Consider the following 112,882-nt stretch of genomic DNA (forward strand, 5'->3'; position numbering starts at 1 on the left):
CTGAGACTACAGGCGCCCGCCACCACACCCGGCTAATTTTTTTTTGTATTTTTAGTAGAGACGGGGTTTCACCGTGTTAGCCAGGATGGTCTCAATCTCCTGACCTCATGATCCGCCCGCCTCGACCTCCCAAAGTGCTGGGATTGCAGGCGTGAGCCACCCCGCCCGGCCTAATTTTTGTATTTTTAGTGAAGACAGGGTTTCACCATGTTGGCCAGGCTGGTGTTGAACTCCTGACCTCAAGTGATCCGCCCACCTCGGCCTCCCAAAGTGCTGGGATTACAGGCGTGAGTCACCGCGCCCAGCCTGGTTCAGTTTTAAACGGGCTAGTCAAAGAAGGCCTCTCTAGAAAAAAATATGGACAAACAAGAAAAAAAGATGCGCAGGGAGGAGTTCAAAATGGGGACAGGATTTTTGGGGGTGTGGCGTGACTGGGTGATGTTTTCTATATTTGCCTCCTCCTTGCCATGAAATAATTAAATACAGAAATATGTAAATATACATTTGTAAGCCGACCTGAGAGCAAGGGCAAGGTCAAGAGAGGCAGACTAGATTCCACCGCGGACCCTTGGGGTCTTAGCTCAGGGAGGCCTCAAGGGGATGCTGGGGGCGGGACCTGCTGGGACTCTCAGGAGTTGCTACATTGAGTCTCTGCTGCCCTCAAGTGGTTATACTCGGAACCGCAGGTGCTGGCTGCCTTGGCGAAGGCAGGCAACTCCCTAGACCACACAGAGGAGTTCAGCACAGAGGGGACATTGGTAATCTTTAGTCCATTTGCTCAGCAACAAATATTTGTTGAGCACCTACTGTATGCCAGAAAGTGTTATAAGCACTAGGGACACAGCCCGGAACAAAACATACAAATTTCGGCCGGGCACGGTGGCTCACGCCTGTAATCCCAGCACTTTGGGAGGCCAAGGCAGGAGGATCACTTGAGGCCAGGAGTTCAAGACCAGTCTGGGTAGCATAGTGAGACCCCCTTCTCTACAAAAGAAAGCAAAACATAGAAACCTCCTGCCCGCATGGAGCTCAAGGGTTCCTGGGGCAATAAATATGCAAAAATTAACAAACAAGATATCCAGGAAGAGCCAGGTGCATGGGCTCACGCCTGTAATCTCAATACTTTGGGATGCCAAAGTGGGCAGATCACCTGAGGTCAGGAGTTTGAGACCAGCCTGGCCAACATGATGAAACCTTGTCTCTACTCAAAAAATACAAAAAGTAGCCGGGCGTGGTGGCACACACCTGTAATCCCAGCTACTCAGGAGGCTGAGGCAGGAGAATTGCTTGAACCCAGGAGAGGGAGGTTGCAGTGAGTCAAGATTGCGCCACTGCACTCCAGCCTGGGCAACAGAGCAAGACTTCGTCTCAAAGAAAAAAAAAGCATCCAGGAAGATCCAACAAGGTAATATAATCCAAACAGAGGTTTGGGGACCTCTCCGAGGGTATGTCACTGGAGCTGAAGCCTGAAGGATGAAGAGAAGCTGGCCATGGTGTACAGTTGTAGAAAAGGTATCCCGGCCAGGAGAAAACCCCGTGCAAAGGCCCTGGGGTGGGATGACCTGGCTGCATTTAACATAATCATGTCAAAACATGCTCAATATCAGGTACTTACCAAGTGTGGACTCTGTGGTGTTGTTAAGCCAAAGGACCCCCAGAAGGGAAGAAAAGACTCGTGTCCCTGTACCATCCTGAGAGGGATGGACCTTAGGGTACCACAGGAAATCTTTCTTCCACCAGTAAGAAGAGAGACTGAATCTGGGCACAGTGGCACACATCTGTAGTCCCAGCTACTTGAGAGGCTGAGGCGAGAGGATCGCTTGAGGCCAGGAGTTCGAGACCAACCTGGGAAACAAAGTCAGACCCCCCCACACACACAAAAAATAAAATTAGCTGGGTTTGGTGGTGCGCGTCTGTTGCCCCAGCTACTCGGGAAGCTGAGCTGCGAGGATCGCTTGAGCCCAGGAGTTTGAGGCTGCAGTGAGCTGTGATTGTGCCACTGCACTCCAGCCTGGGTGACAGAGTGAGACTGTCTCTAAAAAAAGGAGGATGAGGGCCAGGTGCAGTGGTTCACGCCTGTAATCCCAGCACTTTGGGAGGCTGAGGTGGGTGGACCATCAGGTCAGGAGGTCAAGACCAGCCTGGCCAAGATGGTGAAACGCCGTCTCTACTAAAAATACAAAAATTAGCCAGGCGGGTGACAGGCGCCTGTAATCCCAGCTACTCGGGAGGCTGAGGCAGAGAATTGCTTGAACTCAGGAGGTGGAGGTTTGCAGTGAGTCGAGATCGCACCACGGCACTCCAGCCTGGGCAACAGAATGAGATTCCATCTCAAAAAAAAAAAAAAAAAAAAAAAAGGAGGAGGCGGAGGCTGGAGCTCTAGACAGACGAGGTGAGGAATGGGTATTGTCAGGGTACCTCGAAGTCAGACCTGGTGCCTCCACTCCCTGATTTGTGTCCCCAGGCAAGTTGCTTTGCTGCTCTGAACCTTTCTCAGACATAGGTGAGTGCCACCTATGGGTCTCTCACACAACACCCTTGATGCCGTGATGAGCCTCAGTTTCCCCATCTGTAACATGGGGAGAAGAAATGACAGCCAGGAGTGGTGGCGCACACCTGTGGTCCTAGCTACTTGGGAGGCCAAGGTGGGAGGACTGCTTAAGCCCGGGAGGTGGAGGCTGCAAAGGCAGCTGGTTGCGGTTCAGCGAGAGCACTGAAGCAGAGCGCTGGGTGCACGGTAGCTGGGGCTTCCAGTAGCTGGCTCTGAGTTGAAGATTCAAGGGCAGGTGGGATCAGGTGGGGTGAGGGGATACCTGGGAGGTGACCCCAGGAAGCTCCTGGTAGGGAATGGGACATGAGACAGGAAGGGAAGGAGCCCTACAGGGGGCACCAACTGCCAACAGACATGACACATGTGGATAAGTGGCGCTCAGCCCCGCCTGGGACAGCTGGGGGACAGTGTAGATGCTCATCTCAGAGGGGTCCCACTCAGGGGCGAGGAGCGTGGGGTGTTTTGGTTTGTTTTTGTTGTTGTTTTTTTTTTTTTTTAGACGGAGTTTTGGTCTTATTGTGGACGTGGGGGAGGGACGACGAACGTGAGGGTGGGAGGTTGTAGGTTCAGCAGAGGCTCCTCGGCCAGGAGTGCAATGGCACAATCTCAGCTCACGGCAACCTCTGCTTCCTGGGTTCAAGAGATTGTCCTGCCTCAGCCTCCTGAATAGCTGGGATTACATACAGGCACGCGCCACCACGCCTGGCTAATTTTTTGTAATTTTAGTAGAAGTGGGGTTTCACCATGTTGGCCAGGATGGTCTCAAATTCCTGACCTCAGGTGATCCACTTGCCTTGGCCTCCCAAAGTGCTGGGATTACAGGCGTGACCCACCACACCCAGCCCTGTGGGGTGTTTATCCACCCCCAACCTCATTTTGATTTCCCAGAAAACAGACCCAAGATGGCACACTGAGAATGTGGGGCACATGGGTATCCGGCCATGGGAGCTGGGGAAGGGCCCTGCAGGGGGTGCCCAGGAGCAGGGGAGGTCGTGGGAAATGAAGTTCAGTCCTGTCGGAGACCTTAGGGAGATTGGCATGTCCTTAGACGGGGCATTCCCAGGGCAGGCACAGTGGTGGCTCACACCTGTAATCGCAGCACTTTGGGAGGCTAAGGCGGGCAGATCGCCTGAAGTCGGGAGTTCAAGACCAGCCTGGCCAGCATGGTGAAACCCCGTCTCTACTAAAAATACAAAAATTAGCCGGGTGTGGTGGCAGGCACCTGTAATCCCAGCTACTCAGGAACCTGAGGCAGGAGAATTGCTTGAACCTGGGAGGCGGAGGTTGCAGTGAGCCGAGATTGTGCCACTGCACTCCAGCCTGGGCAACAGTGCGAGACTCCATCTCAAAAAAAACAAAAAAAAAACGGCATTCCCTCGGCCAGAGAAAGCTACAGGTGAGGAGAAGCAGAAGCTGGCGGTGGGGAGTGCAGCCACGTGGTTAGGCCCAGGGTGGGCTGCAGCCAGCGTGCACCCAGAGCTACCAGCAGCTACTACAGACCCTCCTCCTAGACCTGGGATTTCTAAGAGACACCTCGAGTCTCCCAGACCAGACAGGGTACTGGAAGCACTCTGATGGGTGGGGTATTGCCTCTGGGTCGCTCACATGACATCCTTGGTTCCTTTACGAGCCTCAGTTTCCCCATCTGTAACATGGGGAGAAGAAATGATGGCTGGGCTTGTTGGTGCATGCATTTGGTCCCAGCTACTTGGGAAGCTGAGGTGGGAGGATCACTTAAACCCGGAGGTTGAGGCTGCAGTGAGCTATGATTGTGCCGCTGCACTCCAGCCTGGGTGACAGAGTGAGACACCCATATCTAAAAAGAAAAACTAGAGATGCTGCCACCTTCTTTGGTCTGGAGGGAGGACATTACCAGAGGATGGAAGCCAGTTCCCAAGGGTTAGTATGACTCTGGAGTTCAAGTGCAGGGCAGAGGGGTGGGGCTTTGATGTGTGGCCGGTGAAAGCCACAGAAGGTGCTAGAAGCACAGAAGTGTACCGGCTTTGGTTAAGCTTTGTGGAGGACGGACATGGGGGTGTGAGTTGCAGGTTTGGCAGAGGCTTCTTGGCCAGGCCCTCCTGTATCCCTTCTGTCACCCGGAGTCCCTCGCAGCCCTGTGGGATTGGTGGCATGACCCAGTGGCTTGGAGGGGTCACTGAAGTTCAGCTGTTTCCCGGTCAAGGCCACACAGTGAGCCAGGGCACAGCTAGGTTCAAACCCAGGCCCAGAGCCTCTATCTGTGAGTTTCCGCCTCCAGGCAACTAGTCTTGGGGTATAATCCCCATTTCAGAAACCCTAGCTGGCTGTCCAAGGAGTGAGGCTGTCTGAACACCCCTCTGCCCATGCTGGCCACCCCCCAGCCTTCCTGAGTCAAAGGCCCAGCTCCTCCCACCCCCCACCCTCGACCTACCCTCGTGTTCACCAGCTGCTGTGGCTGCTCCCACCCTGGTGTTGTTTGGGTTTTAATTTTTGTGTTGCATTTAGAAAATTACCCATAATTACAGCTTCTGAGAGGAAACGGTCTCCTAGCGCAGACCCGGCTCCCAGCTGTGGCCGCCTCCCACGCACGCACGGCTGGGGAGGGGTTGCAGGGGGCGCCAGCCCCAGTCCTGGCCCCTCCCAGGGCCCCCCACTTTAATGAGGAGGAGGGAGGGAGGCCGTTTCCGCCACCTATGGAGAAGAAAAACCACCAGCAGGAAAACCCAACCCGGCCTCCTCTGCCGGAATGGGGAGTACTCGTGGGCCCCCCCACTGCTGTGTCCTCAAGGAGACAGGACCCAGAGGAAGGCGGAGGCGGCCAACTGAGGACGGGATGCGTTATTTCATCCGAATACTGCCAAGTCCAACTAGGGACTGTGCGGAAACAGTCTTGCGGGGGCAGTGCCCAGGGAAGGCTTGGAGGAGGAGGAGGAAGAGGAGGAGGGAGAGGAAGAGGAAGAGGAGGAGTTGGCCTCCTCCCCCAGGAGGACCAAGGAGGAACCCTTGGCCAAAGGAGGAGCCTCAGTAGGCCAGGCCAGAAGCCAGAGAAAAAGCGTTCCAGGCGGCAGGAACCGCTAGCGCAAAGGCTTATGGGTGGGACTGTGCAGGGTGGATCCAGGGTGAGGGTAAAGTCGGCCCCTTCTCCTGGCAACCCCCCTGCCCTAAAAGAAGATTCTTCTTAGGGCTCCTCCAGGCACAGGCCCTGACCCGTATTTAGGGGACATCCATGGTGGGTGACTCACCACTGTCCACCCCAAGGAGCAGAGACCCAGCCGAGGACCTGCCCTCGGCCCCTTCCCCGGGGCAACCTCCCTGCCCCTTCTGTGCCACCTTGATCTCACTGGCAACCCCACGGAGCTTCTTAGGTTTTTTTAGTTTTTGTTGTTGCTATTTTGAGACGGAGTCTCACTCTATGCCCAGGCTGGAGTGCAATCTTGGCTCACTGCAACCTCTGCCTGCCGGGTTCAAGCGATTCTCCTGCCTCAGCCTCCTGAGTAGCTGGGATTACAGACGCCCGCCACTACACCCAGCTAATTTTTGTGTTTTGAGTAGAGACGGGGTTTCACCATGTTGTTTAGGCTGGTCTCGAACTCCTGACCTGAGGTGATTCGCCCGCCTCAGCCTCCCAAAGTGCTGGGATTACAGGCATGAGCCACCGCGCCCGGCCGGTTTTTTTAGTTTTTAGTAAGAGTCTTGCTCTGTCGTCCAGGCTGAAGTGCAGTGGCACGATCACAGCTAACTGCAGCCTTCACCTGCTGGGTTCAAGCCATCATCCTGTCTCGGCCTCCGAAGTGCTGGGACTACAGGCACACGCTGCCACCACGTGCGGCCTCCCATGGAGCTTCTTAAAATCGTGACGTAGATCCCATCCTCTCCTCGCGGCTCCACACCCTCCCATTGCTCCCTAATGCTCTTAGAAAAAAATCTCACCCCCTCCCCTCTGGGCGTGGTCTAGCTCTCTGCCTTCCCTGCCATCATCCCCCTCTTCTTCACCCTGCCCCGGCCACGGCCGCTTCCTGGCTCTGCCTCCAGCGCCTTCGCCGTGTGCCCACCTCAGGGCCTTAGCCCTTACTGTGACTACAGTCTGAACATTCCACTTCCAGGTCTTTCAAATCCACCCCTCCTCTCCCCGTTATTAATAATTTTTCCTCCCCGCCCTGCCCGTCCTTCGCGTGGGTGAGGGGTCCCTTTCTGCGGGTTCTGCCCCCGCAAGGCGTGCGCCCTGGTTGGGAGTGCGCGCGGCTCAGCTCCCCGACGCCGCGTGGGACCCAGGGCCCGCTGCCCTCGCACTTTTCCGCCAGCGCCCAGGCTGTGTTTGGAGATCCTTCCCGGTTGCCATGAGAACCGCGCTCCTCGCTCCCGCCCTCTGCGCCTCCCCCATCACAGCTCTCTGGGCCGCCGGCGCCTCAGCCTCCCTCCCTCCTTCCCTCCCTCCCTCCGCCTCCGCCCTCCCCCGGGAGACCGACCGACCCCGCCGTCGCCCGTCCTGTCACCAGGGGTCCCCTCCCTCTCACGCACGTGGCACTCCCTGAAATTAACCGACTGACTCGCCAGCTTTTGACTGTCCGCCTCCCCCATCAGATTCTGAGCTCCAAGAGGTAGCAACGTGTCCCGGCTGGGTCTCCGGAGCCCAGCACACAGTAGGCGCTCAATACATGTTTAATGGGGTGAAGACTCACATTGACCCAAGGAACCGTGGCTCACAGGGGGCGAGGGACCAACCAGGGCACACAGGGCCCTGGGGAGCCACGGAGCTTTGGGAGATTAAACTGGGGGTGGCAGGAGGGGCATCTGCCGGGCCCGGGAGTGCCGGTTGTCACCAAGGCTCTGTGTGACTTTGGGTGAGCCACACCCTCTCTGTGCCTCATTAGGAGTAGGCGCTGGCGGGGGCAGTGGTGGGAGCGGTCATTAGGATGGGAGTGACCTGGACGCCGAAGCCCACGCCCCCCGTGGTCCCCCAGGCTCCGGGGCCGTCGCCAGCCCGAGGCCCTGCGGAATTGTGCGGGCCCCTCCTACCCCGCCGAGCCGGGGCCCGGAGGCCCGCGGGAGAGGAAGCTGGGGGAAGGGGCGGCCGGCTGGACAGGAAGTGGGAAGGGCTGGCGTCCCCCCTCCCGCGCCGAGGCCCCTCGGGGAGGAGGCGGGGCTGGGGCCGGTCCTGCCCTTCCCTTCCTCTCCGCGGGTCTGGAGCCCCGGCGGCTCCCGACTTCCCGCCGGCCAGAAGGCTTGGGGTGGGGGCGGGGGGTTCTCACGTACTGGGGGGCGGCCTCTATCGGGGAGGCATCTGGGGGGTCAGCTGGCAGCGAGAGACATCCAGACATTCACACACAAACACACACACACACGAAACGTGAGCACAGAGCCACACACAGGTCCTAGGGAGCTGGCGGCCCACCCACGCGCGGAGACACACACGTGCACATTCGGCACACACTTGTGCACGCAACCTCACTGAGCGACTCGGCCCGACTCGGACCCACAACTGCCACCGCGCAGCCAGGGACAGTCGCCGAGACAGCGATAATTTATTGGGTGTTTGCCAGCCCCCCACGCACAAGGATGCACACGTGCACTCACACGGGAGCCGCGTGTTTGCACACACACACGCGGGCTTGCCTAGGAAAAAAGAGGAATAGCCGTGGCAAACACAGAAACATCTAGACCCAGAGTCAACCGCACCGCCTTCCCCTACCCTGCCCATCCACACACGACCCACTGGTACCCGGGCATCCCTGCCCTGCGGGGGTCCCTGCCTCAGTATCCGCCCCCACCCTCTCTGAACACCCCTGGTGGGGGGATGAAGGGCCCTAAAAGGGCACCCACTGCCTGCACCCTGACTCCCGCAGACAAAGGTGGGATGTGCCCCATTTACAGCTTACAGCACCGAGGCTGAGAAGCCCGAACAGCAGTCACCCAGCACCTAGTATTGTCACCGGGTATTACTTCGGGGTGGTGCCAGGTGGCTCCCACAGCCTGGATACTATAGGAGCTTTGTGTCTGTGTGCCTCGGTTGTGTCTGTGTTGTGTGACTTCGGGCGAGACGCTGAGTGTCCGCAGGCCCTGTGACTGTGGAGCTGGGTAGGGTATGGTTCTCAGGAGGCCGCGATAGTGCGCCCCAGGGTGACTGTGAGTTAATTCCGTGGGCTCTGTCCACGGCTGTTGGAAGCTGTGGCACGGCCTTGCATAAGCGCGCGGCTGCGTGAGGCTGGGTGCCTGTGTGCGGTGGCCTGTGTTTAGTTGTTCCAGGACGGCCACTGTGAGCTGGGTGTGTGGCAGTGTATGTGTGTCGCTGGGCGGGCTGTATGTGCGGTGGTTCCCACCCTTGCTGAGTGTGGGTAGCTCTGCGGGGTGAGACACCCAGTGTCACTGCCTGAGGCTTTATGGGGCTATCCGCAGTCGTTCCAGCAGCGGGGTACACTTTTGCTGTGTGGAGCGCTATGTTGAGTGTCGCTGCGAATGTGTGTGGCTGGGTGTACAACAATGTGGGTGGCCGGCTCCATTTGAGGTGAGTGAACGTGTGTGTGCACGCGCGCGTGTGCAGCCGCGATCAGCTGTGCGTCCCTGGGTGGCCGTCCGGGATCCTGACCCGCGAGTGTGTAGCCGCGCCCCCACCCCCCGCGGCGGGCACTGCGCGTGCGCGCTCCGCCCGCGGTCCCGGCGGCGGGACCCACCCGCGCGCCCGCCATCGCCCCTTTAAGAGCTGCGCCCGCGGGCGGCGGAGAGGCAGCGGGCGGGGGCGCGCGCGGCGGGAGGAGGGGAGCGCGCGTTTCCCGGAACAGCCCGCGCGGAGGAAAGGGAGGAAAAAAAGCCACCCTGCGGCCGGGGCCGGAGCTGGAGCCGCCGCTGCCGCCGCCGCCGCGGCCGTCTGGAGCTCCCCCGCGCGGACGATGCCTGCCGTGCCCGCCTGGGGCTCGGGGCGGTGAGGCCCGGGGCGCGGGGTAGCTATGGCGACGGCGAGCGCGGCCCGCGGCGCCGCCTGACAGGTGTGGGCCCCGGCGGCGGCGGCGTGGAGCAGCATGTACGCCAAGGGGGGCAAGGGTTCGGCCGTGCCCTCCGACAGCCAGGCCCGCGAGAAGTGAGTGCGGGGCCGGGGCCGGGGGCGGGGCTCGGCGTCCGCGCTCTTCCGTGGGCTCCGGCGCGGGCGGGCACCGCGCGGGGCACGTGGGCGCGGGCGGCGGGGAGCGCGGAGCCTGAGCGCGCTCGAGGGGTCGCGAGATTGGCGGGGGCGCGCGACCCCCGAGGGGCACGAGATTGGCGGGGGGCGCGCGAGACCCTGAGGGGTCGCCGGAGTTGAGAGGTGGCGGGCGACCCGAGGGGCGCTAGACGGGAGTGGACGGGCGAGACCGGAGCGGCTCCAGGGGTCGCGAGATTGGCGGGGGCGCGCGAAACCCGAGGGCGCGAGATTTGAGGGGGCGCGCGAGATCCCCGAGCGGGTCTCGGGGGTCGCGAGGCCTCCTCGAGACGTGGGTGCGCGAGGCTGCGGACGCATGGGGATCGAGGTCAGCGAAGTTTTCCGGGACGAACAAGAGTGTCGGCTCGGGGACCCCAGTCGCCTGGGGTAGAGCTGGAGAGCGGCTGGAGGGGCGCGCGGCCACCTGTCTGCCCTGGCCCCAGCAGCTGTGTGGGGCCCCTGGGGAAGCCGCACGGTTCACAGTCCAGGGGCGGGTGGGGACGACGGAGCCGCTCTCTTGATACCACTGAAGAGTGCATACTGAGGGCCCCTTTTGTTCTGGGCGTGGCTCCAGGCCGTGGGTACCAGGCGCTCTGAAGCTGGTAGGGGCAGGTTCCACCGTGCGGATGGAGGCAGGGTCGTGGTGGGGCTGAGGTCTCTCGGGGTGGGGAGTCAGCCGAGTGTGCTCTCCGGGTGGAAAGCATTTGAAAGGTGCTTGGAGCAGCGACCGTCCCGCAGGAAGGGCACGGGGCAGTTTGCAGTGTTGTTAAAAGTGCCCAGAGGCCGGGCGCGGTGGCTCACGCCTGTAATCCCAGCACTTTGGGAGGCCGAGGCGGTCGGATCACGAGGCCAAGAGATCGAGACAATCCTGGCCAACATGGTGAAACCCCGTCTCTACTAAAAATACAAAAATTAGCTGGGCGTGGGCGCCTGTAGTCCCAACTACTCGGGAGGCTGAGGCAGGAGAATCCCTTGAACCCGTGGCGCAGAGGTTGCAGTGAGCCGAGATCACGCCACTGCACTCCAGCCTGGCGACAGAGCCAGATTCCATCTCAAAAAAAAAAAAACAAAAAACAAAAAAACAGTGCCCAGGAGGACGGGAGTCTTGTCATAGCTGATGGGGGACTTCCAGGATCCTTGAAGTTGAGCCACCTGGAGTGGCCCGTGGTGTGGAACTGGCCACCCAAGCAGAGAGGAGGCTGGATCAGCAGGGAGGGGTCCCATGAGGACCTGCCTTGAGGGCCAGGCCAGGAGTGAGGACTTGAATGTCTGGGTGCTGGAGAGGAGCCCTGGACGTTGGCTGAGTGTCCCCCATCCTGCCTCTTCTGCCTAGGCTGACTTGGGATGTCCCACCCCTCCACAAAGATGCCTGTCCCCTCTGCCCAGCCTCTGGGTCATTTTGGAGAAGAGGCTCTTCTGGCTGGAAGGTGGTAGGCAAATGACTGCACTGTCAGGCCTCCCTTGCCTGTGTGCAGTTAGGAAGATGAGCTCCATTTCCAAGCACCCTTAAGCCCAAAGACTTTTTGAAACTGGCCTCTGGCTCCTGCTCAGGTCGGAAGCAGGAGGTGTCTGCCATGGTCACCCCTGGACCCCTGGTCTGTCTCCTGTGTGTCTCCAGGCAGCTGCTGGCTCTGGAGGCATCCACCCACCCAGTGGGAATCGGGATCGTTCACTGATTCAGCATATCTGCCCTGGGTGTCCCTGGGTGTGGCAGTCGGGAAGGCAGGCTCCGGTCGGGATGGCAGGGTCGGTGGCCCTGAAGAAGCCCCCACCCCAGCAGGGAGGCAGGTATCCAGTTAGCAGGAGAAAGCAAAGTGGATGATAGATAGCGAAGGGTGAGGGGATGTCAGGTGGAGGGCACAGCAAGTGCAAAGGCCCTGATATGGAACCAGGAAAAGGAGCTGGGGCTGGGCCCAGGTGGAGGAAGAGGCAGCCTGCAAGAGTGCCAGATGGGCCCCAGTGGGTTGTGTGTGCAGAAGTGCGCTCTGGCTCCCAGGTGGAGTGGGGCTTATGGGGTCAGGAACAGAGGCTGGGAGGCCCTGGGGATGTGGACACAGTTGTCTGAAAGAGAGCTGGGGAGGCCGGGCGTGGTGGCTCACGCCTATAATCATCCTAGCACTTTGGGAGGCCAAGGTGGGTGGATCATTTGAGGTCAGGAGTTCGAGACCAGCCTGGCCAACATGATGAAACCCTGTCTCTACTAAAAATACAAAAATTAGCCGGGCGTGGTGGCGGGTGCCTGTAATCCCAGCTACTCTGGAGGCTGAGGTGAAAGGATCGCTTGAACCTAGGAGGTAGAGGTTGCAGTGAGCTGAGATCGCGCCACTGCCCTCCAGCCTGGGTGACAGGGCGAGACTCCGTCTCAAAAAGAACAAAAAAGAAAAACAGTGAAAGAGAGCTGATGGCAGCCTGGACCCAAGTAAGAAGGAAGAGATTTCATAGGTTTGAGCCGGGGGTGGTAGGGTGAGGGGGTTAGCTGCATTCCTGGCCCCCTTCCCATACTGTCCTCCCACTCCCCAACCTGCCCAGCAGAGGTGCTTTGGGGACACTGGCCTCGGGACTCAAGGCTCTCGGAAGTCCCTCAGCTGCCAGTGGGGAGGCTGCAGCGCCCATCTTTGGTCAGAGCCAGCCTGCATGCTTCCATTTCACGGAGAGGGTCTCGTATAAGTGTTGGTTTGGAGGTGAGGTTCCTCTATGAAAGAAAGCCTGGAAAACGCCAGATGGCCGCATGCACCCATTTCAACGAAAGGGACACCAGGGCCCTGGAGAGGAAGCCACCTGATGAGAACTCAGCTTCTCTGGCACAGATGAGCTCTCAGAGGCAGCCCCAGGCCTCAGTTTCCTCATGTGAAATGTGGACGACCCATCTTTCAGGATCTTCGCAAGGACTGGGTGGGAGCCCGTAGGCAGAGCACCTGCCGGGGCAGCCACGCGGCTCTCAGGAAGTATCTGCCTCGGGCAAGCCACTTCCTGCCTCTGGGCCTCGGTTTCCTTCTCTGTGAAATGGGGTGAAGAGGTTACACTGCTCCAAACCTCGACTCTCCAGCACTGCACTTTTCTTCCTGCAATGAGCCTCATGCCTCCTAAAAATGAGGCGCTGCATATCCTTCCTTCTCTCTCTGGCCCCAATCCTGAGCCCCTTCTGGCTGCCCTTGGAGCCTACAGGCCTCCCTGGCTTACACTAGGTCTCGGCCAGCTGGCTCCAGAAAGGGACCGAGCACCTGGTGGGTGCCTGCCCTCGGGGGCTCGCAGCAGATGGCAGTGACTGTGGAGTGCAGGGGCAGCAGAGTGGGCTGAGGGAGGCTGGGGTCTGAGTGGGCCACTTGCAAGAAGAGGGGCATGTGTATATCCTTCAGCACTCAAGTGTTGCCAGGCAGGTTGAGAAGAGGTCCATGAATCACAGCCATGGTTGGTGTTGCCTGGCAGCTCGTGGGTTTCTCCCGGGCTTGATTTTGAGCCGGCACATGGATGTCGGTGGCTTGTTCATCAGCCTGGCAGGTAAGCCAGGGATGGGATTCACGATTGGACGTGGTCATTTTGGCCCCTGGCTGGAAATGGCTATGAGGGGCAGGTGTGGAGGGTAGTAAGGAGAGGCCGCCACTTTGCCAAGAAGCTGCCAGAGGCCTGGCCTTTAGGGTTGGCAGAGGGGAGGGAGGACGGCGAGGGTTGGAGGGTCAGGAGTGAGACCTGGTGACGGATGGCAAGGTGACACAAAGCCATGAGTGGCAGGTGTCTCCTGCCCCAGCAGCATCTGTGTCTAGGAGGGCGCTGAGCAGGGAGCATCCATTGCAGCCATTCTGGGTAATTATGGTAACTCGCGTCATTACGGTGGTAGCTGTGGTACATTTCAGGCCACCAGGCGCTAGCACCCCATCCTGGCTCTGCTTCCCTGCGCAGCCTCATGCTCGCTCCAGGTCCAGGCGCCCCATGTCCTCCGAGTCTTGTGTTCCTTCTGCAGGGAGAGCTGCCTGCTGCTCTTCCGGGTGCCTCCCCGTTTTCCTTTCTGGCCACCTGCCTGTGTGACACAGGGAGCCCTCATAGGTGACAGGCCCTGAGAGGTTGTACTGGCCCAGGGCAGGTGGCCGGTGGGGGGCAGAGGGCATGGGTGATTTGCATCCAGAGCCCTTCCCTATAACTGAGCTCAGGGCCCCAACCGGTGGCGCCCCCAGACCTGGCCCCCGGAGCAGTCCTCTGGGAGGGGAGGACCTTGTAGGTCCCAAAACTCCCTGGCCGAACAGCCAGGCTTCAAAACTTTTCACCCAAAACAATAACAACCCACAGTTCTTCCCTGGAGACTGAATCCTGTTTAAAATAAAAGGACCAATGTGGAAGGGAAATCAGCAAAACCGAAAACTTCCTTTGGCCTCCCATCGCTCCCAGGATAAACTCCCAAATCCTCAGTGTGGACAGAATAGCTGCTGACCTTCATCAGTACTTACCCCATGGTTCGCCTAATCCTCCCGGCATCCCAGGAGGGGGTCCCCGGGCCGGTTTGTTCATTCACTGGGGTGACTGGGGCCCAGGATGCCCAGCTCCATTCTAAGGTCGTTGCAGTGAGCAGACTCCAAGTCCCCGCCCCACGTCAAGCTACATTCCATTGGGGGCCCAAGACAGAGACTCTCAGATGGAGGAGACGGAGCAGGGTGGGGGCTTCCATGTGACAGTGAAGCCCCGATAGGTGACACTGGAGTCTCTGGGTGGAAGTGCCCCAGGCAGGGAAACAGTGCGCAGAGGCCCTGGGGTGACAGGGCAGCCAGTGTGTGGGTCGGGGCGGGGGGCGGCACAGGAGGGTTTGAACAAGGAACATGGGGGTGGGGGGAGCAGCACCTGGAGGGGACTCTGTCGTAATCCAGTTGGGAGACGGTGGGTGGCCTGGCCCAGGTGTGCAGTGGAGGTGGGGAGAGGGGCCCAAGTCAGGAGAGAGATTTCCTTCGGTGTTTTTTTAAACGCAGTGATGTTTGGGGACAGCTGGGTGGATCTCACACAGGTGCACGCCTGTGCGCACGCCACCAGAGGCTCCTTGGACAGGATGCATGTGTAAAGGCCAAGCTGACAGTCTCTGAGCAGGGAGGGGGAGAATGGGGAAGGGGTGGGGGCTCAGGGTGTCGAGGCTGGGCCTCTAGATGTCAAGTGAACAGGGAATCCCAAGTTTGGGGAAGGTCAGGCCATAGCACCCTCTGGACAGCCCCTACTTGAAGGCATCATCAAAACAGGACGGGCAGCCACACAGGGAGAGCAGAGGAGAAGACAGAGCTGGTAGCCGGGGGCGGGGGCTGGAGGCAGGAGGACAGCAGGAGGGGGCGGAGAGGGCGGGGTGGGCTCTAGGGGGCCACCTCCTGGGTTAGGCACTTATGGGGACAGTCGAGGAACAGGAGACAAGGAAGGCAGGTAGAACCCTTCGCAGCCCCCTCCTTCAGGAGTCCCCCTGGGCCTTTTGGACAGCCGTGCCCTGGGTGTGGGGTACCCAGAATGCAGCCTCGGCAGGACCTCCCGCTGCCCCCGCCCTCCCGGGGCCGCTCACCAGCGTTCCTGCAACTCTGTCTTACCCCACTCTGGCCTTTCATGCCCCCTGCTCTGACCCCTAAGTGGCTGGGGTGGGAACTCTCTTCCACACCTGGCAGGTGGGTTGGCACTGGGCTCCCCAGGCTAGTCGGTCTGCCCCTGGAACCTGCTCATCCTGGCCTTGTGTGCTCCCCTTCCACTGATGGACGCAGGCCTGTCAGCCACTAGCCACAGGGAAAAGCTCAGAAGCCTCTAGATGGGCCAGGGTGCCACAGAAGTGAGCTAGACAGGTGGGCCTGCAGGCCGCGGGGCCAGGAAAGTGGAGGAAGAGCAGGTGTGGGAGACTGGAGGGGTGGAGGTCAGGATCTAGCAGGGCCTGGGCTGGGGGCAGTCTCTTCAAGAGTGCTGTGATGATGCAGGGGTGACCACTGGGCGCTGTGTGTCCTGCCCCATCCCTGCCCCTGGGGTGGCCTTCACAGCTCATGTGGTGCAGTGTGAGCCTGGCGCACTCCACCCTGGACCGCCTCCCCTCCCTGATGTCACCCCCCCACTTGCCTTTCCGTAGCCTCAGCGCCTTCCAAGCTGCCACAGAGCTCACCTCTCTTGACAGGTATTGCCTGTCTCTGTCTCTCCCCTCAAGAACATGGCCTCCAGGACAGGGGCCGGGTGTGTGCACTGCGCAAAAGGCACTTCATGGATGCTGGAGGAACTAATGAAGAAGTGAATGAACGAAGGAGGGGAGGCAGGATGAGATTTGGGGCAAGGGCAGTGCCCATGAGGACCAGGTGGGGGCAGGAAGTCCCCATGTTCTCTAGGGGCCGGGGCAGGAACAGGAGGACTGGAAATCTGAAAGGGACCTGGGGGCCCTGATGGGTGGTGGGTGCTAGGATTGGAGCAGCCTGGCTGGGAGGGAGCAGAGCGTGAGTCAAAGGAAGGTTATTTTAGGATGGGGCCGGCAGCCAGAGAGGGCGGCGCAGCTGAGCTGGAGGCGGCTGTGGAAGGGCCCCCAGGCCTGCCTGCTTCTCGCCTCTAGGGCTCAGCCTCAGGCTGGCCCTCTGGTACCCTGTCTTGAATCTAAGAGTCCCCCAACCCCCAGCAGACTCTCGTGGTCCCTAGCTGGACAGTACAAGAGCTCTGAGCAGGGAGCGGCTCAGTTCCAGGGAGGTCCAGAAGGGCTGGTGCCACAGGACTGGGCGACCCTTTGGATAGGGGGTTTGTCCTCTGCTCTCTGGTGTGGCAGCTGGACTGGAGCGGGGTGGACAGTCCGGCCTCCCCCTGTGACCTGCAGAGGGCCGTGCTGGAGCCACCTGGCTGGGTGAGGGTGACTCAGGTCCAAGCCCTTGGGGTGCACAGTGGTTGAGAGGGTGAGTCCAGGGGTCCCTGGCAGGCTGGGGACTCGCGCAGAGCCCTGTGGGTGTTTGGGTAGGGCAGCACCACTGCAGACATGGCACTGCAGGCCCTACCTCCCCTGGCCCCCCACCTCCATTCCCCAGACACTGCCCCAGGCTCAGCACTGCCCTGACTGGGGACAGTCTGCAGAAAGGGTTGAGGCCACCATGGTGGATGGGCATCTCTTCCCCAAGGAAGAGATGGGGTCCAGGGACTGCAGGGGATGTGGGGTGGAGGACCCCTTCCCTCCTTCCTTCCTGGGCCGGGGAGGCTGGGGATGAGTTTGGAGGTGGGCCCTGAGCACACTACATGGCCCAGGGTGCCCAGTGGTCGTCCCCACCCCGCACACACTCAGGAATGACACTCCTCTATGGAGGAGACCTCCCCAGCGCTGAGGCCTCTCTGGAGTCTCAGTGTTGGCAGGACATGGCCAGGACTTGGTCCTCGAGGGAGCGTGGAACACAGCCGAATTCGGCCCGGAATTGGGGGTCACGGATGCCTGGGAGGGGCCTGCAGGACGTAGATGGATAACTATGAGCTGTCCCTGCTGAGCAGCTGGTGGGGAGGCCACCTTTCCACCCGCCCTCCTGAGAGATGGAAGGGCTTTGGGGTGGGCCCTTGCCTTGGAGAGCCTGAGCTCCCTGGGCCGCCTCGCCCCCACAGGTTGGCGCTGTACGTTTATGAGTACCTGCTGCACATCGGTGCCCAGAAGTCAGCCCAGACCTTCCTGTCTGAGGTAAGCCGCCACCTCCAGGCTGGCCCTCCCTCCTCACCCACACTCCGGGGGTCCTTCATTTCCACTGGGGATCCAGGGGGTGGGCCCGCGTTGCCCCTCTGATGGCCCTGGGAACTGAGGGCTCTGCGGGATCCAGGCCCTGGGCTAGCATCCAGGCATCTGGTCCACATGCCCAGCCGGGACCTGCCACACATCCTGGGGCCCTCTGCCCACCCTGTTACCCTTCCCTCCCCACTCCCTCCCTGCCCAGATGTTCTCTGGGCACCCTGCTGGGTGGTGGGGCAGGGTCAGGTAGGGCCACCCCCTCACCACCTTCCTTTCCCTGCAGATCCGATGGGAGAAGAACATCACGCTGGGGGAGCCCCCTGGGTTCCTGCACTCCTGGTGGTGGTACGGGCTGGGCTGCTGTGGGTGGGCTGTGGAAGGGGGTTGAGGGAGGCACGTGGAGCCACCATCTTCCCCTTTGGCCCACAGCGTCTTCTGGGACCTGTACTGCGCGGCGCCTGACCGAAGAGAGGCCTGCGAGCACTCCGGCGAGGCCAAGGCCTTCCAGGACTATGTGAGTCCTGGCCCCAGGGACTCAGGGGCTCCAGGGCGGGAGGTCTGCTGGGCCTGTGGCTGGTGAGGTGGGGTGGGGGGCTGCACAGCCAGAGGAGGGCTGGGGATGGTGGCAGTTTGGGGTTGACAGGCAGAGCTGCAGCCTCCACTCAGGCTCTTGGCCACTTTTGGGGGTCCTTCCACCCTCCACTTGGTCCAGGGTCACTCACAGAGTAAGGGAAAGCTCTTTCCACTGCACCACACTTCTGAGGGTCCCCACAGCCCTCCTACCCCCATTGGGGCACTGGGGGGTGCCATTTCCCCGCCTCTCATATGAGCCTGCGTGGAGATGGGGGAAGCTCACTGCCTTCTCCCTCCTCTGCCGTGTGTGCATTGGGGGTCACTGCTGCTCCTCTGAGCGGGGAGCACAGGTCGGGGTGCCTGATGGGCCAGGCACTGGGACACTTTCTGACCTTGCCAGGTATCTGGAGCTGCCCACTCCCTCTCTGCTGTCATTTTCCCTCTGGGTTGGAAAAGGTCAGAGGCCGGCCTGGAGTGGAGGCTGCCTGGCTAACACCAGGGGATGGCAGCCTCCTGTTGTCATGGGGCAGCAGATGGCAGCCCTTCCCTTCACCCTCTGCGCTGGACCACCTGGCCCCCTCTGTTGGGTCTGAGGGGGAGGTGCCGGCTCTGCCGGTGGGCGTCTGGGGGGCGCCAGTCCCGCCCACCCCCTACCCCTTGTGCGCCAGAGCGCAGGCCCCAGCAAGGCAGAGGCGGCCCGAGGGGTGGGGCGCCCATGTCTCTGAAGATGCCTCCAGCACTCTGCATGAGAGCTGGGCACGCTGAAGCCCTCCTGGCGTCACTGCTGTTCACCCCCATGGTGTCCCACTACTCGTGTGTGGTCCCCTTGTCCTAGTCCCGCTAGATCTGGGGCCCCGGGGGTGTCTGGAGCTGTGGACTTGGGCGACTCTGCCCCCATCCCTGCCGTCTGGGTCTAGCATCCTCTCTGGGCGCCCCCCGCCGGGCCAGGAGGGCGGAGCTGGAGAGTCGGCGTGAACGCGCTTCCCAGGCGCGCAGCGGTTACCATGGCAGCGCCGGCGCAGAGCGTAGACCGCAGGGCCCAGGGCGGAGGCCGCCCAAGCCCTGGGGTGACCGAATCCCCGCGGGGACTCGTCATGCTGGGCCGTCGCCTCCGTTGCTCTCGCTCTAACTGGGGGCGCCTTGCCCGCCGAGCCTGCACGGAGGCGGCCCCTTCCTCTCTCGCCCTCCGAGGCGGGGGAGGGGGGCGGGGGGGCTCTGTTCGCCCCTCCCCGGCTCCCTGCCGACCTTGGCGTCTCCAGGAAACGCCGGAGCGCCCAGCCCATCGCCATGGCAACGCGGGCTGGGCCGGCTCCTCTTCAGGGATGATTGACGTAGGGGGTCTGGCCCGGGCCAACAGCCGGGGAGGGCGCGCCGCCCGGGATTAACTGCTCAGGGCCTAGAGTTGGGAAGCTGCGGGGCGCAGGGGGCGGTGGGGGGGTGCGGTGGAGCGTCCCCGACCAGGAAACGCTCAGGCACCCGCTGTGGCCCGTGAGGGGATTGCCCTCCCTGCGGGGTGGACAGACACAGGGCTCAAAGGTGCCCCCTCCCCACCCTCGGGGAGTGGACCGGAGCGCAGCTGCTCCAGGCCATTGTGTTTGCGGGAGGGGGCGGGGTGGGGGCCAGAGCCCAGAGGGGACCTGGAAGTTTGGAACTGAGAAAGTGGCACAGGAGTGGGGCCCTAGGGCACGAGGGCTTTCGAAGGATTTGTTTTGGGCCTTGGGAGTGCTCGCCGTCACGGTGGGCTTAGGGGGCTCCCGCCTCCAACCCCTCCCCCAGTTTAGGACCCTGGCGGGAGGCTTGAGACTAACCTCAGAGAAGGGGCAGGAAGGGGTCAACCCGCAGCCCCACAGGGGGAGGGAGGATTTCTCCAGGAGCCCTCCTCTAGGCAGGGGGCCCCTTGCAGCAGTCCCTGAGGGCAGGAAACGCTGTGTGACTGTAGGCAGAGTGCTCAACCTCTCTGAGCCCAAGTGGCTGTAGTTCATGCCACAAACACCTGAGTGTCCCTGTGTGCTGGCTTGGGCTGACGCCAGAGAGAGCCCATCACCTTCTTTTTGGGGTTTGGGGCTTGGCCTGGACCATACAGACAGGGGCCAGGAGAGAAGTTCTCCCCTCCCTGTCCCCAGACGTGTCCCTCTGCCCTCATAGACTGGGCCTCCCTTCCCACCTCACATCCCCCTCCCCACCTTCCCCCTGCCAGACCCTGTAGGCCCCATAGCAGACAGGTCTAGAACTTGGTCCCCGGCCAGGTCTGGGCTGCCACCACAATTTCTGGCAGATACAGGAAGCCCCCTCTCCAGCACCCTGTCTTGTTGCCTTCTCCATCTGAGAGAGGCTGGGGGATGGGGACCCCACCCCAGAATCCTGCTTTTCACCCTCCCTCCTGGACGAAGGGCAGGGTGAGGTGGGGCGGGGGTCTACACTTGTTCTAAGGTGGAGCCTTCAGGGAGGCTCTTGAAACTGCCGGTATATTTGTGTGTATGTTTATTTGGGGGGTCCTGAGTAGAGTTGGGGACCCACCTGAGCTGCCCTGCCAGCCAGGACGATGCAGGGCCAGTTGGGATGGGTCTGGAGTGGGGAGCAGGTCTGTGAGAAACGAGGGCGACACTGGATCCTGCGTCTTACAGGGTCTTCAGACCCACAGATCCTCAGGCCGACAACCCCAGTGTGCTCACTGACCAATGCCAGCTCGCTGTCCCATGGGGCCAGCCACCTGCAGAGAGGAGGGGGCACACCCCAGGTAGGAAGTGTCCAGGTGTCCTGACCTGGCCCTCTGGGTTTCCCGCACCCTTACAGAGTGCTGCAGCCGCCCCCAGCCCTGTTATGGGGAGTATGGCCCCAGGTGACACAATGGCCGCAGGCCCCATGGCGGCTGGCTTCTTCCAGGTATGGCCCCGGCTGGAGTCCACTGGCCCCCAACTCTGGCTGAACATGCATTTGAGGGTGGGGGGTCCCATGTGGGCAGAGGTCATGAGGCCGGCAGGCTGGAGTTGGGTGGGAGGGTCCTCTGTGCCGCAGGTGTGCCCAGGTGGGCCTTTCAGGGGCCAGTGAGGGAAGGCCCGAGTGCAGTGGAGGGTGGGTGTCTGTGCGCTTGGCCTGCACATGTGTCCGCACAGGGTGCTTGGGGATGCAGTAGCCACAGTGGTCCTGGTGACCACTGGTGCCTGAGTCCTGCCCTCAAGCCTTCCCACAAGGTCCCTGTCCCACAGGCTGGCCCACCCCTCTGCCTCCATGGAGCCCCTCCCCTCCTCAGCCAAACCCAGTAGGGCCTTACTCCCCCCCACCCACCTGGTTCTGTCCTCCTAGGGCCCCCCCGGCTCCCAGCCGTCCCCCCACAACCCCAACGCCCCCATGATGGGGCCTCACGGTCAGGTAAGGAGCTGTGGTGCCTGCCCCTCACACACACACATCCCCTCCCCCAGCGCCGCCCCCTCCCACCCTCAAGCCATGATGTCCTGGCTGGCGCCAGCTGGCCGGGCTTTGCTGGCTGGTTCTGGAGAGGGGGCTTCCCAGGTCGGGGGCCCCAGCATAGCAGGAATGGGGTAGCTTTGGGGACCAGAGGGTGGGGGAAGGTGCTGATCCCCGCCCACCTCTTCCAGCCCTTCATGTCACCGCGCTTCCCAGGGGGCCCCCGGCCCACCCTGCGGATGCCGAGTCAGGTGAGAAAGGGATGAGGGGAGGGCGGGCAGGAGCTGGGCCGGGGAGGGAGCACCCCACACTCAGTGCCGCCGCACCCCCTCCGCAGCCTCCTGCAGGCCTCCCTGGCTCCCAGCCCCTCCTCCCTGGCGCCATGGAGCCCTCCCCACGAGCCCAGGGTGAGTAGGGAAGCTCCAGCCCCTATCCCGCCATCAATCAGAATTCCAGCTCTCAGAGCCCGGACCTTGCTGCCTCCCCACTGTCCACACTGGGGAATGGTCCAGGTCCAAGTCCCCTTCCTTCTGCCCCACCCCAGGGCATCCAAGCATGGGCGGCCCAATGCAGAGGGTGACGCCTCCTCGTGGCATGGCCAGCGTGGGGCCCCAGGTAAGAGTGGAGCCCTGGTGGGTGGGGCCTTCGGGCTGTCCCCGGTCTACCCCTCACAGCCCCTTTGCCTCCGCAGAGCTATGGAGGTGGCATGCGACCCCCACCCAACTCCCTCGCCGGCCCAGGCCTGCCTGCCATGAACATGTAAGACCCTGGGGGATCCTAGGAGTGTGCAGTTCGCAGGCCACCACCAGCTTCATGGCTGGGTCAGCTGGGGCAGGTCCTGAATCCTCAGGACAGCCTTGGATATTGTTTATTTCATGGCCACCGTTGAGGGGAAACTGAGACTTGAAGTAGCAATTAGTCTCCTGGGGCCAGTGATGGGTTGGGATTGGAACCTGGCAGCTCATGGTGGCCACTTTTCCAGCAACATCTGCTGCTCTGTGGTCTGTCTGGGGATACAGTGGAGCAGGGTGTGGGGGGTGTGTGGTGAGGGCTGTGATCCACATGGACTAGCCCCAGAGTCTGTCATCCGCGGTCTCTTCCAGGGGCCCAGGAGTTCGTGGCCCGTGGGCCAGCCCCAGTGGAAACTCGGTGAGCCTATGGCTGGGTGGGCAGGCTTGGGGTGGGGTGGGAGGGGCACTGGGTGAGCCGCCTGGCTGACTGCTCACAGCTGCCCTTGTCCCCAGATCCCCTACTCCTCCTCATCTCCCGGCAGCTACACGGTAAGTCTGAGCAAAGCTGGGTCACCCCTGGGCAGGGGTTGTGGGATGGCAGATGAGGGGCCATTTCTCACGGTTCCTGTCTCCTGTGTGCAGGGACCCCCAGGAGGAGGTGGGCCCCCTGGAACACCCATCATGCCTAGCCCTGGAGGTATGGCCTAGTAAGAGGTGGGGGTGTGCTAGGGTGGGTGTGTTTGGGGGAACCCCGTCACACCTGGCACCCTTCTGGTCTCCCCCAGATTCCACCAACTCCAGCGAAAACATGTACACTATCATGAACCCCATCGGGCAGGGCGCCGGCAGGGCTAATGTGAGTGGGGGCTTGCGGGGGTGCTTCTCGAGGCGGTGACCCCACTTGGGGAATGGGTGGCCCGAGTCCCACACTGTCCCCATGCCCGCAGTTCCCGCTTGGCCCTGGCCCGGAGGGCCCCATGGCCGCCATGAGCGCGATGGAGCCTCACCACGTGAACGGATCCCTGGGTGAGTGGGCGTCCCTGCTCCCGCCCACGTTGCCTTCCGGGCCCTTGCGCTCCCTGGCTGCTTCCCCCTGCCGTCAGCCCGCCTGCCGGGTGGAGGCGTCTAGTGGCGTCCTGAGCCCCCCGGGGGCCGCTCAGTGACAGGGGCTGCCCCGAGCTGGAGGGGGATCCAGCGACCAAACCAGAGGATGCACTGACCGCCCCTCCCCCCCAGGCCCAACCCTCCACCTGGCCTCAGTCCCGGGGTTCCTGGCGGGCTGTGCGGGGCGGGGGCGCGTCGGCGGGGGCAGCTTGCGAGGGTCGTTGGCCCCTGGAGGCCGAGGGGCATGGCGCCAGCACGTCTGAGCCGGTGCCCGTGTGTGTCCCTGTCTGTAGGCTCGGGCGACATGGACGGGTTGCCGAAGGTAAGGAGGCTGCGCTCTTGCCGGGGATGGGATCCGGGGGGGCGGCGGGGAGGGGGCGGGGCAGGGAGTTGCGCGCTGACCGCGGCCGCCCCCAGAGTTCCCCCGGCGCCGTGGCCGGCCTGAGCAACGCCCCGGGCACCCCGCGGGACGACGGCGAGATGGCGGCCGCCGGGACCTTCCTGCACCCGTTCCCGAGCGAAAGCGTAAGCGACTGCGTCGACTCCCCCCCCGCGGCGGCGTCGGGCCGGAGGGGCCTGGCGGGCAGGCCCCGGCGGGGCGGCCGGGGGGCCAGAGCAAGACCGTGACCGCGGCGGGCCAGGTGGGGGGGCGGCCGCGGCATCCTTTCCCTCTCCTCAACCTCTCCCCACCCCCCACCACCTCCCGCTCCTATTTCACCGTCCTGATCCCATCCGCCCCCACCCCGGGACCCGCGCCCCAGGGCGGCCTTCCCATGCATCGCCCCTCCCCCGTTCCCTCCTGTCCCCACCCCATGTCTGCCCAGGACCCAGCCCTGCCCTGTCCCCCATTGTCCCTGGGGGCGGGTCCCAGCCTCTTTCGGAGCTGAACTTGGCCCCTGCGCGCTGCCCCCTCCTCTCTCCGCAGTACTCGCCAGGGATGACCATGAGCGTGTGATGGGGCGGCAGCCCCGGGCCTCTCTGCGGGCCTAGGCTTCTGCCCAGCGCCCCTGCTCAGGGCGAGGGGCTGAGGTCACACCTCGGGCACCTGGACTCCTGGCCAATCAAGGCTTGCCCAGCTGGGAGGCCCCACACGAAAGACTCTTACCATTTTATTAAAAACGCAAGGACCTCAGAGACGTTCTTTTCTGTATGGACCCTTCCTGCCATTTGTATTTTGTCCCAGAGAGAAAGGCTCTTTGGGGGGCCCCTCTCCCCAGGACGTCAGGGGGTGGGGCCCATCAATAAATGGAAGCTGGTTTTGGTTTTTGGTAGCTTGTCTCAGATTCCCTCTTTGGCCTTCTGCCACCACACTCTCCACCCTGTGGTCTTGTTCCGTCCCCGCCCCCATCTAGCCCCACCTTTGAGAACTGGGGGCAGAGCGAGGCTCCAGGTTCTGGGCTCTCCCTGGGAGTTGGGGTGATGACCATGGGCAGAGGGGGTGGGACTGAAGCTGGGCGCTCAAGAGTCGGGGAAGTAGAGGGAGGCAGAGTCAGGTCACAGGCCCCAAGAACCCCAGGTGGAAGGAGGGCTGAGTGGCAGCGCCTTTATTTGTGGGGGCCTTCAAGGTAGGGTCGTGGGGGGCAGCGGGGAGGAAGAGCCGAGAAACTGTGTGACCAGGGCCTCAGGTGGTGGGCATTGGGGGCTCCTCTTGCAGATGCCCATTGGCATCACCGGTGCAGCCATTGGTGGCAGCGGGTACCGGTCCTTTCTTGTTCAACACAGGGTAGGTGGCAGCCACGGGTCCAACTCGCTTGAGGCTGGGCCCTGGGCGCTCCATTTTGTGTTCCAGGAGCATGTGGTTCTGTGGCGGGAGCCCCACGCAGGCCCTGGAGAGGTCACACAGCTTAGCAGAGCCAGACACCCACAGGGAGAAAGGGGGGTATCCCTGCCACCTACAGCCCCCCAAGCCCTGTGCATAGCTTAGCCAGGAGGTATCTGGGCCCCGGGCGGGAACCTGGAGGCTGGGGTGCACCTGAGGATGTTCTCGATGCAGCTGCGCTGGCGGAAAAGCGCATTGACCACCGGGCTGCCGGGCGGCACTAGTGGCGCCTTGAAGAGGAAGCTGAGCAGGGACAGCACGGGGTGGAAGGTCTGCGGCTCGGGGTCCATGTCAGTGCAGAAGCTCACGCGCTGGCACAGCTCGGTCAGCAGCGCCAGGTCCAGCATGATGGGTGCGGCCAGCAGCGAGTCCTGCGGGGCGGGTGCGTCAGGAGATGGGGGCGGTGGCCAAGCCCTGCCTCCCATAGCAGCCCCTGAAGCCGCGCCGCACCTCGCACGTGTTGTGCAGCACCAGTGTGTTGGTTCCGCCCAGCATCAGCTCCGAGGTATACTCATCCAGCGCGCGCTTGCTGTCACCCACGTACGGCACATACTTGATGACCACCTGGAGTGCAGCAGGAGTTTGCCCGGGTCCCTGCCACCCCTCGCCGGGCAACCCCGCGCCCGCGCCCGTGCCCCACGCACGCAGTGGTCAGGCTCTTCCCCGGGCGTATAGAGCACTGGGTTGCTCTGCACCATGTCGTCCACCACGTTGCTCTTGGACACCTCCTTAGAGCGGAACTGCAATGGCGCCGACAGGTTCTCCCCATCGTTGTTGCCCAGGTGGTTGTAACTCACGATGGACATGGTCTGTGGGTACAAGGGAAGCCCCAGCAGCTGCAGGCCCTGCGGCCCCACAAGCCAGGTGCTCGCGGCCCAGGCCCCCTTCCTGCACTCGGCAGCTCCCTAGGCCCACGCACCTTGAGGCCGGAGCCAATGAGGAAGTCCACAAGCACGGACTTGACTTTGGTCTGGCCTGACTTGAAGTCATCTCCGCCCACAAAAACCCGGTGCTGCCACGCGAGCTCAAGAGCTCCGGGCACCAGGGTGTTCTGCGGAGACCCATTGAGGAAGGCACAGCCCTCCAGGATGCTGGCCACGGCGAAGAGCGTGGAGGGCGACACCTCCAGACCGAGCTGTGGGCAAGGCGGGCAGTCAGCACAGAGCTGTGTCTGTGACTGGCCCTGCCTGACCCGCTCCACCCGGGCGTTCGCCCACCTCAATGGTGCGCAGCAGGTTCTCGGCTGTGTCGTTGAGGCCTGGAATCACCTCACAGAAGCGCTCCGTGTTCGCCGTCCACAGCACTATGACTTTGTTCAGCCCCGCGCTAGACCGGAAGTCTCGGATGTCCCTGCGGATCTGCTCCAGCTGTGGGTTGGATGGAGAGAGTGTGGGGAGGATGAAGAGGGTGTAGGGAAGTTGGTTGTACATGCTCTCGGACTCACAGAGGCCTGGGCTACTCAGTTCCCCGGGTGTCAAGTGAGGCCTGGATTCGCGGGGTGGGGCAAAAAGGGGGAACCAAGTGGCGAAAAACAGGTGGCAGGGAGCAAGGGATGCGGGATGGGACAGCACCTGCTGCGCACGCGAGCCTGGGATGAGGTTGTCCGCGCGCGCGCTCTGGTTGGCCGCGATGAATTCGGGGATGTAAACAGAAGGCCGGGGCCGCAGGGCCTCCATGTGCGGCCACAGTTGCTCCTGCAGCCCCCAGTCCAGCACCTTCGCGCGCCGCATCGCCTCGGCCAGGTTCAGCGACGAGATGTCCCAGCCTGGGGGGACCCTCACACTCGGCCCTGCCCGGATCCTGGGCCCCTCCAGACCCCATCTCCCATCCCGCCCCCCCCCCGGCCCAGGGCTCCGCCCACCATCGAACACGAGGTCGTTGGGCGCCACCATGGGCAGCAGCGCGCTGAAGGGTACGAACACCTCCTGGCCCTCGGCGTCCAGGCCCAGGCTCACGGTGCCCGCCTGAGTCAGCGAGCCGTAGTAGTTGGCCTCCTGGGGGTCAGCAGACACGGCGAGGTGACGGGTGGGAGTGGTGAAGGGGCCGCGACCCGGCCTGGGCCCCACCTAGACTCTCAAGCCCCGCCCCACTTTCGGGCATTTTTCAGTTCCAGGCTCACAGCCAGGACGGAAGCCGCTGCCCCCAGGCCCCTCCCCCGAGACCTCCGGCACCTTAAGCTCCGCCCCTGTAAGACTCCCGAGGAGTCCCCGGTACCTCGCGAAACCCTTCCCCGGGGTCCGCCTGCAGCCAGGCCCCGCCCCCTGCAAGCCCTCCCGCCCCACAGAGCTTCGCCCCCTGCAGGTCCCTCGCCCACTACAGGCCTCCAGCCCCCGGCAGGTCCCTCGCCCACTACAGGCCTCCAGCCCCCGGCAGGTCCCTCGCGCCTGCAGCCCCTCGCCCCGCGGAACCCCACCCCCTACAGCCCCCCTGGTCCCGCAGAGCCCCGCCCCCTGCAGGCTCCCGCCCCCGCCCGCAAGGACTCCCACCAAGCCTCCCTACCCACCACGCCCCTCCCGCCCCCACCTTGCGGCCGCTGCGCGTGGGCCAGGACAAACGCAGTCGATTGGCCAGCACCGCGGCGGTGAGTGTGGAGCCGTTGTTCCCGCCCCAGCCGACAAGCATGACCCCGAGCCGGGGCACCTGCCGGGCGGTCCGGAAGGTGAAGCGCGTGGACGTGGGGTGCACCTGAAGACAGGCCGCGCAGTGAATCCCGGGTCCCGTGCCCTTCTCCCCGCGCCGCCCCGCTCTCCCCAGCACGCCTCCTTCCCCAGCCCCCTGGTCCACCTTGAGAACGCCACCCTCGCGGCTGACGCGCGTCGTCCGGTACTCGTATTGCGCCTCGATGGCCTCGGGGCCGTAGACCACGTCCGGGCTCTCGACGAAGAACTGGGCGGCGGCCTCCATCGCGGCGGGCTGGGGGCCCGGGGTGAGCAGGGGGTCAGCGGGGACTCTAAGCGGCCGGGGCCAAGCCAGCCTGGGTCCCCACGGAGGCCGTCCCCGCCCCGAACCGCACTCACCGGCGCAGTCGACTCAGGCAGCGGCGGCGGACAGCGCGGGCTCTCGGGCGCGCGACCTCCGGAGAAAAGCGCTGCGGCCCCTCCCCCGCCCCGCCCCCTTCCCCGCCTCTCCCGCGCTGGGAGGGAGGGGCCCAACGTCTGGAGACCCCGGTTCGAGGCCCGACAACCCAGAGCCACCGTGGCCATCGGGTCCCCGTCTGGCGGAAGTGGCCAGGCGTCCACGAGCGCGGCGCGTATAGGTTCACCTCGCTCGCTCCGCAGCCCCCAGGGGCTCATGGCTGCCTATTCCCCCTTTACAAGAGGACAATGAGGCTACACATGAGCCCAGCCACAAGCCAGGGGGTGGAGCTGGGCAGGGAAGCTGGGCCTCCGGGGGGTAGGGGGTCTGGGTCAGAGACACTGCAGGGGAAACAGGCAGAGGACCAGAACTCCAAAGCCAGAATCTCCTCGGAGCCACACTGCCACCTACTCCCCCTTCGTGGGCAGCAGCACCTACCAGGCAGTCCCATCCCCTGGCTCCCTATGTCTGCCCCCATCCATCTCGGGGGACAAAGTCACTCTGTCCCCACGGGGCTCACAAGGATGGGGCCTGTTTGGCCTGTTTCCCCACCTGCAGCAGGAGGGCTTGGCAGGAGTGGGCCGGAGCGGGAGGCTGTTCGCTGGAAAGGGGAGGGGACGCACAGGCGGGCAGGGCCGAGGCAGGGGAGGAATGAGGCCTGCACTGCAGGGCGCCCCCCTCATGCGCGCTGATAAGGGAGCGTGGGAACCCAGCGGGCAGGCCGGGGCAGCTCCCCCAGGAACTTTCCAAAACAAGCGCCTGGAGGCCGGAAAGTTTCCACCACTGGAGCTGGCCCAAAAGGTGGATAGTTGGGAACGTTTGCAAGAGACAGGGCCTGACCTTGGAGGATGAGGGCTTAAGACTCTGGGTCCAGGCCTCACCCTGAAGGGGCCCCAGTCTGAGGGAGTTGGAAGTGGACTGGGACACCCCCGCCCCAGTGGGTGGGAACTCACAGGCAGGGCCCCTGCAAGACAGGCTCCTCAGATGAGGGGGCTGCTGGCAAGGGTTTTGAGACATGAAGAGGAGTTCACTGAAAGAAAACTACAGGCCAAGCCACCTGAGCCACCCAGACAGGGCAGATGAAAAATTGGCTACGTGGGAGGCAGTTTGGGGTCTTGGGCAGACCCTGAGGGCTGGGGATAGGGAGTGTGAAAGAGTATTTGGTGTTTGTTCTTGGTTCTTGGTTAGACATTGAGCTCAATCACCAGTGGCCAACAATTTAATCAATCACATATATGCAAATGAGACAGTTGGGGCTCAGAACACAGAAACTCCCCTCAGCCTCAAGTTATGGGGCCTTGGCCTGCCCAGCGCTTTGAGCAGGGCATCGGAAAGCTCAGAATCGAGTCTCTCCGACCTTCTCCTGCCCTCCTGCCTCTAGCCCCTTTCTCCCCTGGAAACCATAGAAATCAGAATTCCTCTTCCCCAAGGCAGGTCAGAGACACTGGAGCCCTTCTCCCCTTAAAAAAAAAAAAAAAAAAGCCACAAAGCCGGCAAAGGTCACTCTCTGCCTGCTCCCTTGAAGACCCTCATTCCGGGAGGGTCCTGCCCATACCCTGGAGGAAGGAATGCTACCCAGAGTCTAGGAAGTCTGGGCAGGCTGGCCCCCCTCCCCCACCCAGTCTGCTCCCTTTAAGATCTACAAAGTGTTTCAACACATTGATACACATTCTTCATAGAACCTAAGCCGAAAAATAGGCAGTCAGCCAGGCACGGTGGCTCATGCCTGTAATCCTAGCACTTTGGGAGGTCAAAGCGGGCGGATCGCTTGAGCCCAGGAGTTTGAGACCAGCCTGGGCAACACGGGGAAACCCCGTCTCAATACAAACAAACAAACAAAAAATAGCCGGGCTTGGTGGCGCACACCTGTAGTCCAGCTGCGTGGGAGGCTGAGGTGGGAGGATCACCTAAGCTCAGGAGGTGTAGGCTGCAGTGAGCCATGATTGTACCACTGCACTCCAGCCTGGGCAACAGAGTAATACCCTGTCTCAAAAAAAAAAAATGGGGTTTAGGGGAAAATATGGAGGGGCTGGGAGGGTGGCATGCCTGGAAAAGGCATGGAAGCTTCACGGCCCGCCCATACCTGGCCCTGTGCGCCTCCTCCATTTGGCTGTGAGCATTTTCCGGAGTTCTGTGAGCTGTTCCAGCAATTATCAAACCTGAAGTGGGGTCATGGGAACTCGCAATTTATTAGCCTGCTTGCCAGAAGTATAGGTGGCATCTGACACAGGTGCAGCCCTGTGGGACTGACCCCCATAACTTGTGGAGTCCGATACCATCTCTGGGAATGGAACTGTTGGACATCCTGTAGGTACTGGAGGATCAGAGAATCGGGGAGTTTGTGCCTCGAGGCGACACGTGATTCAGGAACCTGTGTAGTTGAGAGACATGAGGAAGGTCCCAAGACCCAGCCCCGGGGAGCCTGTGTTCACAGGGCCACCTGTAGGGGGTGCCGGAGGACGGCAGCTGGCACAGGGCAGCTGGAGGGAATCGGCATAGAGGCTGGGCTGCTTCCACTCCCAGCAGTTGACAAGGCCGAAGGAGGGGGTTTGGCCCCTACAGTCAGGCCTGGGTGTGCTGAAGTCGGTGGTGAGATGCACTGTTATTCCCCAGCAAAGTGTGGGCTCCCTGAAGGCAGGGATGAGGCTGAGTCACTGCTGTGTTGCAGAGCCCAGGTGGAGCTTGGTACAGGAGGGGGCTGCAGGAACAGGGGTGCCCGTTGAAAGAGGACAATTGGGGCCCCTGGCAGGTGGCAGGAGAGGGTTTAACAGCTCTGAGCCCCTCTCTACCAGGGTGCCCAGGTCATGAGGGTGGGAAGGCTCTCCTGAATATCCGGGGCACTAGACTGATGGCATCCATGGCTCAGGAAGGTCAGGGGACTGACTGTGGCCTCTGCAGGCTGCGGGGGTGATGGCTAGAGTATTGCTGGGCAGTTGGCTTAGGGCTGGCGTTGGAGGGCCGGGGGAGGCAGGACCGTGAGCTGCAGGAGGTTGGTGTTGGCCCTGGGATGTTGGGACAGAGATATTATCCTGGGAGAACAGCGTGGCCAGGCTATGCTGGGAGCAGGGTACACACTGCCCCACTGGGCTGCATGACTTCCCCTCCCGCGCCCCTCAGATTCCTGGGTGGCCTTAGAACTTGGGCCAAGGCCACGGACGGGCAGGGAGGCCAGGCCCCCCACAGCTGCAGGCCAAGGACCTTTGCCCACGGTCCTGTTCTTCGGTGTTATCCCTTACTAAATGCACCCCCTCTTGTCCTTGGCTGGCAGGTTGAGTGTTATGTTCTCCATGGCCCCTGGCTCCAGTTCCACCTGCACCACCGCCGCTCCCGTCAGGCCTTTTCCCCATCCCCACTAGTGGCACAGGGGATGCCCCTGCCCCAGTGTGGGAAGAACAGGTAATATTACCGTTACCTGCTGCTGCTTTCATCAGAGGGAGACAGTCACAGCTGGTTTCCCCCCACCCCCAGCCCCACTCCTGTAGCCTTTGGTGCCACAGGGGGCCAAGGAATCCCAATGCTGGGTTCAGCCCACCCTATCCACACCCGAGGGTACTGCTGTGCTCACACACCTGCTATGGCTCCTTATCCCTCCGCCCTGACCCAGCCTGCCCCCACCCCCGCGCTTCCCGTCACCTACAGGGCCCTCTGATTTGGTCCTTTCTCAGGCAACGGCTCAGGTAGGCTGCAAACTTTGCCTTCTTATCTGGTCCCAGCCAGAGCCCCTGAACAACCCTTTCTCATCATTATGGCGGCCCCAGGTCACATCACCTCCTGATGCCAGCCCACCCCCAACCACAGGACAGGGACAGCCACCACAGAAACCAGGATGTGACACACCCACACACTACACACCCACACCCCAACACACACCACACACCCTGCACCCACACACCAACACCACACACCCAACACACACACCAACACACCCCACACCCTCACACCACACACACACCTACACACCCCAACACACACCACACACCACCCAACACACACCACACCCTCACACCCCAACACACACCACACCCTAACACATACCACACCCACACCACACACCACCCACACCACACCCACCCCAACACACACCACACCCACCCCAACACACACCACACACCCACCACATACCACACACACCCCACACTGCACACCCCAACACACCACACCCTCACACCACACACCCCCAACACACACCACACACCAACACACATCACACACCAACACACACCACACCCACACCACACACAACACACCACACCCAACACACACCCCAACACACATACCACATCCACACATCCCAACACACCACACACCCACACCACACACCCACACCAACACACCCCAACACACCACACCCACACACCCCAACACACACCACCCACCCTCAACATCCCCAACACACCACACACACCCCACACCGCACACTCCAACACACACCACACCCTCATACCACACACCCACATACACCACATCCACACACCACACCCCAACACACACCCACATCCCAACACATACCACATCCCAACAAACACCACATCCTCACACACCACACACATCCCCAACACACACCACACACCCCACACCCCAACACACACACCCACCACCACACCCACCACACACCCAAACCCCACACCCCAACACACACCCCCACAATCACACCACACCCCAACACACACCACACACTGCCCCAACACACACCACACCCACACACCCCAACACACCAAACACCCCAACACACGCACCACACACCCACTCCACACACCCCAACACACCCCACACACCCACTGTCACACCACACCCACACACCCCAAAACACACCACACACTGCTCCAACACATACACCACACCCACACACCACACCTACACACCCCAACACACACCACACACTCCACACACCACACGCACCCAACACACCACACCCACTTACCCCAATACACACACCCCAACACACGCCACACACACCACACGCACCCAACACACACCTACACCCTCATACCACACACCCAGATACACCACACCCAGACACCAACACACACCACACCCCCACACCACACCCACATCCCCACCACACACACCCACACACATCACACCCACACCCCACCACACACCCAACACACCCCCACACAGCACACACCCACACCACACCCACACCCCAACACACCACACACCCAACACTGCACACCCCAACACACACACCTACACCCTCATACCACACACCCAGATACAACACACACCCACACCCCAACACACACCACACCCACACACCACCCAGATACACCACACACCCACACCCCAACACACCCAAACCCCAACACACACCCCCAACACACACCACACACACCCCACACCACACCCACACCCCACCACATACCCCACACACCACACCCAACACACACCACATACCCAACACCCTAGCACGCACTGCATATAACACACACCAACACCCTAACACACACCACCACACCCACACCCTCACACACCCATATACACCACACCCACACATCCACCCTAACACACGTCCAGATACCACACCCACACATGAACACACCCACACAAACCCACACCCTAACACACCACACCCCCAGATACACCACACCCACACCACACCCCAACACCCTCATACACCCATACACCACACCCACCCTCACACGCCCACATATACACACCCACACCCACCCTAACACACACACGTCCAGATACTACACCCACACATGAACACACCCACAATCCCACACCCTAACACACACCCCCAGATACACCACACCCACACACCACACCCCAACACCCTCATATACCCATACACCACACCCACACACCACACATCCACACCCTAACACACACACATCCAGATACACCACCCACACCAACATACCCACACAACACACACCCACACCCTAACACACACACGGCCAGATACACCACACCCACACATCAACACACCCACAGATACACCACACCCACACAACACACACCCACACTCTAACACCCCCACAGATAAACCACACACACCAACACACAACCCACACCCTAACACCACACCCACACACCCACAGATACCCCACACCCACACAACACACCCACACAACACACACACCCTAACATCACACACACTACACACCCACACACAACACCCAACACACACCGACACAGATATACTACACACCCACACACCCCAACACACACCACACACACATACACACCATACACCACACACACACATACACCAACACCCACACACCACACACACCACACACCACACACACCAGCCAGGCAGCCTGGGCTGCCAGGTTCAGTTCAGTGAAATTTATTGGAGAATGAAAAAAGTCAGCATTCACCTGTTTAGTGTACAAAAAGGACACTAGATCTTTTAAGAAAATATTAGGAAACTGAAGACGCAGATGCCTTTCAATTGTAACATTTTGGCAAAAGTGGAAAGTTCTTGTAAACACCAACCCCATGGCTCAAAATAGTTTTTCTCCACAGTACAACATTAAAAGAAAAAAAAATAGTATCAATAAGTTAGACCATATTTAATCAACTAGAACTTTGTCCACCGACCCCCAAAACACAAAACTTTTCTTAGCTTCATAATTCCTTAAAAGGAGAACAAATAACAAAAACAACAACAACAACAAAAAGGCAAATTCAACTGACAGCCCCTTGGACTGGTTCCCAGGGCAGAGGGGCGGGCAGTCCCGGGCTGGGACCTCCTGAAATCATCCCACCTCACCGGTGTCTGCAGGGCTGCCTGCGGGCGACACAGCAAGGTCCAGCTGACTCTGGAGGCCTCCTGGAGCCTGCTCGGCCCTTCCCCGGCCCGGCCCGGCCCGGCCCGGCCCAAAGAGAAAAACAACAACAGCTATTGAAACATGAAGGATCAGTTTCCTCGGAGCTCTGGGAACCCGGGGGTCCCAAAGGAGAGAGACTCTCGGGCAGGGGTGGGATACACTGTGGGCCCTCCACAGTCAGCTCTTTGGAAGCTGTCAGGAGGCACCCCTCCACCCCCAAGTTTAGAAAAATAGACACATCTGTATTTTTGCATTTCTGTTCTCCCTGCCTGACTGCTGATGGCAGCAGTGACCCCCATGTGATCCCTGGGCCCTGAGTCACAGCCGCCACCCACCCCCCACCACCTTCCCAAGTCATGGCTTCATTCAGCCCTAAATGGGAACACACGCCTCAGACCCCACCATGCCCTGGGTGGTCCCCACATACGCACACTCACACACGCACACTTGCGTGGCCCCCTGATGCTTTGGGGGACACTAGACTAGGCACAGCAACAAAGCAGCAATTGGGGTGTCTGCAGAGCCTGCACCCCCAGAGCAGGCAGACCCATCCTCCTGGCTCCCCAGCTCTGCCCATGGGTCCCTGGGGCCTCCCTGACCCCATGGCGCCCAGCCCTCCATCAGCCCCTCCCTGAGTGCAAACCTTGGCGGTGGCTCTGCTAAGACGACCCCAGGACCCACAAGTGGACAGAGGGACGGAGGGAGGCCAGCAGCATCGAGACCACAAGGTCTCAACAGTGTGGAATGAGCAGCAGCAGCAGCAAATGGGAAACCGAGGACATCGCAAAGAAAAGTCTGACGCCGCTGCGGCCGAGTCTCAACTTGGAGCACAGAAACACAGTGGCCCCCGACAGCTGAGGGCCTGAAATAGCAGGGCAGGCCTGGGGGCGCTGAAAGCCCTCTGCCCCCTTGGCTCTGAGCAGCTGTCTGGGGGCACCAGCTGGAGTTCTCAAAATAGCCACCTGGGCCACCCTGTTTGCTTGCTGGAGCAGAGACCCTGCCCGAGGAGGAGAGGCTGGGGACAGGAGTGCCTAAACGTAGAGCCAGAGACCAGCAGAGGCCACCTGCCCATTCCCCACGCCCTCAGAACGCAGCTGCACCTTTCGACGACCTCTGTAATACTGCAGGCAGGACCCAGGGCAGCGGCTAGACCCTGGGTGTCCGAGGAGAGGGAGGCACAGGTTTAGAAAAAAGATTTTGCTTCTCTTTTGTACAAAAATAGACTCAAGTCTCATTAGCAGTAGCTAAAAGTGGCTGTCTTTGTATAAAACTAGAAAAGGCAGGCACGCCACCCCAAGGGCCTAGGAGTCTTCTGGCGAGACAGGAGGCTGAACCCCGGAGGCTGCAGCCAGGGAGGAGGCAGTGGGCTTCCTGGGGGGCCCATCATAGGCAGGGACTGCTCAGGAAGCGCAGGGAGGGCCAAGGTGGGCTTGCAGCCACCCGCCAGGGCGAGACGTCTGCAGGGGCTGCCCTGAAAGCCGGCGGTGCTGGCTCAGATGAGCATCTTCCTCGGGTTTATTTTTTTAAATAAATCCTCTCTCACCGCCTTTTGCTCCCCTGACCCTCCCAGATCCCCGCCATTGGGGAGGGCGGCTAGGGCCAAGCCTGCAGCTGCCGCTGGTCGTACTCGGCGATGAGCCTCTTGATGTGGGCCAGCTTGCTGTGCAGGTACTCGCAGCGGTGCTTCTCCTGGCTGTAGTTGGTGTTGGTCTGTGGGACAGCACAGTCATGCTCAGGACAGAGCCGCCCTGTGTGCTGCTCCCCGCTGTAAGCAGGCCAGTGCCCCCCCCAAACCAAAAACCTGGGCTTGGTGCCCAGCAAGGAGGGTTGTGGTCCAAGGGCAGAGTGGGAGTTGGTCCCCCGCACCTCCGCAGCTTGTATGGCTGGGCCAGGATGCCACAGCTGAAGACTTAGCTGGGGGTGGTGGGGCAACTTTGGCCTCAGACTCAAAGGCTCTTCCCCCACACCTTGGAAGTAGCGGGCAGGGAGGCTGCCCCGGGCCCACCCTCCTCCCTCCAGCTCCCATGGCTCACTTGGAGCCCATCCCAACACAAGAGACACTCACCTTTTTGATTTTTCGATATTCCTGCAAAATCTGCCCTCGAGTAGTCTAGAAGAAAAACAAAATTTTGAGAAAACAGAATGTGTCCCCGCCTACAGGAAACCCAAATTGAGTGGTCCTAGGTGCTCTGAGAAGGGTGAGGCATGGGAGGGTGGGGCAGCCTCAAGGACAAGGCCAAGTAACACCCCAGGGGCCCACAGCAGCTGTAGCTCCAGAGTGGGTGGGGCATGAGGGAAAGGCTGCCGGGTACCCTGGAGGCAATAGCAGGTGAGGCACTGCTGTTGTGGGGGCGTGGGAGGACAAGGAAGTATCCATGTCGTGGGGGGGTGGGGAGGGGGTGGGGTGGTGCAGCAAAGAGGGAGGGAAGGGGAAGGAGAGATGCCCCAAGAACCCGTGGCTCGCAGCCCCTAGAACCCCATCATGAGTCGTCGTCTTTGGAAGGCAAAGGGGCCTTGGCCAAGAGAGACCCCGGCATCTGATTAATCGGGGCCCAGCCCTGTAGTCAGGTCACCAGTTCCGAAAGGTGGCAGGTGGGGCGGCTGCGTCCAAGGCTAGGCTAAGGGTGGAGACTCTCTGTATACACAGGGCAGCTGAATGAGCTGTGAGCTCAAGCCAGGGGACCACAGGAGTCCTGATTCCTAGGACCACAGGGACCTGTCACCTCCCCCTGCTATAGTTGTGGCAGCATGGATGGGCCCCAGGGTGCTGGACAGAGCTCAGCTGCGGAGTCTCCTGAGGGTTTGGCACAGGTACCAAGAGCCCTGTGTCCTAGGCTGTGAGAGGACCCCAGGCACTCAAACATGTGGGGATCCATGTACCCCGGCTCGCCCCCATCCAAGGAGGTGGGTCACAGCTGTCCCCACTGCAAAGGAGGCTGACAAGCTGGGCTGCCTTCAAGGACTCCCACAACAGGACCCCAGGGCCGGGCCAGAACCATGGGGTTGCTGCATGGAGTGCACCAGGGGGAGAAGCACTGCCTGGGGAAGGGCCAGACTCTGGGGCCACCAAGCAGGCCACTAGGCTCGTGGTGGCGATGGTGCGCGCCCAAGTGGGCCCTGGCTCCCGCCAGAGCCAGGGCACAGTAGGCAGCGGGGGGGCTCTACCTCATACTCCTCGGAGCCCTGGGAGAGCTGCCGGAGCTGGGCGTCGAGCTGGGTGAACCGCCGCGTGATGCGCTCAATGCGGGCGTGCAGGTCGCGGTACTCGCTATACTCGGCATTGAAGTCGTTCTTGTAGCTCTGGCGCTGCTCCGAAGAGGAGATGGCTGCGTACTTCCTGAAACAGGAGAGAGGGGCCACTGAGTGGAGGCTGGAAGGACCCAGCCCCACCCAGGAAGTGGCCATCCTGGCTCCACCGGCGGCCTGGCCTCTCGGGTGATTCCCTGGATTATGAGGGGGCCTGGCCCAGAAGAGGCTGCTATGTTTGGAATTCACATACTCAGACTTGCAGTGGCTTCTACCTCTGATAACCTGCAGTGCTGGGGGAGGGGGTCTGAACCCAGAAAAGGGAGGCCTGGCCTGCAGGGCCCAGACAAACACTCACAGCAAGTAGTCAGGCGTCTCCGACGTGGACGTGGGAACACTGGAAACGCTGCAGGTTCCGTTTAAACCTACGAGAGCAAACACATACCTCCTGAGTCTGCGCCCATGGCACCGGTCTGCAGGAAGCACGCCAGGATGGGGACATGCATGAAAACTGCACACTTTGCTGCTGGAGGGACATAGAGGGATAGCAGAGGGGATGACTGTGTGGCAGGTGCAAGGGCTGAGCCCCTCGCACCTGGCAACTGTGGGCTGCTGGACCTGGGCATGCCCTCCAGGTGGTGAGCAGAGCTCAGCGTGCACCTGCGTGTCCAGGGCAAAGCCCTGCAGGACACAGAGCACCCAGGCATCACCACAGTCACATTCTTGGCAAACAGCGGACAGGTCAGGGAACTGCAGGGCCAAAGCCTGCACAACCGGTCAGAGCTTCCCCCAGGCCAGGCCCTTGCTGCCTCCACTGACTGCATGTCAAAGGTCACTAAGCTGAAAACAAATGACCCCTGGCTTGACCTGAGTCTCTGGGGCATCCCAGTCTCTGGCCAGACAGGACAAAGACAAGATGGCCAGCAGGGCCTGCATCTCTTGGTGCTGACAAAGTTCCAGGCCCTTGGTCTGCGCCCCACCCAGATCATCCCGTCCTTTCCACTAGACACTGAATTGCACGCTCCACAAGGCAGCTCCAGGACAGGGCCAGCCAGAGGAGCCCATGGGCCACCCCAATCGGCCATCCGTGAGCAAAGTGTCCATGATGACGCTCAGCCCTTCGCCCCTTCAGGGGCCTGCCCAAAGCTGCACAGCTGATGGCTAGATGGCACCCCAGGCAGCTGTCCTGCTCCTGAGCCATGTGGTGGGGTGCCCCAGCCACATAAGACAACACCCCTGAGGGTCTGGAAATCAGGGAGGGGAGGGGCAGGAAGACTGAAGTGCGCGTCGCCTAAGACCACAACTACAATTTAGTGCGTTTCCTAGACCTTCTTGCAGTGGCTTTCTTTCCAATACAGAAATGATTTTATCAATTTCAGATGTATCCTCAATACACTTTTTTTTTTTTTTAGAGACAGGGTCTTGCTCTGCCACCCAGGCTGGAGTTGCAATGGTGCGATCATGGCTCACTACAACCTTGAACTCCTGGGCTCAAGTGATCCTCTTGCCTCAGCCTCCCAAGTAGGTGAGACTATAGGCATATGCCACCATGCCCAGCTAATTAAAAAAAATTTTTGTAGAGATGGGGTCTCACTGTGTTGCCCAGGCTGGTCTGAAACTCCTGACCTCAAGCAATCCTCCTGAATTGGCCTTTCAAAGCGTTGGGATTAAAGGCGTGAACCACCACACCTGGCGAATTTTTTTTTTTTTTTACTTTTTAGTAGAGATGAGGAGGCTTGCCTATATTGCCTAGGCTGGTCTTGAACTCCTGGACTTAAGTGATCCTCTTGACTTGGCCTCTCAACATGCTGGGATTATAGGCGGAACCACTGTGCCTGGCCCTAGTGTACATTTTCAGGGGCCCTCTGCACTATCCCCTGAGAGAGCAGGAGTCTGCGATCTCCAGTTTGCTGAGCCCTCTCTCTCAGTGTAACACACCTGGGCTGACCACAGCAGCTTCTCTGCTGCCAAATTCCCAAAAGTGGACGAAGCTCACTCCCCACAAAGTTTCTAACACTCCCCACTTTGGGCCAGACACTGCCTTCAATATCACCACCACCCCCACCTGGGTTGTCTTTAAGAGGCTGTGGCCTTCCCAGGGACGCAACTCAATGGGCATGTATTGAATGGGTCTGACCCTGGTCCGGGCCAGAAGGAAGTGAGAGGCAAGGCGCAGCTGCGAAGGCCAAGCCCATGCTCCCCCGACACAGTGGCCTCCGTGGGTATTCTACAACAGGTAACTGCCATGTGTCAGGCTGGTCAACATTACCTCATTTGACATGCCCCAAGATCTTCACCAGCTAGGATGACAAATGGGGAAATCAAGGCTCAGGGTCAGCTCAACCTGGTACCAGTGGGACCTTCAAAGTCCAGCCCTTGGCAAACCTCAGCGGCCCCCGACTCCTACTCAAGCTCTGGCTGTGTGGGGCCAGCCAAGCTGGTCCCTGCTTCGGGGCCCCGGAGAACACCCCCACAGCAGCTCCTCTCCCCATCTCTCCCCTTCACAGCCCACGTCTCTCTACTTGCTTGTCCCGGGCACGGGCACAGGACAGCTAAGACATGCCCTGCACAAGTACCACCTTCAGGACTCTGGTAACATGGACCACCAGCACCAGGCTCAGCTTCTGGTGCCTCCACTGTCCTCTTCTTGGTGCTTGGGACATCTACCCCTGCTTTGCACTTTCTCACCTGTGGTAGAGATGACAGCCCCTGGGCTGGGGATGAACTGCCTAGGGGCCAATACGCACCAGGCCAGACAGGAAACCACCTTGAGTCCCCAGGCCTGTCTTGGCACCTAGGCACTGGGCATCCAAGGAAGGGACACAGCCCAGAGTGGTCTGTGGACCCTGGACCCGGGCCAAGGGTCTCAAATGGCAGATCCTGCCATTTGATCGTGGCCCAGGTCTGGCTGTGGGGTGTGGGTGTGTCCTGGGAATCAGGAGTCCTGCCCTGAGCATGGCCCTGGTCAGAGAGGCTGCCCAGGGAGTGAGGCCACCTTCTCCTCGTCGGCCCCCACATGCAGTCCCACGGGAGGTGGGAAGCCCAGCACGAGGCAGGGCTGACCCAACCCCGAAAGTCCTCCTTCCTATCCAGTAAGACCCAGCCACAGTTGTGAGGACCTGCTCTCCAGCCACGGCAGGGGACGGGGCATGGCCCTCTGAGCAACGCAAAGCTATAATGAAAGAAGGGCTCCCACCCTCATCCCAGGAATCCCCTGACTCAGCCTCCTCCCCAGAGACACAACCCAAAAGCACAGCAGGTGACACCACCTGGGCTGCCCTGGGCCAGCTGGCGCCGAGAGCGAAGTGGCCATCTGCAACTGGCCGCCATCACCACATGGGACCACTGCAGCCCCTGTCGCACATGGTGGTGGAACAGCCGCTGCACGCTGGCCACTGCTTTTGCTGGTTCCTATAAATGAACAGCTGCGCAGGCTCATGGCCACGGTGCTAGGCGGGTGCTACTGCTGCTCAGTTTAGGTGCCTGGGCTGTGGTCTCGGAGCCGCCCAGGTCTCCTGGCTCCCCAATCCCAGCCTGCCAGGCCCTGTCCCCACAGCAGAAACCTACAGTCCACAACAGTCGCACGGTGCCTACAGAGGTCCAGGTGCTATCCCTCTCCCACCAGGATCTGCCCATCTGCACCTGTGCTGCCTCTCCCTGAATAGGGCTGGCTTGCCTGGGCCCCCACTGCCTTCCCTGAACCCCAGCAGACCTCAGCATGGCCCTGGCTCCTGGGGCTTCCCTGCAGTCAGAGCTGGGGCCTGGGCCCCATTCCTCTCTGCATGTTAGCCCCTTCTGCGGCCTCAGTTCCCCACAAGGCTCTGGGCCTCCGGCCCCCAGTGCTGGCCTGGCACATTGACTGCAAGTGGCACCGGGCACTCCAGACAGGCAGAGAGAGGACCAGGTGCAGGAACATAGGGTGCCAGGTGCCAGGCACACAGGGCAAATCTGATGGGGCCTGGGGCAACAGGGTACCCTCCCCTGGCTTGAGCCCCCTCGACACCCCATGAGGGTGAGGCAGGTGTGGGGCCAGTACTTAGAGTCCCGGCAACGCCCTCCTGCCTGGGCACCTACCTGGGGTGTCTGCTGGGGCTCCGGGGGTGGCATGGATGGCAGGTGCACAGTCTGGAAGCTGGGCCCGGGGCTTGTCCTCAGCCGCCCTCTCCTTGTCTTTGTGCTTCTTGGACTTCTTCTTGGGCTTGCTGCGCGAGGGGCTGCCGTGTGGCCTGCTGGGCTGGGCACAGTCCGTCAGCAGGGGCAGGCCGAGGCGCACAGTGGGGGCTGGGGCAGCCGCCTCTCCGTGCTCACAGTCTCGGCCGCTGTGGCCCAGGTCATTGCTGACATCGGCCAGGGGGTCGTGGGCCCTCGGGGGCTCCAGCCGCGGGGGCAGGTGAGTGCTGGAGCTGAGGGTGTCCGTGCTGGCTGGTGGGCCTGGGGTGGGCAGCAAGGCCTCACGGCCATTGGGCACGCCCAGCTTCCCGTTGACGGCAGGCTGAGCTCTCTGAGTGAAGTGCGATATCCGGGGTTTCTTGTTGGCTAGGGGGTCGATGAAATCAGGAGGCTGCAGCCGCTTCTGGAGAGGAGCAGAGATCATTTTAGAGGGGAGCACAGAGTGGCTGAGCAGCAACAGGCAATCCCCTGGCCTGGCTAGAAAACCCAACGCCTCCTGCAAGGCCCACGCTGGCCACATGGGGGCGCCCGAGCACCAAGTCAGGTCCCAGGTGCCGCTCAGGGTGGCCTCAGCTGGGGCCCATCAGCCTGCTGGGATCGATGCAGGGGGAGGGCAGGGCCCAGTGTGTGAGAGGGCCACCCCTGGGGACTGGTCTAAAGCGCTGCTGTGCTCAGCATGCTTCCCCAGTGATAACTGTGACACAGGAGCAGGAAGCCCAGGGTTGAGCCCACATCAGGGAGCCGCCCCCCGTCCCAGGTTCCGCACTGTGACACTGGGGTGCTGCGGCTACACTGGCAGGAATCTGCCCCCAACCCCAACCCGACAGCTTCCCCCTTGGTCCCTGGGCGGAGGGAGGCGGCTCAACTCGGAGCAGCTCATGCTCCAAGGAGCTGGTGAGGAAGGTGACAAGGGTTACTGATGCAGCACAGGGTGCCCTGCAGGTGCTTGGGACAGTCACCCCAGGCATGCCTCACTTACCTGTGGGGGCGAGGCCGAGCGCCCACGCTCGGCTGGGGGGCTGGAGGCAGCAGGGTCTCCAAGGAGGCTGCCAGTGCTCTGTGGCTGGCACAGCTTCCTGCGAAGGAGAGGCAGGGCTAGGTCAGAAGGTGCTGAGGGGGCCTAGGGGCCCCAGGCCTGTATCCACATGGGGGCCCGGTGGAGATGCCTCAAGGAAGGGACCCCCCTCCTCCCAAATCCAGAGCAGGGCCAAGGGGTCACAGGAGCCTGGGCCTGAGGCCATCCTGCCCCCGACTTCACCCAAAGGAGGACTTCCCCACTCACTGTCCCCCTGAGCCCAGAGGAGGGTCACTTTGTGTAGGTGCCTGCTACCGGAGAGACCAGGGACACACGCTAGGGTGCTGGACCCTGCTTTTAAAGACAGCTGTTCATCCTGTTCAGAACGCTCACTGCAGAAACTGTCCAAAATGCAGAAGAGAACGGAGGGCCCTGGCCTAGGATGAGACAGCCTTCCTGGAAGCCCAGGTCACAGCAGGATCTGGAGGGCGGCAGAGTGGCCACCAGCTTGACTAGGTGATGCAGCTGGGGAAGAAGGGAAGAAACACCCCAGTGCATGCCCCTTCTCCTGCTCCATGTGATCTGGGCAAGTGGAATCCCCCACCCCCGCCAGCAACCCTGCAGCTTATGGGTATCCTCTCTGACCCAACTGTTCAATTCCCGGGGGCTGTGCCATCTCAGGGCAGCCTAGCGCCCCTCCAGGCCCTGCAGAGAGACTTAAGTCCAGGGCCATGGCCATTCTGCCAGCCAGTGACACCCAGAGCCCATCTCCCTAACAAATGGGCTAGGCTACAGACCACTGCAGGTGTCACTTCCCTGGTGGCCTGAGAGGAGAGCCATGTGGATATAAACAGAACTCCCAGTTAAAGACAGAAAACTGAGAACAGGCATTTGCATCCACTGGACAGGCAAGGCAGCGACAAAAGGAGGAGCGAAGACACCGGAAAGCATAGCAGAAGCATGAGTGGTGACTGCTGCAGGATCCAGAGAATCCAGGGCCCAGAGCAAGAGGCACCACGACCTCAGGGGACAACAGACTGCTGCAGGGCCATCCCCCACAGCTCTACTCCAGATCCTCATCACTGCTGGTGGGGCTGCAGGACAGTGAGCCCAGGGCTGTCAGGCAGCAGAGAGGCTCGGGCCACTCCTCCAGGCAGTTGGGAAGTTACCTGGGCCACAGCTGGACAACAGGATGGCCAGACGTGTGGCCTCAGGAGAAGAAGAAACAGGGCCCAGGACTAGGGCACATCGGGATTCAGAGGCCCCAAGCTGTGCAGTGTCCCCAAGGGCTGCACTGCAGCTTCCAGGCAACAAACGTCAGACCTCAAAACAGAGGAACACGAAAATACATTTGAAAAGAGACTCCACAGGGAGATGAAAACGTTAAAAAATAAATCAACAGGCCGGGCGCCATGGCTCACGCCTGTAATCCCAGCACTTTGGGAGGCCAAGGCAGGCGGATCACCTAAGGTCAGGAGTTCAGGACCAGTCTGGCCAACATGGTGAAACCCCGTCTCTCCTAAACGTACAAAAAAATTAGCCGGGCGTGGTGGTGGGCACCTGTAACCTCAACTACTTGGGAGGCTGAAGCAGGAGAATCACTTGAACCCGGGTGGCGGAGGTTGCAGTGAGCAGAGATCATGCCATTGCACTCCAGTCTGGGCAACAAGACCAAGACTCCGTCTCAAAAACATAAAATAAGTAAATAAAAAATGCCAGTTTTCGTGTCCTTGGAAAAACAAAAGCTCTGAATAGACGTTTCTTCAAAGAAGCTATACAAATGGCCAAAAGCACATAACAAGATGCTCAATGCCATGTGTCATCAGGGAAATGCAAATCAAAACAACGAGACACTGGCTACTCTGGGCACACTGCCTATGGGTTAGCCCTGCCCTGCAAGGAGCAATAATGAACAAACAAACCCACCAAACAAAAAACAAACAACGAGATACCACTTCACACACACCCAGGGATGACTGGAATAAAAAAAACAGAAAATAGGTTGGGCGCAGTGGCTCACGCCTCTAATCCCAGTCACAGCTCACTGCAGCCTGGATCTCCTGTGCTCAAGTGATCCTCCCACCTCAGCCTCTAGGGTAGCTGGGATCACAAGAGCACAACACCATGCCTGGCTAATTTTTTCATTTTTTGTAGAGATGAGGGTCTCACTATGTTGCCCAGGCTTGTCTAGAACTTGAGCCCAGGCTTGGGCTCAAGCAATCCTCCCACCTAAGCCTCCCAAAGTGCTGAGATTATAGGCATGAGCCACCACGCCCGGTCCTGATTCAACATTCCTCACAGCTACAAGTTTCCACAGACTACATGTCAGCCACATAGTGTATAATTCCATTGATCTGAAATGTCCACAACAGGCAAATCAATAGAGACAGAAAGCAGATTAGTAGTTACCAGGGGCTGGGAGCATGGGAGGGAATGGGGAGAATGACTCCTGATGGGGACGGGGTTTCCTTTTGGGGAAATGAAAATTTTCTGGAACTAGACAGAGGTGGTGGCTGCACAATATTATGAACATACAAAATGTTACTGAGCTGCTCACTTTAAATGGATGACTTGTGTTACATGAACTGTATCTGAATAAAGCTGTTATTCTTTAAAAAACATCCTTAGAGGCCGGGCCCGGTGGCTCACGCCTGTAATCCCAGCACTTTGGGAGGCCGAGGCAGGTGGATCACGAGGTCAGGAGATCGAGACCATCCTGGCTAACACGGTGAAACCTCATCTCTACTAAAAATACAAAAAATTAGCCGGGCATGGTGGCGGGTGCCTGTAGTCCCAGCTACTCGCGAGGCTGAGGCAGGAGAATGGTGTCAACCCAGGAGGCGGAGCTAGCAGTGAGCCGAGATCGCGCCACTGCACTCCAGCCTGGGTGACGAGCAAGATTCCGTCTCAAAATAAATAAATAAATAAATAAAATAAACATCCTTAGAGTAGGTTAAAAATGACATCCTGGGCTGGGCATAATGGCTCATGCGTGTAATCCCAGTACTTTGGGAGGCTGAGATGGGCAGATTACCTGAGGTTGGGAGTTCCAGACCAGCCTGGCCTGCATGGTGAAACCCTGTCTCTACTTAAAAATACAAAATTAGCCGGTCGTGGTGGCAGGCGCCTGTAATCCCAGCTACTCGGGAAGCTGAGGTAGGCGAATCACTTGAACCTGGGAGGCAGATGTTGCAGTGAGCAGAGATTGCACCACTGCACTCCAGCCTGGGCAACAGAGTGAGACTCAGTCTCAAAAAAAAAAAAAAAAAAAAAAGGCATCCTGGCTGGGCACGGTGGCTCACGCCTGTAAACCCAGCACTTTGGAAGGCTGAGGCCCTTGAGGTCAGGAGTTTGAGACCAGCCTGGCCAACATGGTGAAACCCCAGATCTACTAAAAATACAAAAAATTAGCCGGGCATGGTGGTGCATGCCTGTAATCCCAGCTACTCAGGAGGCTGAGGCAGGAGAATTCCTTGAACCAGGGAGGCAGAGGTTGCAGTAAGCCAAGATTGCGCCATTGCACTCCAGGTTGGGCGATAGGGTGAGAGTCCCTCTCCAAAAAAAAAAGAAAGAAAGAAAGAAAGAAAAAGACATCCTTTCCATGAAATAAGAACATGATGAGTTAGGCCAGGCACAGTGGATCACGCCTGTAATCCCAGCACTTTGGGAGGCCGAGGCGGGTGGATCATGAGGTCAGGAGTTCAAGACCAGCCTGGCCAAGATGGTGAAACCCCATCTCTACTAAAAATACAAAAATTAGCCAGGCGTGGTGGCGGGCACCTGTAATCCCAGCTACTCGGGAAGCTGAGGCACAGAATTGCTTGAACCCAGGAGGCGGAGGTTGCAGTGAGCCGAGATCATGCCACTGCACTCCAGCCTGCGTGGCAGAGCAAGACTCTGTCTCAGGAAAAAAAAAAAAAAAGAACATGCTCCTATGAAAACGCAACGGGGAAGACTCTTAGAAACTAGAAATAATAGGCCTTGCATGGTGGCTCACGCGTGTAATCCCAGTGCTTTGGGTGGCTGAGGCAGGCAGATCACTTGAGGTCAGGAGTTCAAGACCAGTCTGGAGAACATGGTGAAACCCCATCTCTTTGCCTAGGCAACAGAGCAACACTCTGTCTCAAGAAAAAAAAAGAAACTACAAATAATAGTAAATTAAGAGACGGGATGAGAAATGTCAAAGAAGTCTCCTAAAAGGAGAATAAAAAAGAGCAAGAGATGAAAACCAGCTGGGCGCGGTGGCTCACGCCTGTAATCCCAGCACTTTGGGAGGCTGAGGCGGGCGGATCACCTGAGATCCGGAGTTTGAGACCAGCCTGACCAACATGGAGAAACCCCATCTCTACTAAAAATACAAAATTAGCTGGGCATGGTGCGCATGCCTGTAATCCCAGCTACTCTGGAGGCTGAGGCAGGAGAATGGCTTGAACCCAGGAGACGGAGGTTGCTGTGAGCCCAGACCGTGCCATTGCACTCCAGCCTGGGCAACAAGAGCAAAACTCCATCTCAAAAAAAAAAAAAAGAGATGAAAACCAGGAAGAGGAGGACAGACTCTAGCAGCCTGCCAAGAGCAGTTTGAGGTGGCGTGCAGTAGGATAGGCCTTTCCACTACCACACACAGGACAGAAGGATGGATAGACGGATAAGGCAAGTTTTCAGCCTGCAGGGGCCGTGGTGCCCACCATCCCAGAGTAGGTACCTGGCCAGCCCCTGGCTCTGTGGACCAACACAGGGTTGGGGTGGGAAGCCTCTGACCTTCAACGTGGAGGGAAAGCATCTTGGACTCTACAAGTCTAGATGTGATCAACCGCTGGCTCAGCAGGACCATCGTCTGGGCATGAAGATGTGGCCAGCAGTCCTCCTGGAGCCCTGTCCTCAGAGAGGTGCTCCAGGAGCTGTGCTCCCTTGGCACCAGGGAGGAGCAGGAAGGAGGAGTATATAGACTCTGGCATGGGGCTCACAGGAGAGGGGAGTGGCTCAGGTTGGAGGTAAGGGCACCAGGCAGTGTGTGGCTTGGGCAGAGGAATCAGGAACTCTTGGGGGGACCTGCAGGACCCCTGACCCATGGACAGTGATGAGAGGAGATTTGGATACCAGGGACAGATCGGGTTTGGACATCATGAACAAAGAGAACATGAGTGGAGAAACCACCCCCCAAAGCCACATGTGGTGCCAGCTCAGCTGGGGAGGCTCCTGCAGTGACTTGGGCCCCCACATCCCATCTGTCTCACGGCCTGCACTAGGCTAACGGCCTGCACTGGGCTAGCCCAGCTGGTAACAAATACTCCAAGGCCCTGCTTTGATATACACGAAGCCATGGTGTCAAAAACTGCTATAAATGGGGCTTTCTTAGGGATGGGGTGCTAAATAGGAAAAAAAAAAAAAAAAAAAAACAGCTGTGCAGAGGGGCACCGCAGGTCACCTTCTATGTGGTTATGGCCCAGGGACATCAACCCTGCCCCCTGCACGCTAGTGGAAGCTTGTGAAGGCAGTGCTGATCCCCATGCCGGCCCAGAGTGAAAGCAGAGTGCCAAGGGGCTGGCATGAGCCCAGCAAGCTCACTCAGCAGACGGAACATGAGCCTTGAATCAGGGGAGCTGGAGGTGGCTCTGGAGCCTGCATCCCGGGGAAGCTCCCCGACGCCCCAGAGACGCAGCCCAGCCTTCTCCACCTCACTCCACTAGCTCTGGGCAGTTCTCCTTCCAGTGCCCTAAGGGTCTGAGGAACCCAGGGGGCCAAGGGAGAGGACACAGGGTATGAGGATGGGGGCGGGCCTTCTGCCAAGACTGTGCCCTCCGCCAGCCTGCCGCCAAGCCAGGGCAGTGCCCCGCAGGCCCCTGACCTGCACACCCAGGGTGGACAGGCAGGCACTACCCTCTCAGGGGAGCAGAGTGGACCCCCAACTTCATTCTGCTTTCCAGAGGCAATTACTGCTTTAAACAGCTGAACTTCCAAAAAACAACTACAAACTCATAAATACCTCCGAGTCCCTGAGAAATCACTTACGGACTAATTAGCAGATTGACCTGCTTCACAGCCCGAGCTCCCTAGCTGGCAGCAGTGGAGAAGGAAATCATTAGCCGCCTGCCTCCTTAACTGCTCCCCTGAGCTGCTGCCACTTCTGACCCTGGGTCCCAATTAGCCTGAGGGGATGCATTTAATTAACGCTGCTTAATGACGCCTGCCCTGCCGGGAGTGTCGTTTGGCCTTATTTCTCTCTACTTCAGGTTCTTGAGAGGCTCTTTTCAAAAAGTCAGTAAACTTCCCAGGCCCTGTGGGGATGCCCAGGTTGTGGAGGGAAGCATGAAGGGAAGTTGGGGACAGCTGAGGAGGGTCTCAGCAGACTGAGGCCTTTTGTCTGAAGATTCCAAGGTCGGGGCCAGTGACTCACACCTCCGTCCCACTCTGTGGGCGTGGCCTTCCCCCACCACGGGATGCCCTGGGGCAGCACGTGGGCAGTAGGGAGGATGACCAGAGAGGCCTACTTGGACCCTTCCATCCTGCTCCCAAGCCCTGTGGCCTTCAGGACCACACAAGACCACCCCAGCATCCTCTGGGTAAGCTCTGGCTGCCTTCATGCGGGTGGGGACACGCTGGGGGATGGGAGGCGGCATTACCGGACAAGCACCCGCTTCAGCAGCTGCTGGTCCCCCTCCGAGTAGCCGGGCCAGTCCTTCTGTACATCCTTGTACATGCAGTCCTGCAGGGTACACGTGCCGTCCTTAGCACTCATGTTGGCCACCTGCAAGACAGAGCCAGCCATCACTTTGTGGGAATCCTGAGAGACGGGGGACTAGAGAAAAAAGATCTGATGGCGGGTTTGGGAGGGTGTGCAGAGACAGTGGGAGACAGACAGAGACAGAGGAGAGGAAAGAGGATGGCCCACTACCGATCCGTGATGTCTCCCACCCCCAGTTCCCCCGCACACAATCCTCAGGGTGCAGAAGGGATAATGAGGGTCATGAAGGCAGGTCCAGACTCAACTGTCTTAGAGGTGCTGGGGCCAGGCTGGCTCCAAAAAGGGGAGGGCTACCACCTGCAGTACTGAGACCCCATCACCTGCCCCCTGGCCCCCCTAGCCTGCTTTTTTTCTTTTTTTGATACAAGATCTTAGCTCACTATAGCCTAGACCTCCTGTGCTCAAGCGACCCTCCCACGTCAGCCTCCCAGGTAGGTGGGGCCACAGGTGTGCACCACTATACTCCAGCTAATTTTTTTTAAGAGATGGGATCTCGCTATGTTGTCCAGGCTTGTCTTGAACCCCTGGGCTCAAGCGATCCTCTGATCTCAGCCTCCCAATGTGCTGGGATTCCAGCCACCACACCTGGCTCCTATTTCTTCCAGGCTGGAGTGCAGTGGTGTGATCAAGGTTCACTGTAGCTGCAAACTCCTGGGCTCAAGCGATCCTCTTGCCTCAGTCTCCCAAGTAGGTGGGCTATAAGCATGCACTATCATACCCAGCTAATTTTTTGTATAGATAGGGTCTCAGTATTTTGCATAGGCTGGTCTCGAGCTACTGGCCTCAAGGATCCTCCCACCTCAGCCTCCCAAAGTGCTGGAAACAGGCGTGAGCCACCGCGCTGGGCTCCACCCCGTTTCTGATCACAACTCCCAGGGAAGAGTCAGCCACGGCTGGGGATGCTGGGTGAGGGGTACCTCCGGGGCCAGGTCTGAGCCCACCTTCCCTACAACCAGCCTGCCTTGCTGTTGCCGGTTGACAAAAGCTAAGTTCGTCTCCCAGACTGCTAACAAAGATGGATTCAGAAGGTCTGCCTTAGAGGGATCTGAGGAAGCTCCAGGTCACTGCCCTGAGTGGGTGCTGCGTGCTGGCCTGCAGGGCACTCTGGTCTCCATCTTGCTGCAGGCATAGCAGTCACTGTTTTCTGCTGCATCTGACATGGCTCTGCGTCACAGCGTATCCCATGGGGAGCATTTTTTTTTTTTTTTGAGATGGAGTCTCGCTCAGTTGCCCAGGCTAGAGTGCAATGGCGCTATCTTGGCTCACTGCAAGCTCCGCCTCCCGGGTTCACGCCATTCTCCGGCCTCAGCCTCTGGAGTAGCTGGGACTACAGGCACCTGCCACCACGCCCGGCTAATTTTTTTGTGTGTGTATTTTTAGTAGAGATGGGGTTTCACCACGTTAGCCAGGATGGTCTCGATCTCCTGACCTCGTAATCCACCTGCCTCGGCCTCCCAAAGTGCTGGGATTACAGGCGTGAGCCACCGCGCCCGGCCCATGGGGAGCATTTTTAACAGTTGAGTAATATTCCACCCCCAAACTGCTGCCAGTTTCTCTGTAGCATAAACAGACATTACTGTGTGCAGTTTTTTTCAGGTTGGCAACAGTTTCCTTCGACGGGATTCCCAGAAGCCAGATTAGTAGGTCAAAGGCTGAATATTTTTATGGCTCTCGACAGGCTTTGCTAAACATTACTCAGCCGTCAACACCCCTCCCCTTGAAGGATAGGCCTGCGGGTTTCCCTGGGGCTCAGCCAGTCCTAGAGGTGGACACCTTCCATCTCTGCTCTAGATTTTTCCACAGAGGGAGGGCCAAGCACCTTTGAGGCGTGCAGTTTTGTCACTGCCATTCCTCAGCGTGTCTGAGGGCCTGTGAGGGGCTGGAAATGACCAGTCTGGGTGAGGCACATCCCCCTCCTCTTCTACAAGCCAACAGTGTCCTGCTGACCCCCACAGCTGCTTGGGGGGAAGCAGCTGCATAATGAATATAGAAGCAAGAAGCAGACGAGCTGTCCAGGGGACGTCACAGTGGCACGGGAAGGGACAATCTGCCTGCAGACGCTGGCCAGGCCTGCTCCCAGGAGGCGCTGAACCAAAGTCACCTGGAGAAGCCAGGCACCAGCACAGGCACCTCCTGGCCAGGCCAATGCAGGTCCCACATCTGATGACTCCATCGAGCTCCCTTCAGCAACTCCTGCTGGCACCATGCCAGCCCTGCCTTGGGAGCAGGATGGGGGTGGACGAGGGCCAGGCTGACATCCTCCCAAGGAATGTGCAGCAGGGTCCCACCAGCCGCGCACCCGAGAGGGACGCCTATGAGGAGCTCCGTAAACATGGAAGAACGTCCTTTATACAGCTGCTATCCCGACATGCCACAGCATGTGCTTTTTGCTGCAGGCATCACCTGTGTTCTGAGGTGCTGGATGTGACCCCGAACATCCCACTTCCATCATCCTAAAAGGTGCAAGAGGCTCAGCCATGTCTCTTCCTCCACCACAGCAGCGATCCGAGGAGACCCATCCTCAGTTCACCTCAAGGCTGCATCTGCATAGCCTGGCTAATGTTCTGAAGCCAGTGCGAGTCGCTCCCCTTCCCAGGGACCCCAGGAAGCCAAGGTGGAGCCTCAGGAACCTCCATGGGTGAGGGGGGTGGAAGGCAGTCAGGGCCATCGCACCTGCTCCAATGCCCGGGGTGTTTCTCAAGAGCAGGCTCCACTCGCCAGCACCACATTCCAGATGGCCTAGCCTCCAACCCCAGGGAGGGGCACTGTAGGTCACAGACGGAAGCCTGATGGTCTGAGACGTGAAGCCCCTCACCCGGAGGCGCAGGTGGAGGGCGGCAGGCAGCTGATTCACACTGAGGCCTGCCAGGCTCTGCCAGGCACGTGTAGATTCCTTCCCCAGGCCTTGAGTCCACAAATCGTCTGCAACTGAAGCCTGAATCCACTGTGCCAGGCCCCACGGCCCGTGTGTCGGCAGACAGTGAAGGAGTGCCTGGGCTCCATGCTGAGTCCACCTCTCAACCCTGGACAGTCAGGGCCATGCCCAGAAACGCATCCATGGCCCCCTAAGCTTGTTCTAATCCAGGAGGCCCTGGCTCTCAGGCAGGTTCTGAACCTGTGAGAGACCCCAGGAAGGGCTCTTCCTTGCCAGTCCCAATCCCAGTCTCCATGCTCTGGCCCATCCCACCCGCACAAGACCATCTGCAGAGACCACTGGTAAAGACAAGACATCGGGGCGGCACGCACCTGCTGGAGGAGGCCATCCAGCGCGTCCTTGTCCGCCTGCGTCAGGCCGTCCTTCTGCAGTCGCAGCAGCAGCTCAGCCTTGCGGTAGGGCCGTAGTGCCAGGAGGTGCAGCACTCGGTCACGGAAGGGCCTCTGGGACACCCCGCTGCCCCCACTCACGGCACTGGCACCACTCTTCCTGATGGCACTCGCCAAGTTGATGGGGGTTGCCCGCTTCCGGGAGGGCACCGCGTCTGTTGCACCTGGGGCTGGTTTCCGAAACTGAACCTTCTTGCCTGCAGCAAGAATCCAAGCTTTAGGGAACAGAGAGGGCGCTGCTGTGTCCTAAGCCAGTGCTGCTGACCAGGTGCCCAGAGGTTTGAGACTATAGACAGTGCTGGTGGGAGGCACCACACCAACCACAGCAAAAGCCAGCTTGCTCCTTGGGGACCCTGGGCGACCAAGAGCGCCACCTGCTGCCCAAGGAAGGCACCTGCAGGGCACCCAGCCTCAGAAGTGGGAGGTGCAAGCGGCAGAACTGTGTTAGAGCCTTAACTTACTTCATCACAGGCAACCTAAATCCTGGACAGCAAAATCACCTGATCACTCTCACTCTGGTGGGCTGTGTGTGTGTGTGTGTGTAATCACCTGATCACTCTGGTGGGCAGTGTGTGTGTGTGAGAAATCACCTGATCACTCTGGTGGGCAATGTGTGTGTGTGTGCGCGTGTGTGAAATCACCTGATCACTCTAGTGGGCAGTGTGTGTGTGTGTGTGTGCGCGTTTGGGCGGGGGGGTGGGGCAAGGATTGTTTTGTTTTTTTGAGACAGGATCCTGCTCTGTCACCCAGGCTGGAGCGTAGTACAATCATGGCTCATTGCAGCCCCAAACTCCTGGGCTCAAGCGATCCTCCCACCTCAGCCTCTGGAGTAGCTGGGACCACAGGTGTGCACCACCATGCCTGGCTAATTTATATTATTTGTAGAGATGGGGTCTCACTATGCTGCCCAGACTGGTCTCAAACTCACGGGCCCAAAGGACCCTCCCACCTCAGCTTTCCAAATTGCTGGTATTATAAACCAGAGCCATCCTGCCCAACCTGAGGCAGGGGCTGTTTGTAAACCCTTCTGATGTTAAACTGGGGGTCCCTGAACTGCAAGAGGCAGTCACTCCCAAGCCTGCACTTCAGAGTCCTATGCTGGCCCCATGTGGCTGCCATTTTTGTTTTTCTAAAGTCAATAAAGATGTCGGAGCCACTTTCAGCAGCTGCTCTGAAGACCCTGGGGTGCAAGTGGCACCCCAGCCTTAGGCCTGGTCAAGCTCTCCTCTGGCAGGCGTGGCTGTGCCCAGAGCCCTGGGGAGAGCAGGTTCCCCTCTATCCCCGACGCAGAGACGTGGACAGGGTCCAGCACGCTGCTCCCCTGCTCTGTCCTGAACGATGATGCCCCAGCATCCTTGGGAACAGGGTCGGCCGAGCAAGCTCAACAGTGCCTCAAATCCTTCCCCCAAAAGTTCTTCGTAACAACATCACTCTGATCTTATCTCTCAAAATCTGATCTGTCAAATTAACCCAGAAAGCCTTGCTTTCAGAATACCCAGGACCAGTGCTCACACCTCTGGGGTCTGTTCAGTGGGGTCCTGACAGCAGGGCTGGACTCACCCATACAGGGCCAGGCTGATTGACAGGGAGGAGGAGCAACCTGAGGGGGGCACTGTGGAACAGAGGAACACGCACATTCACATCTTTTTTTTTTTTTTTTTTTTTGAGACAGAGTCTCGCTCTGTTGCCCAGGCTGTAGTGCAATGGCACAATCTCAGCTCACTGCAACCTCCGCCTTCCAGGTTCAAGCGATTCTCCTGCCTCAGCCTCCCGAGTAGCTGGGACTCCAGGCGCACGCCACCACAACTGGCTAATTTTCGTATTTTTAGTAGAGATGGGGTTTCACCATATTGGCCAGGCTGGTCTCGAACTCCTGACCTTGTGATCTCCCTGCCTTGGCCTCTCAAAGTGCTGGGATTACAGGTGTGAGCCACTGCATCTGGCCACATTCACATCTTAACAGACAGCGTCCCCTACCAGAACATAAACTGTTTCAAAAACCCTCACTGGGCCAGGGGCGGTGGCTCACACCTGTAATCACAGCACTTTGGGATGCTGAGGTGGGCGGATTACGAGGTCAGGAGATCAAGACCGTCCTGGCTAACACAGTGAAACCCCGTCTCTACTAAAAATACAAAAAAAAAAAAAATTAGCCGGGCGTGGTGGCAGGCACCTGTAGTCCCAGCTACTCGGGAGGCTGAGGCAGGAGAATGGCGTGAACCCGGGAGGCGGAGGTTGCAGTGAGCCGAGATCACGCCACTGCACTCCAGCCTGGGCGACAGACCACGACTCCATCTCAAAAAAAAAAAACCCTCACTGTACCCAAAGTGGTGTGCTAAGATACATTTCTGATCAAGTTTTTGGCTGAAGGACCCACAGATTTATTAACGTGTATATGGGGCCAGGTGCGCTGATTCATGCCTGTAATCCCAGCATTGTGGGAGGCCCAGGTGAAAGGATCATTTGAGCCCAGGAGTCAGACACCAGCCTGGGCAACATAGCGAGGCTCTGTCTCTACAAAAAATCTAAAAGTTAGCCATGTGTGGTGGCACACACCTGTGGTCCCAGCTACTCTGGAGGCTGAGGTAGGATCACTTGAGCCCAGGAGTTTGAGGCTGCAGTGAGCTATGATTGTGCCACCGCACTCCAGCCTGAGTGACAGAGAAAGGTCCTGTCTTTAAAAAAAGAAAAAACAAAAAACAAAACACGTGTACAGCTGTCTCTTCAACTGTTCTCCCCACAGCAGCCCTGTGCTTGGGGCTTACAGCCCAGGGCCTCAACATCATGGACAACCCGGGCTCCCTGGCCATACAACATGTCCACCCGGACTCAGTGTTGACCAGGAAGACCAACCCCTACACCCACATCTGGGGTTTCACTCAGAGGGAACCCCTCTGCTCAGCAAAGGGAAATCACGTGCTTTCTTCGGAAGGAGGAGAGAGAGGAATTGAAATGCCCCCACCTTTTCTTAAAGATAAAACTCAAAAAGCCATCAAGGCTGTCGTCTGCTCTGAGCCATCTCCCTCCTCCCTGAAGCCCGGCACCCTACTCCTGCCGTAATGAGTTCCCATGACTCCTGGAGATCTGCCTGGACTAAGAGGCGGGGTGCTGCAGCTCTATAAACAAACAGCACTGTGCTTCCCACTGTCAAGGCCTGTTGGCTTCTCAACTGCTGAAACCGTTTCCAAGTCTATGCTGAGTGGCCAGAGCTTTCCTGCAGTGCTGGGTCGCTGGCAACGGGGCCTGTGAGGCTCATTTCCTGCCTGTTGCCGGCTGTGGTGGCGTTGGGCAGGAGCTGGCTGGTCAGGTGAGGGTGGGGGCAGCCTCCAGAGACAGACATGGGCCTTGCCCTAGGCTGCATGCCCATCTTCAGGGAGCCTGCTGATCTCCCTGACAGGTGAAGGTCCCCAAGGCTGCAGCCTGAAAGCAGGGACCACCAACTCACAGCTCCTGGAGTTCTCAGGCCCCTTTGTCCACCTCAGGCTTCACAAGCCAGCAGCTGCCATAACCCAACCCCCTATCCCTCACATAGCCCCCAGGCCCATGTGGCCATACCTCTCTTCCCAACCCAGACTCTGGTCCAGGCACGTCCTGCTCAGGGACCGACTCCTCGGTTGACCCATCATTTCTGTGCAGGGCACAGCCAGTGCCCAGCCTGGACAGGCCCCAAATGTCTCCCGACACTGGCAGCTGCCCGGCTGCCCTACAGCCCTGCCAAACCCACTGCTCACCCAGGTAGCGGCCTCCAGCCTTGATGACAATGGCACTTCGGCTCCGCGTCTCCTCCTCTGCCTGGGCCATGCTCTGCCGCGCCTTCTGGTAGGAGTCGTCGGTGGCACACACCGTGATCTTGTCCTGTATGCTGCCCAGGCAGTCCAGGTGAACTTCCCCATGACTGCAAGACAAGGCCAGGAGCTGGGGTCAGCAGCTGGGACAATGCAGGGAGGATCCGTTGAGGGCCCAAGCCCCCACCTGGCCTGGAAAACGGACTCTGTCAGCACCGTCTCAGGCAACATGGTTTCAATGGGGCACATCTCAACCCTGGGCCAGAGGTGGCAGGGTGACCTCAAGAGCCGGCGGGGTACTCTGGGGTGGGGTGGCACCTCACCTGGAGACATACTGCTGGATGCAGTCGAAGCTGCCCTGGGGGTTGTCGCGGCCGATGTTGGAGAGGTAGAAGGAGAACGTCCGCGCCTCTGCGGGGCAGTCAGGCTGGGGGATGGAGATGTGCTGCGTGGAGGGGGAGGGGGTGTCACTGGGAGGTCCTCGGCAGGACAGGTCCCCAGCCTGCATCTTCCTGCATGAGTCCCCACAGTGCAACCCTCACAACAGGAATGTGCTGGCCCCTTTCCCTAAAACACACCCCTGCTCTTCTGCCAGTGACGGGACGGGCAGCCCATCCTCAGCAACACACACTGCGTAGAGAGGGGACTCAGGCACCTATGCGGGTGGGCATGGGGCCAGGGGCCGTTTTCAGCAGCAACAGCACTGCTGTCTGAGGACAGTGCTCAGCACCTGCCCAGATGCAGGGCCCCCACCCCAATCGTGTGACCCCTGGAAAGTGGTTTGTCTGGACCATGACTCACTTTCCCCACCACCAAATGGACAGACCTGGCCTGCGACACCCTATGAGGTAAAATGCAACAAGAGGGGCTTGGGCAGCCACGCGCAACTCTGGCGCCCCTCCTTGGCGACCCCCTCTCAGCATCCCCCCACAAAGGACATGGACTCCACGTGAGTCTCCATTTGCTGCAGCTGTGAATCAGGTAGGCTTGTGTCCCAGGGGCTCACAGATCAGAAGCACTGGCCCCCGACAAGCTTGTCATGGGTCACACCAGCCTGACTTTGGCTGTGCCCCTGCAGCCCAGCTGGGCAAAGCTCCAGCCCTGCCTGGGAGGACGGACAGCCAGGGGCAGGCAGGCGGATGGACGGACTGCGCTGGTCCCGGCCAGGCTCAGTGCAGGGCGGCATCACATCAGAGGCCATTGCATTCCAGGCTGACCCCAGACCCTCTGTCAACAGAGGTGGCCCTTCCTAAACTAATGCCTGGGCTTTGGCATGAGCTCCTTACAGTCAGACTGACACATGAAGGGCGCTCAAATAGTCCACAAGGAGGGGACAACATGGGGGGAGCCCTCAGGTCTTGTCCCCTGGCTGCAGCACCCCCTTGGCACCCAAGCCCCGTCTCCTCCTCTGTGACACCATGAGCGCGGGAGAGACTGTGGCTGAATCTCCTGCCCCCTCGCCCCTGCTGAGCTGCCTCATACGCCCATGGGAGGCTTTGCCTGCCTGTGCCTCACCTGTGAGACAGGACGGGACTCCTGCCACCAGGCACGTGGAGGAGCACCAATCCCCGGCCCTGCTGTGTGGCCTTGACTGGGACTTGTCCCCTGGGGTAGTGTTTGGACACACAAGGGAAGCCATGGCTGCACCCAGCCCAGTGCCACTCCCTGCTCCCAAGACAAGAACAGTTCCTGGGTTCGGCCACTTGGGGCAGGAAGAGTCTGGTCTGGGCTTGCAGGCAGTCCCTGTACCAGCCAGTCTGCCCAGCCTGCAGACCCTTCTCCAGAGGCCCATCCTGCCCCTTCCCCAGGCTGAACACTGCCCCAGGAGAAAAGCCGTCCCATCTGCTGGGGTCTGCCCAGCATCCCCTCTCAGCCTCGAACATGTCCCCCTAAGGCAGGTGCCCTTGTCCCTGTCATGCTGATACAGAAACACAAGCTGAGGGGTCAGGGCCCAAACAGTGTGCTGGTGGAGGGCAAGGCCAAAGTCCATTGTGGGCCCACCATGCCAGGCCACACCTGAACACAAACACACATCTCTATCAGGGTCAGAGAAGGCAGAAACGGCCTGCACTCAGCATCGGAGAAATCACACACATATAGCCTCTGATGATTCACCCTCGGACAGAGAAACCCTCCCCACCCGCCCCCACCACACAACCACACACACACACACACACACAAACACAACCCCTCCACACACAATCTCCCCACACACAATCCCCCACAACCACACAATCCCCACACACACACAAACACAACCCCTCCACACACAATCTCCCCACACACAACCCCCCACAACCACACAATCCCCCCCACACACAAACACAACCCCTCCATACACAATCTCCCCACACACAACCCCCCACACACAACCACACAACCATACACACACAATACCCAACACATAGCGCCACACATACAACCACCCCGACAGCACCACACACAACCTCCCCCACACACAAACACAACCCACACACACAACCCACACATGCACAACCCTCACACACACAGCCACACACAAACCCCTCCACACCAAACCCCTCCACACATAAACCCCTCCACACAACCACACAAACACAACCCAGACATAAACCCCCACACAGCCACACAAACACAACTCACACATAACCACACACACAACCACAACCCACACAAACACAACCCCCCACACAATCCATACACACACACACACACACACACAATCCATACACACAGAAACACAACCTCCCACACACAAACACAACCACACACGCCCTGAAGCCTCAGCCAGAGCCATGTGGGTGACCCTGGCCATCCAGATCTGTCCTGCTTCGACGCCACTGAGGTGTTTTTTCACCCAACACACACAGGTGCCACCCTGCCCTGCCTGCACCTCCCTTCCCAGATGTGACTTTTATTCTCGTTCATACAAGAAACTGGAAACACGCTGCTGGGATGAGGGAAGCTCAAGTTTGTGAGAGGCTCTGTGGTGGCCAGGTGCACAGGTGACATGGTGACCCAGAATGAGCCAGCCAGGGAAGCTGGGGACCACTCGTCCAGGGAAACCAAAAAGAGTGGCTGTGGGAACCTGAGCCTGGCCTGGGTGGCTCTCCCGCCCTCCTCTGTCATCTCTTTAACCCCCATTGCCCCCTGTGGTCCTGGCCTGAGGCCCAAGTTGCCAGTGGCTCCCGCCCCACAGTGACTAAGGGCTGGGCACCCTCACGTGCAGCCCTGTCCCAGGAAAACCCCAGCTCCACCCAGGTTGGCAGGACTCATTCTGTCACCCTGGCTTCAGGGGAGATGCCACTCAGCAGAGAGCTGGCAGTGAGACCAGGCCACTGCCAGCTGGACAGGTGGGGAATCTTACACGGCAAGGCCCACCCCCTATGCCTCCATGGGAGGGTCTGGGCACCAACTGTGGCCGGGGGCAGCTGTACACCCAGTCAGCACTGACAGGGCCCCTGCCTGAGCCTGCCCAGCAACCTTGCTTCTCTGTGGGTAGGGGCTTCATAGTGGCCCTTCACCCTGCTTGGATCTTTTCCACACAGGTGTAGACATCTGCCCCTCAAACTCCATCCTAGAAGCAGGGGCTAGGTGCAGAGCCCAGGGCCAGGTGTGCAGCTGTGGCAGGGAGTAGGGGCTGCATGAAGGGGGGTGACACAGGCCTCAAAGCTGATGCTTGGGAGAGTGTCGTGCTGCTGGCGAAAAGGGGAAGACACACAGAGGGCATGGCGGTTGGCGTCCTTCAGGATGCAGGGGTGAGAAGGTGGGGAGAGTGTTAGGAAAGGTTTCCCGGAGCCAGACACCGAGGTTCTCACAGGCCCTGCCTCCCCTAGCACACGAAGCGCTATGGAGCCCTCTGATTAACGGGCTGTTTTGCTGCTGGTTAATGGTTACCAGCCCGGGACCGTGGGGAAGCCAGCGGGATGGGAGCAGCCCAGGAATGCGGCCACTTTCTTCGCACTAGCCAAGAGCTTGCCCGGGTTCTGGGACAAGGTTTGAAACGCAGCCCCTGCTCAGCCTTCTGAACGGGGTCTTGGTTGCTCCTTGGGGACTGCTCATGGGCCCAGTGACCCACGTACCAGTGGGCTGCCATGGGGCCCTCAGATGGCCCACGCACAGCAGGTCTGGGTATGTCTGAGGTCAGCCCCGGCTCCAGGTTATAGGGGGTGGGGAGGAGTTGCCATAAACCTAAGCACTAGTCCATGCTCACAGACACAGAGCCCAGGCCACAGGGGCTCATCCTAGGCGCTTCCGCAGGGCCCAAAGGCCCGCTGCCCTTCCCGCTGACCTGACCATGGCCACCAGGGGGCGTTGCTTCCACCACCGCTCAAGTCCCTGCCAGAGTCCGTTCATCTCTTCCCTTTGAAATCCATCCCAAATTGGGGCCTGCTGCACTCTCCACCTGAGGCCAGACAGGAGCTTGGGCGATGCTGGCTGACTGGATCCATGAAGGAACACCATCCAGGGGGCGTTCCGACAACGATGAGCCCAGTGCAGGCTCTGTGGCAGGCTGCCGGCAGCATGGCCCAGGACCAAGAGCCCCAAAGCTAACAGCCCACTAAAGTGAAGCAGCTGGCCAGGCGCGGTGGCTCCCGCCTATAATCCCAGCACTTTGGGAGGCTGAGGTGGGTGGATCACCTGAGGTCAGGAGTTCGAGACCAGCCTGGCCAACATGGCAAAACCCTGTCTCTAGAAGGAGGTTAGCTGTGTAGCCACCCCAGGTCTCTCTCAGTGACTTGGGCCCCTGCTACACATGTTATTAGGCTCCAAGTCAAGGCACATGGCATGCTGCACGCAAGGACACCACTGTGTGCTTCGGCCATGGCCAGGCTGCAGTGTGTCATCTGACGGGCTCGCTGAAATGGGGGTTGGGGTAGAGGGGCATGGGTGGTCAGGCAGCAGCAGAAGGCACAGAGTGACTGCTGTAGGACACCAGAGGGCACTGTGGGGCTGCTCTGGCAGCAAGCCCAGGCCAGCCCGCCCCTGCCCCCAACCTCTAACCCCTGAGAGAATGTCCTGGGGAAGGTAAAAAGGAGATGGCCAAAGGGTGACCACAAGACCCAACTGGGGCTGATGGAAGTGTGGGGTTGTGTCAACTGGCTAGGCTGCAGCCCCTGGAGATTCATTATTCCATGACATCCCGTCTAGGGGTGCCCTGGAGGTACTCTATGGACATGGTTACCATCCACAACCCAGATACTGAAAGCAAGTAAAGGAGATGACCCTCGATGGTCTGGGTGGTCCCATCGAATCAGCCCAAGGCCTTAAGAGGGAAACTGGGGTTTGGCAGGAGGAGGAAGAAACTCTGCCTGAGGACTGCTCCATCAGCTCCTACTGGAGGTCTGCAGCCAGCCCTGAGGGTTACAGACTCCCCAGCCCACAGTCGTCTGAGCCCACTGCTTGCAATGCATCTTTTTATCACCACACACAGACACACGTCTCCTAGAGGCTCCATGTCTCTGCAGAACCCTGGGCTGCACCTGGAAGCCCATGGATCATCATGTCCATATCCCCACATCCAGCTGTGCAGAGCTCTCAGGCTGTGGACAGAAATTGATTTAGGTACAACATGGTAACTCTAAAAGAAAAAAAAAAAAAGTTGGGTGCAGTGGCTCACACCTGTAATTCTAGCACTTTGGGAGGCCAAGGTGGGAGGATCATTTGAGCCTAGAAGTTCAAGACCAGCCTGGACAACATAATGAGGCTCCGTCTTTAGAAAAATAAAAATAAAATTTGCCTAGCATGGTGGTGTACACCAGTAGTCCCAACTACTTGAGAAGCTGAGGTGGGAGGATCCCTTGAGCCCAAGAGTTCAAAGCTGAAGTAAGCTATGGTTGTGCCACTGCACTCCAGCCTCGGCAACAGAGAGACTCATCTCTTAAAAAACAAAACAAGGCCAGGCGTGGTGGCTCACCTGTAATCCCAGCACTTTGGGAGGCTGCAGCAGGTGGATCACCTGAGGTCAGGAGTTTGAGACCAGCCTGGCCAACATGGTGAAGCCCTATCTCTACTAAAAGTACAAAAATTAGCCAGGCATGGTGGCAGGCGTCTGTAATCTCAGCTACTTGGGAGGCTTAGGCAGGAGAATTACTTGAATCCAGGAGGCCGAAGTTGCAGTGAGCCAAGATTGCGCCACTGCACTCCAGCCTAGATGCAGGGGAACCTGCAATAAAGGCTAGAAGAAAAATCAAACCATTCTAAGGCATATTGGGTAGGTTAGGGGAGATGAAGAGTCCTAAAACAGGGGGTCAAGGAAGGTAGATGACTCACCCTTTCTCTCATTCCCTGATTTTTCTATAAGATGGTCATTTAGAAGAAAACATATTTCAAAAAAATGAGGGTGCTGAGTTTCTATGAACCTCTCTCCCAACCAAAATCCAGACAAATGTCCATGGTCCTTGTGTGCCCTAATGCAGCAGTCCCCTACCTTTTTGGCACCAGCGACTAGTTTCGTGGAAGACAATTTTTCTTTTTCTTTTTTTTTTTTGAGACAGAGTTTCGCTCTTGTTGCCCGGGCTGTAGTGCAATGGTGCGATCTCGGCTCACTGCAACCTCCACCTCCCAGGTTCAAGCAATTCTCCTGCCTCAGCCTCCTGAGTAGCTAAGATTATAGGCATGCACCACCACGCCCAGCTAATTTTGTATTTTTAGTAGAGACGGGTTTCTCTACGTTGGTCAGGCTGGTCTCAAACTCCAGATCTCTCCGGTGATCTGCCTGCCTCAGCCTCCCAAAGTCCTGGGATTATAGGTGTGAACCACCACACCTGGCCAGAAGACAATTTTTCTATGGATGGTGGAAGGGGGACAGGGAGCCATAGGGGAGGATGGTTTCCGGCTGAAACTGATCCACCTCAGATCAGGCATTAGATTCTCATAAGGAGCACGCAACCTAGATCCCTGGCATGCGCAGTTCACAATAGGGTTCGCGCTCCTGTAAGAATCTAATAACAGGCTCAGCTGACAGGAGGCAGAGTTCAGGTGGTCGTGCTCACTCACCCACAGCTCACCTCCTGCTGTGTGGGCAGTTCCTAACCAGTCCAGTGCTGGGGGTTGGGGGCCCCTGCCCTATCAGAGTGGAAGCTAGGTGCACATCGCTGCATGAAGGGAGCCACTGGGAGAGGAGAGCCGCCCGTTGCCCAAGCAGCCTGTGACGTGCACCCGACACGTCCTGGTGTGGCCCCAGCTAAGGGGCTATCCTGGGGGCCTAGAACCCAGCCTTGCGTGGTGGCAGACAGGGCCCAAACATTGCCATGAGCTGCTGCTGTACCCAGCGAGCAAGGACAGACCTGAGACTATACCAGTCCCAAGATTCCAAATATGAATGATTAAGACAAAAACTTACCCCTTGGCTTCCTTGAAATTGGATAGACGGCCTCAGTGAAACAGAATCCTACGAAAAAAAAAAAAAAAAAAAAAAACGGTGAGGGGAACATCAATAAAGACATTGGGAAACCCAAAGATTCCCTCCCCAGGTATAGAAGGAGCAGGGTGAAGATGGTGTTCTCAGGAGAGGGGAAAGGAAATGCACACACTCTGAAAATTATAGGCAAGGTCACCGGAGCAGGGTTTTAGAAGGATCAGTAGGAGTTCCTCAGATGGACAGAGGGCTGGGGACACATGACAGGTAAGAATGGGGCCTCCAGACACAGGCAACAGGCTGGCGGAAGGCCCAGGATGCAGGGGCGGGGAGTGTGCCATCCTTGGAAAGCCACCACCAGCCTGTGAATCCACCGGGAGAGAAGGGCAAGGCTCAAGGTGCTCACAGCCCTGCCAGGAAAAAGCAAAGACAGGTCAGGGTTGACCCTGGATCATGACTCTCCCAAGGACCCATACAGGCAAAAGCAGCCCCCTCCACTCTCACAGCCCCAGCTGATCCCCTGAAACCACCAACCAGGCTAAGTCCTGTCTCACAAACACTGGCTTTTAACAACCAGGTGGGTGAGCACTGTCTATCAGAGCAGGTGCGGTGGAGCCACCTTGGAGCCTGGGGTGGCAGCCTGAGGCCTGCAAAGCTCCACCACACGGCCTTGGGGCAGTCACATGGCTTCTGGACAGCTGGTCACTGAGCTTGGAGCAGTGGAATTTCCAAGGAAAAAATATACAAAAGAGCTCAAAATAAATACTGACGCTTCAGCTATTCAGAGACCAGCCTTCTGGCAGTATCTGAGAAAGAACTGCGAGCCAGAGGAGGACTGCACCTCTGCATCTTCTTCCCTCTTCCCAACCTGGGGCCCTAAGCATAGATCTCAGTGTCCCAGATGCTACCCCACAGCATAGCCCTGGCTGATCACCATGATTCTTGGTCCCCAAACCCACCCCTGCACCACCTGGCCCCACCGCCCCACTCAGGTCCAGCCCACTGAGATGCCCTCCCACCCAGGCCTTGCTCCTGTCCTCATAGTACCCCGTCCTGGGCTCTGTCTCCACTGCTCAGGTCTCACTCCCTCCCACCCTGGTCTGCCCATAGCTCTCCCCAGAGGGCAAAGCACTACTTGAGTCTGGAGAGGCCTGTCGGAAGACCCGGGGTAAGCGGAGCAGCTCCACACCTGCGACAGTATCAGAGACAACACCTACCCCATGGGTCAGCCCAGGGTCCGCCCTTTGGAGCCACTCAGCACTGTTCCAGGACTCCAGCTTGAGATGGCACAGGGCCCTCCAACTGCTCACATCCAGTGCCCATCAGTTGGGAACGACAGGAGCTGCTAGGAGCAGCGGAAGCCGCCTGGGACATGAGAGATGGCTGGCCTTTCAGCACCTGCTCCATGTGTGCCCTGAGCCATGGGTCTGCTTGGCCAGCTTAGACCACGCAGCTGTATACATATGACATGCATAGTGCCCAGAGTGGGAGGCACCGAGTGCCTCACTTTGGTCTACCAGGAGCCCCCTTCTTTGCCAAGTCTCTCCAAGGATTTTGCCAAGACTCCCCAAGGATTCTGCTGTTTAGGGGAGAACAGAGGGATGGTGCCCCTGCACGCTAACACCACCCAGGCCGTGATGCCCCAGAAACTGCCCCATGCTTCTCAAGCACGCCACCCCTCAACAAATACATGGGCCCACTCCACAGCGAGCACGATTCACGGCGCAAGCCACCACTGTCCATGGTGCAACACATCCATGGCCCACTCCCTTGTCCTGTTCCAAGACCAGGAAACAGCTGCTGCAGTCACAAGGGCCACTGTGCTACTGCGACAAGGGGGGCTCGTCTAGAGCAGCTCAGGAAGGGCTAGCCCTGTACTCCAAAACACGACTCAACCACCAGCCTGTGCTGCTACTGCAGAGAACAGGGGACCTCAGCCTGGCTGGGACCTTGGGGAAGCAGCATCTGAGTGACCTTTGCTACAAATTTGGTTAAACAGGCCAGGTGCGGTGGTTCACGCCTGTAATCCCAGCACTTTGGGAGGCCGAGGTGGGCAGATCACTTGACGTCAGGAGTTCGAGACCAGTCTGGCCAACATGGTGAAACCCCCATCTCTACTAAAAATACAAAAATTAGCTGGGCGTGGCAGTGGGCACCTGTAATCCCAACTACTTGGGAGGCCGAGGCAGGAGAATCACTTCAACCCAGGAAGTGTAGGTTGCATTGAGCTGAGATTGCACCACTGCACTCCAGCCTGGGCAACAGAGTGAGATCCTGTCTCAACAACAGCAACAAAAAAGAATTTGGTTAAACACAGACATGAAAAAGAGACCTATAGGGACCAATTAAGGTGTGAAAAGACACCGGATGCCATTACTCATCAAGGAAATGCAAACTGGAACCATAGTGACCTAGATTGATAGCCATAAAAATATTTAAAAAAATAAAAAAAAACATAACCACACTGAGGTAGCTCTGTACCCATCAGAGCAGCTAATCTAAAAGAGGCTGACAAGAGCAAGCGTTGGCGAGGACCCAGAACCTCTGCCGTCGTGGGCGGGAGTGGACAAGGCTCAGCCACTGTGGAAGCCACCTGGCAGTTTTCTAAAAGGTTAAACAAAGGGTTAAACACACCCAGCAATTCCACTCCCGGGTATACACCCACAAAAACACACTTCCGTACAAAAACTTACACCTGAACATTTATAGCAGAATTATTTAGAGAATCCAAAAAGCGGCAGTAGCCCAAATGTCCGTCAACTGGTGGAGAGAGAATCAAACAATGGAATACAGAGGACCATGCCAAGTGAAAGAAGGCTGCATGTCATGCCACAGGCTGTATGACGCCATTTCTATAAATCCCCAGGAAAGGCAAAACCAAAGAGACAGAAAGCTGACCAGCAGGTGTCCAGGGCTGGAGGTGGGAGTGGGGAGTGGCTGCAGCCGGGCGAGGGTAGAGGGTCAAAACTCACAAGATGGGACGTTTTACAGGATGTTCACTACACCTTCCCAACTGCCCTTGAGCTCACAGGGGCCGTCTTTGTTGACTCAGGGCACAGGAGCAACATTCTCTGACACACACACGGCAAGTTCTGGAACAGACGGAGGAGAGTCCTGTCCGTTAACCATTTTCAATGCACGAGTGAAAGGGAACTGGCGTAAGACACAAGAACCACACGGAGCAAAGGAAGCACCAAGGCAGAATGGCCCAGCCCACCCCACTCAGGGACCCCCCACAAACTCATGGCACCAGTCCTCATGGGCCCCGGGAGCACACGACCAAGGCCAGGTGGGAAGGGTATTCTGGAGGAGGGAGCAGCAGGGGACTGGAGCAGGAACTCAGTGCAGCAGCTGCAGAGAGCAGGTGGGCCCCGTCTCTCGCGGTGCAAACCTCTGCAGAGGGGTCGGCCCAGGGCTAACACAAGCACCCTGTCTACTGTCCATGCGAGGCCTCTGCATGTGCAGCTGTGAGCCAGGGATGAGGGCTCAGAAAACAGTGATGATGCTGAGGCCAGTTAGGGTGACAAGGGACAGGAACCAGTTAGGGTGCACAACCCCCCCAAGGAACTGTGCCAGGGCAGCCCCAGCTGTGCAAGGCTGAGGGTGACAGGCCTTGAACACACTGGCCCTCCCACCCACCCCGTGGCTCCACGCTCCCTGTGGGCCACGCCATCCAGTGAGGCATTTAACCAGGTTCTGGTAGCTGACTGTCAGGCGGGTCACCTGCAAGACTCCTTTCTTGCCAAGTTGCTTATCCCCCAAGGGTATGGAGAACAAGACTTCATGCCTCAGAGGAGAAGGGCTGAGGGGCCACAGAGCCAGCCTTTCTCTATGATGCCAGGAGGGCTAACCTCAAGTGCCTGTCCCCATGAGAGGTGGCCGTCATGATGGCCAGGCTCCCAGCCACTCTGGCTCACACTGTATCCCCACCCTCCAGCAGGAGACCAGGCCCTTGTTAAAAACAGAGCAATTCACTCCTAACATCACGCACGCATGAGGGTGACAGACACAGGACGCACCCAGCCATTAACAGACATGGGCACTAAGGCTAACTCCCGTCTAAATCATGGCCAGCCCTGTGCGGACCATCGGGCAGGGACCCACCTCATAAGAGCGCCATGTGGTATCTATAAGCAGAACCCTACAGACACGTGAAGCAGCAGGAAAATGAGACTCCTAAGCCAGGGGGAAAATGAGTCGGCACAAAGACGTGGGAAGCACAGAGATGCCGACTGAACAGACAGGGGCTTTGGGACAGCTACTGTGAACTTGGAATGCTCCAAGCCTAAAGGAAAACAGCTGAAGAGGAAGACGTACGGGTATCGTGAGAGAGCCACGAGGGGCTTCTGGAGCTGAGACACGGAGGATCGGAATGAAACGGCCACTAGGTGGAAGTCACAGCAGGCACCACAGAAGAAAAGGGCAGCGAACTTGAAGACAAAGCCACAGGAGCCACCTAGATGAATCCCACAGTAAGAAGCCTACAGGAAACGAACACCACCTTGGTGACCTGCGGACGACAGCAGGGGATCCCACGTGCAAGTAACTGGAGTCCTGAGGGCGGGCGGGGGATCTGAGAAAAGAGTGGCCAGAGATTCCCAAATGTAACAAATGCTATAAATCCACAGACCCAAGAAGCCTTGTCAACCCCCAGCAGGAAAACTACCAGGTCGTGGCGCATCATGAGCAAATCAGCACAGCCACAACAGTCGCCCCAAGTGCCGAGGTGCCGACACTGCACATCAGGAGCCAGCCCCGACACTGGGAGGGCATCTTCAAAGTGCTGAGGGAGAAACACCGCCAGACCACAATTCCATGCCCAGTGAAAAGAGAAAGGGAAATAAAGATTCGCTCAAACAAATGCTGAGAGAATCTTCTGTCAGCATCTGGCCTGCACTGTGAGGAAGGTTCTAGAAGTTCTTCAGAAGGAGGGAGAGTGACCCTAAATGGACCTATGGATTTGCAGAGTATGACGCGGGTACAGTGAGCATGCATGAATAGAAAAGGCTTTTTTCTTATGATGTTTCTGCAAAAGATCATTCAAGGCATAAATTACGGTAGTGAGGCTGGGGTTTTGAATGTGGGGTGCTAAATAGATGGTGATGAGAACACAAGGACTGGGTGGGGGGGATGAGAAAAAACACAGAAAGCAGCTGGGGTGCAGTGCCCTGACAAGCCAATCGAGGGCCCAGGAGGTGAGTGTCGGCTGCAGACAGGCAGAGCCAGCTAGGTCCCTTCACGGTGGGACCAGCTGTCACCCTCTGTGCTCATCAGCCTGGCCTGGTGGGGACGCCTGACAGCACGTGGCCCACCACACCCTCTTCTGGCTGCTCCCTCCAGAGCCAACATGCGTGGTGTCATGGCCGAACCCTTGTCAGGGGGGCCAAGCGCCTCGTTACCTCATCTATGAAGCAGGACAGAGGGTCAGGAACAGACCGTAGCACAGGTGATTTCCCTGCTGCCTTAGAAGCTTTGGGGTTGGCCTCAGGCTGCATTAATTAAATAACGGGGTAACTCAGTAGCACATGACACCTGCAGGGTACTGCCCATCTCACACCCAAGAACACCCGGCAGGGGAGAGCCATGCCTCAGGCCACCAACTGCCCAGTCTCTGTAGACCCTCTGAGGGGTCATCACCCCCACTGCAGGGTCAGAGGTGACAACCTTCCCTGGGCCCCACACTGGCTGACAAGTCCTCTCAGGCCCTCGAGTGGCAAAAATCCAACTTTCATTACCCAGCATGAGGTATGGAACTGGGAGCTCCTGAGATACAAAGTCACCCCCGCTGCTGTACTTCAGGCCAGGGCCCCAGGTGGGAGCTGGGGAGCCTGGTAGGGCCGCCACAGCTGGCCTGACACAGTCAGCAGGTCAGCTGGGTCTTCAAGGCTGGACAGGCAGGCACTGAGCTGTGCCGAGGCTGGTGCTCCCCAGACCCAGCTGGACTTCAGACCCTGACTCGGAGAACAGACCTCAACACAGCAGGGCAGTGATGCCTGCGCCCTGCGGTCACTTGGCCTGGGCGCCCACTGGGGCTACTGAACACAGACTGGGAGACTCCTGTAGGCAGCTCCCCCTCTATGAGGACACTCCCGTAAAGACAGCAATGCCTTTGGGAAAAGGGTCGAGGGTGCAGAGCCTGGGAGGCGGTGAGAGCCCTCAATGCTGAGACAGAGGAAAGGGTGAGGAGGAACCTCTCCAGGGCCAGAATCCCCTGATCCTCTCCCCTCCGGCAAAGAGCACTTCCGGGGATGAAGCAACAGGAAGTGGCTTACGAAATCCACCTCCAGGCCGAGTGACCAGTTTACAGGAAGTGTGGTGGGTGAATCTTCCCCAGGGCACGAGGCAATGTCTGGAGCCATTTCTGGTCCTCACCACTGGGGGCGGGGACAGTCCCCACCATCTGGCTCGGGGGAAGCCAGGGATGCTGCTCAGCACACTGCAGGCAACACAGAACCTCCTGCCCCAAATGTCAAGCAGTGCAGGGGCTGAGAAGCCCTGGGCTGAACCTGCCACAGGAAGCGACCATCAGAGCAGAAAGCAGAAAAATCTATGGGAAAAAAGACCTGCTCCCTTCAACAAATATAAAATATAAATGGAAAAGTTACGGGTGAAGAAGAAGATATCTGATTGTTGGCCAGGCATGGTAGCTCACACCTGTAATCCCAGCATTTTGGGAGGCTGAGGCAGGTGGACTGCTTGAGGTCAGGAGTTCAAGACCAGCCTGACCAACATGGTGAAACCCCATCTCTACTAAAAATACAAAAATTAGCCAGGCATGGTGGCATACGCCTATAATCCTAGCTACTCGGGAGCCTGAGGCAGGAGAACTGCTTGAACCCGGTAGGCGGAGGTTGCAGTGAGCTGAGATCAAGCCACTGCACTCCAGCCTGCACGACAGAGTGAGACTCCATCTCAAAAAAAAAAAAAAAAAAAAAAAATTTAGGATTGTTTTAAAAACTCTCCAGCAAAGACAGAAACTAGGGAGAGGGCACAGTGAAGAGATGAGACACACAGACAGATGGACGGGGCCCAATCTGGCCAGGTCCCAGGATACCTGCTACCAGCCTAGGGACAATGAGGCCCAAGGCAGCAGGTGCCAAGGCTGCCCCAAAGACACATTATCCTTCCCACCACCCTCCAGAAGCACCCACTCAGCAGAAGTGCCCACTCTCCCCAGGCAGCACGTTCTCCCTGCTGTCTACTGGGCAAGGCCTGCCACCCCACCCCTGATGCAGGAAATGACAGAAAGGAATGCATCTGTTCCTTCTTCAGAAGTCCATCTTGCTGACTCTCCCAAGCACCAGTGTCAGCACACACGTCCTGATCTTACAGAGCTGGGTCACCCTGCCAAGCCACGGCGTGTGGTCCAGCAGAGGGAAGGTGAAGTCCCAGGAAGAGCCCTGGACGGTGGCCTCCCCACAACAGGCCCCCCCTTTCCAGTAAATCACAAATGATTGGGAAACGCTATTCAGGAATCCTCCTTGAGACTTCCTGGCAGGACTGGAGCAGGACATTGAGGCCACGGAGAGTTTAGACAGTGACTGAGTGGGGCTGTCTCCGTGAACTACAAAACAAAGGAAGATCTGCCCAGTGGGCTTGGTTGGCTCAGGGACGAGCTAGGGAACTTGGACAGACACATTGTGGACCTCACTGGTTCCAGCCTAGGGAGCCAGGTGGCCACGGTCAGGGCAGAGCAGAGGGCAGGACCCACGGCAGCTCCTCTGCCAGCCTGGGAGGACAGATGGTGTGTTCAGCAGGCCGGGTGGGCCTGTAAGAGCAGGAAAGGGACTCCAACTGGCTACAAGCCAAGTGTAATTCAGTGGCCGGTATAGCCAAGTATTTTTTTTCTTTCTTTCTTTTTGGAGATAAGCTCTCACTCTGTCACCCAGGCTGGAGTGCGGTGGTGTGAACACGGCTCACTGCAGCCTCGACCTTCTAGGCTCAGGTGATCCTCCTGCCTCAGCTCCCGAGTAGCTGGGACCACAGGCACACACCAACACACCTGGCTAATTTTTCTATTTTCTGTAGAGATAGGGTTTTGCCATGTTGCCCAGGCTGGACTTGATAGGTTCAAGCAACTCGACAGACTCAGCCTCCCAAAGTGCCAGGATTACAGGTGTGAGCCACCGCACCCAGCCCACAGCAGATATTTCTATCTGCATTCACAAAGGTGCATAGAAAGCTTATGGGAAAGGGTTTTTCAGAAATCTTGTAGACAAAAATATGCAGATTGCCCAAAACTGTGGCCTCTACACGCTCCACGCACCTTGCTTGCTTTTCCCAGGACAGCACGCTGAGCAGGCCACCTTCCTTTCTGCCCAGTTTCCCGCATCCCCACTTGGAGACTGACCCTCCCCGCACCCTCAGCAATCCTGGATCTGTTTTTTTGTCCCTATGGTTTTGCCTTTCCAGAAAGTCTTATCAATGGAATCACATAAGATGAGTTTCCCGTGGTCCTTGCAACAAATGAGCATAAACTTGTGGCTTAAAACAACGGAAACTGGTTCTCTCACGGACTGGGGGCCAGAAGTCTGAAATCCAAGTGTTAGCAGGCTCCCTCCTTTTGGGGGCTCTAGGGGAGGACCTTTCCTGGCCTCTTCACCTGCTGCAGGCTCAGGCACTCCCTGGCTTGTGGCTGCATCACCCTAATCTCTGCCCACTGAGGTCATGCAGCCTTCAAGTCCTCTTCTGTCTACATCAAATCTGTCCCTCTCTTACGAGGACACTTGTGATGACAAACAGGGACCACCCAGATAATGCAGGGTAACCTCCCCATCTCAAGATCCTTAACCTAATCTCATCTGCAAAGTCCCTTTTTCCACAGAAGGTTACACTCACAGGTTCCTGGAATCTGCTGTGGCCATGATTCAGCCAACCACCTACTCAGCATGACGCCTTTGAGATCCATCCTGTGTGTTGCCCCGCAGTATAAATACGCCACCTTCCCGTGCATCCATTTGCTGGATGAAGGACACAGGTTGTTTCCAGTCTGGAGAATTAATGAATCAAGCAGCTATAAATACTCATGGACAGGTTTTTCTGTGGATGTGTTTTCATTTCACTTGGTGAACACCCAGGAGCCCGACTGCTGGGTTACAGAGTAGGTGTACATTTAATTTAATATGAAACTGCCAGGCTGGCTCCCAAAGCTGCTGTACCATTTTGTACTGCCGCCAGCAGCGAATGAGAGTTCCTGTTGCTCCCCATCCACGTCAACATTTAGTGCTGTCAGCTTATTTAAAATGTCAGCCATTCTGGTAGGTGTGTGGTGCAGTGACAGCTCGTGGAGGTTCATGTTTGGGTTTCCCTGCTGATTAAGCATGTTGAGCATCTTTTTACAGGCTAATGTGCCATTCTTCTAGCTTCAGTGGTGAAGCTGTACAAATCTTTATCCCATTTTTAAAAATTGGGTCATTTTCTTACTAAGTTTTGAGGTTTTTTTTTTTTTATATACAAGAGCTTTATCAGATAAATTTTACATTTTACTCTTAGTCCATGGCTTGTCTTTTCATTCTTTTTTTTTTTTTTTTTTTTAGACAGAGTCTCGCCCTGTCACCTAGGCTGAAGTGCAGTGGTGTGATCTCAGCTCACTGCAACCTCCGCCTCCTGGGTTGAAGCAATTCTCCTGCCTCTGCCTCTGCCTCTGCCTCTGCCTCTGCCTCCCAAGTAGCTGGGACTACAGGTGCGTGCTACCACACCCAGCTAATTTTTTTGTATTTTTAGTCAAGACGGGTTTTCACCATGTTGGCCAGGCTGATCTCAAACTCCTGACCTCAAGTGATTTCGGCCTCCCAAAATGCTGGGATTACAGGTGTGAGCCACTGCACCTGGCCTGCCTTTCCATTCTCTTAACAGTATCTCTCAAAATACAGAAGTTCTTAATTTTGATGGAGTGGAATTTTTCAATTTTTTTCTTTTATGGGTGGGTCTTGATTTTGTGTCTTAGTTCCTCCCATCTTTTTGGTTTTTGTTGTTGTTGTTGTTGTTGCTGCTGTTGTTTTGAGACAGGGCCTCACTCTGTTGCCCAGGCAGTGGGCAGTGGCATTATCACAGCTCACTGCAGCCACAGTCTCCTGGGCTCAAGAATCCTCCCAGCTTATCCCCAAGTAGCTGTGCCACCATGCCCAGCTACATTGTTTTTTTAACTCTTTTGTAGAGGTGGGGGTCTCCCTGTGTTGCCCAGGCTGGTCTCAAACTCCTGGGCTCAAGCGATCCTCTCACCTCAACTTCTCAAAGTGCTGGGATTATAAGCGTGAGCCATCACACTCCCATCTTTTTTTTAAATAGCTCTATTTTAGGAAAATCCTCCAAACTGCCATTCTTTACCAACTCCCCTCTCCCCTCCCAAACTAGCAGCTCTGGGTAACTCCTGCCTACACCCGTGGCTGCCACAGCCCCCAGTGAAGGGTCTCTCAGATTCCTTTGTCTGCATGCACCCTGGGTCATGACCACAGATGCTCCCTGGATATTCCCCGGATGCCACCGCCCACCTGGCAGTTGCAGTGCAGGGTTTTTGGACACTATCCAGGTCCTTCTTCCAGAAGGCACTCAGCAGGTGAGCAGAAAGTGGCCTGTGTCGCATGGGAAGCCCCTCAGATGTCTGTCCATTCCTGCGTCATAGCTGGGGGTGGGGGAGCTGCTTGGACTCCCTGTCCATAGAAATCACAGCCAAATCACACGCAAGGACTCGTGGTACCACAGACGGCCAGCCTCCATCACTAACCCACTCTCATCCTAAACTGCATGGGATTGGGTTCCGGTTGTTACAACTGAGGAAAATGAGGTACTGAGAGAGGACAGGGCTGCCCGAGGTCACAGCAGACCTCATCCCAACCTCACAGGAAAACTGAGCCCTGGGGTCCCCATGAAGATTTCACAACTTATCCAAACTCACATGATCCCAGGGTAGCAGGATATGACAAACATTCACTACACAATTCTTCAAGTTACAGTGCTTCTATGTCCCTGAGCCCTGCTTCATCAGACAGACAGAAGTCTCCCTCCAAGGGAGGGACAAGCGCCCTGCCTGCCCTGCCCACCCTGCCTGCACCTCCATGGGTCAATTTCCAGGCATGGCCCAGGCCTGCTTCCAGGAGAGTGCATCTCAGAGCCATGCAACCCATGCCTGGCATAAGCCCTCCTGCCAACACCTTAACTTTGCCTTTCCCCCTTATTATTCCACCTTTTGCATCTGCCTTTCTTCAAACAGGGAAAGACGCTGTCGTATGTGGGCACCTGCTGCACAAGTACACTCCATGGGCACCTGGGCCACAGTGTCAGGCCCCTCTGTCCCCTCTAGCGCACTCTGCAGTGTCTGAAACAGAGCAAACCTGCAAGTGCCAGTGTGATGGGCACAGAATCCCGTTTGGCAGCCAGACACTGTGGTGGCTCACGCCTGTAATCCCAGCACTTTGGGAAGCCGAGGTGGGTGGATCACTTGAAGTCAAGAGTTCGAGACCAGCCTGGCCAACGTGGTGAAACCCCCATCTCTACTAAAAACACAAACTTTGGCCAGGCGTGGTGGCAGGTGCCTGAAATTCCAGCTACCCGGGAGGCTGAGGCAAGAAAATCGCTTGAACCTGGGAGGGGGAGGTTGCAGTGAGCCAAGATCACACCACTGCACTCCAGCCTGGGCAACAGAGTGAGACTCAGTCTCAAGAAAGAAAAATAAAAAATTTAAAAATTAGCCAGGTGTGGTAATGCGCACCTGCAGTCCCAGCTACTCAGGTGCTGAGGCAGAAGGATCACCTAAGCACAGGCGATCGAGGCTGCAGTGAGCCATGGTTCCACCACTGCACTCCGGCAGGGGTGACAGAGAGAGATACTGTCTTTAGAACAAAACAAAACAAAACAAAACCGGCAAGGAAGCACATGAGGCTTCACAACCAATGCTCTTTTGCCTCCACCTGTGCTCCTCAAGAGGAGTGCAAGAGTTTGGTGGGGTTTTGTTTTTCTTTTTAATCATTCACTAAAACTCACCAACAACAGGTACTGGACCTAGGAATTTTGAACGGAAGGCCTCCGAGAAGCTGCCCTCTCACCAAACCTGCCTTCTGCCCATGGTCTGCGGTGCCAGATAACAACTGCTTTCCCCCAGACAACAGTGACCATGATCTGATCACATCTGACAATGGAAGAAGCTAAGGGACTGACCTAGGTCACTGGGGTCCTCCAGGGCACAGCATGGGCCTCTCCTAGCCCTGGGTTCCTGACGTTTCTGAGGTGAATGAGAACGCTCTAGGGCCTGACATGGGCCATCCCCTCATCAGAGCCCAGGCCAGGCCTCTGTGGGGGTTGGGTCCCTGAGAATGCAGCTCTGCCCTGCCACTGTGCTTCCTGCTCAGGCAGCTAGGAGGTCCCAAACCCCATTCACCTCCATGGGACTATTTGGAGCCCAGCAGAAGCGGCCCATGGGCTCTCTTCTCCCCAGGAGGCCCCTCCAGGCCTCCATCTCAACTTCCCTGCAGACAAGGCCATGTGTGTGCCTTCGACCTGTCAGTCTGTAGGGCCACCTCACTTTTGGGCCTTCCAAGCTCAACTGCTGTTAGAGCGCCTCCTCTCTGCCACACTCCCAAGGCCACCCGTCCTCAGCCTCACCACAGAGCAGACTGGCCCCTTCTGCCGAGCCCCAGTGCACCCAAGCTTTCCAGCGCCTCCACCTCTCCCCTGAAAACAGCTAACACTCCACTATGGGAGCCCATCTCCTCCCAGGGCCAGGGAGACCAGGGAGACCAGGTCTGGCCCCCAACTCTAAGGCTCATCTTAGAGGCGAGATTCAGGCCCAGCCCAGGGTGCCCCATGAGGCCTGGTGGTTGGAGGCAGAGGGTATCCCTTGCCCAAATTCGTGCCACATTCACAGTCACTGGGAAAGCTACGGGGATGGGCCGGGCGCGGTGGCTCACACCTGTAATCCCAGCACTTTGAGAGCCAAGACGAGCGGATCACGAGGTCAGGAGATTGAGACCATCCTGGTTAACACGGTGAAACCCCATCTCTACTAAAAACACAAAAAATTAGCCGGGCGTGGTAGCACACGCCTATAGTCCCAGCTATTTGGGAGGCTGAGGCAGGAGAATTGCTTGAACCCAGGAGGCAGAGGTGGCAGTGAGCCAAGATCGCACCACTGCACTCCAGCCTGGGCGACAGAGCGAGACTCTGTCTCAAAAAAAAAAAAAAAAAAAAAAAAAGAAAGCAAGCTACGGGGATGAAAACAGTTAAGGCACTCTCCTGGATGCATCACGAAGCCCCTCAGCCACTGTTTCTCCCTGAGAGCACAGCCACCCCCTGCTGACCTTGGCAGGAAGCAACAAGCCCCACAGCACAAACACCCCCAGGCTGCCCTGCAGAGGGGGCTCCACCTCGGGTGGGAGCCCTGCAACCTGGGAAGGAATCTGGGGAGGGGCTTCTGTGTGAAGCTTAGCTCAGGGCCCCAAGGGCAGTCAGTGTCAGGCACTGGCTCAACAGGGGCAGGAAGAGAGAGGCTGCTGAGCACCTCATCCTCAGGCCACTCGGCCCCGTTTCTAACAGTCTATGTACAACAGACCCACCCAAGATGTACTCTGTGACCCAGAGTGGGGGTGCGGTCCTGGGAGTGTCCACTGTGGATGTGACCCAGGTCAGAAGGAGATGGCAGCTTGCCAAGCTCCCAAGGCACACACTCAGGACCCAGGAGGACCGTCCTTCCTCCTCCGGTGGTCGGCCACACTCACCAAGGCTGCCCCTGAGGCCCTCAGAGACCCAGGCGGTTCTGAGAAGGGAGCCTGTCTCTGAAGCAGAAACCACGCCCTTTCACGGGGCCCCTGTGTCACGTCAGCTGCCTGGATGATTCACAGCTGCGCACCGGACTCGGCTCTTACCGCCTCATCTCATTGTCTGCTCACTACACCCTCTGCAAAGCACCCAAACCCCTGTCCCAGAAGATGGGCAAAGATCACAGAAAAATAAGAGGATGCCAAGAGAATCTGGCACCCTTCAAGGCATGACCCGTGGTCCCCAGCCAGTACTCACTGCAAGGGTACTCTTAGGTCCCCTTCCCAGTTTGAACCTGCAACCTGGGAGCTGCCACATCTGGACCTCAGGGATGTGACCTTGCCAGCCACAAAGGTTGACATCGGGTCCTGCCTGCCACCTCACCCACATGCGCCTCTGAAGCCAACCAAAGCCTTCCAAGATGCTGGCCTCCACCGTCAGCTACATGCCATGCTGACACCTCCGATGCTTCCACCACCACGCAGTGGGTAAATCCTAATCACTCAGGAACACGAAGAAGGCCCTGTGCGTGTAGACCCTGCTGCTCAGACCCCGCTACCCCCCCAGGAGACCCCCTGAGAAAGGAGTAACTGCTTCTGAGCCATTGCCATATGGGCTGGCATTCCCCATAAAAACCCATCGAGGGCTCCAGAGGCTTCTGGGAATATCTGGACAATCCAACCACCCCAGAGAGCAGGGTCACCCCTCAAATGGGCAGGCCCAGTGAGGACAGAGCAAGCGTTACATGTGTGTCCTGAGGTGGGCATCAAGGAGGTGCCACGAGAGCCAGGCCCCAGTCTTCCTTCGTGCTTGAGGAGCAGCTGGGTTTGGGGGACAGTTGCCCTCAGCATGGCCATAAACCACCTTGAGTGCTTAGGATGCGCACAGATCCCTGAATGTGCTGTCTCAGGAAAATCCTCCACCTTGCTGGGTCTGACAGAGGCAGCTGCATGAAACCAGCCCACTTCTAACTTTAGAGACAGAACCTGATGTGGCCACAGCCAGGCTGCACTAGCCCCTCAGGGAGGCCCCAGGCCAGATAAGCACTGCCTGCATCTTCCACTGAGGAACATCTCTGGGACGAGGACCCGTGCAGCTGCCTGATGCTCAGGTTCATCACCAACAGCACCAAGTTGTTCCTCTGGAGAGAATGAATCAGTCCCTTCAGATCCTCATCCTCCTGAAAGTTGAGCACATGGCTTCTAACAGGCCCAGGTGCTTACCTTCGGAACAACGGGATCTTCTATTACCCAGAAAAACAAAGTAGAGCCTTCCCGGTACAATCTGTACTTTCAGAATCCGAACACTCAGGAGCTGTGCTCAGAACCTGGCTGGCAGGGCCTGCTCTGCCCCATCCAGCTGTGGTCCCAGCCACCAGACTCCAACCTACCCTGACAGGAGCCCTGTGCCTGCCGGCCCCACCTCACTCTGGCCACAACCAGGCTGGCAAGTGTCCACCGTGGTCCCTGCCCAGTAATAACCTCAGCAGTGTGGTATGGTATGGACATCCTCACCTGGTGGGCCCATCCTGAGAAACATGCCTGAAGGCACCTGGCAGGTGAGCAGGGAGAGAGGTAGGTCCCAGCCCGCCTCTCCACCTGGGTCTTATCTCACAAAAGGATCGGCCCTGTTATTGGGTTAGGTCGTGGGTAAGCATACACCAAGATCCGCCAACTGACTTCTTCCCAGAAAGATGCCTGTCCTTCAGAGCAAACGGCCTGACAAGAAATGTCACCAAACTGGACTCCTCCCCACCAGCAGCATAGAACCCAGAGCACAGCTCCCACAGAGCCAAAAGGAGACCACACAGCAAGAAGCATGTGGCACTGCCAAGCTGGATAGGAGCTGCAGAGGCAGCCTGTGACCACCAGGGCATGTGCTGGCCAGGGCTGGCCCAGGGCAAGTCCCCAAAGCTCAGAGTACCCAGGAGGCCCTGGGGCTCAGGATCCAGGGCTCTAGGGAGGGGTTGCATGCTCCCAGCATCCACGGGGCGGGGGCTAGAACAGAACATGCTCTGCCAGGTGCTCAGCGCCCACACACCCTCAAAAGTCTGATTGCAGGGACCTTCTATGGACCGGGCTGTGCATCTTGAGGGCCAACTTCAAGCAAAGGAAAGCCTGATCACAGGGACCTTCTATGGACAGGGCTGCGCATCTTGGGGGCCAACTTTAAGCAAAGGAGGAGACTGAGGCTCAGGGAAGCCAGGTGCCTTGCTTAAGGCCACCAGCTCAGTAAGTGGCAGGGCTTGAGCTGAAACACAGGACTCTCCCAAAATGACGAGGCAATGGCACCCTGCTATGTCAGAATGTGTCTTTTCTCCTTCCAAACTGACGAACTGACTCTTCACAGGCACAGGTCATGCGTCCTGGACCGGCTGACCAGTGTCCTGAACTGAAGCTGTGCAGGCGCGAGTCCCTGCATCTGCAGACCGACTTCCGTCATCCCACCTGCAGGGGGTGTGGAGGAGCCTTGCCTGACAGCCGGAGGGAGCCGGAGTCTGAAATCTCAGCTGCTCTTTTTACAGAACGTTTTGTCACCTGCCTTCAAATAAAAGCGCCTGATTTCGGCTCAAGGTGACATGGATTGGGTATTTGCCTAGCAGCTGACACACACAGAAAGCAGGAGACAGCAGGAGCTCTGCCAAGTGTGCTGTGGATCTAGGTCAGAACATGGTGCAGGTGTGAGTGAGGGGGCGTCCTCCCAGGAACGCTAGCACAATTCCAGAAGTTTCAAGAGAATGCTGAAGTTCAGCCAGGTCAGACAACCACCTGACCGCGGACAGATTTAGAGAAAGTCATGCAGGCCTAGGCAGACCTCGGGCTGGCCGCCCCGGGTGCTCCCATCCCCCTCATGTTAGCCCCTGGTTCCCCCAACCACCACTCACTCCTGCTGGGACGTCAAGAGCCCCAGGTTCTTGGCTGCTGCCATCCAAGACCTGAGCCTCTCCCAGCCAGCTCTGGCACCTTCTCTAGTTTCCTCACAGGGGAATCTTACCCAAGTATCTATTGGATCACTCCCTGCACACCCCAGCTGCCTGATAAGGCCGGCAGGCTTAGCCCTGCAGCCCCCAGCAGCCCACGCTGGCCCCTTCATGGTACTCACACTCAGTGCTGTGTGACCCCTGTGCCTACTGCAGTCTAGATCCTCCTGGGATCCACCCGGCCAACACCTCCCCCAAGGCCTCATCAGAGAGGCTTTCCAACTGTGAGGGCTCACTGGGGCCCCAGCCCCTGGCTGTGAGCATCTCACTGATTGGGGTGCGAGGTTGGTCTCTTCCCACCTAAAGGGGAGTTCCAGGAGGAGGCAGTCCCTCCTGTTTCTGCTGACCCCTGGGGCTGATGGCCTAGCACTAGGACAACAGAATAAGGGCTCAGACGTGCACTGAGCAGAGATACGGAGCTGGCCCTGACCACGCTGTGGGGCCCGTGCTGGTCCCTCAAGCCTCCAGCCACCTGCACGCGGGGCCAGCCAGGCCAGGTGAGACAGAGCCTTGCTTACACGCCAGCTGCGTCTGAGAGCAGAGAACCCTGCTGTCACCTTCTCTCCTGGACGCAATCTAAAACAATCTCAACTTACAAAAAACCTGCAAGAACAGTACAAAGAACAGCCGTATTCTGTGACGTTTCTCCCACCTGCCCCTCCCCCCCGCCCACGCCTATTATCCACATACTTAGATGTAGCAACACACTTGCTTCTTGAACCATTTGAGGGCCGGCTGGAGACTTTGCCACACTGTGCCCCTAAACGCAGCATGTTTCCTGAGAGTAAAAATACTCTTCTGGGCCGACACAGCAGGCACCAGCTTCACATTTATTATTAATATGACACTTCAAGCCACCGTCTGTCTCCCAGGTCATTGCCTGACTTGGTGGTGACCTCACATTGTCCTCCCCGCAGCGGGAGCCCATGGGCAGTGGCACATTGCACTCAGCTGCCCTCATCAGCTGCCTCTAATCTGCAAGTTTCTTGGCCATTCTTCAACATTCAATGTTTTTGGGTAACATAGACCCCTCCTCACTTTCTTCATCAGAGTGTGCTGGATTTTGGGTCTGCTTGGCGTCTCCTGACATGGTATGTTCCCGGCCAAGAGCCACACAGTGACCATGGCCCTCGGAAGGCATCCCACCCTCATCAGCCGTGAGCTCTGACGGCCCAGACAGCGCTGCCCCATGCCACAACCCTCCTCCCCTCACATCTCCCAGCAGGTACCCACTGCACACCCGCAGCCCCAGGTGTAGTGCCTGCCATCTGCAGTTTGGCTATGGTGGCCATAAAACCCTGGTTCTATCTCCACTGGCCTGGGGAGGAGCCCCCTCTCTCCCCGGTCTCACACATGCTCACCACCGGCAGCAGGTGACATTCTCACACATGCTCACCACCAGCAGCAGGATGGCTAGCATCACACATCAATGTGGTTAGGCTACAGTATCCAGCTGTTTGGCCAAACAACAGTCTAGATGTTGCCATGAAGGTATTTTTCAGATGAGATTAACATTTAAATCAGTAGACTGTTTTGTTTTTTCCTTTGAGACAGGGTCTTGCTCTGTCGCCCAGGCTGAAGTGCAGTGGTGTGATCACAGCTCGCTGCAGCCTTGACCTCCCTGGCTCAAGCAATCCTCCCACCTCAGCCTCCCAAGTAGCTGGGACTACAGGTGCTCACCACCACACCTGGCTAATTTTTTTTTTTTTTTTAGTAGAGATGGAGTCTCACTGTGTTGCCCAGGCTGGTCTTGAACTCCTGGGCTTTAGCAATCCTTTTGCCTCAGCCCCATAAAATGCTGGGATTACAGGTGTGAGTCACTGTGCCAGGCCAAAATCAGTAGACTTTGAGTAAAGCAGATCACCCTCCAAAGTATGGGTGGGCCTCGTCCAATCAGTCGAAGGCCTGGAGGGCCTCTGGCAGAAGGACTCTAGGCTTGAGCTGCAACATCCACTGTAACCTAGGTCTCCAGCCTGCCGTCCTGCCCTGCAGATTTTGGCCTTGTCCCCCCAACCCCATAAATGCTTAAGCCGATTCATTAAAATAAAGATGGACCAGGCACAGGGGCTCATGCCTATAATCCCAGCACTTTGGGAAGCCAAAGCAGGAGGATCGTTTGAGCCCAGGAGTTGGAGACCAGCCTGGCAACATAGTGAGACCCTGTCTCTACAAAAAAAAACAAAAGATTAGCCAGGTGTGATGGCACACACCTGTGGTCCCAGCTATGCAGGAGACTGAGGCAGGAGGATTGCTTGAGCCTGGGAGGTTGAGATTGCAGTACAGCCTGGGTGAAAGTGTGAGACCCAGTCTAAAAAATAAATAAAATAAAGATGACTTTATATTTACCTACCTACCTCTCTTCTCTCTAAATATACATATACACACACTCCCTTTAGATTCTGTTTTGAGAGCCCTGACCAATACAGACTCACAGGCTACCTTTTGCAAATGGCCTGGAGCACAACACTGCCCTTAAAGTCTTCATGTTCAGATTGTCCCAGGCTGGCTTTTTGTACTGGCTCCTGGCTCTTCCCCAACCTCCTCTGAGCCCCCACTGAGACTATGACACTAGGAGAGGATCCAGGCTCCACCCGGCCTGTTCTGGCCACACCATGGGGTTACCTACCTCTGTGAGGAGGCCACATTCGGTGACCTGGAAGCTTCCTCATCCGTCATGGTGACGCTGCTTACAGAGGTCTCCCGCACGGGACAGCTCCCCACTGCCCTATGTGCAAGGACGGCCATTCCTGCATGGCTCAGCCTAGGGGTGTCCTTGAATTTGAGTGGGATGAAGGAACATATCTGTTTTTCATAAACTAAAACGTAGCATTTCCTTCCATTTGAAACATAAGCAATAAGCTACAGTGGTATCAGCACTATCTGTGCCTCTGACGTGCTGTTAGTGCATCCAACGATGGCTGTGCTGCTATCTGGAAATGCCACTTCAGCTCACCACTAATTACGGCAGTGAGACTCGCTACTCAATCTCATTACTAATGTGTTAAAAGAGTCAATCTGTTACTGGGTCACATATTTCTTTTGAGCGACTGATAACTCTCCTGACACACAAGTGTGCCCTCTCCTCCTCTCTGCCAAAGGCATCCCCAGACCTCTCAACTACCAAGGAGGGGAGGTGACAGAAGCTGAAGCTGGCAGAGGGCAGCTCAAGTCAGAAAGCAGGGCTGGAGTCCAGCAGCCAGGCCCAGGCCCAGCTCCACTGCCCTCTAAGCGGCATGGCCTTGGGTGGATGAGTGAGCCTCTCTGAGCCTCAGTTTTCTCTTCTGGAAAAATGGGGCCGTGAAGTCCCACTGGCCAGGCTGCGATGACACCAGGAAAAGCTAGGACAAGTTCATTCCCCCACTCCTCTCATGATTCCTCCCCTCCAAATGAAAAGCCATTTCATTTGCTTCCCACTCTCCAAATGAAAAACCATGACCTTGTCACCTGCTGCTCCTAATCCCCAGGTGGCTTCTAAAGCCAACAGTGACAAGCAGAGGGAAGAGCAGGCTGCCTTCATCTTCCCCTCCGAGACCAGACCACAAGGGTGACCGAGAAGGAAAGATGGAGCTTATCCCATGGAAACAAGCCACTTCTACAAGTCCAGGGATTTGTCTGAGATAATAAAGGAATGGGGCTGGGGATCCCATCAGGGCAATTCAGAAACCCTGGTGAAAAGAAGGGCCGCTGTCACCAGAGTGGCCCACCAGGCCAGGGGGAAGCTGTGCCCACACCTTCCAGAAAAGATGGGCTCTGTGCTGCGGCCCTGAGGGGCTTGCCCTGGGCCCTGGGCAGCATAACAATGCATCTGGCCCCTGAGGCCAGGGCTGTGCTGTCACTGCTGGCCAGGGCAGAGAGGGCTGGCTCCCCAAATGCAGGGCCTGGTGCTCCAACTTGGGTGGAAAACTGAGACCCTGAACTGGGAGTGAGCTGCCACACTTGGGAGGAGAGAATGACATGAACATGGTGTACTCTCAACCTCTGACCCATGCCGGCAACCCGACAGGCAAGGCACGCAGAACAACTGCAGCCAGACGGCCCCACACTCCACAGATGCCTGGAAGGGAGGCGTGTGTCCAGCTGCCTCCACCTGGACTCCCAAGGCCCAGTTGGCCCTGCCTCAGGCCCTGCCCCAGAAGTGCCCAGCTCCCTAACAGGGGCTAGGGAAGAAAGTGGCCTACAGGCCCACCAGCAACCCCATCCCTTTCTCATGGCCTGGGAAAGGCCTGCTGGGTCACTGACCACTCCTCATAGCTCTTTGCTCTCTTGTCTCCACACACAGATGTCCACCAGTGGGGACAATCCTGAAGACACTTGAAATGTGATCTAACCTACGAGGGCACAGTAAAGTGAGTTCATGGCCTCTTGTCCCAAGCAGGTAGACAGAAACAACAATCAGTACCAGAAATCCATCCAAGGACAGGCAGGTCCACACAGACCAGAGGCCCCCAAGATATCTCCAGGTCTTTCTCCCTTATTCCAACTTCACTCCTCCTCTCCACTGCCCAGAGTGAATCGCCACAAAAAAAAAGTTTCTGTTTGGAGACTGAGGCAGGAGGATCGTTTGAGCCCAGGAGTTCAAGGTTATAGTGAGCTGTGATCAAGCTACTGCACTCCAGCCTAGGCAACAGAGCAAGACCCTGCCACGAAAAAAATTTTAAAAAGAGGGGAGGGGAAGGGGAGGGGAAGGGAAGGGGAGGGTCAAAGAGAGAGAGAGAAAAAGGAGAGATTTGGATGTAGACGGTGCCAGCCATGACAGCATCAGCTCCCAGCCCCCGTAGGAAGGAAAGGAAGAAAGTTAGTTTCTTTTTTGTTTTTTTGTTTTTTTTCTTGAGACGGAGTCTTGCTCTGTCACCCAGATGGGAATGCAGTGGCGCGATCTCTGCTCACTGCAGCCTCCTCCTCCCAGGTTCAAGCACTTCTGTCACAGCCTCCCAAGTAGCTGGGATTACGGATGCCTGCCACCACACCTGACTAATTTTTGTACTTTTAGTAGAGACAGGGTTTTGCCATGTTGGCCAGGCTGGTCTCGATAATCTGACCTCAAGTGATCCGCCCACCTTGGCCTCCCAAAGTGCTGAGATTGCAGGCATATGAGCCACCGCACCAGGCCAGAAGTTAATTTCTGATTCCCACTCTCTGCCCTCCCCTCCCCCTCCCCACCTGTGCTGATGACAGATCCCACTCTCCAGCCTTCTGGGCTCTCACCAGGTGGGGCATCTTCCTGTCTCTGCCTTCAGAGCTTGGGAGGCCCCACCCGTACCTGAGCTGGAGCCTCACCTTCCTCCACTTCCCTAGCTGGGTGGCATCTGGACAGCTCTACCCTGTACCTCTAGGCAGATGTGATCTCAGAACCACCATGTGCCCAGGATTTGAGAGTTGAAAAAGACAGCAAGGCAGAAGTCCAGGGCAGATGGCTGGCGCTAACTCAATCAAGGTGTGGGCTATAACATGTTAGGCCCTGGGAACTCATCAGCCAAGGAGACAGATGTGGCCCTGCCCATTCAGAGCCCCTGGGCACAAATGTTGGAGTAGACAAAAACTAGAGTGACACAGGGATCCCTGGCAGGGCTGTTCTAACTGCCAAGGGTTAGGGACCACTGAGCCGAGAGCCGAGAGCAGAAGTGCAGGAGGCGAGCTGACCCCAGGAGACTGCAGGCCTTGTGGGGTGGTCTGTGGAGGAGTGGGGAGGGTCAGTGTCTGGCATGACAAGGCTCGGGAGCATCTGGGGGAGGGCCTGGCCCCACGTGCACATCACCAGCACCCTGGGCTGCTGGGGTGTGGAGGGGAACTGGCAACAGCAGCAAAAAGCCCAAGCGGGAGTTGGTGGGCCCCACCATTGCCACCCACTCACTCGCATCCCCATCAGGGAGGGCGCAGCACCCACCCAGCTGCCCTGAGTAGCACAGCTTGCAACTTCCTTGCTTCAGGCATCAGGAGGACCCTAAAGGCTTCTTGGAAGCAGCGCCCCGCATGAGGGTGCCCAGCTCCCACTGCAGCTGAAGGAGGAGGGCCGAGAGCCTGCGGAGACAGGGCTGGTAGGCAGAGTGACAGGCGGCAGTGGCTGCCCCACTAAGAAGAAAAGGAGGAGCCACAAGCCCCGGCTGAGTGAGCAGAAGCCAGTCCCCCTGCCCCCTGTACGAGTGGCCACTCTGGGGCAGTATGTACTGCAGCGGAGGGATGGGGAAGCAGGCAGGTCCCACGCGCCTCAGCTTCCCAATACTGACCAAGACCTGGGCTGTAGGGGAGACTTGGACATGGACAGCGCCAGCCAGGGCAGGCCCACTGAGGCCTCTTCTGATCTTACCTTGGACTATGAGGCTTAGGGTGGAGGGCTGAGGAGCAGGCTCCCGCCACATGGGCCTGAAAGGGGCTAGCCTCCGTGAGCCCCTACCCTACCTGCTCCACACAGTGGGCGTTTGGAGGTGATGTGGGAGGTTTATATGGGGACTGCAGAGGGCGTGGAGATGCAGGCACAGTGCCACTGACACTCCACTCGGTCCCCACAACCTCCCAGACAGATGGGGTTACTCCCTCCTTATGGATGGGGAAACTGAGGCTCAGGTGAGGCCATGGCTGCGCCCCACAAAAGCACCTTTCAGTACTACTGGGCCAAACATTAGAACTTGATACCAGAGCTGTGACGGCCATGTCTGAGTGTGTGGGCGTGGTTGTGAAAAGAGCCACCCGTGAGCCCCAAGAGGTGGCCGGGCCACTGCCTCATCCAGAAAACTCCCCTGCATGCAGGAAGAGCTCAAGGGCTGCTGTGCAGAGACACTGGGTGAGGAAAGAGCTCAAAATCTCCCTGAGGGATGACTCAGGAGACAGAGACCTGACCAGACTCAGCCTCACACTGCACCCAGAGTGCTTCCTCTACTTCCTGTGGTAACAGAGCCTGTCTTCCTGGGCTCGAGAATAAATAAAACCAGGTCAAGTGCAGGTAACAACTTTTTTTTTTTTTGACCTTATTAGAAACATATAGTTTGGCAGGAGCTACAGAGATCATGGGTTGGAGGCGTGGAGTAGGGTTGGGGTTTGGCACAAGTCCAGGCACAGGCCCTTCCCCAGTGTCCCCTGCCAGCAGGTGGGGCCAGCTCCAGGCTGCTGCTGTCCACTCAGGTGGTGGGGACTGGGGGAGGTCCTTGCCAAGGCCAAGCGGGTAGCACAGGAACCTGTGGCTGTGGCCTGTCATACCAAGTCTTCCACTATGGGCAAACATCACTTCAATAATATAAAAAATCCAGAAGGAAAAGTCTAGTCTGAAATGACAATGAGATACCACCACATGCTTATTAGAATGCCCAAAACCCAGAACAGACAGCACCAAGTGCTGGTGAGGACATGGGGCAACAGGAACCTCATTCACTGCCGGTGGACATGCAAAATGGTGCGGCCTCAACAGATTCCTGAAAAACTAAACTAACATACTCTCACCATCCAATGCAATAATTGCACGCCTTGGTATTTGCCCAGAGGCACTGGAAACGTGCGTCCACACGAAAAATACTAATTACAGCAGCTTTATTTGTCATTGCCTAAACTCAGAAGCAAACAAGATGTCCTTCAGTAGATGAATGGATAAATAAACCATGTCACATCCAGACAACAGGATATAACAAGAAATGAGCTAGGAAACCATGCAAAGACATGAAGGGGCCTTAAAAGCATATGACTAAATCAGCCAGTCTAGAAAGGCTGCACACTGCACAGTTCCAACTACAGAACACGCTGGAGAAAAACAAAACTATGGGGACAGTGAGAGCATCGGTGGATGCCAGCGGGCAGAGGGGAGGAAGGGGATGAGTAGGTAGAGCTTGGAGGATTTTTGGGGCAGTGACATGACTGTGTGGCACTACCATGGTGGACATGTCATTATACATTTGTCTAAACCCATAGAAGGTACAGCACCAAGAGTGTGTCCCAGTGGAAACTCAGGGCTCCAGATGATAAAGACGTCAGGCTGGGTGTGGTGGCTCACACCTGTAATCCAAGCACTTTAGGAGGCCTGGGTGGGAAGATCACTTGAGCCCAGAGTTTCAGACCAGCCTGAGCAACACAGCAAGACTGTCTAAAAAAAATTTTTTTTAATTAGCTGGGCATGGTGGCACACACCTGTGGTCCCAGCTACACGGGAGGCTGGGGTGGGAGGATCACCTAAGCCTAGGAGATCAAGGCTGCAGTGAGCTATGATTATGCTACTGACTCCAGCCTAGGCAAAAGAGTGAGATCTCATCTCAAAAAAAAAAAAAAAAGATGTCAGCCAGGTGTGATGGCTCATGCCTGTAATTCCAGCACTTTGGGAGGCTGAGGAGAGCAGATCGCCTGAGGTCGGGAGTTCGAGACCAGCCTGACCAACTTGGAGAAACCCTGTCTCTACTAAAAATACAAAATTAGCCGGGTGTGGTGGCTCATGCCTGTAATCCCAGCCACTCGGGATGCTGAGGCAGGAGAATCACTTGAACCCAGGAGGCGGAGGTTGGATGAGCCGAGATTGCACCATTGCACTCCATCCTGGGCAACAAGAGCGAAACTTGGTCTCAAAAAAAAAAAAAAGATGTCAGTGCAGGCTCATCCATTGGAAACAAATGTGCCACTCTGTGGGGTGGATGGGACACTGAGAATGGGGGAGGCTGCAGGTGCAGGGAGGCGGGGAGAAGTATATAGGAACTCTACCTTCCACTCAACTTTGCTCAGTTATTGGCCAGAGCCAACCCGGATCACTAAAACTATTTCTGACCTAAAATTAGATTTCGAGAAGGGCTTCATAGTAGCAGGACCTGACGGGACCCTAGGGCAGTCGCCTCAGCTAGAAGACAACCAGGAGGTCTATTCAGTTAGGAAGGGAAAACAAAACTGTCTTTCTGATGCCAGGCAGCTGCACTCAACGGTGTGAGACTGCACAGTACCATCCAAACTCCTGGATTTCTATGATGCTGGGAAAACAGAATCGGCAGTGTCACGACCAGGACAGAAGGTCCGGTTTAGCTTCAGGGACCCTGTGAGACCCTCCCCAATGACCAGCAGCTGGGCTGGCCTCTCAGGACATTGCTGCCCCCGGATGGGTAGACAGGCTGGGTTAAGAACACAGACAGCTGGGTGTGGTGGCTCATGCCTGTGGCACTTGGGAAGCCAAGGCGGGAGGATCGCTTGAGCTCAGGAGTTCGAGACCAGCCTGGACAACATGGTGAAACCCTGTCTCTACTAAAAATACAAAAATTAGCCAGGTGTGGTGGCAGGCGCCTATAGTCCCAGTTACTCGGGAGGCTGAGGCAGGAGAATCGCTTGAAACCAGGAGGCAGAGGTTGCAGTGAGTCGAGATCACACCACTGCACTCCAGCCTGGGCAACAGAGCGAGACTCCTTCTCCAAAAAACAACAACAACAACAAAAACCCACACAAATGTGTGCACTAGGGACAAAGCTAAAGTCTGGCTCCCTCCTGCACGCCACCCTAGGCCACTCATTCTCAAGCCCAGGATGCCAGGAGGGAAGCCTGGCCTCAGCCTTAAAGCTGAGGCAGCTCTTGAGGCAGTGTCACGACCTCTCCTAGCTGGAGATCCCAGCAGCACACTTCACTCATCCCAGCAGGGATGGGAGGGCTCAACAGGAATGACACAAGGGCCACCAGCAGCTGCTGGGAAGTGAAAGCAAAACTTCTATCTTGGGGCCCAAGAACTGAGATCAGAAGATTCACTTCCAACTTATGATCTGCCATTTAAAAGGTGTGTGACCTCAGTAAGACACTTAACCTCTCTGGGCTTTGTCACACAGGGTGATGATCTAACTTGCAAGGCTGCTGAAACAACATATTAACAGCACAAACTGGACCCTAACATACCCGTGACCTCCAGCATCTGCCTGTAAGCTTCTAAATGCTGGAAATAAAGCAACGTTCTTTAAAACAAAACAAAACACAAATACAAATCCTGCCACGAGGAAGGGGGCAAGGCCTCGGGCCCCTGCAGACTTCCCAGGGTTGGGGAGATGGTCCCTCAGCCCACCGTGTGGCTGTGAATGATGGACTTGACATCTGAACTCATCAGTTTTCTCATCTGTAAAATGGGAATAACCCCATCCTCCCTTCCAGGGGCCACAGTCAGGGCATGAGTAGCCACAGCCACACCACCTCACGGCATCTGCTCCCGAGACAGAGGAACAGAGGGGCACAGGGGACAAGGGCTGGGAGAAAGGACACTGGGGGGGCTCTCTGGGTCTCTAGGAGAACCCACCAGGGATGGCTGATGGGACAGGCCCCACAAATGGAGGAAGAACGGGGCTGAGGGAGCCATCTGACCACAGAACATGCTCAGTGACCTTTCTCAAAACTGCATCAATGACCCCAAATAATATTTAGCAAGGTGAGAGCAAACCCATTAAGTGCTTAAGCAAAACACGAGGCCAGGTGTGGTGGCTCACGCCTGTAATCCCAACACTTTGGGAAGCTGAGGCGAGCAGATCACTTGAGGCCAGGAGTTTGAGACCAGCCTGGCCAACATGGCAAAATGCCATCTCTACTAAAAATACAAAAATTATCTGGGCATGGTGGCGGGTGCCTGTAACCCCAGCTACTCAGGGGGCTGAGGCAGGAGAATTGCTTGAACCTGGGAGGCGGAGGTTGCAGTAAGCTGAGATCATGCCATTGCACTCCAGCCTGGGTGACAGAGCAAGACTCCGTCTCAAAAAAAAAAAAAAAAAGTGACACCACCAGCCACGTTCCTGTTCCCGCCTTCCTCACTCCTGAGACAGGTGTGACCATGAGGCTTCCTGTGCATATCGTGGGTTTGTAAATGAACCCCACTGGGCTGTACCAAGTGCCCTTCAAGAGGTCCACTTCTCCTACCACCTTCACAGCCGCTCCATCAACTGGCTGCTTGTGACATTTGAAATCTTACACACAGAATCCAGTTTTCTCCAGGCAGGACCTGGCGCAGCTTTGTTCCCAGAGAGTCCATTCTCACAAAAGGAGAGACGGGAACTGGGAGGTTCCCTCAAGGAAGCAGCTGTGTGTTGGGGCCGATGGAGAGGTCGACTGGTCCCCTGGGAAGGTCGGCATAACACTGGTGCCCTGCGACCTCTTGGCGAGCTCTCCCTGTGCCAGGCCCCGGGCAGCATGGCAGAGGGTGGTCTTGGGCTGGAACATACCATGTGTGTAAAATAGCTCTGGGAACTGTCAGGGGCCATACAAAGCTCACTATTTTTCAACTCAAAAACACTGCTTTAGCTTTTTAATACGTCACTGAGGTACACTGAAGCATACCCAAGACTCTCAAAAACAGCCTAATACAGTTTGAGTGCTTCAAAAAATACCAGCCAATTTGCACACAGATCACACTCAGGAAAGTGAACACATGGCGGCTGCTTGCCAAATTCAACTCCACAGAGTTGACTCTGTGACTCCACAGAGCAGAACCTGCAGGGAAGCAGGCCAACCTCCAACCACCGAACTTGGGCCAAAACTCACAGCAGGAGAGGCAATGCCGTCCCATCCCAAGCATGTGGGCGCACACCCGGGAGAAGAACGAGCGGGCCACGACACTGTTCTCGCCAGCTATGCCTGTGGGCAGCAAGCAGCACACCTCCAGGGGCCACGTAGACAACCTGTGACACAGTGAACCCCACTCCACGCCAAACCACCCAACAGGAAACAGTGGTGAGCACAGCCATGGACCACAGAGAGTAACGCAAGTGGGCAAAACACATGAGAAGCCACCAAGCAGACCCGTATGAGAGCAATACTGTGTGTGCCCAGCACCAACACCAAATTAAGAGGAATCAAAAACCCTGCTGAGTGAGAGAACGTGGGAAAGGGCCTGGGATGGGCCCACTGTTGGCGAGGAGGGGCCCACGCCTCAACAATGAGGCGGACCCTCCAACGTGCCTCACACTTCAAGGCAGCTCTTCCAGGCCAGCCGGGGCCTTGGAGTGAGGGGCCACTGGCAGGAGGGAGCAAGACACTGGTCCACGGCACAGCCAGCTCAGAGCCAGGCGGATGAGACGGGGGCCAAGCCAGGGGCCGGCTACTCACGAGTGCACACGAGGACAGCCAGGATTCACTAGGACAGGATCTGCCCAATCCCAGGCACTTCCCACTGGTCCATCTGACACACCTGGGGGCCCAAGAGGTGATGGCATCACATAAAAGCAAAAGAAACTTGAAACCACCAATCCAGGCAAATTCGGACTCTCCCACAAATGGTCCATCCTTGGGGAGCATCTCCCCCACATCCTCAACCTCCAGCTACGTGTCTGCGGGTGGGCAGGAAGGAGGGGAGGCAGCATGGGCACCAGTGACCAGGGCAGCCCTTTCCAAAAGAAGGCCCTGAACACAGTCAAGAGGAAGAGGAAGAAACACTGGGGCCTGGCGGGCAGGTCCTGGGGCCTCATGAGGGTGGTTTGGGCTCAGAAGACACACGATCAGGAACCAGGCGTCACCCCCAGAGGCTGCTGGAGTGCGTCCCACAGAGGCATGAGCAGCACCTGGCATGGGGACAAGGAGCTTACAGCAAGTGGGAGGTGCTCTGGTGCTCTACACTAAGCTGCCTGGTGCCCCACAGCTCCACGGGGCAGGAGCACCCGGGAGGCTCCTACCACCACAGCCAGATAGCCCATTGAGGATGCACACCCCCAGTCCAGCACCCAGAGGTGAATGAAGGATTCCAGGACAGCAAGGGAGACACATGACCACCCTAGGGTGGACCATGGGAACAGCTGTGGGTACAGAAAGGCTCCCTGGAGCCATCATCCGTGGAGAGCACCAACTACGTCTTCTGAGTTGTGGGCAGGCCAGGAGGGGAGGGAGGTGTCCCAGGTGAGGGCCAGGCCTGTGGTGACTGTGCCTCTCAGTGGGCAGGGCTGCCAGAACCCAGCAGTGAGCTCACCTTAGTCAATTCTGCCAGCGGGCACCCCCACCACCAGGGAAATCCTGCAACTAGCCGCATCAGGAGCAGACGTTTATAACTAAAAGATCAAATATCCCCAACCACAAAAGTCCCAGTAATCCACACACGGGACTTCCCAAAATCCCATCTCTGAGAGAAGACAACTGAAGAAGCCGAGGAGGAAGAGACGGTGTTTAAATGAGAGAGAGGGCCCAATGACAACGGACACCAGACACCTGCCACTTGTCATGTTGCAGATGCCAGGAGGAGGAGTGGGAACACAGGGTGGCAGCATGGGTTAGTGTTCTGCAAAGAAACCCAATGACCTTCCTGTTTTTGCTTCTGAGACAACTTAGGGAAGGAGTTTTGGGCCATCAATGCGGAATCCAAAAGCCCCTGTCTTGGGAAACCACGGGGCCACCTGGCCGGGTGTGCCAATGCCCAGCAGAGCTTCGGTTATTAACAGGGCAGGCCAGCGCTCCAGGCAGGCAGCTCGGCACTTCCAGTGGCTGCACACCCACCACACACAGGCACAGGACTGGGAGGCACTGCTCGGCTCCCTGGGCCCTGCCAGAGTGGCTCCCTATCACTTGCTTATTTTATAAAGTGGCACTTTACAGCTGGTTTAATGTGGTAAAACAGGAACCTGGCTTAAAAAGAAAAGGGAACCCGCACTGTGCCAGGCTGGCACCCAGCGCAGGGACATCCCTGTAAGCATCCGTGGTCTGGAGAGTGTCCAGTGGCACCGCCCGCCCAGCAGTCAGGGCCGCGGGTATCTTTATGGCATCTGGGAGGGAGCACCCCCACCCTGGGGTGATAAGTGGGATGAAAAGAAGGTGACAGTTTTTCTGTCTTATTTTTGGAAAAGGCATCTGGCAAAGCTGGAGAACAGCAAGGGAGTGAAGCAGACCCATACGAGCGAGGGAGCCCCAGCAAGTGGGGGGCACGTCTGGCCAGGCTCTGAGGAGCTGAGCTGCCCGTACCGGGAATCCCAGGCAGGATGTGGGCTCTTGGAGGTGATGGAACAGACAGAACAGGCTATTGCAGGACACACGTCCCTCCTCACCCGGCCCCACCACATGTTCATCTAGTAACAGTTCACCAAGTGAGCTGATGTGGCCCCAGACACCCAGAGCTCAGGGTACATGCGGAGCCACGGCTGCTGAGCACTCAGGGGCTGTGAGGAGATGTCTGAGCAGTGGCGGGAAGGGACGGGACCTGTTACTCTGGCCACCTGGCGCCAGCGGGAGTGGAGAATGGGCTGTTCCCAAGCACCCGCCTAGGGCTCAGAAACACCACCCTTCCTTGGGTCCTGCCGAGCTTCCCTCCTCAGGGAGCCTTCCCTGCTGCAGGCTGGATGAGGGCCCACGGGACTGTCACTCATCACTCCCGTTCAGAATGCACCTGGCTAACTGGAGTCACACGTGGGGGCCTGGCTGCTGCCTGGCCAAGGTTAAGGACACACACTCTGGCCAGACGCTAGGTCTGACCCCACTCCTATCCATGTGGACACCCCGCTCACTCACATCCCCCCACCTGATCCAAGGGGCTCACTGAAGCACTGACTCCTCGGCATCCAGGGAGGCCTCGCCTGGTGGCTGCAGCGTGCAGAGGATCTGTGGGCTGTCACTGCGGATGCAGGGGTCAACTGTGCTGGCACCCCTGCCAAGCATGCATCACTTCATTTTGGCCTCCTCAGCCACTTGTGCCAACAGGCCAGGGACGGCACAGAGAGGCTGGAGGGGTGAGGCTGAGGAGGAGGGGAGGTGGGCAAAGGGCATCTGTCAGCCATCTACCCAAGGGTGTGCTCACTGACGCACAGAGGCCACTCCTGCTCTGTTTTTCCAAAGCAATCTGTGACTCTCGGGATTACCCACATCTCAAGGCACATCCTGATTGAAATCCATGACGCGTGGCTTGCTTTGCTAAATTTCCCCTACATTTTCTACAGAGCTCAGCATTCTTCAACTCCCATCTGAAATTGCCATGTACATCTGATCCCTGTCACGTTCACCTCTGCCTGGGAGGAAGGGGAAGTGGCTACAGGCTCCAGAACCTGCAGCCTGGGTCCGGTCATCAGAGCAGTGATGCTCTCTGTCATTGGTCAGCAGAGGTCAGGCCCACCTGTCAGGCCTCAGAAGAGCCTGGCACCGCCCACAGGGTGGATCAACGGGTTAATAAGTCACAGCAGAAAACCTGAGGCTCGACTTTAAATAAACAGAACTCTCCCAGCTGCATCCCTGCCAAGGCCCAAGAGTGACACTGGCACATGAGCTATATCTCCCCCCACCAACACACCCCATGGGCTGTCATGAGAAACACTGCATATACCAGAACCCGTTTACTCTGGGACACTCTCCACGGAGCCCTGCCACCACCTGTCCAGTGGACAGGGCCTGAGGGACACAAAGCCCCCACAGCCCTGAGCACCCGAGGAGCCACCTGGCCTGGGGATGTGTGATGCCTGCGCACAGGAGGCTCTCAGCCCACAGCTCCAGCAGAGGAAAAAACTCTTGCCTTGTGGAGACAACCCAGGTTTTGACTATTCTGGGCTGCCAGGGCTGTGGGAGCAGCAGGTCAAGGTTCAGGACATCTCACCCTCCTGCCATCATGGCCAAACCTCAGGCGACTGAGAACGATGGGCAACTTCTGTGTGCCAGAGGGCAGTGACATACCAGGACATCAGGGGAACACAAGCCACTGTCCCGTAGCCCCCACTCCTCTCCCATCCTCTCCTCCCCTCCCCTCTCCTCTGTGGTGTGCTTTCTTCTGCATCTGCCACAGCTCACCCAACAGCAAATGCAATCCCAACTAGTTAGGCTCTTGTTAGGACTGAAGACAGCTTTTGCTATTCTTCTCTACTCAATTCTTCATCCTAAGGATGCTGTGGCCAGTCACACCCTCCCACGGGCAAGGGCACCCGGCAGTAAGCCCCAGCTACTGCCATTACTCATCCCACTTCCCAGGCAGGCAGGAAGGCAGGTGTGCAGAGCACTGGGCAGGGCCATAGTACCTGTGCCACGCACACACATGCTCTTCACCTCATCCAGAGTTTCCTAGGTTTTGGTGCTTCAACAGCCCTCAGTAACGCAGGCTCCTTACTATGAGATAGCCTGGGAGAGAGCTGGGGTTTCTGTGATGGGAAAGGGCTAAGCTGGGAAAGGAAACAGTGTGTGACTGGCGCCCTGCAAGCCGCCTAAGGCACCAGGCACACACAGGGGAGGGGAGAAGAGGACGGGAGAGGAGTGTGGGCCACGGGATGCGGCTTGTGTTCCCCTGATGTCCTGGGACACAGCTCCCTGAACCCCAAAACACCCCACGGACAGGAAAGCAAAGTAAGGAGAGGTGAATGTGAGTTGCAGGAGGGGCTGCAGGCACTGACCTGACCTCCCACCCACAGGATGACCCCACACAGCAGAGGGAGAAACTGAGGCCCAGAGGGTGGCACCACTGTACAGTCAGCTACCCCCGCCCTGTGTCCTGCTCTGTACTACACACACCACCCAGCACACATGTGGCCAATACCAGTGAGGCAAAGGTGGCAGCCTGGGCCCCCCATGCTGGCCCTCAGCCATCCCTGGGACAACAGTCTAGACACCCAGAAGCTCTGCGCCTAGGCCCACTGACCCAGCCTCCCTCCAAGCCCTGGGTGCCCATGTGTGCCCAGGCTGCTGCCCCTGGCACTCAGGCCACGCCACACGCAGCAGCTGGGTCTGCAGCCTGGCTTGGAACCAGCCCCCCACAGTCAACATGGAGACAGCCCTGCTGGCACCGCCCCAGGCCTGGGCCCTGTCTCCCGCACCCTCCAGCGACCTGCCTGGGCCACCCTCAAGGAGCGCCTGCTCCTAAGCCACCTCCCACAGTGGAGGGACACCCGTGCTGCTTCAGAGCAGACTGTGGCAAGTTACCCTCTCCCCCAGGGAGAAAGGGATCCAAAGCTCCTGTGCCTCTGGGGTGCAGCATCAGCCCAGACTTCTGCTCGGCTGGGTGCCATGGCTCACGCCTGTAAGCCCAGCACATTGGGAGGCCAAGGCAGGAAGTTCGTTTGAGGTCAGGGGTTTGAGACCAGGCTGAGCAACACAGGGAGACTCTGTCTCCATATAAATAAAAAATTAGCCAGGTGTGGTGCCACGCACTTGTAGTCCCAGCTATTTGGGAGGCTGAGGTAGGAGGATCACTTGAGCCCGGGAGCCAAGGCTGCAGTGAGCTATGATCACACCACTGTACCCCAGCCTGGATGACAGAGCAAGACCTCATCAGAAAAAACAAAAGCAGACTTCCATTCAACAGCATGTGAACCTCACCTTGCACACCTAGGAGTTCGTTACCCTCCTCAGCTCAGAGATTAGAGGGAACTCTCCCCACAGAGATGCTATGATCAGAGGGCCAGGGACCCTGTCTCATTGATCCTACGCTCTAGGCCAGACATCGCCTCAGAATCCTTCTCAACACGGCTCCACTTCCTATCTACAAGGAGCTGGCCTACAAGATGGAAGCGATTCCTACATTATGGGGTCATGTGGCTCCAGGCACATGGCCCTCGACCAGTGGGAGCCTGTGCACAGGTAAGAGAGCCAGGGCAGCCTGGAGATGAGCTGGACACAGGCTGCCAGCACTGGCTGTCCCCTCCCACTTGCCAAATCCAGTGTGAGCTGAGCACATTTCACTGGAACAAGCAGGCGTCTGAGAGCATCCAACTCCAAAAATAGTGCCACCAGGAGAGGAAGGAACACGCTCTTCTAGCTGCACCCGCTCCCTGCCCTCAGATACCTCCCTGCACAGTCTGTGCCTGGCCTGTGGCAGTTCAAGGGTCACACCCAACTCTGAAAAGGGAGAGATAACATCCCCAGATAAGAAGAGTGAAAACAGGCCAAGTCTGCTGCCAGAGCCTGGCCACAGACCCACAGCCCCTTGGCAGAGAACTGCTCAGGAAGTCCTCCTCTGGGTCTTTCAAGCCACTGGTATCTAACAAAGAATCTAATCTGCACACGGCACTTGCCCCGAGCTAAGAAAGTTCTGGAAGGGTCTCCTAGGTCTCCCCAGCCCAAGGTGAGCTTGCTCCTGTGGAGGGAGATGCCTGCCTGCCCATGTCCACCACCACTGCACACCAAGCCAGTCTGAAGCCACCATGATCTGGCTGTTCCTGGTTTATGGTGCACCTCCCCACTGCGAAGAAGTGGGCCATGTGAGCGCAGGGGCTTCATCCCTCCTGCTTCTTACTGGAGAAACACTCCTGGAGGCAGCCGAACCCTCACTGGGTGCAATCCCTCTGTGTAGGAGATTGCACTGTGTAGGTTGTGCCCCGCCGAACAACCACGCAGCTGAGGCTCAGCTCAGAGACTGCATTCAGAGCCAACTAGAATCAGACACAGGTTCTGCGGGCCCCACTACCCATCTGGAGGCAGACGCCTGACCCCCAGCTCCATCCCCAGAGATGAGGATGCAGCAGGCTGGGGCTGACTCCATGCGGCAGCTGCTCCCAACTCCACAAGGGACACACAAGCCAGCCCTTCCCATCCAGGCTGCGCATGACTGTGTTTTGTTTCAAAGGTCACATACAGGTCACAAATAAAGAGGCCAGTTCCCACTGGAAGCTATGTCAGGATTGATGCAGTCCCTGAGAAAAACTCCCGGAAAACCCAGGGACTCCCATGCGGGCTGAGAAACATTTTGAGTTTGCATGAGATCAAAATAGGAGTCACAGCTGAGTGTGGTGGCTCACGCCTATAGCACTTTGGGAGGCCAAGGCGGGAGGATCACTTGAGGCCAGGAGTTAACAGACTGCAGTGAGCTATGATCACACCACTCCACTCCAGCCTGGACAGCACAGCAAGACCCTCTCTCTAAAAAATAAAAACAAAAATAGAATGATAAAATAAAATACAATACAGGAGTCAGCAGCCAGGAGGGTAGCCTGTCCCAGAGTGAATGCCCTCAGGTTCAAGGTTTGACATCATCTGCACTAACTGTGTGATCTCAAGTTAGCCATTATCTTCTAGATGTCCCATTAGTGAAATAAAGGGGCCAGAACAAAAGGACCCTCCAAAGTCTCAACTGGCCCTGGCCAACAGCAAGGCTTCACAGGGCTGCCTGGCACTGCACAGGGGCCTGGGAGCCCAAGGCCTGAGCCTGGCCCCACGACAGTGGTTCCATTAACACACCAACTCTTCCTGCCACACACCCAGCTGGACACCCTAGACCAGCGGCCAGCAAGCTTCTTTTATGAAGGGCCAAAGAGTTGGTATTTCAGGCTTTGTGAGCTAGACAGTTGCAGCCTTGGCTGCCGTCACAGGGCAAGAGCAGCCATAAATTACAGGTAAGCAAGTGGGCAGCTGTGTCCCTATAAAACTTTATTTACAAAGACAGGTGGCAGGCCAGACCTGGCCCTTTGGCCACAGTTTACCAACATGCTATAGTCTCTAGGGTTGCTGCTGAAAAAGATCACACCACAGCCCACTCTGTCCGTGTCCTAACAAGGCAGCAAGCCTTGTTGTGGGGATAAGCAACTATAGCAGTGACCCTGGGCAGAGCCTATAGGCCTCAGTTTCCTTGAGGACACAAAAAGAGACCCTGTGAGTCACCTCTACCACTAATTCCATGGGGAAATGGAGCAAACATGAGGTGGACGCAGCCCAGGTTCCCCTCAAGATCTCGGGAATAATATTTCAGAGTAGCCGTGAGCAGGAGGCACCCACCAGGGCCCTTCCCCACAGCAGCCAGGTTGGAGGTCCTGTGAACCAGGCGCCCTGATGCAATCCAGCAGGCATCCTTATCACAGTGCCCCACTGAGACCCTAAGGTCACTCCCTCCAGGTGTAGGGGCTACAAGATCCACAGCAGGAAGCTCATTGTACCCCGGAAAGTCACTGTTTTCAGAAAGGAAAAAGGAACTTCCCAACCCAGCTTACCCTCCTCAGGCCTGTGGGAGGAGACAAGGCCACCCCAAGCCCTTTGGGTTCCTGGTGGGGAGTCACCCTTCCGAAAGAAGGGCAATGTGATGGGGTGGCCGCCCCAACCCGGCCCCTTGGCCCACAGGCCCCCACTAATCAGCCTACCCTGGATAGAGGGGTCCAACCTAAGGTCTCCAGGGTGAACACAGATGGAGACACAGGCCAATGCACGCGCGCGCGCGCGCGCACACACACACACACACACACACACACACACACACACTCCCCTCCCCAACTGGAGGCCTGGGGCTCCTCCTGGAAGTAGGTGGATTCCACCTGCCCACAGGATCCTAAGAAAACTCTGCTCCTCCTCTTCCCTCCCACGCACCTTCAGCAAATGCCTCAGGGCTAGGCCAAGGGCAGCAGCTGGACCCCCCGCCCAGCCAGTGCCCCCCAGTGGGCTGTCCCTGACCTGCAGGACCTCCAGGCCACTTCTCAACTGGAAGAGACATTTTCCACAAAAGCTTAATCCAAAAAGGGCTAAAAATAGAGATTCTGCACCCATCTGAGCTCTTTGCCGGAGAAGGGCCCTGAAGCCTCAGTACCTGCAGGGCTCAGAAGTCCTGCCACTGAGAGGCTCAACCACCCTGGCCAACCTCACCCAAGGCCCTTCCTAACCCTCACTACTTACAGAAACCCATGTCCCAGCTGGGCACGATGGCTCACGCCTGTAATCCCAGCACTTTGGGAGGCCAAGGTGGGTGGATCACTTGAGGCCAGGAGTTCGAGGCCAGCCTGGCCAGCATGGTGAAACCCCGTCTCTACTAAAAACACAAAAAACTTAGCTGGGCATTGTGGCTCAAGCCTGTAATCCCAGCTAATTTGGAGGCTGAGGCACGAGAATTGCTTGAACCTTGGAGGTGGAGGTTGCAGTGAGCCAAGAATCACACCACTGCACACTCCAGCCTGGGTGACAGAGTGAGACTCGGTCTCAAAACAAAAAGAGAAACCTGCATCCCAACACAGGCCGGGCAACCGCACACTGGCTATGCAGAAGCAGGGCACATAGCCACTGTCATCTCCACTTAGCCCCAGCTTCCCTCACTGCAGAGCCACACTGGGCTCTCCCTGTCCCTTTCTCTCACCTGAGCCCAGGTGATCCTGCTCAAGACCTTCCTCTGTCACCTGTGACCAGGTGACTCCTGGGTCCATCCAGGGGCATCAGAGGCCCTGCAGGCCCTAGCTCTCACAGGACAGTCACACACATGAGGGCATTTAAATGGCTCCAAGACCACCCCACACCCATTAAGATGGCTACCATCAAAAAATAACCAGTTCGGGCAAGGACGTGGCGAAACCACAACCCTTGTGCACGGTTGGTGGGAATGTAAAATGCTGCAGCCGCTGTGGAAAACAATCTGGCAAACCCTCAAAAAATTAAACACAGAATGACCACATGAGGCCGGGAGCAGTGTCTCACGCCTCTAATCCCAGCACTTTGGGAGGCCGAGGTGGACAGATAACCTGAGGTCAGGAGTTCAAGACCAGCATGGCCAACATGGTGAAACCCCATCTCTACTAAAAATATAAAAATTAGCTACGCATGGGCCGGGTGCGGTGGCTCATGCCTGTAATCCCAGCACTTTGGGAGGCTGAGGTGGGCAGATCACAAGGTCAGGAGATGGAGACCATCCTGGCTAACACAGTGAAACCCTGTCTCTACTAAAAACACAAAAAATTAGCCGAGCGTGGTAGCGGGCGCCTGTAGTCCCAGCTACGCAAGAGGCTGAGGCAGGAGAATGGCATGAACCTGGGAGGCAGAGGTTGCAGTGAGCTGAGATCACACCACTGCACTCCAGACTGGGCGACAGAGCGAGACTCCATCTCAAAAACAAAACAAAACAAAACAAAACAAAACAAAAATAACCGGAATTCAGTTATTCCACAAACTTGACCAGAACTCGAAGCCCTATCCCTTCACAAACACATCTGCTGGCCTGGCTGCCTCAGTCAGGAGCCGTGTCTCCACTTGGTCAGGAGGGTCCAGCCCTGGAGGATATAATTAGCATCAGACTCCGGGGCCCACTGCCAGGTCAGATGGAGGCGGGAGGTCTCTAGGACGCTTTTATCTGGGAGAATAGTCTCCCTGCGGATGGTTTATTTGGACACCAGCTTTTTTCATTAAAAAGCAAAGTGACAGCCGGGCACGGTGGCTCGCACCTGTTAATCCCAGCACTTTGGGAGGCCAAGGCAGGCAGATCACGAGGTCAAGAGATCGAGACCATCCTGGCTAACACGGTGAAACCCCGTCCCTACTAAAAATACAAAAAAATTAGCCGGGTGTGGTGACGGGCGCCTGTAGTCCCAGCTACTCAGAAGGCTGAGGCAGGAGAATGGCGCGAACCTGGGAGGCAGAGTTTGCAGTGAGCTGAGATCACACCACTGCACTCCAGCCTGGGCAACAGAGCGAGACTCCATCTCAAAAAAAAAAAAAAAAAAAAGCAAAGTGACAAAATAACCACATGTCATGGCCATCTCTGTCATTCACTGCACCTGCAGGTCACAGGCCATTTGGATGCATTGTTCTACATTTCCCTTTGGACTCTGTGGCTGACTACACAGGTGAGATTGAAGACAACCCTGTCCATGAGATTCAGAGACCAAGGAGAAAGTGTGACAACTGAATTCATCAAGGCAGAAAGCACAACGGGGAGCAAGACCCTAAAACAAAGGACACAGAAGAGGCCAAACCCAAAATGTGCAGTATCAATCACAAGTCTGTGCCCTGCCAGGTGCCTTAAACAAGGCTGATGCCCCCTGAGAAGCAGACCTCTGAAAACTAGGGTCTCTTCCCTGGGCAGCTGCTTCGAGCCCAGGGCTACGTGGAGCAGAGAGGCAATCTTGTTTGTCAGGCTGGCGGGTTCCTCCCTCAAGGTCTCCCAGTCGGGATGTCACAATCCGGGTGTGATGTCAAAACTGCTTCAAAGGTGATGAACTATGGCCTTGGCCGTGAGTCAACAGAGGGGTGGGTTTCCGAGTGAGCGCTGCCTGCTGTTTACACACAATCACAGCCACGGCAACCAGCTGAAAGCACAGTCAAGGGTCACGATGCCGAGTGCAGAGCTCAGTCCCTCACACACACTCTTGCCTGCCTCCTGCAGAGACTGCCAGCTCGGGCCCACAGACTCAAGCTGGCTTGTCCTCTTCTAGCACCTTCTGGGAGAACCCACCCAGAACCACCAAATGCTCACCTTGAAACACACAGGCAAACCATACCCTGGTGCACCAGTGGGCCACTCCTGATGCCTCCTGGCAGCCCACTTGTTCCGCCCCAGCCCATCCAGCGGCCACAGTCCTTCAGAGGTGGCAGAGCCCAGGCCATGACACTCAGATTCTGGGTTCTCAGCTACTTCCCAGCTGGGAGATCCTGCCTGGTGATTCAGCCTCCTCCAGAGTCTCCACCCATATCCTCACCTAAGAAATGGGAACTGCTCCCACCACGGGGAAGATGGGATGAAATGCAGTACTGTGGGTGGCACAGCCAGCACTGGCGGGGTGGGGTACCCTCCACAGGTGTAGGTGCCCATCACCTTTCCACTTTCTTGGGGGAGGGGGTCCAGCATAGCCAGCAACCGGAGGAATCTGCTCAGTCACTCACGTCACCAAGGTTCGAGCCTCTTGGGGACGTGGAAAGTTGCATTTAAGTGAGGCTCAGGGCCCCAGTGTGACTCCCCTTCAGGTCAAGACCCCTGCAACCTCAAAAGATAGTTTGGCTTGAGCACTCAAGAGGCAGTATGGGCCAGTGAGGACAGCCGAGCGCCCTTGGACAGGTGATGCCGCCTCTCAGAGCCTCATCTGTCCCTGTTGTGAAGGGGGACCATAAACTTGCTCTCCCGGCAAGTGGTCAAGATGATGTGCACCCATGGGAAGGGATGGGGGTCTAGCCCAGGGCCAACAGGGGCAGCACTAGCACTAGGTCTCTAAAGAAGGCCTTCTCTGAAAAGCAGGCAGGGCTGGCAAGAAGCTGCCCTGCTCAGAACCAAGGGGGGTGCCCACCGGGAAGGGAAGATAAGTCGGGCCTCTGGGGCCCTGCTGTGGGAATGGATCACAGGCTGAAGTAAGGCTCCTCCTGCCACCGGTGCCAAGGGTGACATCCACACAGCCCACCCACTTAGCAGCAGACAGTAGCCCCCAGCACAGCTCCAGGGCCACCCAGAAGAGCCGAGTACTGGCCACAGGCCTGAGGCACAGCACCCCTCTACCTCCACTCCCTTCACACCCTTCCCTGGGACAGCACACCGGCCATGCCTGGGACCCTTCCCCCAGCAGACTGCAGCTCCGTGTCACCTGCTGGAAGCACTCACTGACTGCCCCACCTATACCCCTCACCATCATTAACGTTGACCGCCAGTGAGTTACTCTTGCTAATTTCTGTGCCATCCTTCCTGTTCATGAATTCTGTCTCCTGCCACTAGAATGTCAGCTCGTGACATGAGGGGCCCATCTCAATCATTGGTGGGTATCCCGCCCCTGAGCCATGGGCACTGACCAGAGGCTCAATCATACCAGGTTAGATGAGTGATCTGGAGTCTCCCACTGGCTCTGTACGAACCTCCAGGCAGGGACCAGCCCCCCAGGAGCCAGCTCTGGGTCCATTCACTAAGGGCTCAGAGCACAAGAGGGGTCAGGTTATTCTCCTCCCAAGAGGAAGAGAATCTGGAACTCAGAAAGGGTCAGGCACCAGGATCCTCACAGCCCTGAGAGAAGGATCTGGAACTTGAGGGAGCAGGTCAAGCACTGCTGACCCCAGTTCTGAGAAGGATTCGGAGATGGGAGGGGTCAGGCACTCACCCATGGCCTCAGGAGGCAGGTGGAGCTGAGATTCAAATGGAGAGAGGCTCTAATCCCCAGGCCTCCTGAAGCACTTCCTGGGCCCTCATTTTTTTCTGAACAACGGTGTGCTCCTCTCCACCAAGGAGCTTGTGATCCAAAAGAGGTCACTCAGCAACAGAGCCCATGCAAACCCCTAATGATGAACTACAACCCAAGTGCCCCTGGGAGGGTCACTTCCTCAGACTGACCAGAGGCTACTTTTCCAAGCAGGTGAGTGACACTGTCCTGGAAGGAGGGGGTGTGTCCATGCTTCCACTCTCCCCTCTCCCAGAAATCACTTATCAGAGCAAACCGGGAGATCCACAAGAACAGCCACCTCACAACCCATGAAGGTTTCGTTTTGTTTTTTGACACAGGGTCTCCCTCTGTCACCCAGGCTGGAGTGCAGTGGTGCGATCTCGGTTCACTGCAACCTCCATCTCCCAGATTCTCCTGCCTCAGCCTCCCAAGTAGCTGGGATTACAGGCACGCACCACCACGCCTGGCTAATTTTTTTGTATTTTTAGTAGAGACAGGTTTTCACCATATTGTCCAGGCTGGTCTCAAACTCCTGACCTCAAGGGATCCTCCCACCTCAGCCTCCCAAAGTGCTGGGATTACAGGTGTGAGCCACCACGCCCGGCCATCCCATGCAGGTTTTTATATTCAAAGAAAAACAGACACGTAGTTCATGCCTGTAAGCCCAGCACTTTGGGAGGCCGACACAGGAGGATCCCTTAAGCCCAGGAGTTCAAGACCAGCTTAGACAAAATGGGGAAACCCCATCTCTACAAAAAAAAAATTTTTTTAATTAAAAGAAAAAGAAAAAAACTGGGCCAGGCACAATGGCTCATGCCTGTAGTCCCGGCACTCTGGGCAGCTGAGGTGGGAAGATCACTTAAGCCCAGGAGTTCAAGGCCGCAGTGAGCTATGATCACACCACTGTACTCCAGCCTGGGTGACAGAGTGTCAAAAAAAAAACAGAAGAAGAAGAAAAGAAAAGAGAAAAACTAGGCCAGGCACGAAGGCTCACTCCTATAATCCCAGCACTTTGGGAGGCCAAGGGAGGAGGATCACCTGAGGTCAGGAGTTCGAGACCAGCCTGACCAACATGGTAAAACCCCGTCTCCACTAAAAGTACAAAATTTGTAGGGCATGGTGGCACATGCCTGTAATCCCAGCTATTTGGGAGGCTGAGGTTGCAGTGAGCCGAGATAACACCATTACACTCCAGCCTAGCAACAAGAGTGAAACTCTGTCTCAAAAAACAACAACAGCAACAACAAAAACTAGGCCAGGCACGATGGCTCACTCTTGTAATTACAGCACTTTGGGAGGCTGAGGCAGGGAAATCACTTGAGCCCCGGAGTTTGAAACCAGCCTTGGCAACATAGTGAGACCCCGTCTCTACAAAAAAATTTAAAACTTAGCCAGGTGCAGTGGTGCACATCTGTGGCCCCAGCTACTCAGGAGACTGAAGCAGGAGGGTGGTAGTTCGAGGCTGCAGTGAGCTATGATCATGCCATTGCTCTCCAGCCTGGGCAATGGAGCAAAACCCTGTCTCTTAAAAAAAAAAAAAAAAAAAAAGGGCCCAGCGTGGCGACTCAGGCTTATAATCCCAGCACTTTGGGAGGCTGAGGCAGGTGGATCACTTGAGGGGTCAGGAGTTTGAGACCATCCTGACCACATGGTAAAACCCCATCTCTACCAAAAATACAAAAATTAGCCAGGCATGGTGATGCGTGCCTGTAATCCCAGCTACTTGGTAGGCTGAGGCAGGAGAATCGCTTGAACCCGGGAGGCGGAGGTTGCAGTGAGCTGAGATCACGCCAGCGCAATCCAGCTTGGGCGACAGGGCAAGACCCTGTCTCAAAAAAAAAAAGGAAAGAAAAACTGCACAAAGTCCAAGGTAGAGTGAGAAGGCCAGCAGCTATGTGTATTGCTGCGCCTTTACCTTCCACCACGCTGCTCCAGCTGGCTACCAGGTCAACACCAGAGCCCTCTGGGGAGAGAAAACAGGAGGGCTTCTACCTGGGCTGTTCCCAGAGCTAGGATTACCTGCTCCTGGGAGCCACAGAGAAAGTTCCACAGCAAGTTCCCTTCTAGCCCCTGCCACACCTGAATTTGTAAAAGCCTCTTCGCAATTAAAAACTAAAAATAGGCCGGGCACGGTTGGTCACGCCTGTAATCCCAGCACTTTGGGAGGCCGAGGTGGGCAGATCACAAAGTCAGGAGATCGAAACCATCCTGGCTAACACGGAGATCGCACCACTGCACTCCAGCCTGGACAACAGAGCAAGACTCCGTCTCAAAAAAAAAAAAAATTAAAAATAAAAGCCCTCTCCACAAGTTGCAATTGGCAAACTATATAACCACAGCATCGAGGAATACAAAACTCTGGCTTCTGGTTGATAGAGTTGTCCACATGAGAGTTTGTCCATAACCAGTATATTTCTCTGGTTACACAATCAAGTTCTTCAAGCCACCTTCCTCAAGCTCACTACCCAAAACCACAGAGAGCACGGAGCTGCCGTGCCTTAGAAAAGTCCATCCACTATACTGCCCCATGGGCAAGATTAAATTCGAAAGTAGCCAAGCTGGCTGGGAGCAGTGGCTCATGCCTGTAGTCCCAGCACTTTTAGAGGCTGAGAAGGACGGATCACTGGAGGTCAGGAGTTCAAGACCAGCCTGGCCAACATGGCAAAACCCTGTCTCTACTAAAAATACAAAAATTAGCCGGGTGTGGTGGTACGTGCCTGTAGTCCCAGCTACTCGGGAGGCTGAGGCAGGAGAATCGCTTGAACCCGGGAGGCAGAAGCTGCAGTGAGCCGGGATCGCGCCACCGCAATGAAGCCTGGGCAGCAGAGTGAAACTCCATCTCAAAAAAAAAAAAAAGAAAGAAAGAAAGTGGCCAAGCCACTTAAATTACCAGACAGCTTTTTGAGAAAAATCCAAGTTTGAATCACCCCAAAATATAATCCAGCCAACCAAGTTGCTCTGGATGGCTTGGAAAAGTTCTTCTAGGAAGCCCCTCCTGGCTGGTCAACACGCTGCCCTACACAGCTGGGCTCCGAGCCAGAGGAGTTTAACAGTCCACAGTTACCTTCACCCTAACATGAGGAAGATCCAGCTTAGAGAGGGGATGTAACCAATACCCTAAAGTAAAAATAGCAGTGTGACAGCATGAAGTGGACACACAGGCGGACCTTCTGGACTGAAAAGCAAGCGAGGGCAGCATCAGAGAGAAGGCGGAGCTCCTGGTTCCTAAAGCACAGAAGACAGTGGTGACCAGGTACCAAGTCCATCGTAGTTATATGACTCACGAGCTCTCCCCCAGCTGTTTCTAGGAAAGCCTGCCTTCCTGCAGGACAAGTCAGAATCGCTCAGGGAAAAAGACCCAGGGCCAGAATTCTACCAGGAAGAAAGGCTCTGGCTGGTCATGGGCCAGCAGCTGCTGTCGCTGCCACCGTCTCCTCCTCACCTGCAGGGGCGCCTTAGCCTCATCTTGGGGAGTCTTTTTGACAAGGTGCGAACTTGCTCTTCCAAAAAAAAATGAAATCCTCATTCCATGAAGGGGAAAACTGAGACACCGGGACAGGGAGGAAATTGCCCAAAGACATGGGAAGAAGCACGGAAGGGGTGGGCACCGGGAGAGTGGTGGAAACGAAACAGGGGGAAGCAATTCTCGGCTTAGCTAATGGAGCTGAACAAGTTCGGGGCAGGAAGAAAGCCACATTCCTTCCTAGTTAGTCTCCCTCCTCCCCCGCCCGCGGCACCCCCCCACCCCCACCATCAACAGTATACACAAACACACACACACGCAGGGAGCAGGGCTCTCTGAGCCCGAGACTAGACCCACCCCCACTCCCTTTAGGGCAATGAAGCCCCCAATTTCCAGAAAAGGAGTTACAAGGTTCCTAAACCACTTCCCCTCGGGACCTGACCACTGGTCATCTGCAACTTCTGACCCAGCACAGACGGGGGGAGGGGGGGCCATGACACAAACAGAAATGAAAAAGGCAGGTTTCTGACCACGGCCCCAGATGCGCCCCAAAGTCAGGCCCAAGAGAACATACACAGCAACCTCCCCTCCCCACCACCAGCCAGGTGGCAGAACCGAAACGCCTCAAACTTCCCCCAGATGGGCCCAAATCGGCCTCTGAGAAGTTCCAGAGTCAGCGGCCAGATGTGGTAGCCAGAGCTTCCTCCTGGGTGGCAGGGATCCCCTACATGTGCCCTGAGGAAAACATCACAGCCGCCCCCAACACTTCCACTCTCCAAGGAACCTCTCTCCGGAGAGAGAGGGTCACCTGGGGGTAAGGGGAGCAGAAAGCTGGGACAAGCTGTCAGTTTCTGCCCAAACTCCCCGTCCCAAGAATCAAAGTGGCCCAACCTGAGTGGCTTCATCGGAACGCGTCAAAGCCAGCCCCCAGCTGCAAAGCCTCCCACCCAGACAGAACAGACCCCCACAAGTGCCCCGCTGACCACCCCCTGCCGGGCACCCAGACGATCGCTGCTTCCCAGGAGGACAGACACAGTCACCCCCACCAACGGCGCTGCCCCGGCCCCAGATGGAAAAGCCCCCAGCTTCCCCCTATCACAGTGCCGGGACCGTGCGGCCCACCGCCTCCTCGCCCCGCCGCCAGGTGCGCAAACTGGACCCTGCCCAGGTGCCCAGCAGGCCAGAAAGGCCCCGGACGCCGCCAGGTGCCGACACCGACGCCCCCCGGGCCCGGCGCGCGAGTCTGGGCCCCTCAGCAGCCCCGGGCCACCCGCCTGTATTGCCTCCTAGTGCTGAGAAGGAACGCGGTTCTCAGCGCTCCAGGCCGGACTGGCGCCCACTCCGCGCCCCGCCGGCCCAGGGACCCGCGAGCAGCACCGCAGACCTAGCGTCTCCGAGCCCGGACGCCTCAGTGAGGGGAGCGCGAGGCCGGCCCGCGTCCGGACGTTCCCCACTGGCGCGCCGGGCGCCATGCCACTCACCTGTCTGGCGCGGTAGCTCTCGAAGGCCCTCAGGGCACTGTCCGTGAGCTTCACGTGGAACACCGACACCTTGCTGCCGTCGCTAACCCGCCCGCACGACAGCCCGTAGCTCCTATCCTCCTTCAGCGCCGCCATCTTGCGACCATCTCTCCCCCGCGCCCCCTTCCCGGCTCCAGCGCCGCCGCGCCGGCCACGCCCCGCCCCGCCGCCCGCTGACGCGCTGCATTATTCATGAGACGCGGCTGGCCACGCCCCCCGAGTCCGGCCAAACCAACAGTCGCCGCCACACCGCCAGGCAGCGCACTACATTATTCAGGAGACGCGCCTGGCCACGCCCCATGAGGGCCCCACAAGGCCCACAGTCAACGCCCCAAGTTGTTGCATATTCATAAGGCACTTATGGCCCCGCCTCTTCAGGCCCTAGGGGTGGCCACTTCCGTGAACGAACTCCGCCTCAACACGCGCACCCCTCCAGGCCCCGCCTCCATAGTATTATACATAACCCTGACTCAGCCAGCCAGGCGCGTCAAAGCCCCGCCCCTACAGCCGCTGACGTGATGCATTATTTATGAGATCTCTACAGTCTTCCGTCTTTGGCTTCTGTGGAAAGCCGCAGAGAGGGCGTGGAGGGGCGGAGCCGGCGCGAAACACGTGGGTGGGTAGGCCCCGCCGCGGGCCGGGAGGGTGGGCGTGGCTATGTAAACGACGCGCGCGCGTTGGACGCTGGGTTGGACACATAAGGCATCCCTTAGAGGGAGTGGATGGGACTTCCACCCAGGGAAGGTGCTGGACCGGTAGGTGGAAGAGGAGCTGGTAAACTTTTTCTTATGAGATGAGTACTTTTAATAGGATAAAATCCTACATCCCCACAGTCCCTGAGCGATGGTGCAGTCCAGCTTCATTTTCCTATTTTAATTTTTTTTTGAGGGGTCTTGCTGTGTTGCCCAGGCTGGAGTGCAATGGCGCCATCATGGCTCACTGCACCCTCGACCTCCTGAACTCAAACTGATCCTCCTTGTCTGGGCCTGCTGAAATGCTAGGATTACAGGAGTGAGCCACCAAGCCCAGACATCCATTTTCTTTTCTTTTCTTTTCTTTTCTTTTTTTTTCTTTTTTTTTTTTTTTGAGACGGAGTCTCGCTCATCAGCCCAGACTGGAGAACAGTGGCGCTATCTCGGCTCAATGCAACCATCGTCTCCCGAATTCAAGCGATTCTCCCGTCTCAGCCTCTCGAGTAGCTGGGATTACAGGCGCCCGCCATCATGCCCAGCTAATTTTTGTATTTTAGTAGAGATGGGGTTTCACCATGTTGACCAGGCTGGTCTTGAACTCCTGACCTCAGGTGATCCGCGCGCCTCGCCCTCCCAAAGTGCTAGGATTACAGGCGTGAGCCACCTCCCCCAGTTTTTGTTTGTTTGTTTGTTTTTAGACGGAGTTTCGATTTCCTTGCCCAGGCTGGAGTGCAGTGGTGTGATCTCGGCTCACTGCAACCACCGCCTCCTGGATTCAAGCAATTCTCCTGCCTCAGCCTCCCGAGTAGTAGCTGGGACTGCAGGCGCCCATCACAACGCCCGGCTAATTTTTTGTATTTTTAGTAGAGACGGGATTTCACCATGTTAGTCAGGCTGGTCTGGAACTCCTGACCTCAAGTGATGCACCCACCTCGGCCTCCCAAAGTGCTGGGATTACAAGCATGAGCCACTGTGCCCCGCCAGCCTTCCATTTTCTAAAAAGCAACTTCATTGAGTCACATTTTACATATAAAATATATTCCCAATGCTGTGTAGCTGTCACCACTATCTAATTTCCGAGATTTTTTTTTCTTTTTCTTTGAGACAGAGTTTCACTCTTGTTGCCCAACCTGGAGTGCAACGGTGCCATCTCAGCTCGTTGCAACCTCCGCCTCCCAGGTTCAAGCGATTCTCCTGCCTCAGTCTCCCGAGTAGGTGGGATTACAGGTGCCCACCACCACGCCCAGCTAATTTTTGTATTTTCAGTAGAGACGGGGTTTCGCCATATTGATCAGGTCTCTAACTCCCAACCTCAGGTGATCCG

The 112,882-nt window shown here is 57.6% G+C and overlaps 3 protein-coding genes across 16 annotated transcripts; 1 reads left to right on the forward strand and 2 right to left on the reverse strand.

Annotated features, from left to right (window-relative positions):
- Positions 1-8,817: 8,817 nt before the first annotated feature.
- SSBP4 (single stranded DNA binding protein 4) lies at positions 8,818-24,454 on the forward strand. 13 transcript variants are annotated; one of them, XM_034946646.2, is made up of 18 exons: positions 8,950-9,032; positions 17,253-17,325; positions 17,654-17,715; positions 17,800-17,884; positions 20,737-20,826; positions 21,247-21,312; positions 21,540-21,599; positions 21,686-21,755; positions 21,893-21,963; positions 22,040-22,107; positions 22,452-22,497; positions 22,593-22,628; positions 22,722-22,776; positions 22,865-22,935; positions 23,027-23,105; positions 23,477-23,505; positions 23,601-23,708; positions 24,109-24,454. In XM_034946646.2, exons 1-18 carry the CDS (start codon positions 8,965-8,967, stop codon positions 24,136-24,138), a joined length of 1,167 nt encoding a protein of 388 aa, XP_034802537.1. In that variant the 5' UTR covers positions 8,950-8,964; the 3' UTR covers positions 24,139-24,454. The 13 variants fall into 13 exon arrangements, with proteins under 13 accessions (XP_063456091.1, XP_063456093.1, XP_034802537.1 ...); XM_034946643.2 differs by having other exon boundaries at positions 23,601-23,824; positions 24,109-24,317; XM_034946645.3 differs by lacking the exon at positions 8,950-9,032 and adding an exon at positions 9,227-9,602 and having other exon boundaries at positions 23,601-23,824; positions 24,109-24,317.
- A 258-nt stretch (positions 24,455-24,712) lies between these two features.
- On the reverse strand, positions 24,713-28,655 carry ISYNA1 (inositol-3-phosphate synthase 1). 2 transcript variants are annotated; one of them, XM_003817771.6, is made up of 11 exons: positions 28,020-28,655; positions 27,787-27,915; positions 27,526-27,687; positions 26,864-26,996; positions 26,574-26,767; positions 26,220-26,369; positions 25,922-26,137; positions 25,647-25,811; positions 25,453-25,566; positions 25,156-25,373; positions 24,713-25,009 (listed from the first exon to the last, which is right to left on the reverse strand). In XM_003817771.6, the coding sequence occupies exons 1-11, from the start codon at positions 28,293-28,295 to the stop codon at positions 24,805-24,807; spliced, it is 1,962 nt and encodes a 653-aa protein (XP_003817819.4). In that variant the 5' UTR covers positions 28,296-28,655; the 3' UTR covers positions 24,713-24,804. The 2 variants fall into 2 exon arrangements, with proteins under 2 accessions (XP_003817819.4, XP_003817820.3); XM_003817772.6 differs by lacking the exon at positions 27,526-27,687 and having other exon boundaries at positions 28,020-28,120.
- Positions 28,656-34,359: 5,704 nt separating this feature from the next.
- On the reverse strand, positions 34,360-111,026 carry ELL (elongation factor for RNA polymerase II). The gene is made up of 12 exons (XM_003817770.4): positions 110,828-111,026; positions 64,466-64,513; positions 57,465-57,586; positions 57,088-57,251; positions 53,279-53,553; positions 49,911-50,035; positions 43,255-43,351; positions 42,180-42,678; positions 38,464-38,530; positions 38,025-38,196; positions 36,925-36,969; positions 34,360-36,569 (listed from the first exon to the last, which is right to left on the reverse strand). The coding sequence occupies exons 1-12, from the start codon at positions 110,960-110,962 to the stop codon at positions 36,453-36,455; spliced, it is 1,866 nt and encodes a 621-aa protein (XP_003817818.1). The 5' UTR covers positions 110,963-111,026; the 3' UTR covers positions 34,360-36,452.
- Positions 111,027-112,882: the final 1,856 nt, after the last annotated feature.

The sequence above is a fragment of the Pan paniscus genome, chromosome 20, assembly GCF_029289425.2.
Source record: "Pan paniscus chromosome 20, NHGRI_mPanPan1-v2.0_pri, whole genome shotgun sequence".
NCBI lineage: Eukaryota > Metazoa > Chordata > Mammalia > Primates > Hominidae > Pan > Pan paniscus.

Coding starts and splice junctions, on each gene's coding strand:
- SSBP4 (XM_055103669.2), top strand. CDS start 9,544: ATGTACGCCAAGGGGGGCAAGGGTTCGGCCGTGCCCTCCGACAGCCAG. Junction 9,603..17,252: donor GACAGCCAGGCCCGCGAGAA/GTGAGTGCGGGG, acceptor TCGCCCCCACAG/GTTGGCGCTGTACGTTTATG. Junction 17,885..20,736: donor CCAAGGCCTTCCAGGACTAT/GTGAGTCCTGGC, acceptor GCACCCTTACAG/AGTGCTGCAGCCGCCCCCAG.
- ELL (XM_003817770.4), bottom strand. CDS start 110,962: ATGGCGGCGCTGAAGGAGGATAGGAGCTACGGGCTGTCGTGCGGGCGG. Junction 43,352..49,910: donor CTGAAGCGGGTGCTTGTCCG/GTAATGCCGCCT, acceptor TCTCCTTCGCAG/GAAGCTGTGCCAGCCACAGA. Junction 38,531..42,179: donor AGCCCCAGCAGACACCCCAG/GTAGGTGCCCAG, acceptor TTGCTCTCGTAG/GTTTAAACGGAACCTGCAGC.
- ISYNA1 (XM_003817771.6), bottom strand. CDS start 28,295: ATGAGCCCCTGGGGGCTGCGGAGCGAGCGAGGTGAACCTATACGCGCC. Junction 26,138..26,219: donor ACCTGCTGCGCACCATTGAG/GTGGGCGAACGC, acceptor CCTTGCCCACAG/CTCGGTCTGGAGGTGTCGCC. Junction 25,812..25,921: donor TCATTGGCTCCGGCCTCAAG/GTGCGTGGGCCT, acceptor TTGTACCCACAG/ACCATGTCCATCGTGAGTTA.